The following is a 105229-nucleotide window of genomic DNA, read 5'->3' as shown; positions in this document are numbered from 1 at the left end:
AGGGGGGTGGGGCCTAGTGCCCAGGGTTGCCAGACAAACTTCAGGTCGCTCAGTTAAACCAACTTCGGGGAGACAAGAAGTTGGTTTTGTAGTACAGTTACACTCATGTAATAGTTGGGGTATATTACATGAATAAGTCATTTGTTTTTCTCACATCCAAACTTAAGTGAACGGTCTGGATCCTTTGCTAGCAAACATGGCAACTCTGATGACTCCTCCTGGACGAGGCAATGCTGCTTGTAGGAGCAGGCGGCTGGCCCATGCAGGGCACCTCTGCCATCTGCCAAATCCCAGTGAGGGAAGAGCCTGGCTACAAAGCCTGCTGTCTGAGGTCTAGCCTGGCGAGTGGAGATTAGCTGGGCTCCTTGGTCTGCCAGCCAGGACCCGCTGCCACTGTGAAGAAAGGCAGTGGCCACCTGGGTCACACTAGAGGCTGTGTGGGGGACATAGGGTCTCCCAGTTCAGGGCCCAGCTAGGCTGCAGGCTGTGGGGTGTCCATCCTTGCTGCTGTGCCTACAGCTTTTTTCAGCAGCCCTCAACACACTCACCATCACCATTTACTGCCATTATCATGCTACAGCTACGGCACACCCCGTCCTTACCACCACATGCCGGACCCTACCCCACACACTTGTGTGGTGTGTGCACACGTGTTCCTGGGAGCACAGATGCATATGAAAGCCAGAGGCCAACGTCAGACTGCGCTCCACCTTCGCTCCTTTTGAGACAAGAGTATCTCACTGAACCTGGTGCTCAAAGACTGGCTAGGCTAGGCTAGCCTGCCGGGCAGTTCCAGAGATCTGCCTGTCTCCAGCCTAACGGTGTAGTTACGGACCCAGGCCGCTGTGCCCAGCTTGCTTGTCTATTAATTATTCGTATGCCGGGAATTCTGACTCCAGTCCCCATGTCTGTGTGGCAAACACTTTGCTGAATGAAGCATCTCCCTGGCCCTCGTTCCAAGTACTGTGTAATTTCCATCTCACTTCAGCCTCCTAACCAGGAAGTAGTAATATAAAATTTTAATTTTTTTTTTTTTTTTGAGACAGGGTCTCACTGTATAGCCTTGGCTGGCCTTACAATCACAGAGATCTGCCAGCCTCTGTCTCCTGAGTGTTCAGATTAAAGGCGTATCCCACCACACTTGGCTCACAATATCCTATTTAAGGGTAAGTAAATCGAGTCTTGAAGAGGCAAAGACACCCAGTCACCATTCTAGTGACTGCCTATGGCTTGAAAGCTTCCTCTGAAACTCATACTGAAAACTAAGGCTCCAATCATAAGTTTAGGCTCTGCAGCTCAATGGCAGAGTCCCAGCCCAATATACCGGAGGTTCATTCCCAGTACCAAAGCAAACAAACAAAAAGACCCAGAAAGCATTCTGTTGCTTGTATTTGGGGGTATCTCAACTGGGCAGTAAATGGTCATCACTGGCTTTATTTTTTAATTTACTTTTATTTATGTGTGAGTGTGTGCATATGTGTCTATCTGTGTGTGCATGCATGTGTGTGTATGCATGAGTGTGTCTATGTGTATGTGTGTGTATGTGTGTGAGAGTGTGTAATAAAAGCCATAGCCACAGCTCAGTCACAGTGATTGCAGCATGAATTCACGTGGAGGTCAGAGGATAACTTGCAGCACTGAGTTCTCTCTTCCACCACATGGTTTGCAGCAAGCCTCTTTGCCTCCTGAGCCATCTCGGGGACCTGCATTAGTGTCTTCAGAAGGGAGAGAAAGCTCACCATGGGATGTCCCTGCCCATGTCATGATAATGCTTACCCTTCACTGGAGATTTACCAGCCTCCAGAACCTTGAGCTAAATAAACTGTTTGTTAGGATTGGGGTCAGGGGGTGCATTTTATGTGTATGAGTATTTTGGCTGTATGAATGTCTGTGTGCCATGTATACAGAATACCCTCAGGGGCCAGAAGAGGGCCTCTAGAACTAGAGGCATGGACAGTGTGAGCTGCCGTATAGGTTGTGGGAATCAAACCCAGGCCCTCTGTAAAAGCAACCCTGCTTTTAACTGCTGAGCCATCTCTCCAGCCCTTGTTGGTTTTTTGAGACAGTGTCTCACATAGCCCATGCTGTGGCTAGTGATGTAAAACACCAACTGGATGTCCTAGGAGAATCCGTGGAGGGAGAAAGGGAAGCTACTGACTCCAGAAGATTCTGCTCACAGGCCCTTTGGAGGCATGGGCAGATGTGCTTGACAAAAACCACATAGCAACTGGTTTGCTGTCCTCACTCTCAGGGGATGGTTAGGGTCAGGTTCCAGGATGATGGTGTCAAGGGTCCCATTATTATCGTAGCCCTGACCTGGCAGTCCAGCCTCCCTGTGCACGGCCTAGAAGAGTATTGTGCTACGGCTACCAGCGACACCATGACCCTTTTTAGCACTGGTTCCAGGTTCAGGGGACTCATATCACCCAAGACAGTCTGACTTCCACTTCCTCTCCAAAAGGGAAGTGAGGCTAACATGCTGAACACTCTGAACAATGAACAGAAACTTGTCACGTGTCATTGCCCCCACTGTGTCTCAATGGCTCTTTGGGTGGTCTAAGTAAGAGTTGGGAACCATATTGGGACCATCACTCCCAAGGTCATCATGCTGCATGACCCTGAAAGTGACTTTCCCAAGGTCATGCAGCGAAGTCTTGCATCCAATGGCCAGCGGCCTTCTGAAGTCTAATCCTTCAAGGCCTCCAGCCACCACAAGCGTGCCCTACCAGCAGTCCCTGTGACCTTCCATGCTTCCAGCTGTCACTTCTTCCGGGTCTGACTCTGGAGTCTGTGATGAACCCTTGAGAAACCAAAGTCTTTTTCTCAGGGCAAGGTCCCAGCTGATACTGTTGTCCATGCTGGCCAAACTAGTTCTCAAGATGTAAGGGCAGTCTCGGTGAGATGCTAGCCCTGGTGGCCTCGTGGGTGTGGCGCACCACTCTACAGGGTGGCACAAGCAGGCTGACCTGCTGGGATTAAGTGTCCCCACGCTGTGTGCCTCCCAGAGCATGCGTCACCGGGGTCACGCACCTCCCGCACGGCGTGCAAAGAGGGCAGCCTGGCGCCGGGTTAAGAGTGCCAGGATACCATGGTCACTAGACTTGCTCTAAACCCCAGCTTGCCACAGAGCAGCTGCTAGGCCTGGAAAGTCCCTGAGCCTCTCTTGATTAGAGATAACAGCCTGTGCCTCCCGGGGCTGTGGTAGGCTTCTATGAGAGAGCCCAGCAAGAAGTAAAGCTTCCCCCTTGGGACCCTGGATAACCTTATTTCTAACAAGCAGCCCTTTCAGAGGCACTGTTACTGTTCCCACCTTCCTTACCAACTGTGGCCAGACATGGCTGTGAATGCCCCTGGGAGGCTGAGGCAGGAAGGTGTTGAGTTTGAGGCTAGCACTGGTCACGGGGTAAAGAAGGCAGACCTTATAGCGCAGCCAGCTCCGAGAGGCCGAGGAAGGAGAACCACAAGTCTAGGGATTCTCTGAGTTACAAAGCAAGTTTGGATCAGCCTGGGCAACTTTGTAAGACATCTCCTCAAACTAAAACAAAAAGGGCTGGGACATAGCTCAGGGGGAGTGCTTGCCTGTCATTCATGAGGCTGTGATTAGATCTCCAGGGTCACAAAAAATAAATAACCAGCTTTGTTTAGGGTAGCCATTGGCTCAGCCAATCCTGGCTACACTAACCATTGTTTCCCTATGGGACTTGCTCTTCTGGGAACCCTTGCAGACAGTTTTGGTTGTCCCGGTGAAGAGCTATGCTCCTGGTAGCTGGTAGAAGCCAGGCTAAGGTAAGGAATGGTTTGCCAGCAAAGTTACTTGACTCAAAATGTTGAGAGGGCTAAGTTAAGAAACACTGAAGCAGGTCCTGTTCCCCCCTCCCCACTCTCCCAGCATCCCTTGCAGCTAGGGATATACCTTCTGACCAAGAAATGGTCAATATGGCCTAGAAGTCAGCATGGGCTGGTGGCACACTGCTGATCGCCTGGCAGAAGGGAGCGCCATGTCTCCAAACCTCTCAGGGTCTGCCCCTGCAACAGTGTGACAGTCACACTGCCCAGGTCACCTGCCGTGAGCACTGGCAAAGGTCCCTATTCTGTTCTGGCCCTAAGTCAGCTCTTGTAGTCTCCACCCTCTGACTTCTCGTTATTGAAAAATTAATTCTTCTCGGCTCGAATCACCCAGGCAATGTTATTTTCTGTTACATATAAGCCAAACACCACCTTGACAAGTACTGATGCGATAAACCAAAAAGATAAAAGGGAGAGAGGGGATGAAATCTGCATAATCCTGGATAGTAAGATAAAATAAATAAAATAAAAAGGGGAAAGTGAAGCCAAAATTCTCACCACAGCCTGTAAGGTCCTGTATGATTTGCCCCGTTCCTCTGTAACATAAATGCCCACTGCCTTTCTCTCCAGCCACCCTGGTTGCATTTGGCCTCTGCACTTGCTCTGTCCTTCCTGAAAGGGATGCCCTCTTGCTCTCTGCTGCCCACCTCCTCCCACCTGGCTGCCTCTTCCTAGCACCTGTGCCTCCGCCTTCCTGTCTACCTGCTCACTAATCCCTCCACACTGGAGAAGCCAGGGCCTCCTTCACAGCCCTATCTACCTCAGCGTTCCCAGGCCCTGTTCAGTGCCTGAGCACTCAGACATCACCAGAGAAGAAGTAAACACCCTTTGCCCATTTCACAGTGTTTATTAAACCCACTTTTAAGACACAGTTCTTCCTTAAGATCATCTTTAAAGTTCTCTCTGATAAATAGTACATTACTTCTCATTTACAGCCTTTCCTTTATAGAGACTGGGTTTCACTCTAGCCCAGGCAGCAATCCTCCTGCCTCTGTTTTCCAAGGGATTACAGACATGCACCACCATGCCTGGCTTATAACCTTCTTTTCTTGGTTATAACAAAAAAAGAAGAAGAAGAAGAGAAAAACTCCTTGCACCCTGCCACAGCATTGACAGACGCTGAGAATTAATCCATTCTGAGAGACACAGGTCCTGACCCCGCCCTGGATCCTCTTTGCAGAACTGGTCAGTAGTTGACGCCACGCATGGCAGCCACTGTGGCTGCGAGTCGGCGGGGCAGGCCTTTGCTGACCTGTCTGTACTCCTCGGGCTTGGCCTTCAAGAGCATCACAATGTTCTGGAGAGTGCGTGATGGCTGCAGTCCCAGCGCATCCATCACGTTGATCAGATAGTCTGTGGGTGAGGAGGAGACAGGTTCAGCAGTGCAGAATATGGGGGCCCACAGCCTCCCCAAATGCTGGGTGCTCCCTTGCTCCTCCTGCAGGCAGGCCTTCAGTGGGGGGCTGGGGGACCCTTCTCCAACAGGGTTTAACTGAACTGTGGGTATGAGCCCGGCCCTGGAATTCTAACTTAATGAAGAATCAGCTGGCATTGCCACCTTCCGCTCCCCTCCTCCTCTAACACCAGTGTAAAAGGTAGCTGGCCTCCCCCACGGCCCATCCCCAGCATGTTCTCCAGCGTGTGGCAAAGCAAAGGAGGTGGGAAACGTGGGCCGAACAACCAAAGCCTACCCTTGGGAACCTCACACTGGGCACAAGGCTGGTGCCAGAGGTGATGGCCTGCTATCATGCAGGCTCCAGTCCCCAGCTCACCCCTGAGAACTAGTTAATGCAGGTTCACCAGCCCAAACCCAGATCAAATGGAGCATGATGGGGAAGAGAGACCTAGTTGGGCAAGATGGCATACATCTTTAGCACTCAAGAGGCGGAGGTAGGTGGAGCTCTGTGAGTTCAAGGACAGCCTGCCTACAGTGTGAGTTCCAGGCCAGCAAGGGCTACACAGTGAGATCCTGTCTCAAGAGAGAGACAGACAGACAGGGGTCAGTCATTCTGAGAAGCAGTCCTGGACTCTAACAGCCTGAGCGGCGCTCTCAGACTGGAAAACATCCAGCTGCAGCCAGGAGCGCCACCCTTTACCAGCGCTGCCCATGGTCAGTGCCCACCAGGCAGCAGGGACAGAGGTGAGATAGGACAGAGGCCTTAAAAGTGTCTGTTGTGTTGGAAGGGTCACTGCACATGCCTCCTTCCCCCTCTTTCCACTCAGAAGGCCTGGAGGGGGCAGCACCACTCAGGCCACCCCTGGACATCCTGACCCTCTGATTCTACCAGGGCCCACCTCTGTCTAGTCCTGAGCTCCAGGTCAGGCCAGGCTCTTCCCTGGGTCTTCTTCAGGCCCAGCTCAATAGTAAAACCAGGAGGCCCTCATCTGCCATGACCTTGGGTTGGGCCAGCAGCGTTGTTACGTGAACGCTCACACTCCTTTGCCACAGGCACCTCTCAGCCCTTAACCTCACTTCCTTATGGTCAACAGGCAAAGAAATACTAATCCCTGCTGTGGGCCATTCCTTAGCACCATGGCTGGCACACAGTAGGTGCTCAAGCCATGCTGAGTAAGCAGGGAGGGAAGGAGACACGGACCACTGAAGTCCAGGGGCAATCCCAGCACCTCATGCCCTCCACCACCACCGCCCCGTCCCAGGCAGCAGCTCCATGCTCTCACTTATACCAGCTGGGTATACCAAAAGGCGTCTGAATTTCCTTATCCATTTCTGAATGCTCGTGCCCAGAAAAACCACTGAAAGGTGGCAGTGCCTCTGGGAAGAGCCGAAGGCAGACTGAAATGAGGAGCGAGGGAATCCAGGCAGCTGGACTGTAGGCTGGGCCCATCACCAACCTCTCTGGAACCCTAAGGACTCATTTGCTTCTAGTTCTTCATTAGCAAAACAAACAGAAGTGGGACCTGGCTCAGCCCCGTGGTCACCTGGGTGACAGCTGGGATGAGTGTCCAGGGAGCTGATTGTTAAGGCTCCTCCACCCTCTCTCCAGTGGGAGTGGGGAAGCCATGCCCTCTGACCTGGGGCAGGACAGCATTCTGAAGGGGACCACAGAGGAGCCTAGCATGCGGCCAGCCTTGTCGTGCAACATCACCTCCCTACAGGATTGCGTAACACCGTGGGCGCACGCCGGCTTCAGTGCCTGATATGCCTGGTATGCAGTGAGCACTCTATAAACGTTAGTTAGTTTAGTAATTACTATGTTCATGAGCAGAAGCCCAGGCAGGGCCAGGCTGCCTCGATCACTCCAATGCCTCTCACTGAAGCCCCTTAATGGTTCTCCATCTCCATAGCTAGTCAACTCCAGAATTAAAGTTGGGAGGCGTTTGGGGTGATATTCCTGAAGACGAAGAGGGAAGTCAAACTTGCAACAGCTTCTCTCCTCTCCTCCTGCAGGCCCAAAACACTTACCAATGTCTGTAGCCAGCTGCTTGGTGGAGTGTGGGGTCAGCTCTGGGATCTGGAGGATCACATCGCAATAGGTCTGCATGGTGGCCCTGGCAATGGAGCCCAGCCAGTTGTCAGCCATGTTGTCCAACTCAGGAAGTTCATCCCCTGAAGGAGAGAGGTTATAGAGAAATACAAAATCTGCTCCTGCTCAGAGTATCCCGGCTCCCAGTAAGTACTACAAGCCCTCAGGTGCCAGGGAGCTGGTGGGCTCAGTGGGAAACAGAATGGGGAACCTGTGGGTCCACTGGCACTGACCAGGGACAAGGAGAAGTCAGTCTGGTGCAGCTACCCAAGTCCCTATAAGCCTGGGAAACAAATCAAGCCACAGATGCCAAGACTTCTGCAGGGGACCCTAGAGAGATGAGAGCCTCAAAGTAAAGGCAGAGGTGGGTGCTAAGGGAGCAAAGAGGCAATGCATAAGACAGGTGCCATGCTGGGACCGTGACTGTGGCCTCCCACTTGCTGGGATTATAGGCATGAGCCGCCAGTGCAGGTTTCCTGCTCTGTATTTGACAACTACATCACTGGGAGTTTGGAGAGGTTTACAGCTGACGAGGTGTTGAAGATGGCCCCATACGGCAGGCACCCACTGCTCCCTGGACAGCGGGCGCTAGGGCTTTCTGGTGCTCTCACCTTGCTCAGGAGGGAATGGCAGCTTCCCAGCATGCAAGGCCAGCTCTAATGCGGAGTCCTCTTGAGTCACAAACGGCTCAAGATTCAGGGGCAGGGACATGAGGTACTGGCCAATCTGCAACAAAAGAAAGCACTTTCAGACATTGACCCACCTAGGCAATGACTCGCCGAGTTCATTTCTGAGAGGCAAAACTGCTAAACCTTGGAGGAGCACCAGTATGAGTGAGGTGATACTATTTATGGCAACAGCTCAGAAACAAGCACTAAGGGGCTGGGGAGAGCTCAGCCAGGCAGGCACTGATGCTCAAGCCTGAGGGAGAACCCAAGTTCTTCCCCAGCACCCGTGTGAAAATCCAGGTGTGGTGGGGCATGCCTGTAATCCCAGGGCTGAGGAAACAGACAGGTGGATCCCTGGGGCCTGTTAGCCAGCCAGACTAGCTGAATCAGGGAGCTAAAGGTCTCAGTGAGAGACTGCCTCAAAAACAAGGTGGCTAGCCGGCCTCCACATGCACACTCCCTTTCACACACGCACACACGCACACCAATAGAGCCTTGCTCCACCCTGCAGACCCATCCTTCTCAGCAGCGGCTGCAGTGTTCTGAAATGCATCCAGCACCATCTCCTTCAATGAGGCAGCGAGCACCAAAGGCCTCGCAAGACTGAAAACACTGTGTAAAGCTGAGTTCTCATTACTGTCACAGACAAAGTCCACTCGGGTGCTAATGTCAGCAAGGGTGCCCAAGTCCTGTCACTTGGACTTGCACCTGGTTCTTTTTCTCTCCCTGTAAGATAGCTTAGCCTGGAGAAAGAAGACACTATGTTTGGAAGTTGCCATTTATAACTACAGTCTAGAGAGAAAATCACATCGTAATTTTCACACGCTAGCAAACAAAGATGGCAGAGCCTTCTTGGCTGACGCAGACCCATAAAAGGGAAAGCTGTAAGACACTGGGGGCAAGCCCACAGCTAACACAGCATCTGTCACAGTGGGCAAGACAGACATGTGAGCCCAACTGTGCCCATTTCAAGCACTTCCTTCCATTACGATTCACAGCTGTTTGTGTTTTAAGGTAAATATAGAAGAACAGAAACTAATTTGGCCACCGTTCCTTGATTTCTGAGTGGACTCAGTTCGGATACCCTTAGGGGGCCACACTGGAAGAGGAGGGCAGGTGCCACAGTGTCTTAGCACCTGGAATAACTAGGGTTTGCCAGACCTGAATGAAGAGTATCCCAAACCAGGTCCACATGGCACAGACCAGTTGATGACTTCCAGAAGGGAATCAGAAGACAAGGCGAGCTGTGAAATGCACAGGCCGCCTTGGAGTGCACCCAAGAGCTCTTACATTGCTGATGTACTCCAGAGGCGTGAGGCTGAAGGCAGGCAGATCGTCTGTCAGGGTTTCTCCAATGCCAGCTGTGTTCCAGCTCTGGGAGGGGACAGGAGGAAGCAATTAGAAACAGGCTACCAGGCAGCCCTAGAAGGTACACTGTGATAGCACACAGAGGCCAGCATGGCCCTTTCTGAAAGAGTCATCCATTGGCAGGGCTGGCCTGGGGGCCTGACGCCACTCAGCAGGCCAGGGACATCTCTTTGAATGTCCTGGAAGTCCACCAGAAGGTGCAAACTTCCAACTCCCAGCCTACAAAGGTGCACTGATGGACACTGATAGCTTCTTCTTGTCTCATTAGGAACATGAGATGAGTTAGGTACTCCTTAGTCTGTGCTTATATGCATGGGTCGCCATGCAAAGAGGTGCCGAACACGAACTTTGGCCTTCGGAATTCTGAAGTGGATGGGAATCTCTGCTCTTTCTCAGAGGATACAGAAGGCTGCTCCTCTTGGGAGGGAGGCCCCATAAGCCTGTACTGCACAGAACCCACACCCACTCACCAAAACCACTCTGACTCAAGTGAGGATGTGTTGCCTTCTCCATGTATGTCTAGGATGACCCAGGGCTTGGGCAAAACCTGAAAAACTGTCCTCTATCTCTCTGGTGGTCCTCTGTGAGGGGACAGCCTCAGCACCCCAGGCAGCTCTTGCTGTTTGAAGTGGAGCCACCTGGACACTGTTGCACGAGCTTCCTGACAACCCGTAAGCATGTCTCCCAACAGCACACATGCGCGCACGGCCTCATCTTGGCACACTTTTCCGAGAAACCCAGCTTCTTGATTCCAGCCTGGAGAACAAGGACCTCTCTGGCTGGCCTCCAGGAGTAACCCTGGAGGTCGCAGCCACCTGGTGCCGATCTGGTTGCTTGATCCTTTAAGTAGCATTCCTGGAATGGAACGACAAAGCTACCCTGGGGCTCTTGGCCCAGGCTAAGCTTTAGCAAGCCTCTGTGTCTAAATGCCAACTCCATCTAGTCTCTGTTTCTTTTTTCTTCCTGGCATTGTCTTATCCCTTTCTGTTTTCTACATTCCTTGTGCTTGTTTGAGAATCTTTTTATTCAAATATCCCACCCACCCCAACTAACTCCCATCCATTTTGTTTTATTTGTTTGTTTGTTTGTTTGAGATGGGGGTCTCATAAATCCCAGGCAAGCCTTAAATTCACCATGTAGTCAAGGATGACCCTGAACTCCTGATCCTCTTGCTTGACCTCCCAAGTACTTGGACTGTAAATACAGAACCATGTAGTGCTGGGGGTTGAACACAAAGCTTCAAGAACACTAGGAAAATGCTCTATCAATATTCCTACATCCTTTGCTCCAAATCCACTTTAAGGGAACACTCCACCCCCACACACTTATTGTCGTAGTTGAAGTGAGAATGGCCCCCACAGGTTCATAGATTGGCATATTTAGTCACTAGTCGGTAAACTGCTTGAGAAGAATTAGAAGTATTAGAAAGTGTGGTCTTGTTAGAGAAAGTGTGCCATTGTGGGTGGATTTTGAGGTTTCAAAAGCCCATGCCAGTCCAGCGGCTCTTCGCTTGCTGCCTGTGGATCAGATATAAAGCTCTCACCTTCCACTCCAGCACTATGCCTGACTGCATACCCCCATACTTCCTGCCATGATGATAATGGAGTAAACTATAAGCAACCCCCTGTGAAACCTTTTCTAACAGTTGCCTTGGTCATGGTGTCTCTTCCTAGCAATGGAACACTGTCTAAGGCACTTACCTAGTTCCCATAATGTTCACTTTCTCATACTAGTCTTTGTCCTTGTTCTCAGAAGCTACTGAAGGAGCAAGATGGCTAGAAAACCACTCCCTCCCTACCACATCCTCTCAGCCTATTTTCTGCCCTCTCTTGTGTGTGCACAGAGATGGGCTGGCACTGAGGGCTGTGTGAGGTGCAAGAGCTTAGGGAAGGGAGCAGCCACAGGATGTAGGCAAATGTGAAGTTGCGGAAGTGAGGATGGAAAGAGAATGAATAGCTCTCATACCAGCCTAGGAAGAGACACCATATTAAACAAGTAGCTTTCTGGGAAAGGTGGGGTGGGCAGGAGAGGACAGAAAGGAAGGGAAAGAGCAAAAAGAGAAAGGGAGGGAGGGAGAGAGACATACAGTTGAAGAGAAATGGAAGACAGTTTCACTATGCAGGATCCTGGCTCCTTATCCAAATAGTGGCATTTATAAAATAACTGAAAATCAGAATGCAGATGAGTGATACTGAGAAATTGTTCTAGGGGGCCCAGAGAGATGGCTCAGCCAGTCAAGTGCTTTCTACCCAAGCCTGATGGCCTAAGTCTGATCCCTGGAACTCACGTAAAGGTGGAAGGAAAGAACTGACTCCACAAAGTTGTTCTCTGACCTCAACATACAGGCTGTAGCATACATGTGGCTGCCCTTACACAGCCATCCCTCTCATACACACAATAATGAGAAGAACAAGAACAAGAATAAGAACAAGAAATGTTCTTCCTAGAGCCCTTCAGATGAAGCTGCATGCTCCAGAGCTGGTCACTGTAGCAACAGAATGAGCTTTCCACACACACCCCCTACTCTGCATGTGTAAGGATTCCTGTAATAAAAAGTCTTTAAAAGCAGACTCTCAGGGCTGGAAAATGGTTCAGTGGTTAAAAACACTGTCTGCTCTTCCAGAGGTCCTGAGTTCAATTCAATCATATGGTGGCCCTGTTCTCCTCTTCTGGCACGCAGGTGTACATGCAGATAGAGCACTCACATATGTAAAATAAATTTTAAAATCTTTAAACAAACAAACAAGAAGCAGACTCTCAAAGGTAGACACAGTGGTATACACCTTGAATCCCAGCACTCAAGAGGCAGGTCTCTATGAGTCTAAGGTGAGCCTGGTCTACATAATGAGTTCCAGGCCAGTCAGGGCTATATAATAAGAACTTGTCTCAAAAAGTAAATAAATAAATAGATATATAAAATAAAATAAAGCAGGTTCTCAGACTGGCCCTGGGGAGCCATGGAAAGGCTAAAAGTGATATCAGAACAGTGCCCTGTAAAACTGCATCCAGCAAACACCCTGAGGGAGACTGGGAGTAGGCAATGGAGTGAAAAACATTTCAGAGATGGTAGAGACCTGAACCAGGCAGCAGTCAGGAAGTGGAAAGCCCAGAAGTGACACTATGGGGCAGGACAGGGGTGAGGAATGACACAGCAAAGACCATTGTCATCATCATCCATCAAGAGTGCAAGTGCTATGAGTTGGAGGCCTGAGCCAGGCATCTCAGAGGAAGCAGAGAGAGCCTCAAGAGAACAGAGTCAGGCACAGAAGGGAGGGGGGGAAGTCTGGAAAAGGGTCAAGAGGGAATGGCCTGAGGTGGGAAGGACTTGGAGAGCAGGCAAACAAGGCTCACTTGAAGAGGGCAAGGCGGAAATGGTGGAGGTTATTTCTTAATTGTTCAAGATTTACTTAAACTGCCCTTCAAAGGGGCTTTTCTATTAATCTGTCAGCAGGTAATACAGGTAAACGTCAATAATTTATTCTGAATTGAATATAGTGTTGGTTAATAGTCTTAAAATACAAAGGGGCAAAACAATTTACCAGCAAACATTCAATGACCAGGGTTTTATTTTCAAATCCTCAAGGCCTAAGTGTTTGCCCTTTCATTGTGTGCTGGACGCAGTCTCCCACACAACTCCTTCTAATCCCTGAAGCTACCTTGTTCTACCCAGTGTACCAGCACCGTGGTAAAGCCTCAACAAGAAGTGGGGATTCCAGCAACTGGGCTAGGAGTCACAATAAGAAACTCTGGTATACAGAAACGGAGGCGAAAAGGCAGGTGGGAGCCCATTTCAGTGTGGGACTAAGACCAACCACTGGTGAAGTAAGGCCAACATCTTAAACTATGATAAAATAAAACGCTAAGAACATAGGCCATGTTTAGCTCCCAGCACACACGCCGTGGCTCATAGCCATCTGTAACTCCAGTTCCAGATGGCCTTCCCATCATCTCCGCTGCATCACCTCTGCAGTGTTAGAAGGACAAACTCCGACTAGAGTCGACATCACAGAATCTTGTGGGGTGAAAATCAAAGTCCCAGAGTGGAACGAACACCAAAACCATGCAGGCGAACACAGTCGATTTATGGACAGAGATTCTCAGACCCAGAGAGCAGCTGAGACTTAACCAAGGCTATAGGGCTTTTCACACACTTTCTAGAGGACAGCAGAAAACCAAGGCCTTGAAATTATACCATTCAAGTTCCTGCCATTTCCTTAAAGGATCTGTGTGTACCCTGGAAGAAAGCACATAGCTGGATCTTTCCCAAAACAATTACCTTCCAGAACCTAAGCAGACTGAGAAGCTGACAAGACCAGGGTGCCCTGGCCAGCAACCCAAAGGGAGAGCAATGGGATCAGAACCAAGGACAGATGGGGCAAGTGGACAAGATGTGACTGCTGGGCAGCTCCTCCAAAGGCAACTGGGACAAGCAGAGAAGGGAAGAGGGCATGAGGTAAGGGCAGGGAGATGACTCTGAAACAGGCAGACAGGAAGATATCAGAAAAGACAGTAGCAGCACCATGGGGTGTGTGGCCTGCAATGGCAGCACAGCCCAATTAAGGCAGAGAGGGTCATGACTTCAAGGCCAGCCAGGGGAGCAGAGAGCCAGTGAGCAAGCCAAAGCCGCAGAGCCCCCTCCAAAACAATGAATCAAGGCACATGCATGCTCCTGCTCAAGAACCACAACTGTTGCCTCTGGCAGGAGAGCAACCCAACATCAGGGAACCAGGGCATCAGAGCAGCACACAGCATCCTGAAAATGTGGGAAAGGCCCCACCAACAGGAATGCTAACAAGCAATAATAACCTTCGGAAAGCCAGGTGTGACAGCACACGCCTATAATCACAGCACTTGGGGGCTGAGGTAAGGGGGATGGTGAGATTCAGGCCAGCCCGGGCTATGTAGTAAGACCCTGTCTCAAATAAGAACCACTATCATTATCATCATCATCTTATGAAACGGCCTCTCAATGTAGCATCTGAGTAACTACAATTAAGGTAAGAAACTCATGCCAAGCTGGAGACTGAAATGACCAAGTGACTGGGCCGCCCTCAGTGGCAAAACTGTTTGCTCCTGCATCTCCTGGAAGGCGGGGAGAAGATCCTGGCACGGGCTGAGACTATGTGAAACCAGGGAGTACAGACATTGCAGTCAGTGGGAACTCACATCCATCCTGGAAATGAGCAGCAGCTGCTGTTTGATGCGCAGGAAGACGGAGTCGAAAGCCAGCTGGTGGGCCTGCTGGTTTAGCCGCGTCAGGGCTGTTCGTGATGCAGACAGCAGGTTGTGGTTACTGGACCCCTTTTCCTGACGCAGGAAAGGCAAAGGCAGTTAAGCCCTAAACAAGGTCGTCAGCGAGTTAGAAGCACTGAAAGATCACTAAGTGGAACACAGTGAATGCCTTTTACAACAGTGGTCCCCAAACCTGACTATGCCCTTCCTGGGAAAAGGTTATCTGACAGATTCACAAGTTCCAAAACACTGAACCCATGAGGGCTGACGTCACTTTCCAGGTGACTCTGATGCGTTTCTCCCAACATGAGTTTATGGATTAGCAGTTTAGGAAAATCCAACTTGTGACCACCCCTTGGGGACTGAGGAGGAGGGAAAAAGATCCATGGCCTCACATATAAACAAGAGTGACGGACAGAGCTCTGATTCCCATAGAGGTCAGGTCAGCTACCCTTGGCTGAAAGCCAGAGCATGTACAACCTGTGTGAGTCCTGGGAATCCACAGAGCCTGAGAAAATACAGGGATGGAAAATGTAACCTTAGTTCTTGTGATTGCAAATGGGCCGATTACAACAGACATAAATCAGATTAGCAATAAAGATAAACAGAGTTGGTTTAACTTAATCTCAGGAGCATGGATGAATGAGCTTACAGAATTGCTTTAAGAAAGTGTGTTTGTCAAACTCAGATATAGCCAGTGGTGGGCCAAGGATGGGGAGCCTCTGGGGAAGCAACAGGAGGGCCTCAGTGCACAGGTCACCGCCAGAGCACTGTGCTCATCAGGAGAGCTGTGGACCATATCTGGTGGCATCAGAATGCATCTCCAGTGGGGAGCGTTCTGAGCCAGATGTCCTGGTCCTCTTACCATCCCGTGGGCCATGCCTGGAAGCTAGGTGAGTCATTCCATTTGCTGGAAGTCCTCTTGGCCCTGGATCCAAAGGGCCTAAAGCTCAAAGCCAAGGTCAGCTTCAAAGAAGATGAAGGCGACGAAGACTAGCCAGGAGGGGACCCTCCCCACACAAGGGGGTCTTCCTTATACAGGTTTACTAACTGCAGACAGTGCACATCCGGTCCCTGGCTGCCACTCATAAAAGGGACAGTTGCTACATAAGGACCAGGGACTCCCACTGCCACAGTCTCATAGACAAGTTTATCTCTGAACTGAGATACAGTAAGCTAGGCAAATGGGCAATTCTCAAGACTGGTTTTCATCCATAAAAAGACCCGTCCACTCAACTCCCATAGCTCTACTCAGCCAGTTCCAACCCAACTCCTTAAAGCCTCACATACAGGAGACAGAGATGATGGCAGGGCTACAAACGGAGCCAGAAAACCTGGCACCAGGGAAGAGTGAGTGACAAGGGAAAGCTTTCATTTGTAAGAATGCCGCTGGTCTGGTCTCATACCTTGAGGGTATAAAGTATTTCCATTAAACTGGCATATTCAGCAGGGTTATCTTTCTGGAGGTAATTATATTCCTGCCATGGGTTCTTGGCAGGGCTCTTCTTGTCTGTCAAGATGCTGTCCTGAAAACCTGCCAGGCTCCGAGGGCTGTAGGAGTCAGACAGATACTTGCCCGCCGTGGACAGGATCCTGAAAGGAAAGTGGTGAGCACTGTACCCTGAGCCGGCTGTGCTGAGCTTCCCTTTCAGAGGACACCTTCATGAGGCAGACAGAATTAAGATCTGCTCTGTCCAGAAAAGAAGATGTCCTTCTTCATTTAGGGATGAGCTGGGCCTCAGGTGCACACAAGAAACCAGGGTTCACATTCAAAATCAACTTTAACCCTATTTCACACTTACACCACCAAAAGACACCATCTTGCTGCTGTGGCAGATAGCCTGGCCAAGGGCGGCACTTAGTCAGCCATCTGGGACACCGCTCATTTCCTCACTCCATGGGCATCACGTTGTAGAGGAGTCAAATGGCTGGGGAGCCCCTGGCTGACTGCACATCTATTTACCCTCGGCACATACCTTCTCCACACACTGCACTACGGTGCTGGCATTCACTGGCACACCACAGGGTTTACTTTTGTGGCTTAGATGCTACGGGAAGAGCTACTAAGAGAAGCTGGCACTTGACAGGGTCTTCAAGAAAGAGAAATGCGTCAGGAAGCTTCTCGGTGCTAATCCACCTGCAGTGCTGCTGCGGAGCTGAGTCTCTATAAGACAAGAGCTGCCGCTGGAAACAGTCTCCTCCCTCGCCCACGCAGCCTCCACACCCAAAGGTGCACAGAATTGTAGGAAAAGAAAAGGCACGGTGACAACCCCAAATGCAGCTAACTCCTTTACCCTCCCTCTTGAATACTTCTTATGAGAGCAATTACTCTGGACAAGTCGAGCCACCTGTTGATTTAAAAACAGGCCCCTGAGCCAGGCAGGGTGGTGTATACCTGAAATCCCAGCACTCAGGAAGTTTTGGTCTCAGTTATGTTATGTAAATATGTTTTTGTTTTAATCCCAAGTGTGGGATTTTAGTTTGGGCTTCAGTTTGTCCAGGGCTGTTAACTGTCTTGTGCGGGGCGTGCTCTTTGCCAGCTGGTAATGGCCTGCCTCGTGGACATGGAGAGGGGCATAGTCTAGGGCTCTCAGGACATCAGTGTGGTATGCAGTGTTGGCATGTGACAAGTGGCTTCATCCACCTGAGCTAACAGATCAGTCTTTCTGAGAGCCAAATCTGATTTTGGTTTTGTTTTTGTTTTTCCAGGAACAGCCTCAACTCCCCAGGATAAAACTTAACCATGCGGAAGCCTGGTAGTCAGGGCCATCCCTCACAGCCTCACATTGCCTCTGCTCACCTACTGCCCCCCCCACCCCACCCCACCCCCGCCTCACAGGTCATTCTCTGAAACACTCTCCCTGCTGTGTGTGTCCCTCAGGAGGTCCCTGGGCTCCCCTCTCCTCAGGGGCTGCTGGCAGCCTCTTGTCTCTGCATGGCACCTATCACAGGTTTTCTCGTGTCTCCTACAAGATAGAGCAGACAGAACGCCTAACCCTAGCACCCAGCACAGTGCCTGGCACATGAGAGGGGTTCAGTAGCTGTTTGTGAAGGATCAGGGCCTGTACATAGGGAGCTTGGCATCCACGCTAAAGAAAACAAGGCACGCTAGAAAGGCTTTCTGTAGCCAAGACTGTAGGTTAAAGTGTCCAGATGAGCACAATTCCAACTCCAGAGACCAGTGTCTGTTCTTGGCCTCACCACCACAGACATCACTAGACGACTTCAACAACTAGTGATGACTTGGCCCTCAGTGAAATGAACGCTTGACTTCCCATCACTGTAATGGCCTCTGTGGCCCAGCTGGGGATACTCAAGAGCTAATCGGTCCTAACTCTCAAGCTCAGAGATGAAGGAAGGGGCCAACATGTACCAATGTACCTGGAGAATGCAGCAAGTGTGCACCGAGGAGGGAATGGTATAATTTCACCTATTTCCTCATTTCATTTCCCTTCAAGACACTCAAGCTATTTCTCTCCTCGGCCATCGAAGCCTGTACATTTACACTGAATTCCTGAAGCCTGACTAACCATTTGAATTATCCTACGAGGACCTTAAAAATGCAGGTGCTCCTAGACTTACAAAGGGGCTGAGACCCAATAAACCCTCTTAAGTTGAGCATATCCTAAAGTCCTTAACCTTCTGGGCTTCTAGCTTAGCAACAATAGAGGGGTAACTGACTACGAGATGTTGGCTGGCTGCCAGAGCAGCCCTACATTGTGAGAAAGGCTCATAGCCTGAACAAGGCTAGTTTAGGAAAGACCAAAATTTGAAATATGTATTTTCCTGTCTGTACCAGCATGTAGCCAAAGCATCATAAACAGAACCATCAGTACCGGGGCTGTCTGTGCCAGGTGTTCTAAAGGAGGGTGGAGAGCACCAGGGAGGTACAGAGAAGCCACAGCAATCTCCCTGCATCTCCCTGAAGTCACCTAGGCCAGGAAGTGACACGCAGCTCTGATTTACACAGAACATAGCCTTTTGCAAAGAGATCTTAAGAGTGACAGCCGATGTCAGTCTTATCCAGAGTGGCCGCTCTGCCTTGCCCTGTGCCCGCCCCTGGGGAGTGGTGCTCTTAAGAGTCCGGGTTCTAAGGTGAGACAGATGGGGAGATAAGATAAGCTTTACAGGGTGGCTGCCACACACCAAGCTGTGGCCCAGATGGGAACACAGATGGTGACTGTCCCCAGGCTCAGTGCTTCCAGGATGACATCACCTCTTGCAGAGGCTGTGTGGTCTCTCACTGAAGCACAGCCAGCCTTTCAGCTTTGCTCTAGGCTGCAAACTGCAGCCAGAAGCTCACACCACAGTCATCCAGTTCTCATTCACCTCCATACCCAGAGCCTTCCTGATCCTCTGGAAGGCTAAAGCGTAGGAAAATTACTATGCCCTGAAGAGAAGAGATGTCTAACGGTACCCAGAACACTCTGACAAAGGGAAGTGTGAGAACAACATATTCTGATGACTTAGATGACAACAAAACTAAAATAAATACCCCTCTGAGCTGGGCATGGTGGCATATACTTTTAATCCCAACCCCAGCACTTAGGAGGTAGAGGCAAGTGGATCTCTGTGTGCTCCAGGTTAGCCTGGTCTCTACAGTGAGCTCTAGGCCAGCCTGGGCCTATAACATAGTAGGGACCTGTCTAACACACTCTTTGGGTAACTGTCAAACAACAACCACCCCCACACCAGGCTTTTTAATTCCTGCAGGATGAAGGAACGAGGAAACCGGGAAGCTTGGCAGGGAACTGTCTGAATGGGGCAAGCCTCGATCGCATAAAAAGCCCTGGCAGTATTAGAGGAGAGATGGGAGGGTAGATTAGATTTTTCTTAGAGAAGACCCCAAAATTCTCCTTTGATTGCCACCCCTTGACAGCCCAGAATTCTACCCCAGGACCCAGACTGCAGGCTGCCTGGGTTCATTTCTATCCTCTGGGCTGGTCCGGGGCCTTAGTCACCACTTGTAACATGCTCTCTATGGGGAAATTTATTTTGAGCCCAATGACTGACCATAAGTAGAAGCCTAACCCACGCATAATTGGGAGACAACGAGTACTATTACCTCATCTAGCCCGGCGCCTCCGGATCTAACCAGATTTATGTGGCTGCTGCCAAGTAGGGTGAGCCCTGCCCCTTTAGGTGTTCAATAAATGTTTGCTGATGACAGTAATGACACCTTCTCTCTAGGCACAGTCCTCCAGCCTTTGGCTTTTAGATTTGGTCCATGTGCTGGATCGAACACCTCCCAGCCGAGAATCCCAGGGAATGGAGGGCAAGGAGAAGAAGGGCGCCGCCTCCTACCTGTTCGCTAGCTGCTGCTCGAAGTCCCCACACTGGCGCAAGAGCTCTCCACAGGTGGCAATGATCCTAAACAGAACACAGAGAACTGCAAGCTCAAGTGCCATCCGGCAGGCTGGCGTCTACAGGACAAACAGGCTCATTCATAAAAATTTCAACTATTTGCTCCTTCTGCTGGCACTGGGTTCCGGGGAGAGTGCAGACCTGTGCCTGCCTCCCCGGAACGCTTCATCAAATACAGTGACTGTCAGGAACAAGTTCCTCCTGCTGGTGCCCTTCATATCACTACCGCTCCCGCCATTAGTCACAACCCTACCCAACGGTACCGCAAGCAGTTTTACACTTTCGAAATCTGGGTTTTAAAGCTAAGAAAATGGCCTAGAAGTACTCAGTGTTTAAAATTTGAAAGCGAAATGTATTTATTACTCAATACCTACTAGACAGCTACCATTTGCATAGGAAACTGTCTCCCTCTCACACATGAAAGGCAGATGATGATCAACCCATCTGCCTCTGGGATAAGCCTGAGTGACTGCCATATCTGCATTTCATAACTTTTGCATTCTGAAGTAATATTATGCCAGCCGTGGTCCTTCTATATCAAACCCATTATGTTGGGACAGATCCAAAGATTCAAAACATCTCAAGCCTAGTTAACTTTTAACTCTCTCTGAAAGTGCCTGTCATCACCAGGGTATCTGGGCATTCCATCATGAGAAAGGTTTATGAGAAAGTAAAAATATTCCACTCGCCTCAGGTGCACCAGAGCGGCCTGCGCAGGATACCTCCTGGAGAGGGATACAGTTAAGCACCACAGTCCATAAACACAGCCCAGCACAGAGGCTATGAGACGGTGGCCCAAGAAGAGCCTGGTGACCCTGGGCTCACCCTGGCAAACTTCAGTGGCTCTCTGAGCTCTGGCATCACAATGCATACCATGATGTTACCATATGACACACACAGGAATCGGGGCCAAAGTTCAGCCAAGACATAGAAGTAGATGAAGTGGGCCAGTCAGGGCCCACTTCAGCTGCCATGCATTTTCTCTGAAGACGCAGACAACTCCAAGTTGAGCCACAGCTTTGAACTTTGAAGGCAACTCAAGAGTTCTGGATTGTGTTCAATTTGCTTTACGTGTTGGCAACTAATCCAAAATTCTTGTAAATGCTACGAGGGTGAGTGGTGTCTGTGGGTCGTAGACTTTTCAGCTGAACACAAGACCCTACTGATAACACTGGTGGCCCAAAAGTCACATGAGCTCCTCAGAGTGCAGCTATTGACAACAGGCTCAATGCCTGCCACTCAACTCCTCAGGGATCCTTTCTAAAGACATTCCATATGAGGAAGTGCTGTGGTTCTTAGACCCCAAACAGGACAGGGCAGTTCAGCTGTACTCTACCAAATACAGCTGTACACTTAGCTCTGGGGATACCAAATGTAAAAGAGTTTTTTATTAAAGAAGAAAAGGAATTTGTAAAGAATTTTTAAAATTTTTTCACAGCAGGTGGAGAGATGGTTCAGTGATTAAGAGCCCTTGCTGTTCTTGCAGAGGATAAAAGTCCAGTTCCCAGTGCCCATGTGGTGGCTCAGAACCATTTAACTCTGGTTCCAGTGGATCTGATACCCTCTTCTGGCCTCCTATGGTACTGCATGCATATAATGCACAGTCATACACAGAGATAAAACATACACAGAAAATAAAAATAAATAAATCTTTTTAAATTTAATACAATATTTTACAAGCTACAGGAATATTTTTGGTACTTTGTGGTCGGCAAGTGGTTGGGTTTTTTGTTTACTGGCTGCTTGAGTTTAGGTGCTGGCTTTAAAAAGGCAATAAGCCAGGATCACACACACCTCTGATCCCAGCAGGGGTGGGATCAGGAGGCAGTGGCAGGTCTATAGCTATGATCTAGGCCAATTGTGTCTACATAGCAAGTTCCAGGACAGCCAGGACTATAAAAAGAGATCCTGCCTCAAAAACAAACAGACAGACAGACAAAGGCACTGAAAGAGAGAGAGAGAGAGAGAGAGAGAGAGAGAGAGAGAGAGAGAAAGGAACACCTCATAAATAACACGTATCTTACAGACCATTTTATGGCCAAGTTTGCTTGCTGCATTTGGTGCATACTTACACAGAAACACCCATGTTACCTGACAGAGTTCTGAAAAGCAGTCCAATCTTCCTGAAAAAGGGAGCTGGGAGGAATATCATCCAGTTTGCACTTCTTTCGAATTGACTGGAGAGCATTGGTGAAATGGGAAACATACCTGGGGGGAGGAGGAAAATGACAGCTGAGGACAGCTGGGATGCCCCAGCTGTGGACAAACTACGGGCCTTGCGAGTGTCCTTCAAGGCTTCTGTCACGGAGTAAGAGCACTTAGGAACCCCTGACTAAACTCTCCAAGCCATTTAATAAGGGTCAGGGCAGCTTCAAGGGATGCTTGGGAGGAGGAAGGAGGGGACGGCCACCAGGTGGGGTCCACCGGCCAACCAGGTAAGAGAACGATGCTAAGTGACCCCTCATCCCAGCACAGGAGCCTCTTCAGAAACAGAGCACACGGCCACACTGTGTGCTGTGTAATGCAGTCACTGGCATCCAGGGTACTAGTCACGGCAAGAAGATTTTTTAAGCTCAGTGGTAGGAAGCACAGGAGCGCAGTTGGACTCCAGGTGGGGACCTTCACAGGCGGCTCTGATGGTGCTCATGGCACACACTGCTTCCCTCACCGCACTTCCATGCTGGGACTAAATGGCTTACTTAGTGTCTGTTTGGGGCTATGCTGCTGTTGTAACTATCAGCTCTACAGAACAGGGTCTAGCTCATTACTACACCGCCAGCAACCAGCTATGGTCCAGGCAGAAAGAGAGGCTGGGAACAGTTCCCAGATGAGCGACACTCATGCACTACAGCTCTGGGCAGGGGCCTCGGTATATTCAGTTTTCCCATCTCTAAAATGGATTTAATGATGTCTTCTGTATCACCTTACAAATAAAATAGTATAAATTCTCTGAAAAGCATGAGATGAAAGCTCCTGGTGAGGCATGTTTTTAAGGATGTAAATTTCCTCCCTATATCCTCAGGAGGAGGACAGAGGGGGGGCTGTGTCCTCTGGAAGTCAAGCATGTTTACAGCATCTGCACATCACAAAAGATCTAACCTACCTCCCTCCCTCCCTAAACCAACAGCCCTCAGAGGACAGCAGAGTGTGGTACCTGGGCCTGACAAGGAAGCTGTGTATGGAAGAGAAAGGGCATTCATTCACTTTGTGAGTGGAAGAGCTGACCCAGAGACACCACAACCTAAACACTGCACAACCACTCAACCCCCTTCACGAATACCTCCCAGGCTTAGCTGGGAAAGATGGGAGACCACAATTCCACAGAGAGCGAAGGCCTCAGGAGCAAACTGCAGTAAAAATTAGGGACATAACCGCTTCAGTTGAGAGAAATTAAACAGTCGGCAGCCAGCAACTATGACAAATGTGCCAAGAACAGGCTACAGTTTCCATGGCAGCCCCTGGGATGCTGAGCAGGCAGGAAATTAATATATATTAATATATATATATATATATATATATATATATATATATATATATATATTCTTTAATGCCCTTTCATAACATAGAGCTTCAGGTGTTCAGGTGTCTAGCACCAGAGTTTCTCACTGTTAGGGACATCAACAATAGTTCCTTAATAATCACTGCTTCAGTTTACTCAAAGCGAAGACACTGAAACTCAGAGAAGAGCAGCGACCAGCACACAATCCTGGCTCCTAGGTGCCAGGAGGCTGAGCGCTGGTTGATCCAGCTCCAGCACCCTTGCTGCCATGGCTGTGAAGCCACTTTTCCATGGGCTCATTATGGGCTGCAGTAGCATGCAGGGCCAGAGCTCAAGTCAGGCCATTCATTCTGCCCCATCCTCCCAACCCTGCCCCAAGCCCTCCTCTCCCCTGACAGCAGGAGCTCACCCACCTGAACCCTGATAAAATTAGCTTCCACTCCATTTAAAAACTCAGCGATGTTGGTAATATTGAAATTCTAGAGACAGTGACCTCATTGCCTCACATACTTTTGTAGACGGTAAATTTTAAGGCAAATACGAATTATTTTGAAATCATAAAAACAACAGAAGAAAAGAAAATCTGATCACTGCTTAGAGGGGTAAGGACTAGAGAAAGAAAATGCCCTAAAAGCTCAAGACCTCATTTTCATGGCAGAGGGGTAACAGATAATATTTTAAAAGCTGACAAGGTCTTACGTATTTGCCAACAATTAGAAAACCAAAAACAAGTGTCCCAACATGCTACTTTTGTGAAAAGGACTGAAAGCTGATAGAAGGGGAGCATATTTTTATATTTTGTACATTTTATATATATTTGGGGAGAACTATGTCTAAAAGCATTGTTTCTATTATCTTACAGAATAGATCTCAAAAAGTAAATAAATAAACTTTCCACCCAGAAAATCCTGATGGTGGTCAGACAAAAGAGAGGTTTAAAAAAAAAAAAAAAAAAGAGGCAGGTTGGGAGCACCTGGAACCTTGGCTCAGTGATTAAAAGCACTGGCTGCTCTTGAGAGGACCTGGATTCTGTTCCTCGCACCTATGAGGCAGCTCACAACCATCTGTGACTCCAGTTCCAGGGATGTAGTGTTGCCTTCTGACCTCCATGGATATCAGACAAGCACACGGTGTTAAAACAGACATGCAGGCACAACATTCATACACACAATAAAATCCAAAAGATAAAATGAGTAAGCGAACACTACGCTTACCAAGAGTGCTTCTCTCTTTTCAGAAGCACACCTGCGTTCCTTTGACAAACCTCCAACCCTTTCGGCCTTACCAGAGCTGCCCAGGGCGGGGCGCAGGCTGTGGCCACAGCCAGAAACACTGGGCTCACAGGGGCGAGCCTGGTATTTCTGGAATGACAAGAGCTCCCTAATAGGCTAAGCAAAACAGTGTTCAATTCAGTAAAGGAGTCTGGAGACGCAGGGCAGCTTCATGGAGGAGTGAATTACCACAGGGAGGCCCTCGGAGAACATAACAGTGTACCTGCAGCTCACCGAGTTCTCAGCTGCTGAGAGAGCCAATCACTTTTCTCCCCACACCCCCAAGTATTGTGCATAGCACCTTCCAGCACTATGAAAGCGCTCCAGCGGGGTTGAAAGTTCCCCGCTGGAACCGGCTTGGTTTCTCCATGGTCTACGACTCAAATATGTGGTGTTTTCAGAAGCAGGGTCTTACTATCAAGTGCAAAACTGTAACCAAGAGCAATGGTAATACTCTGCATTGTTTGGAGGAGTCTATAGGACTCCACTGACAAATAACTCAAAATAACTGCAATCCATACCTAACAGTTTTTTTTTTTAGATCTGATAGTGTATGGTCTCTAGAACAAGATATGCCCACTAATGTAATAGTTGAGTGAATATTACAGGAGCAACCAGCCACTTTCTAAGTGGACTTAGATTAACAAGACCTGATTAACAAGATGATACTCATGTACTGCCTTGTACTGTTACCACAGGCAAAAATCTGTGGCTGGCTAGATCACAGGTCAATTAAATGGACAGAGTAATAAACTGTCCTCTAAGTTATCATCTTTATGTCCATAGTGCATCTCTCAATCCTCATCAGAGAAACTTTTTACTGTAGATGGAAATTAGTACAGATAATAGCCAATCAATGTGTACAGAATAAGAGACTGTGGGATGCTCAGCTCTAAATGAACAGCTATAATACCCCCCACCCAAGACCCAGAGATCATCAGGGAGGAGATGGAAAGACTGTAAGAGACAGAGGTAGTGGGTGTCTGTAGCAAAACAGCCTGTGTTGGGTGCAACAGCACCATTGCACACGTGGACTTAGAGGAGCTGTGTGACCTGCATGCATGACACCTGCACAAGATCAAGCCTGCCAAAATCCAAGCACCGCTGGGGGAGGGGCTATGAAGTGCTGCCCCTAGCTGAGAAACTGATGACAGCTGATGGCTGGGGGAGTGGGGGGGCAGGGAAGAGCCAGTTTTCTTCAGAGGTGCAGCCAAAACGTTACCCATGTGTCAGTAAATGGCCCAAAATGCATGCATATACTGGCAGGCCTAAGTCAGACCCTCCATATAAAACAAAAAACAAAAACCGTGAAGATGGGCAGGAAAGTGGTGGGGGAGAGGGATGGAATCAAGGACACAGAAATGGGGGCAGGTTTGATCAAAAAACTGGAGCATGTCTACTCGCTTGGGTCAGAGGACCCAGCCTCATATGTCTTCCTCATTCTTCTGACCAAATGGAATTAAACTTCCCCTTTTTCTTTTCTTTCAGGAACAAGTGTTTGGTTTTACTTTGGGGGTACTGGGTACTTAACCCAATTATGCAAATCACACCCTGCCTCGGATGACTCCCTGACCCCTTCAGTAACAGTCACCTCCATCTCACCTAGATTCTCCCAGGTAACCAGGAACCTGCTCTGGGTTTCTCTATAGCCTTGTCTGTTTGGGGCATTTCAGACAGATGGATGGTGTTTCATAAGTAGCTATTTATAAGTAGGCTATTTATGTCACTTTGTAATTTTACTTTAAAATTTTTACTAATTTATTTGTTTGTGTGTGTGTACTTGTGTATGTGTGTTTATGTCTTTGTTTTTTGAGACAGGGTCTCTCCACATAGCCCTGACTGTCCTCAATCTATGTCAATCTGACTGACCTCAGATTGCACAGATTGCACAGACCTCAAATGCACAGATATCTGCCAGTCTCTGCCTCTGTGCTGAGATTAAAATCGTGTGACACCACACACAGCTCACCTGACATTCTAGATTATATATTTAGTCACAACCCAAAGGATGGACATATTGATAACTTCCAGTGCTCCACCTATGCAAATGATGTTCCGTGGAGCATCCTTAAGGATATCCTCTTGGGCTCAGGTCCAGGTGTTTCCCAAGGGTTCACAGCAGGAACACAGAACACACTCTTCATTGGAACAGACAGGACCCTCCAATGTGCCCCCCGTCCCGCCCACCTCCCTCAGTCTTACTTGGCAAAGAGGGATTTCAGGGCTGTCAGCAGTCCACAGGTCCCCAGGCCATTGGTGAATCTGGCACATCTGTCAACAGCTGCAGAAGCCAGGCCAAAGAGCTTGTGCACAGAGTGGCTCAGCTCCTGAACACAGTCAATCACTTCCCCGTGCTCCTGGACAGGAGATATAGATAAGCCAAAGTTTCATCAGACTCGAGAATGCTGGTGTGGATAGCATTAACATAGGGGACTCACATTTACACATTTACAAAGGAAGAGTGGCAAGGCCATCCATCTTCAGCTAAACCACCTAAGAAACCAAATATACTATACTCAACTGTGACGGTTCTTCAAGAACCTGGGCCAGAGACAGACAGACAGACAGACACACACACACACACACACACACACACACACACACAACGGAAATTAACTCCTAGCAGAAAAAACATAACCAAAGTTTAGCTCATTGTGGTGGTCTGAATAGGTGGCCCTGTTTGAATACTTGGCCCATACAGAGTGACACTATTAGGAGATGTAATTGTTGGAGTAGGTGTGGCCTTGTTGGAGGAAATGTGTCAGTGTGGGGGTGGGCTTTGATGTTTTATATGCTCAAACTTCGACCAGTGGCAGCAAACAGTTGCTTCTGCTGCCAGGGGATCAATATGAAGAGCTCTCAGCTTCTTCTCCAGGACCAGGCCTGTCTGCACACTGCCATGCTTCCTGCCATGAAAATAATGAACTAAACTTCTGAACTGTAAGCCAGCCCCAATTAAATGTTTTCTTTATAAGAGCTGCTGTGGCTATAGTGTCTCTTCACAGCAATAAAACCCTAACTAAGACACTCATGTTCATATTCTTTATTTCTTTCCTCTTTTTCTCTGATTATTAAAATAACACTTCTTCTGACAATCCTACAGCTAGGATAAGTTTCCCTGGATCAGACGCTCTAATGGAGTACAACAGAGAGAAAACACCTCCGTCAGGGCAAGAATAGAACTGAGGCAGAGCAGTTCCTAGGTAGGTCCCTAGAGGTGGCAGACATCAACTACTGTTCATAGGAGCTCACCTCCTGCTGGGCACCTCAAACCAACCAGAGAACAAACACTATCTAATATAGAGAAGGCCTTGACCCCTGGGTGTACACACAGGGTACCTGCTCCGAAACCCTTAAAGTGAAAGACCAACATAAAACAAAATCACTGAGTTAAAGAGACAGATTTAAGATTTAAGTCTGTCTAGTTTGTTTTGCTTTGCTTTGCTTTATCTTTTAACTGGTGACTTGAAATAAAAATGGAAGCACATTGGTAGCTTCATTTTATATTTGGACTGCAAGAGTAACTGAGGCATTTAAAGCCAGCCAGCCTGCCTTCTTCCTTTCTTCATCTCTTCCCTTTAATATATACTTGATCGCACCCCAATCCTCTGCTATACACAGCCAAGAGCCCAGCACACAGAATACTTGGTGAACAGCTAGCAGCCATACTACAGTGTTAACAGACATTACCAGAGGCACAGCGCTGATCTGTATGAGAAGGTTGTTCTCCTCCATGTCTCCGTACTTTAGCTGGTAGGGTTTATATGGACCATACACAGCATCCACCAGCTCTACAACTTTCACCAGGTTGTGGTCCTCTGTAGGGAACAAGAAATTAAAATAACAATAGTCAAATAATCTGAAACTGGCTGCTGCAAAACAACAAGAAAAAGGTACTCTGCTGGAACATTCCCTGGTCTGTCTATTTGCACTGATCTGCTCTTCTGAGCCATAGAGGCCTCTATGATCCCCACAGCAAAAATCTGGCTTTGTGTGTTGTTACAGGTGGTACTACAGACACCAGGCCCCTAGCACTCCCATACCTATCACAGTGGGAACCCAGATTCAGGTGAAAGCTCCTGGGTCTGGGAGTGGTGATGTACTGTACAGTGGAGATGACAGGGGGAGGCATTCCAGATCATCCTCTGCAACACAGTGGGTTGGAGGCCAGCCTTGGCTACATGAGATTCTGTCAAATACACACACACACACAAACAGGGGCTGGAGACACGGTTCAGAAGTTAAAACCATGTTCTGCTTTTCAGAGGACCTGAGTTTGGTCCCCAGGACCCAAATGAGGTGGCTCACAGTCACCCAGCTCTAAGGAGATCCGATTCCTCTGGCCTCCACGGGCACCTGAACTCACATGCACATAACCACACACATAATTTAAAATAATAAAAACAAATCTTAAAAACAAACAGCACTTATCAGGAGCAAGTGAAGTGGCTCAAAGAAAAAAAAAAAAAAAAAGAGGAACTTGCTGCCTGGCCTAATGACCTGAATTTCATTCCTTGGGACCCACATGGTAGAAGAGAATCAACTCCCATAATTGTTCTATGACCTCTACATATGTGCCATGGCACATGCATGCTCACATGTATGCACGCTAGGTAAATAAAGTGAAAATACAATAAAATAAAACCCACATTGGACAGGGTCAAGAAGTGGCTAGAGACAAGGGACTCTTGTAGGAGAGCTCCCCATCCTCTGCAGCATTCCTGAGAGGGGCTCTGCACAAGGCTGGGAAAAAACTGCATGTCCACATGTAGAAGGATGAAATTGGACACATGTCTCTCACCCTACACAAAAATTAGACCCAAGAGGATTGAAGATCTCAATTTGAAATCTGAGACACTGAAGCTGCAGTGCAGGAACACATATGCAGTGCAGGAAAAGACTTTGAAAGGACGCTGAAAAGGCCTCCACTCACCTAGGACCTAAGGGCAACAATTGACAAACGTGACCTTATAAAACTAAAAAGCTTCTGTACAGCTAGCAGGTAAGCAATCAAGTGAAGAAGAAACCTACAGAATGGGAGAGAATTTTTGCCAACTATACATCTGACAGAGAAGATTAATATCCAGAATATAAGAAAAAATTAAAAAAACAAAGAGCCAATAAAACATGCGGGCTTAGTGGTGGATGTCTGTAATCCCAACACTTGGGAGTCAGAGACAGGAGAATTGCTGTGAGTTCGAGGCCAACCTGGTCTACATAGTGAGTTCCAGAACAACCAGAGCTATGCAGAGAAACCCTGTTTTGAAAACAACAACAACAAAAAAAGTATGTATTTTCTTAGCAATTACGGAAATGCAAATAAAATAACTTTGATATTTCATTTCACCCCAGTCAGAATGGCTAAGATCAACAAAATAACTGACAAGGCTGTGGAGATGGAGACTCCTCATTGTCTACTGGTGAGAATGCAAATTGATAAAGCCATTCTGGAAATCAGTATGGAGAAGCCTCAAAACACTAAAAATCAATCTCTATGACTCGGCTATACCACTGCTGGGCACATGCCCAAAAGACTTGACATTCTACTTGCTCAGCCATGTTCATTGCTGCTCTGTTCACAATAGCCAAAAAATGGAAACAACCTAAATGTCCTTCAACTGATGAATGGATAATGAAAATGTGGTAGAATGGGATGCTATTCAAATGTAAAGAAAAAATAAAAATTTCAGATAAATGGGTGGCCCTAAGCAGATTATGTTGAGTGAGGTAACCCAGCCCCAGAGAGACAAACACTTCATGCTCTTTCTCATCTTCGGTTCCTAGTGTCTTCAGATTTGAGTATACAATGTGGAGTAACCACAGAAACCAGCTAAGTGTAGCTACTGCCCCTCATCAAAGAAGCCGCTCTTTACAGCAGAGGGAGACAACCACAACTGGACACAATGGTGAGATCAACAGATCATGGGGGGGGGGGGGTGCCGAGCCCCGGACATATCTACACCACAGCTCCTACAGCTATGGCTCAGGGAACACCATGAAAGGGGAAGTGGAAAGATAGCAAGCATCAGGACGCCATAAAGTGGGCTGGGAGACTACCTCCCTAGTAACAGCTGTGTAAACAAGACTGGAACATGACAGCATCTAAACAGACACGCTAACATGGAAGGGGCAAACTGTCATGGGGTCGCAGCCCTAGAGAGGGAATTATAGCAATTAATGACTGCTGGAAGAAGGAGAAAAAGCCCTTCCCAAGGATGACCCCCTTATTAGTTACAAAGTGGTCATCCCTGAGACCATAAACATATAAACAACAGAAAAGGACTCCATAGGTTGTGTGTGTGTGTGTGTGTAATAATAATAATAAAAGAAGAGGATATCAATTTGAGAGTGGAGGGCAGGGAAGAAGTTAGAAAGAGCACTTCTGGGAGGGGCAGAGGGAGAAAAGGAAAGGGAGAAAGTGATGTAATTCTATTTAAATTTAATGTGTATATATTAAAATATATTTATATATTTTTAAAATGAGGCAGCATGAAGGAGCAACCATAAATCAAATGTGAAACAGCTCAGACATCAAAATGAGGAGCAGCAGTAAATTATATCACATTAAACTTTATAAAAGAATCCTAGAGATAATCTGTATTACAGAGACAGAAAGCATTGAGTACTGTGGTACACCGCTAGTCCCAGCACTTGAGGGTCAATGCTGAAAGATCCCAAATTCAAAGCCAGCCTGGACTACAGACTAAGAGCCTGTGAGACAGAGGAAAAGGAAAGGAAAAGAGAACAAGGGAGGGAAAGAGAGAGGGAAGGAGAAAGGAGGAAAGGCAAGCAGGCTGCTGTTGCTGCTGCCTTATTCTTTCAGGCAGGGTCTCATGTATTCCACACTGTCCTCAAACATGCTTTGTAGCTGAAGATTACATTGAATTCCTGATCCTCTTGCCTCCACCTCCAAAGTGCTGGGATTACAGGTCTGCCCCAACATGGCCAGTTTATGTGGTGCTGGGGTTCAAAGTCAAGGTTCATGTACGCTAAGCAATCAGTCTTTCACATGAGTTCCATCCTCTGCCTTACCCCACACCACTTCTTCATAGCAGAAGACCAGCCAGGAAACGGAGATGGAGTGACAGAATTAGGAAATCATCACTTTGTATTCAACAGTGTAAGAGTTTATTCAGACAGGCAGTCAGTGGATGTCAAGTCACTGGATGAATAGCTTCCTAGGCAGTAGCATAGTCCCATGAGCTCAGACTATCAACCCACAGGTTACTGCAGGTAACAGTGGAGAGGTGGCAGCTTCGTGCACCCAGTGGTTAATCTAGCCTGCCGCATCTACTGGACATTGTGGCCCTGCTGTGATGCAACAGGGTTCTCATGGCACCATCCGTGCAGTACTGGATGTCAAAACGTCTGATACAGAGCTAACAGTAAGAGGCAAAGAGGCATTCATTCTAGGGTCTGAGAATTCTACAAGAAAGCTGTCTTCTTTGTATGTTGATGTCATACAAAGACAAAGATAAAATGACTGCTGGACTAGGAAAGTACAGAGGTCCACCAAGGGCAATGAACATACAGTAAACTGACTCTCAGAGAAGGGCAAAGGAAGAAGAAGCTAGAAAGACCTCTGCCTGGCTGGCAAGATCTGGATATAAGCTATATATTCCAGATATTAAATGCATCAGTATGATAAAACATTCTATTATAAACATATATAAAAGCTGGGCATGGTGGTACGTATCTGTTTTCGCAGTACCAGAGGAGGATCAGGAAGAGTTCACGGTCACCCTCAGCCACATGGTGAGTTAAAGACCAGCCTGGACTAAATGAGACCTTGTCTCAAAAAGCTAAAAACAATACAAACTTATTTTATACAACAATACAATACAAATTTATATACACAAACACGTCTGTACACAAAAATGCTATTCCTAGATAGAAAGCTGAAGACAGCTGTTTTCTTGCATTGTCAAGATTCTATGTAATAAACATATATGGCATAGTGATCATGAAGTCAACCTAAGAGCTCAGTGGTAATTACCACTGCTCTTACAGAGGACCTAGATTCGGTTCCCAGCACCTACGTGGTGGCTCACAACCATCCGTAATTCTGTAGTTCCAAGGCACCCAGCACCCTCTCCTGTCCACTATAGGCACCAGGCACATACACGGTGCATATACACATAACATACACCCACACACATCAAAAAATAAAAATGAGAAAAAAAGCATGGACCCAAATTGCTTTTTAAACTTGCTTTCTATTGTATACTCTTTCATATATTTTAAATTGTATCATGTTTATGTCTTAATTATTAAATAACAAAAAAGTTAAAGATAAAAGTTAAAAATATATATGTAACATGTCTGATAAATAATAGGGAAAAGTACACTATATAAGAATCTTTTAGAGCTGGGCGCAGTGGCACACACCTGTAATCCCAGCACCAGGGGAGGCAGAGGCAGGTGGCTCTCTGTAAATTCAAGCCCAGCCTGCTCTACAAAACAAATCCAGGACAGCCAAGGCTACACAGAGAAGCCCTATCATGGGAGGGAAAAAAAAAAGAATCTTTTAGGAAAAGCATGCTAAATTTCTAACAGAGGCATTAGAGGAAACTAACTTTCTTTTGTGTTATAGATTCTTTGTCAGGAATTTTTATAACACATATTTTTATTAATGTACTCAATAATGCATTGCTTTAAGTGAATTGCTCTTAAAAATTAATGAGAAATTTATTAAATCTCCAAACAGATGAATAGCAAAGAATAAGCAATCAAGAGAAAAAAATATGGAACTTTTATAATGTCATTTTCAAATATTAACAACCTAAGTAAAAAATTTAAAGTGAGACATCATTAATTATCTAAGACCCGGGCAATGATGGAAGGAAGAAGGACACAGTGCTGGGGAGGCCCGGGTGGGGTGGAGAGGGGCATGGTGTACCATTCACCCGAGGCACAGCAGAAGACACAGTGTGGCTGCAGTGCCGTACTCAGCCTGGGACCTCAGGGTTGGGCCAGAAACTCTCCAGACAGTGTGTAAGGGTTTTACTTAAAAGGAGCTAAAAAGTATGCCATGGGGTTGGGCACACTGGTACATGCCTCTAATCCCAGAATTCAAGAGGCAAATACAGGAGGATTTCTGTGAGTTTGAGGCCAGCCTGTTCTACATAGTGAGTTCCAGGACAGCTACAGAGAGACCCTGTCTCAAAACAAACAAACAAACAAACATGCAAAACGTACGTCATAGTGATGAAGCAGTCATTAGAAGCCATGTTTTAGGGTAACAAGAACCTAAGGAAATACTCATTCTATCATCCTTCTTTAAATGTGTATCTGTGCACACGTGTGGAGGCCAGAGGGCAGTATTGGTGTCACCCTCAGGAAGGTCGTCTACCTCCTTTGAGGCAGGGTCTCTCACTGGCCTGGAGCTCACCAATTAGGCTACACAAGCTGCCCAGTGGGCTCAGGAAGCCTCCTGTCTCTAACAGCACGAGCTGCCAGGCCTAGCTTTTTAACATGGACTCAGGTCCTCGTGCTCAGAGGCAGGTGCTGTGCCAACTGAGCGCCTCCCAGCCCCCAATATGCTATGTCAAAGCTTAAAAAAAAATGTAAAATTATATACCACTATATACCACTAATATTTTAAGGTTATTGTGCCAGGCATGGTGGTTCACGACGTTAGTCTCAACACCTGTGAAACACAGTCAAGTGACTGTGAGTTTGAGGCCAGCCTGGTCTACATAGTGAGTTCCAAACAGGCTGGCCAGAGCTAGACACTGAAACCCTGCCTCAATAAACAAGTAAATAAAATATTTATATACTATGTGCATTATTATAGTATAGCATATATGCATGTGATATATGGTACATAAAATGTTTCATGCAATAATATAGTAGTTATGTTAAATATTTATAAAGTATGTTAAATATATTTAACATTAGTATATATTAAATATTTATATTAATGTTTGCAAACAGTATATATGTATTTATTTGTTGAGGCAAGTTGGAGTTTTTTTAAGATAGGATCTCAGTACATAGCTCAGGCTGATTTTGAACTTACTTTGTAGCCCAGTGGCCTCAAACTCACAATCTTCCTGCTCCAGCCTTCCAAGGAGCAAGAATTACAGGCATATGCCAGCATGCCCAGCAAAGTGTGCATTTAATGCCACAGTACCCTTTCTTAATGATGAAGTTATAGATCATTTTCATGTTCCTTTTTTTGTTATTAGGGTTGTTTTGTTTTGTATTGTTTTTTGAGAGACAGTTTCTCTGTGTAGCCCTGGCTATCCTGAAACTCACTCTATAGACCAGGCCATCTTCAGGCACAAAGATCCTCCTGCTTCTGCCTCCAGCGTGCTGGGATTAAAGGCATGCACCACCACATCCATCTTTCCAAAAATATTTTTGGCTTAAAACAATACAAAGAACGGTTTGAAGGCCTCGGTTGGAATCACCAGGAATCTAAGCTTTCCCAGTGACTTCGGAGGGTGGAGCTGAAGTCTTTAAGAAAGTCCACCGTTGGGAGGAGTGCAACCTGCTCCCTGTCCTACCTTGGCCAGCCTGCTCCAGCACGGTGCCCAGTCTCAGCATTCTTTAGCCACCAGGGCCCGGGCATCACAATTCTTGGGAAACTACCCACATGACTGTGTGTCTCCCACAAGTGAGGCCTGACTAGTGAGTGTGCCACAACACCTATGAATCATCAGGAACCTGAACAATAAACACACTCCCTGGAATGTACAGGCAATTAAACACAATGTAATTAAAGAGAATAACTATTAAATAAATGAAGTCTGTGACACACAGCAGCCACATGGCAGAATGAGGCCTTCTTGAAGCAATTTCCTGATTTGACAGCAGGATGCGTCACAAAGTCTATGTTGCTCAAAAGTTTATGATGCTTTTCATACAGGTGGAAAACAGCTGGAAAGCTTGGCATCCCACACACTATGTGCCCAGGTGGGATAAGCCATACTCTGCTCACAACTGGCTGCCAGGATTCCCTGCCTTCCCCACAGTCACTTGAGGCATGTCACAGCGCCTGTGCAGCTGCTGCTGCCCTTCAAAGCCCTCCTCTCTAGCCTTTGTGTTCTCCTAAACTTACTCTTTAGGTTGAACTGTCTGAAGTTTTGACTTAAAAGGAAGAGGATCCACCCACTGAAACTTGCTGCCAGCTCACTGCCGCTCACACCTCCCTGTTTCACATTTAGCCTGCTTTACACTCTCAGGCATCGCAGGAGTGTCTATCACTTCCAGTACAAGAAGCTCCTGGTCAGCCCTGGGGCCGGGAGGGTACAGTGACCCCTGCTTCCATGCTGGCACTATTTTCATAGGAAAGCTTTCTCCCGAGTAGAGAAACACCGACCCCTTTCCCTTCCATATAGTTACCAGAGACAGTAAACAAACCCAGGCCCCCAAATAGAAGAAAGGGCAGCCAGAGAGCAGGAAGTAGGAATGCTTACGGAGGTGGGGGAGCAATGCCATCTCCAGCCCCTTGGCAAAGTGGGCGGTGGTGTCGTAAAACTCCAGCAGTCTGATGAGCTCGAGCTCGGGTCCTGCTCTCTCCACACCTGCAGTGAGGCACATGGGCAGGGAAGGCACCAAGGCCCCCAGGGTCTGAATCAGCAGCACCGTCACCACCTCGTGGGGGTTCTTGAAAACCTGCAGTGGGGGAGAGGCATGCCCATTAGTGCACGAGAGCATAGAGGAAGGAGCGTGTCATGTCTAATGCTGGCCCCCATGCTTATTTACTCCAGCTTACCAAATGCCTGGTAAAGTACTGAGATGGTCATCAGCGAGAACCCAGGTGACAACAGAGAGACTGGAAGGATGCGCAGGAGTGAAATGCAATGAGAGAGCAACACTGACTATAGCTAGACGGCCACACTCACCCCAGAGCCTGGCCTGAAGTCGCTTTTCTTCTCTGCACAGATCTGGGGACCGCATGCATTCTCTTAAGGCAAAACAGAGACGGTGGATCTGGACAGTTCAGATGGCTCACTTCTCTGGTGGTCTTTTTCCACTCTCTGTTCCTTAGGTCTCTTGAAAAAACCTGAATTGATGTACCAGGCCCACTTAGGAAATACTCTCACCCTCCTGTGCTGACTAGCACTTTTCTGACAGGTGCAAACACGAGATGAGATATAAGAACTAGCGTTAGGAGAAGCCAAAGGCCAAAAAAGATACAAATAGAAAACGACGCAGCCAATAAAATCAAGTTTATTCAAAGTTACCTTAATAGAAATGGAATTAAAACAGAGCATGACGAAACCTACAGGATGCAGCAAAAACAGATCAGGAAGGAGAATCCACAGCTATAAATGCAAACAATAAGCGTCTCGCCTCAGTGACCTAACCGCATGCATTAAAGAACTACAGGGTAGGGCTGCAGCTCGGTGGGACAGTTCTTGCCTATCAACCATGCACGGGTCCAGTCCCCAACACCACAAGCAAATCAGAAGTTCAAAGCCACCCTTAGCAACACAGAAAAGCGAGGCCAGCCTGGGCTACATGAACTGTACCTAAAAATAAGAACCAGAACTAGAAAATGAGGAAACTAAACTTAAAGTAAGAGATTTCTGAGGTTTTTAAAGCAGAGGTAAAGAGAAAACTGACACACAGAATCAACAGCAGAAGCTGGATTTTTGCAGAAAGTTCTAAAATTGATAGCCTATACCTAAAGTAGAGAACCAGAACAGAGTATTCAAGTTACTAGAATCAGCAAAGTAGGAACACCAGCACTGAGTCTATAAAGACAGGAAGCAAGGTAAATTGTAAAGGGACAACCATGAACAACTACATGCCAACGGCCTGAACACGCGGACGCAGTGCTGGAGCCACAATCTACCAAAACTGGCTCCAGAGGAGAAAGAAACTCCAAATAGACCTGAAGTTGGCCAGGATCATGAATCAGTGGTCAAAAATGCTCAGACAGCTGGTAGGCGATCCATGTGTGCAGATCCGTGTCTGCAATCCCAGCACAGCGGAGGCAGGAAGAACAGGAGTTCAAGGATAGCCTAGAATACAGGAAAGCCTGTCTCAAATAAAGATACAAATAAAGATCAGAACTGATGGCTCTTCGTTGGTGAACTCTACAAGACAAAGGATTTACACCAATCCTTCCAAGACACGGAAACACTGAAGGAGCACCTCACAGTTCTGAACTGTGTCTCCCTAAAAGCCCATGCTAAAGTCTGAGCCACCCAGTACCTTAAATCTGACTCTGTGTGGAGGCAGCCCTTTGAAGAGGCAGTGAAGGTACAATGGTACCATATGGGCTGGCTCTGACTCTACATGCCAGGCGTGTGCTCATGAGAACACTTCGGATACTAAGCACACCTGGGAGGGAGATTCAGAGGGAAGACACTTCTACAGGTCAAGAAGACTCCATCCCTGAGCACACCTGGATCTAGAACTTCTAGCATACAGAATTTTGAGACTATTACTGTTGTTTAAACTAGATAGTTTAAATTACCCAGTCTAGGGATGGCAGTTAAGGCATTGGTTGCTCTTCCAGACAACCTAGGTTAATTCCCAGCCCTCACATGACAGCTCAGAACCCTCTGAAACTCCAGTCCAGAGGACCCAACATCCTCTTCTGGCCTCTGCAGGCATTGTGTGCACAGGGGACATATACAATACACATGCTGACAAAACACTCATACACAGAAAAGAAAAATAAAGTTTCAAGAAAATTCTGAACTATCCAGTTAAGGGATTCTGCTGTGGCATCAACCAGCAGACTAACACAGAATCCCTTCCTAGTTCATTCTGTGCAGCCAGCATTACAACAGCACTGGTAGGAGGCAAGAAAAGAATGCCAAGAGCATTTGACAGGAACAGTGGCATCCTGACAATGAAGGGTGCTCAGAAACTGGGTCTCCTCTTATGAGAAGAAAGAGGAGGGAGAGGGGAGGAGAAAGAAATTATGAGTCAACTCAGAATGACCCAAAGACCACCAGTCATAAGGTAGTGTAGTACATATGATCCAAAATATGCTCATTTCCTGACTACTCCAAGAAGTTACAAAGCTTCAGTGGGCTTCTGTCTGACTTCATGAACCTTGTTTTATACACTCTGCTTAGAGCTGCCCTGCTGGAGTCTGAGAGAAAGAAATAGAGGGAGAACCACACAAGGGCAACAGATAACTACAGGGCTACAAGGCTATCCCACTCTATCTCGTATGGCCTGAGTGTGCCTTCCAACCATCTGTCTTGCTAATCACCCTCACTTGGAACTTAAAAGCACCCAGAGCTAGTGACAGGGCTCAGTGGGTGAAGGTACTCCTTGAAAGCCTGATGACCAGAGTTCCATCCCAAGGCCCACAATAAAGAGAGACTCCACGAAGCTGTCCTCTGACTGCTACACAAAAATAAAGGCACATTTCAAAGCATTACAAACAGAAACTCATTATTTCCAGCTGACCCGAGACCTATTGCCTTTACCTTCCCTGTTCAGTCAGTACTCTCCCCACTAACACAGGATGGAGTCTCCCTTCTGAGTTTCCTTTCTTCCAGTTACTAACAGTTGCTACGGCACTCCTTAGAACAGATCCTAACAACCGCTCATTCCTTTTGAATGTTTTTTTTTTTTTTTCCTTTCCAAGCTGGTCTGGAACTCATTATACATGAATCTCCTGCCTCGGCCTCCCGAGAGCTGGGCTTATACGCATAAGCTGCCATGCCCAGCTCTTCTTGGCTGTTACCATCACCACCCTGTACCAGGCAATGGTGTTTATCTTATCATCAATTCACTGTCCACATAAGTACTAGATTCATTAATCTTAGGTGCTGCTTTACATTTTTACTTAAGGACCTATGGCATTACTTCCATTGTGAAGTGTCTATTCCAAACATAAGCCCTTTATCATCTGTTTTATAGACATCTTCCTCCAATCTTTGGCTTCAGCTGAGGTTCTGTATTGATGAAATGTAATCTATCCATGCTCTTAGCATTCTGTGCCTGTCTGTGTTAAGGTTGCTGCTTCCATGACTAAGAAATAGGCCTCAATTCTGAAATTGTGTTTGAATTTTCATTGTTTTGTGGCAAATGGCCAGAGAATCCCCTTTGTCTGGTCAGTCCAAGGAAAGAGAAAACTGAACATAAGGGACCCAGTATGTTCTGACTGAAGCATGCATTTGCAAAATGCCACCAGAGGTCCGGAAAGTTAATTTGTAAATAGACTAACAAACAGACTTCACTGGAATAAAGCCATTTCTTCTAACTTGTTCCCTGTGCTCCAGTCATTTCAGAAAAGTGGGGACAAGCCCTAAGAGTCCAGACTTAGGAGCCAAGGCTGCAGAGTTAGCCTAACCCATAGTAAGACCTTGTGACCTGCCTCTCACTATGCATCAAAAGTTATTAGGATGGACCATAGAGCTCAAGGTGGAAGCTAATAAGCTTCCAGATGAAACCACTAAGAATGCCTTTGCAACTTCAAGGCTGGTGATGGTGTGTTAGGGTATGGAAAACAACAGCCATGAAAGAAAAAAAAAAGTGATTAGCTTGGCATCATCAAAACCAGAATTTCTGAGGGCTGGAAAGATGGCGAAGTGGTTAAGAGTACATGCTGCTCTTCCAGAGGACCCGAGTTCAGTTCCCAGCACCCATGTTAACTGCCTCTCATTCCAGCTCTCATTCCAGCTCCAAGAGAGCTGACACCCTCTGGCCTCCTCAGGCACCTACCCACATCTGGCACACACTCACACAAACACACACACTTACACATACATACAAATAATAAAATGAATCAAAAAAAAAATCAAAACTTCTGCACCAGCAAGCTGGCTCAGTGGGAAAAGGCACCTGCCGCCAAGCCTGACAACCTGAGCTCAATCCCTGAGTCCCACCTGGTAGAAGACAGAACTGACTCCCTCAAGTTGCATAATGGCATGTGCATCTGTTCCCCAAGTTGATTAATAGATAGACAGATAGAGAGACAGACAGAAAGACAGATGAATGGAATCGGGACTTCTGCTCAGAGCTGGGCTGTAGACCAGTGATAGCACTCTTGTCTGGCATGTACAAACTCTGGGTTCATTCTCCAGCATCCCACATGCAGACAATCAAAAACCCTCTTTGAAAGCTAGACTGGAAGAAAGCATCTACAAAACATATTTGAGAACGGACTTCTATCCAGAATAATGAACTTTCTAAACTAAATAGTGCAAAAGCAAATAACCCATTTTTTTTTTAAACAAGCAAGAGACTTGAGTAGACATGTCGCAAAGGAATGTATCCAAACAGCCAATGAGCACGGTAGTGGGTGTTCAATATCGTTAGTCATCAAGGAAATGCAAATTAAAATTACAATGAGATGCTTCTACACACCCACCAGAAAAGCTAAAATGGAACAGAATGACAACATCTAATATCAGAATGGAGGCCCGGCAAGCAGAGCCTTCGCACACTGCTGTGTGAATACAGAAGTATGGCCATTCTCGAAAAGGTCTGGCAAGTTCTTCTCCACCAGACCATACCCTGCCCTTTCAACCCACAGATCTACTCTCAGGGACTTAGACATGAGTACAAAGACCCCCGAGAAGTGCTGTTCAGAGTGGCTTTATCAACAGCCTCAAACCAGAGCAGACCAAGTGTCTACCAAAACAGAGTGGGCCACATTTAATCCCAGTACTTGGGAGGCAGAGGCAGGAGGATCTCTGTGAATTTGAGGCCAGTCTGACCTGCACAAAGAGTTCTAGGACAGCCAGGGCTAAAACGGAAAACAAAACAAAACAAAACAAAAAGCGGGGGGAGAAAGGGAGAGAGAAAGTCTGTAAGCAAGCTAACATATATGCACACCTATCATAGTATTCAGCCATAAAAGCGAACAAACCATGATACAACAATGCACAGAACCAAAAGTCTCATGGAGAGACCAGCCCACAAACTATCTGATGTACAGAACACTAGAGTAGACTAGCGTAATTTATGCAATCAACAGCATCAACAGCATCAGAGCACTTCTGGGAAAGAAGCACAGAGAACTTTCTAGAATATCTTGAAAGGAGATGAAGTTACACAGGTATTTCCATTTATTTAACTACTCACATGGCATACTTAAGATCACTGCATTTCACAATTCAGTCTAAATAAACAAATACTCTGGTTGATAATATGTAATATGTGTGTATTCTAAAGTGTATGATGCTTGCAAATTACCTTTAAATAAAGCCAAAAGTAAGCAGTCTCAATGAGCAGATGGAGAAATAGATGGAGGGACAGATTTATGACAAAGCAAACACAGTAAAATGCCCCTTGCAAAGCCTCAGGGTAGAGAGTAAAACAGGAGGTCTTGGATGCACTCAATGGCAGAGCATCATCTGTCTAGTATGCCCAGGGCCCTGGCTTGGAGTTATGGGACAGGAGGAGCAAGGATTTAGTTCAGTTAATAGAGTGTTTCCACAAAGCCTAGGCAATGTCCACAGCAACACATAGAGCAGGCATGACAGGAGGTCCACAGCTACACGAAAGAAGTCCCTGAGACTCTGCCCCTCATCCCCAAAACAGTAAAAACAAAAGCAACAACATGAACCAAAGGTACAAATGAGCATGTCTTCCAAACTTGAGGGTGAGAGTCCAGGCTCTTCTTAAATGGCGTGGGACATTTTCATGTATAGACTCTAGGTGGGTTTGTTGGTTGGTTTGATGATTTTTAATCCTTGATACAAGACATGTGCAAGAGGCAAGGACTGTGAATGAACGTGGGCAGACAGGCACACTAGAAGCTGGTAGCTACATGAAACTGTGCACTTAGAGCCTACGTTCAAACAACAATAAAGAAGGACAGAGAAACGGGAGGCTGAGGAAGGAGGGTCACAGTGACTCTGAGGGCAGGCTTGGCTACGGGCAGGAATTTGTCTCATTAGAAGCAGGAGGATGGAAAAAAAAAGATATAAATCAGAACGCCAACTTGAATGACATAACCCTGCAGAGGGAATTCCAGCTACAGCCAGTGGCAGGTGATTATCTAAGCAGTTATGACTCTCGATGAAAATAAACCACATGGCTCTCAGGCCTGAGCCATCAGCACTCCCGAGCAAGATGGGCTTTTCCCCTCCCAGAAGAGCTGTGCGCCTCTGACATCAGACAGGGAAGGGTGGTTCATACCCTATCTACAATGGCCTATGGACTGAGAGAGGAAGTGATGGGAGGTTCCCACTCAAAACCTAGGGCTGACCTCACCCTGCTCAGAGGGCACCTTTAAAACGAGACTTTTCCTCAAGCTCTGAGTGAGGACAAGGGAGCCTGACCTTAGCTTAAGATAAAAAACAAAACAAAACAAAAAAAACAGTCCACTACATGGTTGGAGAAATGTCTCAGTGGTTAAGACACTGGCTGCTCTTCCAGAGGATGCAGGTTCAATTCCCAGCACCCACACGGCAGCTCACAACTGTCTGTAATTCCAGTATCTGGCACCCTCACACAGACATACATGCGGGCAAAACACCCACACACATAAAACAAAAATTATTATTTTTTAAATGGCTGCGCACTCCACCACCTGATTAAGGGCCTCTGGCTTTCGGCTATCACAATAATAGCACTTAGGAATGCCAGCGGCTCCCAGCTGACCACTGGGAACACTGTCTCACTAGATCCTATTTGAGATATAAAGGAAAGTGATAAGAAGAGTTTCCTTGGAGACCCAACAAAATTCACTGACGTGAGTTTATAAGCCTATGTTTTAACCCCTTGGGTGACAACAGCACTTGGTCCTGGGCAGTCACCCATTCCCATGCTACCGTAGGCTTTGTCCTTCAACAAGGACCGCTTACCTGTGTGGCCCACTGGGTTTGTGTGTGCCAAGCCCCGAGCAAGGCGTCATAGAGGCCAGTGAGCTGCTGGTCCAGTGGAAGGTCACTCTGACACAGCTCTTGCCAGGCTGCTAAAAGCTGTACCTGCAGAGGCATAGTGAAGGGGATGTCTTACTAGGTACCCCGAAACATGCCGGAGAATTGCCCCGTGCCACTTCAGAATCCATTGCTGCCCACTGTACTGAACACATAAGTACCGCTGAAATTCATCCATTTGAGAGAAAGCAGAAAGCAAACAGGCAAGACAGAGGCTCCTGCTCTCATTGCCATGCCATCAGATTTGCTGACCTCCGCACAACACTGTCTCCTCTGACCCCACCCCAAAGCAGGCCACTGTGCTTCCTTGGGGCACACTGCAGTATCCTGAGAAGCTCTTAGAGTGGCCATCAGCATGAGCTGACACTTCATGCCCTCCACCATATGATTTAAACACATCCAAGGGCCATCAAGATGACTCACTATGTAAAGACATTTCCCTGGAACTTTGGTGACCCACATAAAGGGAGAAGGAAAACAGATTCCGTATCACTATCCTCCCACCCACACGCGCACCGTGGCACACTTGTGCCTGCACACATGCACCTCACAACAACAACCACGGCAATAATAATTATAAACAACTAAGACAAACGAAACATGAGTACTGTGCTTGAATTAAGATTAACCCAGCAAGCTGCAAGTTGGCAGCCTAACCCTTGAAAACATAAAATTCTTACGGCTTGCTAAGGTAAAGCTTAAGACATGAATCTCCTTTAAGAAAAACAAAAACAGGAACAAATTAAAACAATGTTTTAAGTCTGTGAAGGAATCCAGGCTGAAAACCCACTGACTTGTTCCAAGTGACAGTTTAAAATACCTATTGAGTGGATCAAGAGCACCCCCTACTGGCTTTAATGAAAAGAAAAATGACTAAAGGACAAGTCTATCCAACTTGGCCTTTGCCTATGAAAGATTTCAGCAGTGGCAGTGGCCCTCCACAGTCATGATCACTCACAGCCGCTTACCTTGTGACACTTGTAGTAGTACGCAAGGAGCTGGGGCATCCGGTCAATTTCTGTAAACACCTTCACAAATACTTTTGACTGATCTAAGAAACACAAAATGTGCACATACTATTACCAGGTTCCCAGGGCAGCCCAGGCAAGCGACTCACTCTGATAAACTCAAGTATATGTCAACTAGATTCAGAAGTTTCTACTCAACTGAGATAATCACTTAAACTCAAACAAGAGAATCATAAGCAAAAGAAATAAAGGCAGAACATGGGACTCAGTTACCAGACATTGCAAGCCTAAGCTTATTAAAATAAAACATTAAACATCGTTATACTGCTAAGATTAGTGGGCATGGTGGCACATGGCTGGAATCCTAACACTCAGGAGGCTGAGACAGGAGGATGACAGCCTGGACTACATAACAAGCCCCTATCTTAAAAAGCAACACATAGAGGTACTGGAGAGATGGCTTGGTGGGTAAGAGCACTGGCTGCTCTTGACCTGAGTTCAATTCCTAGCACCTACACGGCAACTTGCAACCTTCTATAACTCCAGCTCTAGAGGATCCAATGCCCGTAGAAGTTCCAGCCTCTGTGGGAACCAGGCACAAACATGGTGCCCAGGGCAGACAAATACCCATCCATGTTAAATAAGAAAACATTTTTCTTAAAAAGCAACATGAGGAGTGGGGTAATCAGTCCATGTGGCTGGACAGAAAACCATGGTGAGCTACAATGCAGCACTGATTTTCAATTATTCTGATTCACAAAAACAGCCATTTCACCTGACTCCACTAATGTTCATGTGAACTGAAAAACAGTGAGCAAGCCAGCCTTCTGTCAGATGCCACAAACAAATCACTCTTCACCGCCTCTGGCTGTGCTTCCTCTTATGATCTAGGCGGTCTCCTGGGTCCTAACCAGTCAACCTAAACTAGGGCTCCCTTCCAGCTCTGTCACACCCTCCCCCTCACAGAGTCACACCACACTTACTATGTCAGGCTCTTTATGTAGCCACTTGTTCTCTTTCCCACAGACAGATAGAGAAGCCACAGGAGGGCTGTGACATCCCCTGTCTTGTTTCACTGTTCCTTGCTAAAATATTACAAAACATAGTTGCTGGAAGCACACAGAATTGTACTAAAAGGATTATTATCTAAGTAGCACTGCCAGGGGTAGTGCTAGAGGTAGGAGGACTGAGAATTCAAGGCAGCTCACAACTGTCTGTAACTCCAAGATCTACAGATATACATGTGGGCAAAACACCAATGCACATAAAATAAAAATACATGAATTAAAAAGAAAACTTGTGTCTGTGCACAGGTATGTGCACAGTATGTGGGTGCCTGCGTAGGCCACCTGATGCTGGAGCTGCAGATAACTGTGAGCTGTCTGATAAGGATTCTGGGAACAGGACTCCAAGCCTCTGCAAAGCAACAAGCCCTCTTAATTTCCAAATCCAAATTCAACCCTCTTTCGTGATAAAAAAAAAAAAAATACTCAGTCATCTAGGAGCAGAAGGAAACTGCCTTATCATAATAAAACTGACAAAATGCTCAGTTAAGATAAGAACCAAGACACTGCTGAGACAGCTCAGCCGTTAAAAGCATCTGTTGCTCTTGCAGAGGACTGACAAGGGTTTGGTTCCAGCACTTACATGGTGGCCCACAACCATCCAGAATTAGTTCTGAGGACCCCGGGAACCGGGCATGCACACGCGCGCGCACACACACACACACACACACACAGGTGAAACAGTCATATGCATAAAACAAATACATCTAAAAATGTTTTAAGATAAGGAACAAAACAAATCCAATTTCTCTAGTTATATCCAACTTGATACTGGAAGTCCTAACCGGAGTGGGTAGGCAAGAAAAACAAAGGGCATCCAGATGGGAAGAGGAGTGAAACAATCTGTGCAGACGTGTTCCTGCTGCAAAAACCCCGAAATCCACACCACAAATGGAGTGAGAATTTTGGTTTCTTTAAAAACCCAGTTGTGTTATGTAAACATGTTTTTGTTTTAATCCCAGGTGTGGGATATGGGGCTGCTTCAGACTGTCCTCAGCAGCAGACTGTTTGCCTGTGCGTGCTCTGGCAGGGGCATGATTCTGCCAGCTGAAGACATTTGTGGGGACTCTAAAGATGGTATGAAAAGACCACAGCCCCAGGAGAGGAGGCGGCTGTTCCTCCTGCTGGTTCCCATTGCTAGATTGTCAAGTGGTTGTGAGAAAAGAGACAAAAGAGATATCTTGATGAGATAAAGACTGGACTTGCTCCAGGAACTCAATGCCCCTAATCAGCAGCAAGTAGCCTAAAAAGATCTCAACATGCCCTCTCCCCACTAACCTTCTGTCTCTCCTACTTGCTGTTGGGGTGTTGGAAGGGATTGGGGTGGAGAATGGTAGATATAAGAACCCAAATAAAATAGATTAAAAAAAAACCACACACACCAACGACAAATCCTACGAAAACTAATAAATTAAGAAAAGGCTCTTTTCTTGGGTTTGTTTTCTTCTGGTAGTGCTAGGCATTAAGGCCAAGGCTTTGTATACACTCAGGGAGAGCTCTACCCCTGAGTTACACCCCCAGTGTGGAGCCCCAATTTTGACGTGGCTTCACCACTAGACTAAGGCAAGCCCAACTCTCTTGGGCCCTCACTATGAAGAGACTATGAAGAGCAGGAAGAAAGCATCTCATGAGGGAGAGCAACGTCACAAGTGGGAGGTTAAGCTGCTTCCCCACACGCTGAGCACTTGGCTACCCAGGGAGCTGCTGTGGCAGTTCTGTCGTACACCTCTGGTCCCGGCTTAATTACTAAAAGCACCCTCCTAGGGACAGAGATGGAGTCCAGTGGTGGAGTGCCTGCCTGGCAAGCACAAGGCCTTGGGTTCAATGCCCACCAATGCAGGGGCACAGGGAGGGTGAATGCTCTCTTCAGCCATCAAACAGAAAGAAAGCCTGCCATTGGCAAAGACACAGAAAAACCTGGAAAGCACCATGCCAGAGAGAGAGAGAGAGAGAGAGATCCAGTATGCTCACATTTTATACATGCAATCCAGAGTGAGAGGGAAAGCAAGTATGACTGAATCTATATCACAATGGTCACATTTATACATGGAATCCAGAGTGAGAGGGAAAGCAAGTATGACTGAATCTATATCTAGATCTATCTCAAATGCTGAGCTTAGAGGAACAAAGGAAAATGGGGAGTGCTGGTGGGGAGGGTTGGGAAAGAGGAGATCTAGGTCAAAGGGCAGTTATGAGTAGTAGCACAATGACTACAGCTAATAATAATGTATTCTAGACCTGAGATTTTTCTCCGAGTAGATCATCACTGTTCTCACCACAAAAAGAAAGGGACAACTGTGTGCGATGGTTGTGCTCCCTTGATCACAGTAATTATACTATGTATCAACTCAGCTTATTATACACTTTAAGTACACACAAATTCTTTTAGGAGCTGAAAAAAGTTTTATTTTGTTCTCAATAATGTGCTTATTTAATAAAAAAAAAATTATGGCTGCAGGTGGGAGGGTTCCAGCTGGGTGGGCTCAGGATGGAAGTGGGGTTTAAGCCTAGGTTCTCAGAACATACCTTCAAACCACACCTCAAGTGCGCTACAGACAAGATGGAAGCGTTTCTGCGTTCCCTGTCCTCCTATACCCTGGGCCCCTTGACTAGAAGTACAGTTGGGGGCAGCCTTGAGAGCTAGAAAAGCACTTCAAGATGAAGCCTGACCCAGACCTCAAGGCCAGAAAGGTCCTGGCCACTAGACTCAACTTGAAGGAGGAACAAGTTGAGACTCAGCGTTCCTTGGAGCAGGAGATGCGCCCTCCTTTTGCCTGGCTGCAGCAGTCCATCTGGAGATAACACCTCTTCCTGTGCTTCCCACAAAGGCCACTGCTGCTGGCCATCGAGATACAGGCTCGTTCCCATCAATCCCTTGGGGTCCTCAACCACCTGTGAGCACAATTGCTGATTCTCATTGCCCCATGAGGCCACTCCAGCATGCAGCACGACCACCCTTTCCGACTCCTGGCTGCACCAAGCTCCCCAAAGTGCTGGATGCTTTCCAGAGACTCAGGGTCAATGCTTCAACATCTGGGAGCCAGGACAGATGGTGGTATCGGACAGAAATGACATGGCAGATGACAAATCAAGATGAATCTCCATGGGCTTCCCATAGACTCTGCAGGGCCACAACCCACAGGCTGGAGGTTGTAGTTCTAATTCTTTTAACACCCTCCCCCTCAAGAGGTGGCCTGTACCCTAGTATCAGCTCAGTATGTAGCAGAGGATGACCCTGATCTTCTTCCACATTCTAAGGGCTGATTACAGGCTGCAGATGCCACCAGAATAACCATTTTCCCTGGGCTCTTTTCCCGTGGTTTTGTTTTCTGGTACAGGATCTTACTCTGTAGCCCAGGCTAGCCAGGAACCTGGAGAGGCCATCCTGTCTTAGCCTCCCTGGTGGTGAGATTACCTGGTTTATACTGTTAGCTTTGTGACCTTTCTTTATCATTTACTTTGTATCTGTGAGTATTCTTTTTTTTTTTTTTTTTGAGTCGGAGGTAGTTTACCAGTGCTTCTCAAATTGCTTCTTTAGAGACCTATTTGGGAGTTAGATCTGGGAGTGGCAGACTGATAAAATGGAATTATTGATAAATAAACTTTATTTTAAAAATATTATATAGTCTTTATACATGTGACAATGATTTCTATGGGCAAATGTCTGTGTGTTCATGTTTATAAATGTGTAGCTTTTATATAACTTTCAAAGAAAAAAATGCCAAAATCTGAGGTCAGCACACCCACTTTCCCTAAAGCATACTGAAAAATTACAGCTCTTTAACCACCCTAAGTTCATCATTAGAAACACACTGTCATCAGCAAAACTAACGCTGCATCTCACAAGCCAAGAGGTGTCTACAGAACAGGAGAGAGAATGCAAAATACCACTGTTGACTACCGATGGCTTCAAAGGTAGAAAAACGCAGGCTGATGCCAGGCCTTCAAGTCTGCTGAATAAATGGCTACTTCAACAGGGGACTTCAACAGGATAGTTTGAGGGATCATGCAACTCAGAAGAGAAGGGCTCACATGACACATGAGCAGCAGCAATGAACACAGACCACAGAGAGCCGTGAAGATCAGCCAACAGCATGCATGCCCTCTGTGGTGGTATACATCTCTAGTCTCAGGGCTTGGGAAGCAGAGGCAGTTGGCTCACTATTAGCTGCAGGCCAGCCTGGTCTATACATCAAGTTCCAGCCTAGCCAGGGCTACACAGTGGAACCCTGTCTCAAAAAAAAAAAAGGCCAGCTTCACTGCTGTCACTTCTGGCTGACATTTTTGTGGATGAAGTATGTAGGAGTGAAGCCTGTTGACGTCTGCAACTTTGAAAAGAGTCACAGGGGGGCTAGGAGTGCAGCTGAGAAGTAATGTGAATGCTTAGCATGCACAAAGCCCTGGTTCTCACCACAAGACCACGACTTCCCACACCAAAGACAAAGAAGGGCTGGAGCCGCACTCAGTGGCACAGCTGTCAGACAAACAACAACAACAACAGTAATAATAATAAAAGCAGTGAGAAGGAGCAACAGAGAAGTGATGAAGCAAATGTCAGGTGGGCATGGAGCTTAGTGGCAAGCCCTTGCCAGGCCTGGGTCCCATCCCCAGCAAGGGGAGACAGCACGGGAAAATGACAGTGTTGAGGCCGAGAGGCCATCTTCACGGTACCTGTTTTAACTGTTCTGTATGTCAGGACACTTAGTATAAAATCTTAAAGCTATGGAAGCATCATGAAGTTACATTTTTCTGCAGTCTACAGAACTGAATCAACACAGCCTTTTATTTACACTGTTGAAGCTTGCCACACTCACCTACAGACTGAGAGGTGAACGCCGCCACGATCTGCGGGCTGGCCAGGGCCTCCAGCCTGTTCTTGAGGGCCTCCAGGTGCACACATTTCTCTGAGTAGTCTGGGGTATCCACAAGCATCGTCAAGCTGTTCTGCATCCCCGTCAGCTTGGCAGAAATCACAGCTATGTCCTATAAAAAGACAGAACAGACGATGCTTATTTTAAAAGACTCCCAACACCTCCACTGGAAATAAAGAAAAAACATTAAAAGGCAGCTCTCTGGGGCTAGAGAGACGGTTCAGCAGGTGAGGGTGCTTGCCAACAAGCTGAATATTCTGAGTTTGCATTCCCCCAAGGCCCCACATGATGGAAAGAAAAACCTGGCTCTCGCAGACTGTCCTCTGACCACCACGTGTTCAATGACACAGGTGCTTGTGTACACACACCCAAACACACACACACACACACACAAATATACATACATTTTTAAAATTTAAATTTAAAAATATTTTTAGTTAAAAAAGTAACTCATTAAAAATAAAAAAGTTACACGTAGAAATTATGTTTAACATTATCAGTACCAAAATAAACAAAAACGAAAACAAGGAAGTACCATCTTCTTCTAACTGAAAAAGCACCAAAATGTCTATTTTTGGTAAGGATACAAAACAACAACAACAAACTTCTGTCTAGTAGCACAAATGCATAGTCTAGGGCTAAGGAGATGGCTCAGTGGTTAGAGGGCTTGTTGCTCAGCAGAGGGCCCGAGCTGAGATCCCAGCACCCACACACAATATTCACAGGGCTAGGGCTGTAACTAAGCCGTAGAGTGCTTGCATAGCATGTTCTAGGTCCGGAGTTTCATCACCAGCCCTAACAGAAACATCCTTTTAACTTGGTGTTTTCTTTTCTACAAATTTTTCTTAAAGAAATAATCTGAGGTTGGGCATGATAATGTATACCTTTAATGCCAGCATTCAGGAGACAGAGGCAGGAGGATCTCTGTGAGTTAGAGACCAGCCTAGTCCACACAGTGAGACCTTAATTAAAAAAAAAAAAAAAAAAAAAATTAAACTAAAAACAAAAGAATCTGAGGATTTCTGGTGTTTGTTGGTGCATATCCACAATGCAAGCACTTGGGAAGTAGATGCAGAAGAATTGGAAGTTCAGGGTCAGCCTGGGCTGCAAGACATCTTGCCTGAAAGACAAAAAAAAAAAAAAAAAAAAAAAGAAAGAAAGAAAAGAAAAGAAAAAGAAAAAGAAAATATGGTAGGACCTGAACAGATATACTGAAAGTTCTCAAAAGAAGGGGGAAAATAGCTAAGAAATATCTCAAAAATGTTCATCATCATCCCTAGTAATTAGGAAAATGCAAATCACAAGAATATAAAAAATTCATCTTACCCTGGTCAGAACGACAAAGATCAACAAAACAACAAATGCTGGAGGGAGCCGGGCAGGCAGCACACACCTGTAATTCCAGCACTTAGGAGGCAGAGGCAGGTGGATCTCTGTGAGTTTGAGGCTAGCCTGGTCTACAGAGGTAGTCCAGGGCAGGAGAGGCTACACAGAGAAACCCTGTCTCAAAAAACAAACAAGCAAACAAAAAGCTGGAGGGGACATAGGGAAAAGGGAACCATCATTCACTACTGATGGGACTGTAAACTGCTGCAGCCACTCTGGAAATCAGTGTGGAGAATTCTCAAAAAGATAAAACCAAATTGACCATAAAACCCAGCTACACCACTTCTTGACATAATGCCCAAAAGACTTAATCTCCTATTTCATAGATATTTGCTCAGCCATGTTCACTGTTGCTGTATTCACAACCAAGAAAAGGAAACAACCTAAATGTCCTTCAATTTATGAATGGATAATGAAAATGTGGTACATATACACTATCGAATACTATCCAACTGGAAAGAAAATGAAATGACGAACTTTTCAAGTAAATGGATGGAACTAGAAAAGAAGAAACTGAGTGAGGTAATTGAGACCCAGAAAGACAAACACTGCATCTTCTCTCTTACTGGGAGTTCCTAGCGCCAAATCTTCAGATGTGAGTACATATCCTGAAGTAACTGCAGAAACCAGGAAAGTAAAAAGGCACCAATTGGGAATGGTGGGGAGGGAGCAACAGAAATAGCAGAGTACAGATGATCTGAAGGGGGAAATGGGAAAACTAGAAAAAAATGGGATGGGGAAGAGGCAGGAGACACTCTATTTAAGGAGGGAGAAGATAAATATAGAAGAAAAAAGGGTAAAGTAACAGTAAAGTGGTCCAAAAAGTCACAAGAAATCGAATCAAACTATTAACCATCTCCCTAAAAATATCTATAGTATGCATAAGTAGGCACGTATGTGTGGAGAGAGGGAACAATTAAATAAACTCCCATCTCTAACAGTGGTCCCTCTCAGAGCCACAGACCATCTAACAAACCCCCAACCCCAGGCATGAGATGCCCTTTTTGAGTTGTTGGTGAGAGTTGCTGTCCAAGAGACTCCCAAAACTTCATAGGTTATTGCTCCTGGAGCTGGAACCGACCTGCGAGCCTCCTCCCCGAGGACGAGCTTTCATGGTACCAGAAGGCACCATGCAAGCTTCCAAAGGAGAGAGGCAAGCAACATTCCTACCCAGCTGTGATGCCTAGGAACCACAACAAGCACAGCATGATAACTCTGAGTGGGGGCAGGAATGGGAAAAACATGGTGGTGGTAACCAACGCCTCTCTACCTAGGCTTACAACTGCTCAACAAGAGGGATACCACCATGCCTGGTACTGGCAACCTAGCCAACTACCCAGGGTTAGTGACGTCATAGATCTTGGAGAAGAACCTACCACCACCACTTTAGTAAATCAGCACAATCCCTATTTACATTCTAAATATTTGTCCTTGTCCCCACAGATACATGCAGAAGGCGAGAAGGCCCTGTGCACTCAGATAAGCACTGGAGAAGCCAGGAAAAGTTAAACACACAGCCGATCTCTACAACGAGAGAAGATAGTTGGCCATTTCTTCCAGGGTGCTGGGGGAAAATTGTAGATTCCAACCTGGTAATCCTCTCCTACCTGCTGGGCCAGGCTCTGCTGGTATCTCCAGGGTACTATGTTTGTTTATCACAGACTTCCTCCCACCAAAAAACAAAAAAAAAAAAAAAACAAAAACAAAAACAAAAAAAAACCTTGAGCTTTACTTCTAGGCCATGAGACTCATCCTTGTGAGAGATGCCATTTGTTCTTTACAACAGCCTCAGTGACTCCTCTGTTATCTTAGGCCAGGCATTATGTCTACCTCAGCCATTCTCCCTGGGCCCCTGTCCTGAGCATTGCTCCTAAGTCAACAAGAAACCATCTTACAGGTGAAGCTTTGTCATTCGTACTCATGGGGCTGAGTTAACTGTTGTCTGAATACCTTTCCAAAATAGTACTGTACTTAAGTAAATATGACTGAAGTTAAATGATCTGTGTCAGACTCCAGAAGTCTTGGCCCAGCACCAGTTACCAAAACGGGGCAGGTCTGAGTTGCATTCTGACCTCACTCTGATCGGTTTTCCCTGCCTGCTGTAAAGCCTGCAGGGGACCTCCCACAAGTGGAGTCCTCACAGTGACACTGACAGGAGCCTGTAAATGTCCCCATTCTACAGATGGAAACAAAGGGAGTTTCAGAGAGAGAGAGATGGGGAAAGTTTGGCTGCTGAAAGAAAAACAAAAAAGTGCACAACAGTATTCTCACCATGGTGCTAGTTGTGGGCGGGGCGGGGGCAGCTGGAGGACAGCATAGAGCTGGTAAGCGTCTACAGAAGAGAAATTAGGGGCTTGGGGAGTCGGGTTGTCATTTGTTTTGTTTTATGAGAGTTCTTCACACCACACCAATTCACTTCATGCTTGAAAGCAGGTTTCAAAGCTATGACTATTTTCCACTTCTGTGGCCCGTCAGAAGTGAAGTAATTTGCCAAAGTCACACTCTTTGCCAAAGTCACCCCATCTTCTCTGCCTGCATATGTCAAGCAGAGGAGGGAAGTGGAAGTGCTAGGGGCTGGCTTCCCCTGTGATGGCTGAAAGCTCTGTGGACACCCCTTATGGCTCTGAGGAGCCACTGCCTCACTTGCTTTCCCTAAACTCCAAGTTCCTCCGTAAACACCTGGGACAGTGTGCCCTGTAAAGGGACATACTTGAGTTTTGAAGGTCTCCTCTATATCGGCGCTCAGTGTGCTCCACTTGTCAGCTTCCTGAAGCGACTCCGCAGCAAGCTGCATCCTGGACTTCACCTGGTCAATTTCTACCAGGACCTGAAAGAGAAACCGCGTGCGCAATTCAGCCACAGTCCCCTTCTCTCTACCTTTGGAGACCAGAAACGTGTTTTGTGAGTGTTCTTACCCTTCAGCCAGCTAATTTGGCTGAGAAAATAAGTTAGGTGAATGGCCAGCCCGAGTACCGGGTAGAATTCTGAGTTCTAAATCCCCTGTGAGTGAAAACATCTGCCAAATCGAAGATGCCCCACATCGAGCACAGGAGCCACAGTACCTGCATCGACTGTGAAGTGTCCTGTTCAAATTTTTTAATGTCCTCTTTGACAAGAATCATTTGTTCTTTCAGGAAAGATGCCTCCTGCTTCAGGGCTTCCACATCACGGAGCACTTTGGGCATGTTCTGAAGTGCCTGGAGACTTGTTTCTGCAGAAAAAAAAATCAAGAATGGCCACATGCACAAGCGGTAGAAACGGGTGCTAACACAGTGGGAAATCATCACACATGTGGAGATAGGAAGGAAACTTTCCCTATAATGCTAACAATCAGCTTTGAGAAACTGCATGGAATGTGTGGCAAAACAGGGGTCAGAGAGGTGACCCCTGCCAGGACCGTGCCCTCCATAGAATGACAGGTGAAACCATGTACTTCAGAAGCAAGTAATAAACACCAACCTAACCCAAGATCAACAGAAAGAATGAAGAACACAGGTGTGGTAGCATGTGCCTGTAATCCCAACCCTTAGGACGCTGAAGCAGGAGAATTACTGTAAAAAGTGATGGCAGCTTAGGCTACATGGGGAGTTCCAAGCTGCCCTGTTTTACAGTAGGGAGACCTTGTCTCAACAAAACAAAGAACATGGGCTAGAGAGATGGCTCAGTGGGTAAGAGCACCCACTGATCTTCCAGAGGTCCTGAGTTCAATTCCCAGCACGCACATGGTGGCTCCCAGCCATCTACAATAGGATCTGATGTCATTTTCTGGCCTGTAGGTGCACATGCAGAGCCCCATACATAAAATAGAAATAAAGAAAATTAAACAACCCAAAACAAAGAACTTTCCATGGCATGGATGACTGCAGACTCACAGCTGAGAAAGAGGGACATAGAAGGCTTCTGTGACAACCCCTAACCCATCCTGACTCCCACAAAGAAGTAAGAGGCTGGGCGGAAAGCCACCAAAGAGAACTCTTAGCAATTGTGATAGGAACACTGAAGTGCAGCTTTCCACAACTGACGGCTTCTGGCAGTGGGGAAGGACTCAGTTTTCTTTAAGGAGGTGAGCACTGGGCATTTGACCATACTACAGTGAGTATATGGGCAACACAAATTGGACTTCTCCTCCTCCTCCTTTTCTCTTTCTCTTCCTTCTCCTCCTCCTCCTCTTCTTCCTCCTTCTCCTTGGGGGTTGGGGGGTCACAAAGGTTGGGGGAGGACCAGGGAGGACAGGGAAAGAGAGTATTGTCCAGGTTCATGATGTGAAATTCCCAAATAATCAATGAAAAGTTAGTTATTTTAAAAAGGAAGAACCAGGGGGCTGGCAAGATGGCTCAGTGGTTAAGAGCACTGTCTGCTCTTCCAAAGGTCATGAGTTCAATTCCCAGCAACCACATGGTGGCTCACAACCATCTATAATGTGAACTGATTCCCTCTTCTGGCAGGTGTAAATGCAGATAGAACACTCATATAAATAAAATAAATAAATTAAAAAAAATATCCTTTAAAAAAAAAAACAAGGAAGAACCAGGGCTGATGGCTGTGTCACTGCTCACTCTATCAGAGGATAGAATTTGGATGAGGCCTATAACTCTAGCTCCAAGGGGTCTGAAGCCCTCTCCTGGCCTCTGTGAATATCTGCACATGCACACACATGCACAGAAAAGAAAACAAACCTTAAAGCATACAAGCCCAAAGAGCTAGGCTGTAGCTCAGTGGCAACCCACCTGCCAAGCATTATATGAGTTCAGCTTCCATCTGCCTGCCATGGTTTGGTTTTGGTTTGTTTTTCTTGTTTTCATAGTTTTATTTTGTTGGACTTTTTCCGGAGTACTTTTTTCTCTAATTCCAACCTTTTCACAAATATACTCAGTTTTCCTAATTATAAAAAGCTTCCTGAGGGCTGGGATTGTAGGCACATGCTACCACAACTGTGTCCTTCATTCTTTCTTGTAGCCTGCTGGTTTGGAGTCAAGCTGACGTTGACTGCTTGCTTGCTTCTGAAGCACAGTTTCATTCACCATTCTACAAAGGACGCGGCCTTGGCTGAGGTCACCTCACAGCCCCCTGTTTTATCACACATTCCCTGATTTATTCAAGGACCACCTGGGTTCAATGTAGGGGAAAGGTGTGTTTGTCAAGTGACCTTCAAATACGGTTCTATTTGTATTATCAATGAACTGGGTTAAGGACATTTTTAACAGGTGTTCACACAAAATACGTTGCTGCTACAAGTCTCCACTTACTAGAGATGATCAGCAATGCTGCAATTGGACATTTCAGCATCCGCAGAGCACTGGAGATGAGTGACTAGAAACTCTAACCATCTTAGCTTCTGGCTGTCTGCTACACTCTGAATCTGGGAAGAGTCTTCAAAGTGGAAACAAAGGCAGAGGGCAGGGAGATGCCTGAGCTACCAATGAAAGCAAGGCTGTCTCATGTTTCCCCTTAACACATGTGTGAACTTTTGGAAATTCATAAGGTGAATGACAGCTACCTGAGTGCTATGGCTGCCATACTGATGAACATGAAAACAGAATGATGCACAAAACCCAGGGTGCTTTGAAAAGTTTGGGGACTTACAGATACAAAGTGGCCCTGGTTGCCGCACTCAGGGCCCACTGCAGCAGACTGGAGACATGAACACCATGGTCTCCACTTTGCCTCGTGCTCTTAAGACCTGAGGATGTTTCAGGATCCCCCAGTCTCTCTTCTGGTAGCTGTGGGACTGGGGCCAAGACCTGCACTTCTAAACACAAGGATGTGGGTTCCAGGAGCCACTGAGGACCACTAGCCCAATCTTTCACTGCTCCCACAAGCAGACAGTGGGAAAATATACCCTGGAAATTGAACTACAGCTCTGTAACCCAGGCTATGGGGCACTGTGTCCTCTGTCCAGTGAAGCAGCAAGGAAGGGAAGTGACTTATGCCTATCCATACTCTCTCTCTCTCTCTCTAACACACACACACACACACACACACTCACACAAATAAATGTAATTTTTTAAAAAGTGGTCAAAATGCTGGGAGTGGTGGCACATGCTTTTAATCCTAGCACTCCATAGGCAGAGGCAGGAGGATCTCTGTGAGTTCCAAACCAGCCTGGTCTACAAAGTGAGTCCAAGACAGCCAGGGCTCTGTTACACAGAGAAACCCAGTCTGAAACCAACCCCCTTCCCCCAAAAAAGGTCATAAATCTGCAGGGAATAGTGGCACAGACCTGTTCCCAGTCACTCAAGATGTCAAGACACTGAGGCAACATTGCAAATTCAAAGCTTTCTTAGGACACAGAGTGAGATCAAGGCCAGCCTAGGAAACTTAGTAAGACTCTGTCACAAAATAAGAGCATGCAAGGACCTAGATTTAATTCACAGTGCATACACAAACACACATACACACACACACACACACAGTAAAAGTCTTCATTCAAGGTTGCCCATCTTCCTTAGCTTACAAAGACATATTATAATGATTTGTGTCGTTCTCATATACTGCTAAATACCAGGATCAGCTAACTATTTAACATTCTCAAAAGTGCTTCTTTATGCCAGGCATGATGGAACATGTCTATAAGTCCAAAACTTCGGAGTCAAAGGCATGAAGATCAAGAGTTCAAGGACACCCTTCACCATACAGCAAGTTCAAAGCCAGTATGGGTGAGACCCTATCTATCCCACAACCCTCAAAGCAACTTCTTTCAAGATTTATTTTTCAATTATGTGCACCTGTTGAATCTGTGCGTCAGTAACGGGCACGAGAGTGTTCGTGCATGCCCAAGAAGGCCACTGAACCCCTTGGAACTGGAGTTACAGGTAGTGGTGAGCTGTGTGATGTGGTTTCTGGGATTTAACTCAGGTCCTCTACAAAAGTATTGGGTATTCACTGAGCCATCACTTCACCCCTAAAGTAATGCCAGATTTGGGAAGCTGCGGCAGAGGGCGAATCACTGTGAGTCTGAAGCCTAGGCGACAGAGTGAGGTTGGCACTGAGAGGAGAAAACAGAGAGAGAGAGAGACAAGAGAGAGACAGAGAGAGATCCTATAGCCCAGGCTGGACTCGAACTCACTTTGCAATGGAAGCTGGCCTTGAATTCCTGGTCCTCCTCCACCACCTCCCAGGTGATAAAATTACAGGCGGTCGCCACCACGCCCAGCTTTATTAGGTTTTAAAGGAAATATCATGGCCTCGCCAGAGGTGAACACCTAAGTCCACACCTATCTCAGCCTACTGCAGGGCTAGCTGTCCCACCAAAGGAGAGGCTTGGCCCCCGGGCCCGGCCCTTCAGTGGCTGGTGGCTCACCCTCCACGGCGTGGTTCACCTCCTGGATAAACAACTGAAGCTTCATCACCAGGGTGGCTGCGTGGCTGTCCGCCTTCCCCGCCGCCGCGTCTTTGGGGCCGGCTCTGAAGGCCGCATTGATCCAGTCCTTCACATCGAAGTCGTCGGCCAGGAACTTGGAGAAGTCCATGGCGCGCGGCCTTCGGGCTGGCGCAGGGCGACACCGCCTTCGGGGCGGCCGCAGGAACCCACCGCGTCCGCCACTGGCCGCCCCGTCAGCGCGCTCGCCACCAGGCCGAATGTCCCTCGTCGGCCGCCGTACTTTTTCCGGAAGTCCGTGCCCGTTACCATAGCGACTGTTCCCACTCCCGGCTGCGGGCTCGGCGTTGTCCCAGCAAATGCGACGGTTCCTTTTCTGCTAGTATTTGCCAAGCCGCAAACCAACTCGTGTGTTTTCTAACCTAGAACGACTTGACATCTGAGAAGGTGTAAACTCGGTGTGCTACTTCTCTGTCCTCACTAAATGCATACAGCAGTTTTTTAGTTTTGCTTTATGTGGATGAGTGTTTTGCATGTATGTATGTCTGTGAACCACTTGCGTGCCTGGTGCCGGCAGAGGCCAGATAAGGATGAAGGATCTCCTAGAAGTGGAGTTTTACAGTAATTGTGTGTGCTGGGGTTGGAACTCAGGTCCTCTGGACGAGCAGCCAGCACTTTTAACCCCTGGGCCACCTCTCCAGGCCTCCTTAATTCTTATAAATTTCTATAGAATTGATAATGTTATCCCCTCTTTCTTTCTGGTCTAATTTCAGTAATCTTAAAAAAAAAAACTTTTCCTTTAATTCTTCCATTTTTTATCAATTTCTTCATCAAACTAATCAGTTTCCTTTTTTCTCTGAGTTTTATTTGCTTTTGTTTAGTATAGCAAAGTACTTTTGGTTTTTGTTTTATTGGGTTTTGTTTTACCTTTTTCTTATTTTTTTCTTTCTTACTCTGTAGTCCTTCCATCTTGGAACTCGTGCAATCCTCCTGATTGAACCTCCCAAGTGCTGAAGCTGCTGGCTTGAGCCACCACACCATGGGCTAGTATTGATTTCTAATTTAACCCCATGTCTTTAGAAAACACAATTTAAGCTGTTATAAATGTGCAGATTTGTTATGGCCTTGGTAATGGCCTGTCATGGAGAAGGGTCTGTGTGCATTTGAAAATATGTACAATACAAGAAAAGGACATGAGGTTATGAAAAATGGATACAGCTAAAGATAATAAGCAAAGCAAGCCAAAAGACAAAGTCTCGAGTTTTCTCTCAGTTTGGGGGTCTAGATTTTATACATACCTAAAAGAATGTCTAGCATGAGGGCCAAAGGGAGACAGAGGAGGAAGAAAGGAGAATGGGGGAGGGGGACAAAGAGAGGATATTCAGAAGAGAATATAGTTTAAAAACATAGTATAGATGAAATAGGCTGTCTTTGTGGAACCTAGCCCTGTGCATAATGGACAGTGAATACTATGAAAAGGAGGAAGCAGAGGAGAAAGAAAAACATGTCTGAGTGCGGTGATACATGCCTGTAATCCCAGCACTAAGGAAGCAGAAACAGAAGGATGGCCTGGAGTTTGAGGCCGCTCAGGCCTATACAGCAAGACCCTCTCTTGTAAAAACCAACCAAAACCAAACCAACCAAAACAAAAAACAAACAAAAATCTGCAATCACTGGGTAAATATTGCATATATTTTAGTAAAAATGGTTATTGGTGCGCTTCAAAACTTATACCCTTGATTGTCTTCTGAGTTGTCCCACCAATTATTGAAAGACTTTAAATCTGCAACCAACTATTGTTAGCCAGGTGCAGTGGTACACACTCAGGAGGCAGAGGCAGGCCAAGGTGAGTTCAAGGCTAGCCTGGTCCACAACAGCCAGGGCTGTGTAGAGAGACCCTGTCTCACAAACAACACAGAATGAAATTTGTATTGTACTGTCCACTTTTCTGTCCAGCTGCATTTATTTTTGCTTCAGGTTCTTCAGGGCTCTGATACTAGGTGTATGTACACTTGTAACTTTTATCTTTGAGCTATTAACCTAATACCATCATCAACTATACCTTTATCTCTAGAATAAAGCCTATTCTCTCACTTACCTGGCTAATTTTTGAGTGTATTTTGTGTATGCGTCCACTGGTGTCACCAAGGTCCAGGCTATTCTTTATGGGTTTTTTTTTTTTTTCTTTTAAGATTTAAAAAAAAAATTTAATTCTCTGTATATATGTATATTTTTGTATGGGTTTGGTACCTTGTGAATGGATGTATCTAATGTCCAGTCCCCTAGAACTGGAGTTAGTTAGAGGCAGCTGTGAGCCACCCAGTATGAATGCTGGGAACCAAATGTGGATCCTCTGCAAGAGCAGCATGTGCTCTCAACTGCTGTTATGCTTTTTTCTTATAGAGCATTCCATATCCACAAAGGTTTGACCCTTTCAACTGATCCTTGTGTGGGTGGGTATGGTTAGTGCTGCCAACTTGACAGGATCTCCGATCACATAGAAGATGGGCCTCTGGGCATGACCATGAGGGATTATCTTTTAGACCAGGCTGGCCTCAAAACTCAGAGATCAGCCTCCTTCTGCCTCCACAGTGCTGGGATTAAAGCCATGCACCACCGTGCCCCAGCGGGGGATTATCTTAATTATGTTGCTCCAAGAAGAACCAGCTTCGTTGTGGGAGGGACAGTTCCCTGGGCAGGAGGGTCCTGGACTATATAAAATAGAGAAAGCTATGCGGAATACTAGCTTTTTCCTGATTATGTATACAACATGATCTGCTTCAAGCTCTTCCCGCCTTGACTTGTTACACTGAACTATGAGCTAAAATAAACCCTTCCTGCCTTAAGCTGTGCCACAGGTTAGACTACTTTATCACAGCAGTAGAAAAAGAAAGTGCCCGGAAACACAGTGCATGTCTAAACCATTCTCAAGTCTGACCCAGCACTTCCTTCATACTGTGCTCATGCGGATGTAGCCTTGAGGTTAGCCAGGGCTATGTGGTCAGTTTGGGCACCAATAACTCAGAAACCTGCCACAACCTCAGGTAGGCAATGCACCTCCTCGGCTGATGACAAGTGGTGGTCCTGGTGAGGCCAATGTTCCACCCACAGCAAAAGATGGCCTCGCCGTGGGGAGAGGGAACCCTGAGAAACCCCAGTGACGACTGACCCACAAACCGTCCTCTTCATGCACCAGCCAACTTCTCCAAACACAAAGGCCCCTCAGATACCACCAACCCTTCCCCTCAACTACCCAGGGACCTTCTCAAATGTGTACATGCTGCCAGCTGCTCTTTAGAAACATGTCAGTCTGTGTCCTAGTCCTGACTCTATGCCTACACTCTTCAAAATGCTTTTTAATGTTGTATTATGTATGTGCTTAAGAATTGTGAACATCAGTGCAGGTGCAGAGGCCAGAAGGGGGAATCAGAGTTACAGGTAGTTGTTAGCCTTCAGATATGGGTCTAGGAACTTAACTCTGGTCCTCTGCGAGAGCAGTGCATATATTCTTAACCTTTCCAGCCCCGAGCCAACTATTGTTGAGACACGTCAAAACTGACCGGGATAAACAAGGCACAGTGCCTGGCACACATCCTTAATGCAAGCTCTTGGGAACTGGAGCCTAGAGAATCAGGAGTTCATACAAGAGACTTTGTATTTAAGGGGAGGGGGACCCCGAGCTCTGCTACCTGGCTTCAACACATCTTCAGTCTGCCTAAACTAGCTTTATTCAGTTCCTACCACACCTGCCTCAAATGCTCAAAATGGCTGCTGGGTGGAGCAGTGTTTCGTGTCTTTAATCCCAGCACTACAGAGACAAAGACAGGTGGATCCCTATGAATTCAAGGTCAGCCTGGTTTAGACAGCAATCTCTAAGCCAGCCGAGGTAAAATTGTGAGACCCTGTCTCAAACAAACAATGCGGCTGGGAGTGGTAAGGAGGGGCATCAAGGGGTCTGGGACTGTTCTCCTGCATTTCCTCTACCCTTCTGAGGGTTCTTCCAGCTACTGTGTGTGCCTAAGCATGTGTGCAGTCAAAAAAGGGGCAGCCCACTGTCACCGCAAGTGTCATTTTTGTCCCTCATCACTTCCCATAAGCAAACCATGGAAACCCAGCAGAAGAGAACAGCTATCAGTACTGACAGGACTTGGGGGATGCCCAGAGACCACAGCCAACCTGTGGCTGCTTGCTGGTCGGGGGCGGGGGCCTTCCCTAGGCTTGCTAGAAAAGGTAGTGCCACCCCCTGAGCTGAGGTGGGGAGTAGCACTCCCCATCTCCACCAGAAGGGGTCACAGACCAGGTAAGAGGGTTACTAGCTGGGTAACAGGACTCACCCATCCTAGTGAGGAGACAAGGCACCAGAGGTCCTGTGCTTATAGACGTTAGTGTGGTTCTTAACAGTGGGGTTTCTCTGGTCCTAGCTGACCTCGAACTTGGAGATCTGCCTGCCTCTGCCTCCCAAGTGCTGGGATATCACACCCGGACCACAGCAGAATGTTATTGTGTGTGAAAGCATTTGTGTGAACAAGGGTGTGCAGATGCCATCGAAGCCTTGTTGAGGGTGGAGAAATGCCTCAGGTAACGGTCCTTGAGTCTGCCTTTGAGAGGGGATCTTTGTTGTCTTCTACTTTGTATACTAGGTTAGCAGGCCACAAGCCCCCAGAATTCTCCATTTTTAGCTCCCCTTAGCAGCAACGGGATTACAGATGTTCATTCCTAGAGTCCAGCTTTTACAGGGGCCTTGGGGGATTTGAACGTAGGTCCTCATACTTGTGCAGCAAGCACTTTTACCGACTGGTATCTCCCCAGCCTCCAGGTGTGTGTGTGTGTGGGGGGGGGTGCTTGTGTTTACAAGATCTCGTGTCATCCAAATTGAAACTGCTGGTCTTCCTCCATCTACCTCTTGGCCTGCTGAGATTACAGGATAGGCATGGACCACCTGGCAAGTTTGTGGTGCCATCACCACAGTTGAAGGAAACAAACACGGAGACCCTAACCCTAACAAATACAGTGGGTGCAGAGAGGCTGCGGAGGGACTGACTGAAAAGCAGAGGGCACCACTAGTCAGAGGGCTAAAGAAAAATCTCATGGTTCCCCATCTACCAGACCGGCAGCCAGGCCCTGAGCCGGAAGCGCATTCTTCAATGTAAGGTCTGAGCACTGTAGGTGTCTGGGCCTACGAAGGTTGATGCAAGATATCCCGACTGTGCTCCCCCCAAAAACATCAGACCCCAGACGGGGTAGGGAAGGGCATGGAACCAGGTCTGCGTCACAGGATTCCCAATCTGGCCGGAAACGTGGGAGAAAAAGATTTCTCTACAGCAAAGGCTTACGGCTCTTTCAGTTGGACCACTGACACTAAACAGCAATGGAGACAGGCTGCAGCGGAAGCCCAACCTGAGTCTGGCGAACAGAACAGCTGTTCCAGGAACAGCAATGTTACAGTTTTTTGGGCAAAAAGAATGGAATGGCTTGGAATGGCTCGATAGACGGCAGCCATAATCCAGGCTGACTCATCGATGAACAAACAGCAGGTGCCTGAGGCCACTGGGAGAGGTTCCACAGAGGTTGTGGCGGTGCCTGGATAGCAGCCTGGACAGAAGTCATATCCGGGAGTCCAGCCACACATTCTCTGGGGAAAGGGGCCCTTTTTCCCAGTGTCACAGCCCAGAATGACTCTCGGACAATCTTTGATGAAGTAGAGGGTGTGCTCGCCTGTGTTTTATTTCACATGAAACAGGGACTTATAAACCTTGGGCAGTGGGAGGGGCTTTGATGATGAATGCAGGTCATTGGCTGGGACTAGGATGCTGCGATGCGCAGAGCAGGTGACAAGCTCACGTGACAGACCACCTGTAACACTGGGGTTGTGTCACGTGCTCCTGAAGCAGGCACAAAGAGAAAGCTTTGTCCCATACCCTCCGTTCTCAGGATGAGATTTTAAATCTCGAGTTTGAGATTTCTGGGGTTTGAACATACCCATTGCACTAGTCCCATGCCAACTTCCCTGGAGGCACAGTCCACGAGCCCCACAAAATCTCAGATGAAGCTGCCTAAGCCAAGGAGTACCAATTGTAACTTGCCATTTTGCTGATATCGTTAAAAACTGTTGAGTGGATTAAAAAGAAAATATTACATTTACTCGTGTGTGTGCCAAAGCGCACGTGGGGGTCACAATTTGAAGGACCCAGTTCTCTCCTTCCTCCATGTGTCCCCAGAATCAAACTCGGGTAGTCAGGCTTGGCAACAAGTGCCTGTTCTTCAATTGCGAGCCACCTGCTGGCCCTCAACTAGATTTGAAACGTTGCTACCAACTCAGTCTGTAAGGAGCCAGCTGTGGTGGTACACACCTATAATCCCAGCACTCTGGAGGTGGAGGCCAGGAGTATCAGGAGTTCAAAGCCAACCTGTGGTGTGCTACGTAAAAAGAACTGAGGCAGACGACTCAAAAGGAGACTTGTTCAAAAGGAGACACGTGAGAAATACGAGAGCTGAACGTGATTCTCAGGCAGGGCCTACAACAAGGGAGGTGAGAAGCGGCTGTCAGGGAAGAGGGAGGAAGGCAATCGGGAACTGCTCTATCTAGTGTCCCATCAATGTTCTGAAGCATCTATGGTGTGTCTCTGAAAGCAGGTGAGCGCATGTGTGTGCACATGTGCCGGTGGCTAGAGACCAGTGTCCTGCGCCATTCCTCAAGGGCCATCCACCTTACTTTTTCAGACGGGGTCTCACCAATTGCATTAAGCTGGCTGGTTAGCAAGTCCCAGGGGTTGTGTCTCTCTCCTAGTGCTTGCCACCACACTTAGCTTTTCTATATCGGCTCTGGGAATCACACTCAGGTCCCCACGCTTGCACACCCCCACCCCATGCCCAGAAGTTTTACCTTTTGTATTTAATGTTTAATACCTGTCAAAACAGTGACACTAAACACAAGAAATAAGGCTTTATTCAGATATTTCAGTAAACGGAGATAAATTTGAGAAGAAACTCACCTGGAGTTCCTAGACCCAAACACGGCCAGTTATGTGTATAGACAAATAACTGGGGGAACTGTTTGGTTTAAAGCTAGAGCCAGGGGATGGGGCTATGGCTTGGCTAGTTTTAGGTCAACCTGACAAGCTAGTCATGTGAGAGTTGGTGACTTCAGTTAAGAAAATGCCTCCATAAGACTGGTCCATTTGCAGGTCTGTAAGGCATTTTCTTAAAGATTGATGGGGGAGAGGTCCAGCCCACTATGGGTGGTACCATCCCCAGGTACGGCTGAGCAAGCCATGAGGAAGGAGACAGTAGGCAGCACCCCTCCGTGGCTACTGCATCAGCTCCTGCCTCCAGGTTTTTGCCCTGTTCGAGTTCCTGACCTGACTTCCTTCAGTGATGAACAGTGATGTGGAAGTGTAAGCTTTTTAGTCAAGGTGTTTTATCAGAGCAGTAGTAACCCCAACAAAGCCATAAATTTGATGGTCAGCGCTACAAAGAAAAATAACCTGCATTTTCATTTAGCAATAGTTTGAAAGCAGGTTTCTCCCAAAGGAGAGGGAGATTGCTTGCTAATTTTCTACCATACCATCCTATCTCTCCTTCCATGGTAACCAGACCCCTATTTCCTGTGGTGCTGCACTGCATACAAAATCCATACTTTACCACTGTGCTTTGCAGCTAGGCGTAGCCAAGTAACCACAGGAGGCAAGATGTGAAGGCAGTTTCCAGGAAGCCTTAGAATCCTGGCACTCCCCCTTCCTTCCTGTGACTGACAATGCAGCAGCCAACTGTCACACTGAAGCAGCATTTGGGAGCATGACAGTGAGGAGCATGGCCCTGGGGGACTGAAAGGCCAGGAAAGATGCCTCGGATGCCTCCTTCTAGCCTGTTTCTGTGTCTCTTCTACATGCACGTGTGGACTTTATGTTTCGGCTACTGTGTTTCTTTGACCATGGTATTTGAGTTCCAGGTCAGGTTGGACTACAGCTTGAGATTCTATCTCAAAACACAACAAACCAGGGTTTGGCATCTAGCTCAGCCGACTGGCAGAGTGCTTGCCTAGCATGCAGAGGCTCTGGGTTTCATCTATAATTTGAACACCCAGGTGTTAGAGGCAGTAGGATCATAAGTTCAAGGGTTCAAAGTCACCCTTCTCAGCTTACACATTAAGTTTGAAGTCAGCTTGGGCTACATGAGACCTGTATTTAACAAAAAAAATAAAATAAAAAATCAGTCCTGGTGGTACACCACTTCAATCCCAGCACTCAGGAGGCAGAGTGGAACACTATGAGCCTGAGTGCTCAGGCCGGTCTACATGGTGAATTCCAGGCCAGCCAGGGGCACACAGGGAGACCCAGTCACAAAACAAACAAAACAGAAAAACAACAGCCACGAAGCCATCCTAACATCTACTGAAATAAAATGTTCTTTGCTATTAATATGCACCCGAAGAAAACAAACATGCTGTGATCCACAGAGAGCCCTCCAGTTTCTGAGGCAGAATCCCATAAGACTGGCTACCAGGACTTCACAGCCCTCACCGCCCACTTCAGCAGGGCTCAGACCCCTCTCCCACAGGCCCAGCCCAGCAGAACTTGCTGAAGCATGCATGCCAAAGCACCCGGCACACAGCAGGTGTTTTATAGGTCAACTATGAGCTTGAGTGTCCCCTTCCAGGTACACTTGGAACAAACATCCCCCCTTCTTCTCCAGATCCCTAAGCTCAGAACACAGTTCTTCACCATGTCCCCAGCCGTCCACAGAAGACGGCCCCCTCCAGCCTGTCACCTCTAAGTGCATCCCCTATGGACTCAACACCAGGCAAATTTGTACACAGTATTTATTCAACAATGTTCTGTACTTCGATCCACATGGCTCTCTACCTGCATCGCAGTTCCTCGCCTTGGACTGTGAGGGCCATGGGGCTGGCCCGCTAGCTGTGACTTACCACAATGAACACAGGGTCACAATGAAAGAGCTCTGAGATGTTTCTGAACAGAAAGAATGAGGATGACATTGTGGGTCCTGAGTAAGGGCCCAGACAGGCTGCCCAACCCACAGAACCCGAGACCTGGACAAGGCCTCAGAGGTTCCATCTAAGGGAGAATCTAAGGCACTGTAGTGAAGGACATGATTGGCCCACCAGGTGTGGTCTCCTGGCCTCACGGCAGCCCCTTGCCTGGAACCAGTGCAACAAGCGTTCCATTTAGAAGGTCTAACTCAACATCTGCAAGCAGCATTCGCTAGTGAAAATGAAGACAAGGCCATTCTTGGAAGAGTGTGCCCCAGCAGACACACTCCTTCACAAGACCAACCAGGTCCCTTTCTAAGGTCCCTGAGAATAGCAGCCTGGGAGCAACTAAGACTTTCAAAGGCTGACAAGGCACAGAGTGGATGGATGAGTAACAATACATGGAAAAAACTTTGGCTTATAAAACTCCAACCCGAGGCAGGGACAACAGTGTCAACCAACATGCAGAAGCAGACATGAGTGCAGCAGAGATGGTCTCAGAGGTTGTCGGCACCCCTCACACTGCCCAAATCCCAAGCCCAGCTCTCCCTCCTCCCCCAGCACCCCGGTAACACACACGCACACACGCGCACACACATGATCTACAGACAGAGATTGGCAATCATGGCCTGACATCAGGAGAGAACACTTGGCACTCTGCACTACATTACAGTGAGTCCCGACCAGACAGTGAAAGGAACTCCGGCCTAGGCTTGACTGAAGAGTCTTGGTTGAAAAGTTAGGCAGTGCTCAAGACGGCCAGGTCTGGGAAATCTTTCACTTCTCCTACTTCACTGAACGGCTGCCCACCCTGGTTGAAAGTCAGCTTATACCGCAACCGGATGGGTTCCTGGGACAGAACAAAGGTTAAGATGTTAATTCAGTGGGTAGGAACGGAGAGTCAAGCCACAGGAAGGGCCTCCACCCAAGGAACAGCTTACAGCTTGTTTATTTTTGAGACAGGGTCTCACCAGGTAGATCAGGCCTGCCTCTGCCTCTAGAGTCGGCTCAGTTTGTTTGCATAATTCCCCCATGTGAAGATGACATGGATGCCCTGGCTTAGTCTCTTCAGAGCCACAAATGGAAAGGAAGCCAGGCATGTATCCTGGAAGCCCTGCCCACTTCTGCAGTCTCAAAGGGCAATTTAGAGACCCATAGAGGGACAGGATGCCTCCTCCAGAGGAATTGAGGTATGAGTTCATATGTCTCTTCTCTGCTTCCCAGCTGTGACAGCCCATTACAGGTCTTCTAACAAGCCCCAAAGCAAAGCAGTCCCCAGCAAGGGCTGGCTCACCCCCAGACTTAACCTGGAACCACCCAGACTTGACAGCAAAGCCTCAGCATGCTATTCAGGGCCTACTTCTCCGCTACCGAAGACCCCGGCACGTACTTTGTGTGGGTTGTCAAGCAGCAGCATCTGAGATATCACGGCGGGAGGCATCAAAGGACTGAATGCAGGGAGCTTGGAACTGGATGCTGGCTGCAGCTTCACTCGCATTGACTATGGACAGAAAATTCAGCTTGTTAATCCAGAAAGCCACAGCTTCAGTAAGAATACTCAGGCCAACAGCAACTTGAGCTCCATCAAGAAGAACACCTCGGGACACCCCTATGGTCCCACACAGACATTTCTTATGAGTGGTATAGGGACCCATAGGAGCCTTTCCTTCTGCCCATAGGAATGTAATTTGAAGGTAGGTAAACAGTTGATATCTGAGAGGCAGCATAAAACATTTGAGAAAATCTTCGGGTGAGTTCTCAATCTGCCTTTTACTAGCTCTATGCCCTTGGGCACAACATTTAGCTCAAGCCTTGGCTTGACAGAGTGTAAAGCAGTGCCAGGCTTACCACAGGGGTGAGAGAACACACATATCTTTCTGTCTTTGTTTGCTTGCTTTTAAGCCTAAGTAATAAAAAGAGGGCCATGCAACCCTGGATACCAGTGGCCATGTTCATGCTTTTTAGGGCCCAAACATCCCAAAGAGAAAAGTAGAACCAACTATCTTTATCTAGGTGAGATAGTGGTGGCCCGTGCCTCTACTCCCAGCACATAAGAGGTGGAAGCAGGAAGAACTCGAGTTTGAGGCCAAGCTTGGCTAAAACCAAGTTCCAGGCCAGCCTGACCTATAAAGTGGGACCCTGTATCAAAAATCAAAACACAGTGGGGCATGGTGGTACACACCTTTAATCGCAGCAGTTGGGAATTGGAGGCCAGCATGGATTACATAATGAGTTCCAGGCCAGTCAGGGCTACATATGAGACCCTGTCTCAAAAACCACACAAACATACAAAAATTCCATGAAAAAGATTTTTAAGGAATTAACTTACTTTCCTGGGTAGTAAGTAAGTTAAAAAAAAGCCAATTAGGTAAGCCACTAAAATCCCCACTTTGTTTATGTAACCAGTCTGGGTGAAGAGTCTGTGTCTTACAGCTAACCGCTAATGTCTCAGCGAGTGTGCAGAAATGAGTCACTGCTGTATAAAGGTCAGAGCTGGCCAGCAGCAGATGGCTCACCTTTGGGACAGCCACCTGAAACATGATGTCCCAGACAGGCTGGGTGGCAGTGCTCATCATGGTCAACAGCAGCACCTGCACATCGGGGTGGCCAGGGGCCCCAGTCTGGGAGAAGTGCAGCAGAATTCTGAAGCCGTTCCGGTCATACACGATGATGGGCGGCAGGCTGCCTGGGAGACAGGGGGCCAACGAGGGTCAGTGCTCACACCTGACACCACAGCTGCTGCCTCCCCTCGCTCCCCCTCATGGTCTGCCCCAAGAACCCCAGGTCCTCAGGCTCCTCTAATCCAAAACCATCTCTTACCACCACCCACCCATCCTCATCACTCCACCCGGCTTTAAAAAGGAACCTTTCTCATTAAAGGTGACCATGACTAAAGTTACTTAGGAACACTATAGAAAGAAAGCACGGAATGTAACAACAACAAATATAAAGCCAGTCATGGGGGCACACACCTTTAATCCCAGCACTCAGAAGGCAGAGCCAGGCAGATCTCTGTGAGTTCTAAGCCAGCCTGGTCTACATAGTGAGTTCCTCGACAGCCAGGGCTATATAATGAGACCCTGTCTCAAACACACGTGCACGCACGCACACATGCAGGCACGCAGGCGCATAGCACCACCACCACCACTACAACAACATTTAGCTACCTGGAAACAAGCAATACAGGCACTGTTTTGTTCTGATCTCTTTCATATGACCACATACACACAGCCACATTGTGCGAGTTTGAGTGAGAGTGGACCCGTATGTTTGAATGCTTAGTGCCCAGTTGGTGGATTAGGAGGTGTGTGTTTTGAGGCTTCCAAACCCCATGCCAGGCCCAGTCTGTGCTCTCTCTGCCTACAACTTGCAGATCAGACGTGAGCTCTCAGCTACTGGTCCAGCCCCTTGCCTGTCTGCCTGGCATGATGGTCATGGGCTCACCCTTTGAAGCGATAAGCAAGTCCCTGGCTAAATGCTTTATTCTATAAGCTGCCTTGGCCATGGTGTCTCCCTACAGGAGTAGAACGGTAATCCGGACAGACACACATCATCCCTGTATTTTATAATGTGATGAAGAGGTCAAGTGTGTATTAGGGGCCAGTTAAAATGGCTCATCCGGTAAAGAATAGTGATCTCTGATTTCCCCCAAGAAATGATTCTAACCATAATTTGAGAAGGAAACACATGAGCCCAGCCTGACACAAAGGCATAAGCCTCCGATTTCAGTACTTGAGAGGTAAGGCAAGAGGATCAGAAATTAAGGCCATGCTCAGCTACATAGTGAGCTCAAAGCTGACCCTGATACCAAAACAATTAATGCTCTAAGCTTGTACTGTGGTGATAAACATAAAAGTCATAGGACATAAAACAGTCTAAGAATATGGGGTCGTTTTACTAGAGCCATTATTTATTGAACTGGAGAGATGGCTCAGCTCAGACTTGCTATGCAATCCTGAGGCTCAAATTTTAAATTCCAGTACCCAGAAAAGATAAGTATCCTGTGCCGGCCTGTTAAACCTTGCTCTTATAAGGGCAGAGGCAGGAGGATTGCTGCAGTTTACTAAGAAAACTTGAGTCCCAAATTCAGGGAGAGACCCTTCCTCAGAGTGACAGAGGAACTCTCAACACCCTCTTCTGGTGACACACACACACACAGCACACATGTATATATACAAATCTTTTTTAAAAAGGATTATAGGGGCTAGAGACAGCTTAGTAGTTAGGAGCACTGGCTGCTCTTCCAAGAACCTGTTTGATCCCAGAATCCACATGGTGGTTCCCAAGGAATGTGACACCCTCTTTTGACCTCTGTAGGTACCAGGCATACACATGGTATACATACATACATGCAAGTAAAACAACCATACATACACAATAAATAAAAAGCTCCGTGTAAGTGCATGTTTCGCTCTCTTTCTCACACACATACACACGTGCACAGGCCTGTTCCATTAATACCATTAATCTCAACATTAGGGATTCTCTAGGGAGGTAGAGACAGGTAAATTCCATGAGTTCAAGGACAGCCTATTCTACGTAATAAATTCCAGGCCAGCCACAAATCTATAGACAGACCCTGTCTCAAAACAAAACAGAAAAAGGTGGTGGGGCTAGAAATGAACATCAGTGGGTGCCTGCCAATCATGCAGGAGGTGCTGGGTTGGAGCCCTACCCAAGCAAACACATGCCAAGTAAACTGTGGCATATGCCTATAATCCACAGAAGCAGGAAGATCTCAAGTTCAAGATCATTTTTGGCTAGGCAGTTAGTTCCAGGGCAGCATAGAATACGTAAGACTGTCTCAAAAAGGAAAGGATGGGAGAAACCTGGGAAGAAGGGAGGAGGGGTTACAGCTCAATAATAGAGTGCTAACTAGAATGGGTAAGGTCTTGGGTTTGATAGCCAGTCCCACAACATAAAAGACCTCAGCAGGTCTTTCTGCCTCTGGCCAGCTAGTAATGCTGGTTCTGCTCTAATTTTTGTATTCTACACTGAGTATGCTATTTTTGCTTTTATCCCTATTTTTAATCTTTGTATTGTAATTTTAGATTTATGAACAGTTAAGAGGCAAACCAAATGATTCTCATAAATCCATTACCTATCCTCCTCAAATGTTACCACCTTATAGAATTATGGCATAATTATCACAACCAAGAAATTAACAGTGAATATACAACATATAATATTATTGCAATCAAAACTTAATAAAACAAATGTGCAAAGAGTGCCTGACATCACCAAGTACATCTAACAAGTCTGCCTGGCCCCCAGGGGCCCTGCCTTCCCACCTCCCCACACCTTGCCTCTATTCAGGGCTCTGGGCTGTGGAAGAGCAGAGCCCTGGTCCTCAGGGCCGTTTTCAGACCACAGCGTGTCACCTTAGCTGACAGAGCCTCTGGTTTCCTTTCCTCTATAGCTGAGGCAAGACCCACTAGTCTGATTTGAGGACCAACAGAGAAGCAGCGTCATTAGCCAGATTCTTCCTTTCCTTCCATTGCCACCTTTTCTCAGTCACTTCTAGTCATATTAAACCTTCCCTCCTTGAATTCCAGATGAACAAACATTATGTCCCTAAGTAGATTTCAAACTCCTCATTAAACCCTGCCTGCCAGTATCCTTCCCAGGTGACAATCGTAAGACAGAGATGACTAAGAAAAATATCAGCTTAAAAGACTGAACAGCTCTCCTCGCCTCTCTCCCAGCCTCACACCCAACTTCCTCAGTTTAAGGCCCATCCCTTTCAGTGAGGAGTGTTTGCTGCTGCAGCACCCGCTGCTGTTGTTATTGGCTGGGGTCTACCAAAGAAGGCGCACAAACTACTTACTGGGCTTCACAGACTCCAAAGGGACAAACACGTGAGCAAGAGGTGTATTCTGGGAGGCTGGGGAAGAGGCCAGTGGCCCAGCCTCCCAGGACCAACCCGGAGAGGCCTTGGTACCTGGCGGCACTTCCTTCGGGATGCTTTTTTGTGGAACGTAATTCCTACAAAGCAGTAAAAATGAGCAATGACTAACAAAAACTAGAAGACTTCAGGAATCTGTCATCTTTTTTTTTTTTTTTTCCTGAATAACAAGAAAACATACATGCATGCAAACAAGCCCACCCCCAAGAGGAAAATGATGAAATACAGCCATGCAAACCATAAATTTAACTGTTAGAATAAGGCACTTTTATACATAAACTCATATAAAAATGTCTCCAAGATATAATAGGACATGAAAAAAGTTGTGAGGAGCATGTGAAGGCTCGGGGGATAAGGCAGCTGGCGCCAAGCTGACAACCCGCATTTGGCCCTACACTATGCACTGAATCGACTCCCAAACTGTCCTTTAACCTCTACGTGTACACTGTGGGTGCCTGTGGACACACATACGTACTCACATATGTGTACTTAAACACTAAATAAATGTAATAAAAGAAAATTCAAGGGGCTGGAAAGATAGCTCAGTGGTTCAAAGAAGACATGTGTTTCCCAGCACCCACATCAGGCAGCTCACAGCCACCTATAATTCCAGCAGGGGTTTTGATGACATCTAGAGCCAGAATGCAAATACACACAGTCTTTTTGGGTTTTTTTGTTTTGTTTTAAAGAAAAAAAGTGAGACTGGGAATGGTGGTATACACCTCTAAATTATAGAACTCAGAAAGCAGAGGTAGGTGTATCTTTGTAAATTCAAGAACAGCCAGGGCTACATAATGAGATGGAGGTTGAGGGGGTAATCTAGGGGGTTTGGGGAACATTGCTGGAGAGATGAATCAGTTATTAAGAGCATTTACTGAGGGCCTAAGTTTGGTCCCCAGCACCCATATCAGGCAGAACCCGGCCACTTGCAACTTTAGCTTCAGGGGGTCCAACACCCTTCTGGCCTGCAAGGGCACTTGAATGCATGTGGCAGACATATACATAGAAACACACACATACAAAAATAAATCTCAAAAAAGAAAAAGAAAAAAAAGTATGTTCGAATACAGTTGCATAAAAATAAGCTACAAGAATGCATTATCACAGCAGAAGCAAAGGTATGCAGGATGGCATGTGCCTGTCTCCCAGCACTCAACACGCCAGGGAAGGATGATTTCCAGGCTAGTCTGCACTGTAGTGAGACTCTTATCATTAAAAAGGGAGAGACCGAGAGACAGAGAGAGAAAGAGAGAGAGACTAAAGAAAGAATAGGAGTCAGGAGCCAAAAGAAACCCTCTTTGAAAAGAAGAAAAAAAAAATGAACTAACTTTCTACCTTGCTTTTTGGGAATGGTATTTAGGACCTACTGTTATTTCTCTAGTTCTGTGTAATTTCAAACAGCAGTCAGGAAAGAGAAGCATTAAAATTATCACTGTCAGCCCGTACATGGGGTATGGCTGTAATCACAGCACTTGGGAGGTACAGGTCAGAAGTTCAAGATCATCCTTGGCTGTAGCTTTTAAGTTCTTTACATGTTCTCTTTTTATGGCTACTTTGTGGGTTCTTCTCCTAACTCTCCTAGCAATATCTTCCTTAGCTCAGCTCAGCTTCTCCTGGTCAATTGTCGCCAACTGTCTTCTCTGCTGGCTCAATTCACTTTCAGATGCCTCACCCTCACTCTGCTCAATTTCCTTTCTTCTCCTCTCTAGCCCTACTCCATATTCCTTCTTCATGTATCAACCATCTTCTCTGACCCTACTTTTCTGCCTCCTGGAACCTACTCCTGCTCTCTTCCTAGTCTCTCTCTCTCAGAGCTTTTGTTGGCTTTTATATTCTCTCCTGTTCCCAGAAGTCCAAGAGCCAATTGACACTGAAGGGCATAGGGTCATTTAAAGGGCCAGGCACACAAAATATTTCATGCTACACTTGGCTCCTAATGGGTTGAAGCCAGCCTAGACAGAAGACTGTCTCACAAAAGTAGGCCAGCAAGATGGCTCAGTGCAGGTAAGGATACTTGCTGCAAAACCTGGGGAGCTGGGTTCAATCTCTGGTACCCACACAAAGGCAAGAGAGACCCACCTCACAAAATTATCCTCTCATGCTCACTATAGCATGCGCATCCCTAAACACCCACATCCTCCCCGCTCCACACACACACACACACATTCAAAAAATATGTAATAAATCGTCTGTCATCAGTTTCTTCCCGTTAGACTTTAACCTCCTTGTGATGTGACTTAGGACAGGGTAAGATGAGACAGCAGATTGGAAGCAGCATCCTGCGCTTGCAATACAAAGATCAGGCCCTGCAGCAGAAGCAGGGTGAGGGAGCTGCAGGCGGAAGCCACTGGCCGGAACACTCACAGAGGTCCTGGAGATGGCTGTGGTGAGAGAAAATCCAGCAAGTTCCTGTCTGCAGAAAGGCTTTGGACTCCACCCCCCAGGAGTGTGACGGCAGCCGGCTGCTTCTTGTCGGTACAACAACTTGGAATGACAACCTGACAAACCAAGAATGGCTAAAGTCATGTCTTTTTGTGGCAGGGAGAGAAAAAAAGGGCAGAACAGGAGAGCCCTACACAGGCCTTTAGGAAGCAGGAAACCAGAGCCAGGAAAGGACTAGGGTGGGAGAGGGAAAGATGCCCCACTGGGGAAACAGTACAGATGAAGAGCCATCTCTGGAGCCAACTTCACAAGATGACCGAAGAACCCCAAAGGATGGTGTAGTCCTGACCATGTGCTCTGAAGGCAGCACTGCTACAAGGGCGGGACTGAGTCACCCCTCCCATAGCTCCCCATCAAGAAAGCTTTCCTACCTTGTTCCTAGGGGGAATATCGTTGATCCCTGTGAGAAAGAAGTAAAGTGAGATCCGTCAAACACACACACACACACACACACACACACACACCGACAGGTGATGGAGAGCTGGAGAACATGCCCACCTATTCCAGGAAATCTAGAAAGCCTAGGTAAGGGAGCTGCCCGAAGCCAATCCACCCACCCAAAGAGACTTCCATACCACCTGGCATGCCAGAATTCCCCACCCCCGACACAGCAGGCCTGTGCTGTTTGAAGAAACAAACCCACTCAGCCCTCTCCTCGGTGCCATTCTGTGCTTACGTGGCATCCTCTCTTACCTAAGGCTGCCAGGTCCTGATGAAGCAAAGATGGCCCCTCCAGGTCAATGAGGGGGCAGTTCTTCCCACAGGCTACTGGCTTCGGAAAGACTAGTAAACAGACGGAGTTAAAAGACTCAAACATGAAAACAAGGCCTCCCTTTGATTCCTACTGGTGTTCTCCCGGAAGACATCACGCCTCTCACTAAACACCTTCTCCCTCAGCTGGGGACTGGGAAACAGCCTAACCCTAGACATCTGCATGTTAAGAGGCCAAAGGACTCACAGCCCTCTGCCCAGTCATTGAGGTCCTCCTTTTCCCCTGGCCCCTCATCACCCAGGACAGAAGCAGGCTTAGGCTACCTCTTCAGCTTGGACATCTTTGTAGGTTTCTGATCAAAACCATCTACATTATTCAGAGATGCTCAGGCCCAGCTACAAGCAATCCTGACTTAGAAGGTATAGGTCAGAGACCAAAGAATGTACAATTAAAAAAACAAACAAACAAACAAAAAACTAGAACAAAAAATATGAGATGTAATCTTGGGACTGACCATTTCCATGGTCTCAGGCTCCTAGGAGCGCTCAAGATGGATTAAAACCTAACACAAAGACAGCCTTTTGCTTGCATGTGCTGCCACGGTGGAAATCCACACCGGCATGGGTGTGTGATGGTTTCTGTGCCACACTTCTATTGCTTGCTGGAAAGGGGACAGAGGCAAGCTCTCCCATTCCTGTGACTTGCACACTGCCCCCAAACAGAAGGCTCTTCCTTAGCACTCACCTCTGGGGGCAGCGATATCTCCCACTGCACCGGTCACTGCATTCCCAAAGTTGACCCGGCCCTCCACCACCTGCTTGTACAGCAGAACCCCCTGGGTGAGAAGGTCGTTTGCTTGAAGAATCTCCGCTGAGGAAAGAGCAGATTCAGCACTCCTCAGTACAGCAGCCAGCCTTCTGTCTCTGTCTTTTCTTAGTCACTCCGCATGGCTTTCCCAGGCTTGGCACACCTGGGACCCCTGATCCTGGTCATGTGTCCAGGCTCCATCTCTAGTTTTAGCTCTATATCTCACTGTCCACACAGTTAACTGGCAGCAGTTAACACTCCAATACAGGTTGATGTGGATGTCATTATTGAAAAAGATTACTAGCAACTGATTCAGTTATTGAAAGTTTCCCATATCTGGAGACTGGGTAGATGAGTCAGCTTTGTAGCCTATACATTGTACCGGTCTGCAAATATAGAGCTAATATTTCCAGGGAAAATTTAGCATCCTAACGGAAGCATACTTAATAACAAGTCACCACACTTGGCTATAATATTCTTAGTCCCTCAGTTATACCTGAGTTTGTTAAAGCTTCTGCATAATCTATCAATTGCAGCAATATCACTAACAAAAGAAAACCATCACCGTTGGCAAGCCTTTCGCAGGAAGACCACACAACAGCATGGCAGGAAGAACCACATCTATTTTGCACTTAAGGTGCAGCAGAGAAACAGAGCTGTTACCCAGCGCGTCGTCGTCATCAGTGGTGTCACTTGCTAGACGGAACAGGGTCGGCCGCAGCTTCTCACATCTTTCATACACAACCTGGGGAAACAGAGCCTGGCTCGCATCCTCACATCCAGGCCCCACCCAAGTCCTCACATGTCTCCCTCAGCCACCTCAGACTGAAGACATCTTCCTTAGGCTGCGTCAGATCCATGACTACAGTTTTGAGGTAACATGACAGCATCAGAAAACATTAGAGGGTGGGGACGCAGCTCAGCAGAGTTCTTGCCTCTCATGCCTGAGGATCCAGGTTCAGTTGTTCAATTGTCACAGAGAGAGAGAACTCTGCCACTACTCTACATATCAAATGTCTCTTCTTGTAACTTTGTTTCCCTGCAGAAGGAGCTCAGTCAGTATAGGTACTTATTGTCAATCTTTTCAATCTGAGTTCCATCCCTGGAACCTTTTTGGTGGAAAAAGAGAATCAACTCACACCAGATAGTCCCTGGACCTCTACAAGAGCATCATAGCGTGTCTCCCCAACCCTAATAAGTGTTAAAAAAAAAAAAAAGAAAGAAAAAGAAAAGAAAAAGAAAGAAGGAAAAAATAGGGCTCCATGTATATAACTTTTTTAAAATAAAAGAAAATTTTTAAAAATTATCTGAAGAGAGCCCAAACTGTTCCCAGGCACACACGGGCAGCTCCTTAGGCCCCCTTCCTGGTTCAGCGGCAACAGCTGTAACAGTGGGAGAATTTCCCTGCTTTGTCACCAACACCCTGCAGAGAAATTAATTAATTTCCTGATTGTTCTGATGACTTAATCCCTCCCCAACCCCTGTGCCCCCAAAGCCATTTTCTCCACACTATGAAGAGGGGAGAGCGCTCTGGACAGCTCCCCAGCTTCGCACCTCTCCCTCAGCTAACTCTCTTGACAGGTTGCTCTGCCTGCTACCTGCTTCTCTGTCCTGGCCCTTTCCTGGGCTCAACTGCCAACTGGTGGTATCTACCACAGGACAAAGGACACTGGACTTTGTTGAAATTAAAAGGCCTGCTTCAAAAGAACAAGCAAGCAACTCAAACAACTACAAAAACCCACAAAATTTTATCCCTCACAAATGGGGAGACAGTCCAGGAAATAAGGGTCTCACAAGACCTGAGTTTGGTCCCCAGAACCCAAGTGAAAAAGCCAGGTATGGTAGCACTTGTCTATACTCTCAGTTTTGAGGAGGTGGAAACAGGAGGCCCCCAGAGCACACTAGCCAGCCAACCTGGAGTAACTGCCAAGCTCCAGGCCAGTAAGAGACCCTGTCTCAAAAAAAAAAAAAAAAAAGAAAAAAAACAACAAGGTAATGGTAGCTAAGGAATGATACCTAAGGTTGCCCTCTGACACCCACAAACATGCACATATGTGTACCTGCAAACACAAGAACACACATGCAAGCACACAAATTTTGTGCCTCAAAAGAAGCTATCAAGCCAGGGGAAAAATAGCCTAGAACTGAAGGGAATAGTCTGAGAAGGAACTTGGGTCTGAAACACATACAAAGAATGCTCTAAGGCTGCAGTTCTCAACCTGCGGATCCTGACACTTTTGGGGGTCAAATGACCCTTTCACGGGAGTTGCCTAAGACCATCCTGCGTATTAGACATTTACATTGTGATCCACAACAGTGGCAAAATTACAATTATGAAGAACCAACGAAAACAATTTTATGGCTGGGGGTCACCACAACAGGAGGAGTTGTATGTATTAGAGGGTCACAGCATTAGGTAGGTTGAGGACCACTGCTGTAAGGCCAGGTGCGGTGGCTAGTGCCTTTAATCCCAGCAGTTAGGAGGCAGAGGTATTTGAGTACGAGGCCAGCCTGATCTACGTATTAAGTTCCAGGCCAGCCAGGCTATCTTAAAAACAAACAAAAACAAAACAAATAAAAACTTCTTTGTAACTTAAGACAACTCAGGGAATGGGCAGAAGACCTGAGCGGACATTCTCTACAGAAGCAACACAAGTGGTCAATAAGCACGTGAAGGAATGTGAAACACAAGTCACCAAAGACACAGTCACAAGGAGATATATGCAGCAGCCAGGATAGTTGTCCCAAGAGACGGGTGACAGCAAATGTTAGCGGCAGGTTCAGATCTAGAATCCTTGCAGGTTTCTGATGAGACTGTAAAATGGTACAGCTACTTGAAAACCCATGTCAGGCAGCTCACCCACACATATCACAGGCACACACAGTAATCTTAAAAAACAAATAAATAATAAAGATTGCTTAATGTAAGCACAGGGTTTTTCTGTAGTGCAGATGAAAGTGCTCTGAAGTTAGATAGTGGTAATTACGATATGTTAATTATCTCAAGGGTGTTATCAAAAGGAAACACTGATCGGAGAGGAAGTAACATTCGAAGGAACTGGAATTATCTACCGCTACAGGGATTGTAAAACAGTACAAACACTTAGGGAATACGTTAGCAGCTTCATCAAAAGTTAACTGTTAGGGCTGGAGAGATGGTCCAGCGGTTAAGAGCACTGACTGCTCTTCCAGAGGAGCCCTGTTCAATTCCCAGCACCCACATGGCAGCTCACTCCTGTTCCAGGGGATCTGACACCCTCACTGAGACATGCATGCAGTCAAAACACCAACGTATATAAAACAAAAATAAAGAAGTTCACTGTTAATTTGCTTAGTAACCCCACTCCTAGACATCAAGTAAAAATGTAGGTGTATGTTCACGAAAATTCTGTACACTATTTACATACCAGATTAATTTGTAATCATCAAGGTCTGAAACCAAACATTCACCGACTGATGACATGCATGCATATTGTAGCGCATCCATGCAAAAGACTGCCCATCATTTTGTATGCTAAACTAAAAAATTAACTAAAACAAAACAAAGAGGGTAGACGGTGTCGTTCGAATTACAGAATAAAGGTAAATAATGTATCAGTGGCTGGGGGGGTGGAGGAGAGAAAGGAAGAAAGGGATGACGGAGGAACAGGAAATTTGGCTCTCCTGATCATGATGGCAACCACAGGGACACGGAGAGATGCAACACGTCACTCGTAATAACAGGTGAAACTTAGATCGCAGAGAGGTTACCTGCAGGGCCTGCTGGTCAGGCAGGGCCTGGCCTGGCCTGCGATACATGCTCAGCATCTCCCGAAGCACCTTCACGTGGCTCCGGACTTCCTCCACTGCGCTGACTCGCTTGGAAACCTTCTCCGACTTTTCTTGTTCCTTTGAGGGAAACAGAGAGGGCAGGGGAGAACTCGCCTGAGTAGGTCCTAAACACCAGACAAGGAAAGGCAGTGCATGCTGGGAGTTCAGGAAGTCATGAACACTTAAGAGGGGTGGGGGGAGTGCTTGCCCAGAATTGCTGCAGATGACAACACAGTCTGGGGGCCTGGTGACTGCTCAATTATACTTTCAGGCTCAGTCCTTCTGCAACAACAGGCTCCTAAAACTAACTCCATGAACACCAAATGCTTTGGCCATGGACAAGAGAAGCTGGGAAGCTGGACAAGGAGTGGTGAATCTAGTCACCATCCTACTGGTCCCATTCAGGACGAGAACATCTCTTCTCCAAGCTTGCTGTTCCTCACACCCTTACACACATCCATACACACTCTCCATCAGCCGTGTCAAGTGCCAGGTCTACAGCGCCAACTGCCAAAGAAGTGCCTACCTCCTTGACTAAGTTCTTGATCAGCCGGTTTGCAGCCTGAAGATCCTCAGGGTGGTTGCTCTTGAGAAGTCTCGTCAGAAGCTGAGGATTGATTGAACAAGGGCGGGTGAAGCTATAATTCCCCCCAGCAGAGAGGGAGCACAGCAATACAAGAATTAGCAGGACCAATGGCCCACGCGCTGTATGCATTACCCTAGCAAACCATACAGTGACAACCGAACGTGGGTGCTGGGAATATCGAGAAAGAATGCTGGGTTTCTCATGATGGAAGATGGGAGGATGATAGCCCCTAGAGGATATCTGGGGATAAGTGACACACATACATATTGTGGTGCATCTGTGCAACTACCCATTACTTTGTATGATAAAACTAAAAAATTAATTAAAACAAAATTAAGGGGGGTTGGGGATTTAGCTCAGTGGTAGAACGCTTGCCTAGCAAGCGCAAGGCCCTGGGTTCAGTCCTCAGCTCTGGAAAAAAATAAAAAATTAAGGGTAAGTCAGTGTTTTTCTACTTATAGGATGAAAGGGAAATAGTAAATCGCTGGCCTGTGGGAACAGGGGCGATGGAGGAAGAGAAAGAAGGCATTTTCAAACGTCACTGGAGAGAGCATTACTTGCATACAGCTGGTAGACGCCGGGGATGTTGAGAAATCCCTTGGAGTACAGAACAGCTTCACAGGGGAGAATGACCTAACTCAAAAGGCCAAGAGTAGGGAGAGTACCTTAGTTACAGAGCACTTATCTGGCATTCACAGTCCTAGGTTCCATGCCCAGCAACATAAGAAAAACTATCGGTCGATAGATGTTAGGAATACTGACAATGATCTGGGCCACATACTCAAAGACAGGATGGGCTTTCACCGAAGTCTTCTTCCCCACCTAATTCCACACCGAGCAAGATGCCTGGCACACAGAGCTCCTCAGCGTGAGCTGGAGAGTGTGGTGGTGTCTTAGGAACACCACTGCTGTGATGAAATACCTTGGGATGGGGGAAAAAAAAAACAAAACCACCCTGGGGAGGAGAGCGTTTATCAGTGTATGCTTCCACAGCACTGTTCACCATCAAAGGAAGTCAGTCAGGACAGGAACCCAAGCAAGGTAGGGACCTGGAGGCAGCTGGCGCAGAGGCCGTGGAGGGGTGCTGCTTACTGGCTTGCTCCTCATGGCCTGCTCAGCCTCCTGAACCACCAGCCCAGGCTGGTGGTCACTCACAGCAAGGGCAGGCCCTCCCTCATCAACAATGAATTAAGAGAATGCCCTCCAGGCTCGCCTGCAGCCCGATCTTAGGGAGACGTTTTCTTAATTGAGGTTCCCACCTCTCTGATGATTTTAGTTTGTGCCAAGCTGACAGAAAACTATGGCACAAGTGGTTAATCTTTGCCAGCTTTACAGTATTAGAGGGCACCTAGGAGACACACCTTGGGTGAGTCTTGGAGGACACTGACGGAGAAGTTTAACTGAGGAAGTGAGGAGACCCACCCCAGTGTAGATAGTGGCAGCCAAGGGCTACAGTCCCAGCTGAACAAAAAGGGAAGAAGGAGAGTTCCAGATGTGAGCTGGCATTCATCTATCTCTTTCTCTGCTTCCTGAGTGCATGCACAATGTGACCAGCTGCCTCCCACTCCTGCGGCCACACCTTTACCTCTAGAATGGACTGTACCCTCTCACTGTGAGCCAGATAAGGCCCTCTTCCCTTGGGTATCCTGTCATGGCAACAAGGAACAGAACTAAACATATGTGGCCAAAGGAGGATGGTTTCCATCTTTCTTGGTGGTCATGCTGCCATCTCTCCCTAGTTCCCCCCACACTCTCCAACACAAGACACCAGCAGGGGAGGAGCCACAGAGAAAGGCATTCCACCCCACTCATTCCGCCAACACTGACCAGAACACCACTCAGCATCTGAGCCAAACAAAGGAGGCTGGGCAAAACAGCACACTTGTAATCAGAGTATGAAGCAGAGGATCAGGAGTTCAAGGTCAGCCTCAGCTATATATCAGAATGTGAGGATTACCTCAGCTGCTGTAATACCCTGTCTCGGGGGGAAAAAAAAGGGAGGGGGATGGGACTAATGGCACACATCAGCAATCGGGAGGTGAAGGTAGTAGGAAGATCAAGAGTTCAAAGAGAGTATAGACTACAAAGATCCTCATCCCCCTGCCCCCAAAAAGAGGTGCAGGTAAGGGAGCTAGAGAGATGTCCGAGGGGTTAAAAGCACATAACATAAAATAAAAATTAATCTTAAAAAAACTCAGGCACACATAGTAGTGAGGTTTAGTGGCACACGTTTGTAATCCCAGCACTCAGGAGGCAGAGGCAAGCATATCTCTGTGAGTTCAAGGCCAGCCTGGTCTACATAGTAAGTTCTAGAACTGCCAGAGTTATAGAGTGAGACCTTGTCTCAAAGAAAACAACCCATGAAACAAAAACCACAAAAGGTATGGCTGAGACAGAACAGGTGAACAGGGCTCACATGCATGGGGCCCTCATTACTAACCAGAAGGCAGGGGATGACCAAGAGCAGTGGAGAACTGTCCTAGCAGTTAGGAGCACGAACTGATCCTGCAGAGGATCTGGGTTGCATCCTGAGCACCCACAGAGTAGCTCAAAACCACTTGTAATTCCAGTCCCAAGGCACTGGAAGCCCTCTTCTGACCTTTGTGGACACCAGGCGTCTATGTGGTATGCACACGTGCATGAAGGCAAAACGTTCATACACATAAAACAGTAAAATTTTAACAAAAATAATAATGACGATGATGTCACCATTCATGCAAGGGACCATCCATGGGTCCTGAAGCCTCTCCAGTTCTTGGCTTAGCATGGAACAACCTGCCTCCCATCTAATTAATGTGTGAGGGCTACCAATCTTGGAAATTTCCAGGTAAAGAACAACGGGTTGTCTCAGGCTTATAGGAACTTAAAAGGATCCATATGGCAACATGCACCCCTTTCCTATCTGATACTCCCTCCGCAAGTATACTGAACCAGACCCCTTGGCCCCAGACTCCCCACCCCAACAGGAATCTTTATACAGATAAAGGATGGCACATACTATGGCATTTGTTATGTGCCCCACCCACAGGAACAGCCAGGCTTTCTGCTATCTCCTGTCTAAAAGCATGGAAGCCATTCCTCTAGTTCCACACACCCTCCCCAGTCCTGGTTCGGAGACCAGAGGACAGTCAGACACCATGTAGGCCCCCAGGCCAGGGAGAAGATCTTTACCTTTGACTTTTCTTCATCAGCATCAAAGATAGAGCTCTTTGGCCAGGGAGAAGGTGGGGGTAAGATTTTATCCATCGGCAATTTAGGATCTTGCTTTATGATTCCTAAAATATGCAATTCATGAGTTAAGATGTTGGCACTGAAGAAATCCAGGCTAAAATCCACAAACCCCTGAGTCCTAATAACGTGATACCCCACCAAGCAGCAAGACGGGCAGAACTGGGGGTCCCCGAGGATGGGCCCTGCCCGTCATAGTTAGCTTTGGATCTACCACCCATTTCCCTGGTGATACTCTAATTTTTTAAAAACATTTATCACTGGAGGGGCATATGCACTCCGTGGCACACATATAGAGATCAGAGAACAACTTGTAGGAGCCAGTTCTCTCTTTCTACCACGTGGTTTCCAGGGACTGAACTCAGGCCATCAATCTTGGTGACAAATGCCCTTACCCACTGACCCATATCACCAGCCCTGACGCTTTAATCTTGACGAAAACCAACCAAACCAAACTGCTACCGCTGCCCTCCTTAGCATGTGAAATGCTGTGCGAACACGAGGGAGATGGAGATAGAAAGGCTTTGCTGACGTCTCTTCAAGAAAGGTTATCTCCTCTGGGTAAACAAAACTATTTTACATATCTGATTTCCTTTAATTTTTTCAATCTGTCACATTAATTTTGGTCAAAAGAATAGGATTTGAGTCATTTATGGCCCTGGTGGAGATATGACATTTGAAACGGTCCGAAAGATTGTTAAGATCAGAAAGACAAGCTATTGTTCTCTCCTTTAAAAGCTAATCCAAATGGAGGGCTGAGGAAGTGGTTCAGTGCTTAGGAGCACTGGCTGTTCCTCCAGGACAGTGGTTCAATTCCCAGCAACCACTGTAACTCCAGTTCCAGGGGATCCATGGCAGCAGGCATGTATGTGGTGTACATATATGTGCATGCAGGCAAAATACTCATACACCTAAAATAAATAAATCTCCATCACCTGGATAGAAAACTGCTTCTCAAAAAAGGTGTAACTTCAAGAAACACGCTACACCTGAGGATTTCAAACAACGGGGAGAACACAGTTCTCTTAATGAGCTGTGTACCCCAGAAGAACCATACCCTCCATGAAGATCCTCACTGCAAGCTTGCCTGCTTCCCCGTGAGTTCTACCCTGGGTTGTCAGTTTTAGTTTCTGCATGTGTATGTTGGCATGTTTGTATGCTTGGGTGTGGAAGCATAAACTGAAGGTCAGTTCACCCATTACAGCTAGCCTAGCTAGTCTGCTTGCCCAGCAAATCCTGTCACTTTGTCCTGAGTGCTGGGTTTACAGGTAGTCTGCCTGTCCGACTTCAGTGTGAGCTCTGCAGATCTGAACTCTGGTCCTCAGATATTTGTAGCAAGTATTTTAAACTCTGAGCTATCTTCACAGCCCTGAATCCTAACTTTAAAAGCCTTTGTGAATTCCCTCTCAAAAGCCAAAGGAAGACATTAGGTATCATGGTCAATCACTTTCCACTTTATTCACTGTTTGTTTGTTTTTTTTTAATGATTTATTTATTTTCATTTTAAGCGCATTGGCATTCTGCCTGCATGTAAGTTCTTATGAGGCTGTTGGATCTCCTGGAAATGGAATTACAGATAGTTGTGAGCCACCATGTGGGTGCTGGGAATTGAACCAGGGTCCTCTGGAAGAGCAGCCAGTGCTCTATAACCACTGGGCCGTATCTCCAACCTTTTTGAAAATGTGTAGTGCAGGCTGGCCTTGAACTTGTGATCCTCCTGTCTAACTCCTTCAGCAAATCCTTCGGTGTGTGCCACCACCACCTACCCATATTCTCCTAAAATAGGGTCTGTAACCAAACTTGAGCTATTCTGGAGGCCAGCAAGTCTCCTAGCTCCGTCCTCCACAGGACTGCATACATACGGAGCCCAGCATTTCACTGGACATTGTGGGTTCAAACTCATATCCTCCTGCTTATACACAAGTACTTTTATTCACTAAGCCACGGTTCAGACAGCATCCTAAGGCCTCCTCAGCCCTCTCCAGTGCTGGGCAGCATGCCTGCTGCTCCCTTGACTTAACACAGAATACATGGCTTTCCGCCTTATTTCTTTCTATGTCCCTCCTCCCTGCAGTTCCTGAGATTCATATCTTGGCCATAGCTCTGGTTTTGTTTTGTTTTCTCAAATGCCAATAAAACTGTCTTCAAGTTTCCTTTCGAGTTTATTTTATCTACAAGACTAAGAACTTGAAAAAGAAGAACATCAACAGCCTTAAACAAAAGCAGCTATGGCGCAGCTTACTGGTCGAGAGCTTGCCTGGCTTACGCAAGTACTGCCTAAAATACAATACTTGTACAGACAGAAACAAACAAACAAACAAACAGAAAACAGCATGTACACAGGGTCTGATTAAGGCTTTCTATCACCTCGGGTTCAAGATCTGCCACAATCAGGCTAGAACCTAACAGTCCTAAGGCCTGTACTCTATGGCATCATTCAGGTCCATGACTCCCCCGGCCCGAGATGACAGCAAGAGCTCTGATGCGGCTCCCAAAAGGCTGAGTGGCCTGCAGCAGGGGAAAACAGCGAGTGCTGAACTTAGTTCCTTCCTCTCCAGAGAGCCTGGCACGAAAGGAATCCAAGAACCAGACAGACCACACAAAGACAGACGGCAGAACTCCTGTGCTGACAATGACCCCACGACACTGGGCAACTTGCAATTTAACGACTCTTCTTGAAGCCACAAGTGGAGACCACAGGCCAATAACCAGCCAACAACCATTTAATCCAAAACCTAAGGCAAGATGTTGCGTAGGAGGAGCTAAGAGAGGCAAACCAGTAAACATAGCTCAGCTACCAGGCATTATCCCAGGCCTGGGAAGCTGGGGCAGTAGAATCACCAACTGAAGGCCAGCCTGAGCTATGTATGTATGGGTGTCTTTTTACATTTATTGTTTAAATGTATCTATTGGGTGGAGGGCGCACAGTGGAGGTCAGAGACCAACTTGGGAGGCTTGGTTCTCTCCTTGACCATGTGTGCTCCAGAGACGGCAAGCATCTTCCCCTGCTGAGCCATCTTGCCAGCTCCAGCCTGAGCAATAAGGGGAGTCTTAGGTAGCACAGTGCTGGCTTCCTATGCCTGAAGCCTGGATTCAATCCCCAGTTACTGCATTAAAAAAAAAAAAAAAAAGCAAAACAAAACTAAACAAACAGGCATGGTGGCAGGGTGCGACAGGTGGAGGCAGGAAGGATGAGGAGTAAGAGCTGTCAGCTACATAGCGAGCTGGAGACCAGCCTGGGCTACATGAGACACAATGAAGACAGGTGACATGAACGCTGCATTCAAACCTTGCTTCTTCAGCATCTGATAAGCATCTCGGATCTTGATGTCTTCTGGAAACCAGACTGTCCAGCTAAAGAGGATTTCAATGACTCTTCCTTTAACCTTCTCTGTGGCCCAGGCCCCTAGGTACTAAAGTGAACAGGAGAATTAGAGAGCTGGCAGGGACTCCGGCTAGCTGGCCAGCACACCCAACCCCCAAAAGAAGCTACCAAAGTTCAGAAGTGAGCTGTCCAAGGTGGACTGGGAATGAGACACACTCAGAGGACAAATTCCCTAGCACCAGACCCCAGAGCACCTTCCAGATTCAAGATGATCGAATCACCACAGCTAACACCCAAACTCATCATGGAGGCAAGCACAGTAGCTCCTTCCTATAGACCACCCTTCCTAGTGCTGTCTGCCACCCTTTAATCCGGTTCCTCATGTTGTGGTGACCTCCAACCAACCGTAAAATTATTTTCGTTGCTATTTCAAAACTGTAATTTTGCTACTATTATGAACCGTAATGCAAATATCTAATATGGAGATATTCTTAGGTGACTCCTATGAAAGGGTAGTTCAACGGCCAAAGGGACTGCAACCCACAGGTTGAGAACTGCTGCTGAAGTCCCAATAGCTAGGAGACCGAGGCAGGAGAATTGCCACAAGTCTGAAGGCAGCCTGAGCTACACAGTGAGATCCTGCCTTAAAAAAAAAAAAAAAAAAAAAAACATAAAAACAAATCTTAACACACACACACACAAAAAAAACCAAAATCTCAAAAACAAAGTGCTAAAAGGATAGATGAACCTTTTTCTCCACACCAAGCTCTGACTATGGATCACTCCCATTTATATCATACAGTGTTTTCCTGTGTTCTGGAGAGAGGGGGGATTTCTAATGAATTATGGGTCCTGGAGGAAAGGAGTCCTGAAAACCCCGAACTGGCTATCTACAGTGTTTAGTACCCTGAAGACACTCAAGCTCGTGATGGGCTCTTAAAACAGGTAGTGCAGGTAGGACTAAGCCCTTCATAGGAAGGATGTGGGCAATGTTTATGTCAGACAGAGGCTGGGCATGGTGGCATATGCCATTAATCAGAGTGCTATGCGTTTGAGGCCCGCCTGGTCAAGGACAGCCAGGACCATACAGAGAGAACCTATCTCAAAACAGAGCAGAAGAGAAGAAAACAGAACAACCAGATAGGGTCAGAACTCAGCTAAGCTGTAGGATGCTTACACACTAGGTGCCAGAAAAGACTCATATGCCAGTGCCATGTGAGTGACACAGCTTAAGAGAAATAAAGGTGCAAGAGACAAGGCAAGAGGCAGCATGAAACTTAACAGTCACATATGTCACTCCGTGATCTCTACCAGGAACCCTGGTCCTCACGGGTCTCTCACCTCCTGTAGGCCACACGGCCTACAAATCGATGACGACACTTTCAAGGAAAAATAAAAATGCTCACACCTGACTGCCCTTCCGGACGCTAGCAAGGAGACAGCTTTTGGACGAAGGGCCTCCGCTCCCAATAGGTAGGCAGGTTCTGTCCAGGATTGGGCCTGCCTCTCATCTGCAGGGTGATGAGGTCTGAAGGTGGGGCACAGGAGTAACAGGCCAAGAGTAGGTACTTACCTTTGGGGACAACACTTTGATCAGCTCGTTCAGGAAGCGGAACTTGGCCACCTCATTGTGGAACTTCTCCCCACAGTGATTCATGCATATCTCCAGCACCTGCAGACAAGGTCCCCGTGAGCCAGAGCCAGCACTACAGGCTTGCCTTAAAGCATTACAGGCCTCAGCTGCTGGCATGCAGAACCATAGCTAGCTTTCTCTCAAGTCCTTTCTCAAGACCCCTGGCCTTTAGGAGAAAGGAAACATTAAAAAAAACAAAAAGCACCTTGCTGGGCTGAGGCTGTAGCTCAGCTGGTGGTCTTTGCTAGCATGCTTGAAGCCCTACGTTCCAGCCCCAGCAGCATATTCACTGGGTGTGAATACCTACAATCCCAGTACTTGGTAAGTAGGCAGCAGGATAAGATATTGAAATGCATCCTTACATTGCTGAGTTCAAAGCTAGCCTGGGCTACATGAGCTCTGTATCAAAAGACAAACAATGATGGGGCTTGAGAGCTGGCACAGCAGTTAACACTAGCTGCCCTTCCAGAGGACCGTTCTCAGCACCCACACAGTACTGTATAACCATCTGTAACTGGAGATCTGACACCCTCTTTTTTTTTCCTCTCTCTCTCTCTTTCTTCTTTTGGAGACAGGGACTCTCTGTTATGTAGCCCTAACTGTCCTGAAACTCGAGATATATAAACCAGGCTTATCTCAAAGTCAAAGACCTGCCTGTCGCACAAAAGCTGAGATGAAAGGCATAAGCCACCAAGCCCGTAATGAAAAAAAATCATGATTTTTCAACATAATCAAATGACTCTCTGTTTCTGAGACACAGCCTCATTTCAAAGCCCTGGCTGACCAACTCCCTATCTGGCTCAGACTTATAGCAATCCCTTTGCCTCTGCCTCTAGAATCCTGGAGTTACAGGCCTGAACCACCACAATTTTTCTCAAGCTGATCTCTAACTGGCCTGCCTTAACCCCTCAAGTGCTAGAATTACACAGCCAACCTCTAACTCTCATTTAAAGATAGTAATTGGCCTCATTTTCAAGTCTAGAAATAGGAAATACTTCATTTAAAAAAAAGAGAGGAGGGGGGCAGGGCTGGAGAGATGGCTCAGTGGTTAACAGGACCTGCTCCTCTTGCTCAAGACCCAGGTTCAGTTCTCAGCACCCACATTGTGGTTCACAACTTCAGGTTCGGGGGAACCTGCATCTTCCTGGGTCTCTATGGGCACCAGGCATGTATACAGTGCACACACTTACATGCAGGCAAAACACTGATACACATGAAAGTAAACCCTTTTTTTTTTTAAGTGTTTCCACCAGTATCTACATATTTAAAAGATTCATGTTAAAATCCGAGCTTTTGGTTTCTTTTGGGAACGCAAATGTTCCGATAACCCTGGCCCAAACTTAGGCTCAGCAAGGCTTGCCAGCAGCTGCCCTGGGCTGACAGTGCACAATTGCTCCACCAGCCCCACCTGTCATTTGCATTCACTCCATTGATTGCCAGCCCTGATCCACGTTGGGGAGGCAAATGGAAGCGAGGTTCTCCTTTCTTTCTCCTAAAGCGGGCTCAGCACTGTCTCTGTAAGTATCTGGGAATTCCCCCAGCCTGCTGTCAATGCCTGGAAAGGAGAACCTGTCCGGTGACCTCAGTGTTCTCTCTAGAGTTGAGACAGGAATGTGTGGGCTGAGCAGCCAGCCAAACTCACCGTCAGGGCGTAAAGGGCTTCCTTCTCTTGTGGGGACTGGATCTTGTGGGCCAGTAGCCAGGGCGCGTGTGTCGGGCTGAAGAAAAATCAAAACAGACCTGGACTCTAGGTGGGGCGAACAACCTCAGCAACCTAGTAGCACACGCTCATGTCAAGCTGGGCACCCCCTTTCCGAAAGGCGCCCCAAAGCTGAGGAGGGGCACACCTGGCAGAGGGCGGGCACAAACCCGTGAGACAATGAGGCCTCACACTCTAGCTGCGCCTGTGGTACCTGGAGCCAGCTTTTGCACAGCATACCCATCTTGGCCATTCCCAGAACCCCAGCCAGGCAGAGCTCAGAGCAGCCTAGACCCCACCCATCCCACCACAACTACTCAGAGAACACTAGAGCAGGAAGAGTGAAAGCGTGACAAACAGCTGACTATATAGTATCATGTGGGTCAACATCTGGGTGAATGACTATTATTTTTTTGCAGGGAGGGGCTTTGGAAATAAATTCAACAACAAAAAAAAATTTTTTTTTTTTTGTTTTTTTTTTTTTTTTTGAGATAGGGTTTCTCTGTGTGGCTAGCTCTGGCTGTCCTGGACTCACTTTGTAGTCCAAACTGTCCTCAAACTCACAGAGATGCACCAGCCTTTTGACTGATAGGATTAAAGGCATGCATCACCACCCCAGGCCTCAACAAAATCTTGCTCTAGGATGCACACATGATTCAGTGGTAAAAGGCATGCTTAGCATGCATAAGGCCCTGAGTCCAATGCTCACGATTGCAAAATAAATAAACAGATCAATAGATAGATAGATAGATAGACAGATAGATAGATAGAGCCTTGCCCTTCTTTCCCTACGTAAAATAGTGTATTTAAATCATAACAAATAGGGGGCTAGGAAACGGCTCAGCAGTTAAAAGAACTTGATGCACATGTAGAAGACCTGGATTCAGCCCCCAGAACCCAAATGGCAGCTCACAAATATCCCCCAAAACTCCAGTTCAGGGATCTGACGTCTTCTAGGTTTTGTGGACACCAGGCACGCAAGCAATGCATTTAATACATGCAGACAAAATGCACATGACTTTAAATAAATCTTTCTTAAAAATATTAATCACAACTAATACATCAGTGCGTTTCTCACTGTTGGGAAACCTAGTTCCATTTGTGTTTTATACATAACACAATTATTTTTTCAATGAAAAAAAAAATCTTGGTTAAAAAAAGAAATAGCCAATCATGGTATGGCACACTTTTAATCCCAACATTCAGGAGGCAGAGGCAGGAGGATCTATGTGAGTTCAAGGCCAGTACGGTCGACATTTGGAGCTCTAGGACAGGCAGGATTACACAGAAAGACCCTGTCTCAAAAAAACAAAAACAAAAACCAAACAAGCAAAAAAGTAATAGCTACAAGTTGGTTTAAAATAGTAATAATAATAATAATAATAATAATACCATACCAATTTGCTTAGATTGTAGAGGGGGGAAAAAAAAGAATCAAAGGATTTCCAACTGCAGTCCTGAAAACAAAGGCCTGAGTTCTGCCTGTGCTCTCAAAGTCAAGTGTGTCTCTAAAGGAGCTTACCCACTTGGGTCTGTGTTGACCTGCTCACAGAAATTCTGGATAGCTGACCAATCCTGCTCCGCCATGCTTGGGTCTGTGGCTTTGTCTGTCAAGAAATCAACAATAACGTTAATGAAAGCAGAACAAGAGAAATGAGTGTTTCCTGCGTGGGCTGGGACATCACAGCTCTAGAGGTCACTTCAGTGGGCATGAGGCTGAAGGGGGCAGGGACGATGCCCGCGTAGTTCACCACAGTCAGGTGCCACATACACGTGGCAGAAATGTTACACCCTCATCCAGGATATGCTGGATGCACACACGAGAAAATCAATTAGCAAGTGTATGGCCATTTCTAGGGCTAAAGTTGGTCTGTGTGTGCCCTTTTCATGCCAAAGTCTGGAGCCCCAGTCCTGGCTTTGCAAAGCAGTTGGCTGGATGAGCATCTGGGGGCCATCACTTTCTTAGCTCCGTAACAGAGACACCGGAAGACTGTTTTGGTTCTAGCTTTTCCTACAACATTCTTGACTCTGGATTGTCCACCCCTGTCCTGCTCAGGGGTGAAATCTGATGCTATTATTTCTCTCACCTAGAGATCTTTTCCTCCTCTCAGAGGCCTACGCACTCATCGAGACTCCTCAGGAGGCCAATGAGATGGGTAAAGGCACTTGCCACCAAGCTCAATGACTTGAGGTGATCTCAATGGGTAAAAGAACTGACTCCAAAAAAGTTGTCCTCTGACTTTCACTGTGCACGGTAGTGCGAAGCAACACACACACATTAAAATATAAGTTAAAAACTTTTTTTAAAGACTTACCAAAATTCCTACTACAGAAAAAAAAAAAACAAAAAAAAAACCTCCCCTCTCCATCCCACTCCAGCACCAAGTCTCCGCCCTTCTGCCTACCCAGGGTTCCACCCTCATCCTGCAGCCAGCTAACCAACCGCCTCCTACTGCAGTCACGTTCATGTCACATGGAGGTCATGTGAGACTCAGAGGACCCAGCTATGGACTTCATCCTGAACACAGAGAGACGGTAACTTGACTTCCCCACGTCGAGCCCGCCATGAGTAAGGCCCGACCTCCCGAACTGAAGACATTTACGGACAAGAAGTTGTCATGAATGCCAAACGGTGGCAGACAGGTACGAGACTACACGGGGCTTTGGTCCCTTTATGAATTTTGTGATTGATTGATGAGTGTGTGGGGAACAGCGACCGGTGGGCGACAGAACACCATCATAGGAACGATGGTGATAGGAGGAGACGGCATCACCAAGTTAGAAGCCTTGGAAGGGTATAAACGAGGTCTGTTAGGTACGAGTGTCCTCACTCCCCCTTAAAGGGCCTGCTTGATTGTGATGTAGAATTGGGTCATGCACATTTTCGTATGAAACTTTTTGCTAAATAAACTTTTGTGACCCTCAAAAGAGAGAGGGAGGGAGAGAGAGAGAGAGAGAGATTGTAACTTCTCTCTGTTCCCTCACCCCAACATCCAAACTCATGGGGCCCCCATCTTGCAGACACCTATCTGCCGATCAGATCACAATTCAAACGCTGCCCTTTCCTAAAGACTATCTGCAGAGCTGGGGTGGAGCTCAGGTGTACGGCACTTGCCTAGGATATCTGGAGTCCTGAGTTCCATCCCTAGTACCACAAAAGTAAAATTAAAGAAAAAAAAAAAAAAAGATTTCCTTGATCTTTGTATCTCCCACCACACAAAACAAATATTGCCTTACTCCTCGGAACTTTCTTTTTTGACAGAGCCTCGCTATTTTGCCTAGGCTGGTTCCCAACTCCCAGGCCTCAACTTCTCAACAACACGTGCAGACTGGCATTTTAATGCCATTCCCCTCCAACCGTCACTTTATGGTGAGGATCTTTAAATTTACCATATATATATATATATATATATATATATATATATATATATATATATCACAGCCATCAATCAATGTCCTGGAACTCTCTGACTCCATTTCAATTACAAAATAAGGAATATACTACTTTCCTCCTGGGACTGTCATGTGATTTATGGAGTGTGCCTAAAGTGGCTAGCGCAGACTAAGTAATCGATAATTTTTTTAAGTCTCTGCCCTTTTCCCATAAAAATCATAAACATGCCTTATTGTACCTAAAGCAATCAAAACTCCCTGAACACAGATGCCAGACTATTCTACAGTCCTTAGCACAGGCGCAAAACACAAATGTGCCCTGACCAACCACAAGTCATGCCTTCCCATTAAGATTGCCCCAATAGCCAGGCGTGGTGGCCCATGCCTTTAATCCCAGCACTCAGGAAGGCAGAGGCAAGTGGATCTCTTTGAGTTCGAGGCCAGACTGGTCTACAAAGTGAGTTCCAGGACAGCCAAGTCTACATGGAGAAACCCTGTCTCAAAAAAACACCTCAATGAACTTTACACTCCCAATTTTGTAAGTTAATGGGATGGCTCAGCTAGTAAAGGCTCCAGCCACCAAGCCTGACAACCTGAGTCTGATCCCTGGGGCTCACATCGTGGAGGGAGAACCTACCCCAGTATACACTCAGACATACACAAAGTAATGGAAAATATAATAGGTGCTAGAGAGAGAGCTCTGTGTTGAGGGGTATGTACTGCTCTTGCAAAGACCTGAGTTCAGTTCCCAGCCCCGTACTGGGCAGCTCACAACTTCAGGGAACCTAATGCCATTTTTTGGCTTCCTGGTGTACCTACAGTGCCACACTCATGAAGAGGCATAGTTTAAAAATGAACAAAATAAAATGTAATAACATTTTAAAACTGTACATCTTGAGGTTCAAGAGATAGCTCAGTGGTTAGGGGCATGTGGTGAACTCAAGGGATCCTGAGTTCAGTTTCCCAGTGCCCATGTTGGGCCACTCACAACTACCTCTAACTCTAGCTCCAGGGGTCTTGGCCCCCTCTTCTGGCCTTCTCAAGCACCATCACTAACTTGTACAAACACACACAAAACTAAGAAGAAAATAAATCTTAAAAACAAAAAACAAACAAACAAACAAACAAAAACAGACCAAGTTGTGTGGTTATTCTAAGTCCAGACCATTCACAGCTATTCAAATAAATTATTTAACACAGTGATTCTCAGACTCAGGACCTGAATCACCTAAAAGTGATTCACCATTTAAGTTTTAGCTTCAGAACACAACAAGGTCAAGGTTGACACCTCAAAGCAATTTAGACCTAAAAGCAAAAAAAAGGGTCCAGCTGAGCCCAGTGTGCAGAATCCAGCCTTCTCCTCCCTCCCCTTCTGTGGGGTACCCAGGGAAGAAGGACACAGCATGGACAGGGTCCACTGTGGCAAAGGAAGTTAGAAAGCTCCCAAACCCTTAACAAGGGAAGCACAAGACTCCACAAGGCATAAGAGGTTTCTCCTTTATCTTCTAGATGCTGGGTGAAGATTCACTCACGGCCCCAAAGTAATGCCTGTCACTTTTGTGTTTTTCTTTATCTAGCTGCTATTTGAGCAGGCCACCATGCCAAAGTCCTCTGAAGGACTCACACTGATGTTATCATCTCACCTTTTACGGCTGAGGAAACTGTTCCAGGCACAGGGCAAGAAAACTGTACAAACAAACGTCAAGACCCAGGTCTGCCTGGATCTAAGTCCTTGTGGGAAGGTTTGGATCCTTGACGAAGGCAGGGCAGGGAGAAGTCTGACTCCCCCAAAGCAGGAATGAGGTGATTCTCACCTTTATCTGCTCAGGTACCCGAACATCCTGCACCGATAACCACCGAAGGAATGAACCGTTTTCTGCTGTGCAGCGCTGGGCTAGCCGGCTGGCCCCTGACTGCGCCACAGGTGGCTATCTCAGTTCTGAAATACCCTGGCCTCTGGACACCTAATCCCTCACTGCCTATTTCAGGGGTCTCAAGCAAGCCATGGGGAAAATGACCCTCCAGAGGACCCGGCAACTGGCTCTGACAGGCGATAACAGCTGCTGGAATCTGACACAAATCTGAATCAAAGGGGAGCTGGAAGGGGGGCAGAAGAGAACAGCCAGCAAGACCCTCAAAAGACCCTTTCTTTGTTTTGTGACTGTCACATTCCTTTGGGCAGTAAGAATGGACGTCCAGGCTCCTTAACAAGGCTGACCTTGGAAGGGGCAAGGGGAGTCCAAGAAATAAACCCTTGGTCACATATTTGCTTCCTAAGATTTGCTGCAAGCCTGTTCCTGTTCTGCTTTGGGTCAAAGGTATTAAGAAAGGAGCAGAGATTCCAGCTGTGGGTGAAATGGCTCCCAGAGTGACCAGCTGAGAAGCCAAATGATCTCAGCCAGCAGCCAACCAACCACCAGGGCCACAACTATCACTAGACTCAGAGAGAGTACCTGGAGGTTGGAGAGACTGTCACCTCAAGAGGCCCAATTCAACCCTCCAGAGGCGCTCCCTGCACAAGGAGTCTTTCCCCAGGGCAAGAACTGAAGGCCCTACAGCTGTCAATTATCCAATTCAGCTGACAGGGAAGCCTGCCAGGACCAGCAGGAATGCTGTAAACTGGACTACAGGCTAGGAGAACAGCTCAGCTCTGGATTTCGAAACGTAAGCAGACTGCAATTGAGAGCCCCAAGGGTGGAATGCAAGTGGAGCGGGAAGGAAGACAGGCTACCACCTGAGAGCCATCCAGGCAGAAGCAAGAACAAGAGGATCCACTTCATTTTTACTAGAACAGAGTTGGAATCCAGGGTCAGAGACCAGGGTGAACAACAGCCCTGAGAAACAGCACAATACTGGCTGTATTTGAGGCCCCAGAGAGCCAGTTAACTACACTTACTAGCTTTCAAAGTTTTTCACAAGCAAGGCTGGGGGAATGTTACATGCACACTCAGGATTAATGCACTAGCTGAATCTGCAGTTCTCAGGAGGACTGCCAGGAGTTCAAGACCATCTTGAGTTAAATTACCCAGGCTACATAGCAAGACCATGTAAAAACCAAATAACCCCTGGGCAGGGGAAATGGTTGGGTGTTTAAAGGCCCTGGCCATCAGTCCCGTTCACCTGGGTTCCATCCCCAAGACATGGTGAAAGGAGGAAATGATACAGGACCTGTGTGTATTCATAATAAATAAACATAATAAAAAGCTTTGTTTTTTTGCTTGCTTGTTTTTGAGACAGGGTTTCTCTGTGTAGGTCTGGCTGTCCTGGAACTCACTCTAGAGACCAGGCTGGCCTCAAACTCAGAGATCCACCTGCCTCTGCCTCCAGAGTGCGGAGATTAAAGGCATGCACCACCAGTCTGGCTTTTGGGCACAGCAGCTGTCCTTTGTTTCTTTTAAGCATAGTTTCAGTAACAGCTTCCTCATGCTCCTCTGGGAAACTATCCCTTCTCAAACCTAAGTCCAAAGTTCAGCTGGGTCCCATCAGTGCCCTCTTCCATCCAACTGGTGTGATAATCTTCCTATTTCATTCTCTTAGTCATACAGATTCCACGATAGACACCCAAACCAACGGTCCGACAGACAGAACAGTAACTTTTGAAAATCATGGAGAAATGAATCATTCCTCAGATGAGTATAGCAGAGAGCAGAGGCCTGAGCAAATATAAGAAAAGAAACAAAATCCAAATGACAGTACAGAGCTTTAGAGTTGTGTCCACACCTACTCTAAGCCTTTCTTGCCATAATTCAGTTTACTGGACACTTACTGTACACTATAATCCCTTTAATCCCGAGTTCAGAAGGCAGAAACAGAGAGATCTCTGAGTTTAAGTCAGATCGAGATCCAGAATAGCCAAGGCTACACACGGAAACCCTGTCTAAAAAACAAAAGACAAACAAACAAAAACTTTTATAAAAAAATGTATTAACATTTTTGATCCCACCAACAGCTCTGAGAAGGCAGCAGTAACATCTAGCAATGGCTTTCTTTCCATCCTGTCTACACCCATGCTAATCCTGCTCCTCAACTACATACCTGCCCTGAGCATGCCATGAACTCCTCCAACGCTTGTTCCTACATTAAACCAACACACACACACATACACACACACACACACCTATGCGGAAACTTGTGGAAGCTAGAGGCTAAGGTTGAGAAATCTTTTTAATTGCTTCTTTTCTTTTCTTTTCTTTTCTTTTCTTTTCTTTTCTTTTCTTTTCTTTTCTTTTCTTTTCCGAGACAGGGTTTCTCTGCATAGCGTTGGCTATCCTGGACTCACTCTGAGACTAGGCTAGCCTAAACTCACAAAGTTCCACCTGCTTCTGCCTCCCAGAGTGCTGGATTACAGACATACACCACCTCGCCCAGCTTCTCAACTGCTATTCTTCCTTTATTTATTTGTTTTTGTTTTGTTTTGTTTTTTGAGGCAGAGTTTCTCTATGTAGCCCTGGCTGTCCTGAATCTCCCTTTGTGAACCAGGCTAGCCTCGAACTCACAGAGATCCACCTGCCCCTGCTAGGATTAAAAGCATTTACTTTTCGAGGAATGGTCTCTCTTTGAACCTGGAGCTTCTGGTTTGCCTAGACTGGCTAGCCAGCAAGCCCCTGAGATCTGCCTGTCTCTGCCCTCTGCTTCGGGATCATGGGTGTGTGTCATCATGCCTGCCTTTTCATGTGGTTGCTGGGGATCTAAATTCAGGAAGTCACAGTAGTGCAATAAGCGCTAGCCACGTCCCCAGCCCCTGCTGTACACACTCCTGATGAGCAGGCTACACTCCTACATCCACAATGAGAGGGGGACACGGGTGAACAGAGAGGGGCTTCTCTCCCAACCCTCCTCCATCCTGAGAAATCACATCTGGAGACACTTGGGGTGTGTCAGGACTGGCAAGGTCAGGTGTGTAATTGGCATCTGGTGGGTGGGGGCCAAGATAAACCGAAATGTCTAGTGATGCCTAAGACAGCCTACCATAGAACAGAATTCAGGCCTAAGATGTCAACTACAGAAGTGGTAACCCGGGTCTCCCAGTGCCGCCAGCTGTGCACCTGAGCACCTGAGCTTCCCGTGCTGATTTCCTTCCAGCGCTCCTGAACTTCCCCATTTGCCAAGACAAGGGCCTACTAGTTTGCATGTGCAACCACCTTTATCTCCTTCCCCAGTCACTCACCAAGACAAGCTGCTCTTCCTCCCTGCAGGCCACACCCTGACACAAGACTCCCATTCAGGCTCCCAGGGGCTCCAACACCTTAAGGCCCATCTGCAATGAGCAGACACAGACCTAGAATCCAAGAAGGGGTGCTCCCCACAGGAACCACATAGAGGATCGGGTGCCCTCTCCATTATGCCCAAATTCCCAATGGGGGGCCCCTCTTCCTTCCTTCACAGCCAAGCACCATAAAAGGACCGTTTGCACATCATCCGTAGTCCTTCCACACGTTTCTTTAAAAGTAGTTGACAACTTGGAAAAATTTAAGGGTTGTTACATACAAAGGTCGGTTCTAGGGCGGGGATGACAAACAGCTTTAATTCCAGCACTAGGGAGGCAGAGGCAGGTGGTCTACAGAGAAACACTTTCAAAAACAACAACAACAAAAGGTAGTTTCTACCCTTTGCTGAAAACTCAGAGGATCTAGGAGCTTCACAAAGCAGGAGCTGGAGAGCTGAGTCCTTGAACAGCCTAGGTCGCAGACAGGCTTTCCTAAATATCCACTAGCAGCTGCTGGCTCTTACCTTCCCAGCACACACTTCCTCCTCCAATTCCCATCTAAGCCTGCTGTTCTCCACTGCTTCACAAACCTTCTGTTTCCACCATTTTACTCCAAGCGCTCTCAATAAAAGATTCCAAGTTCCCCTCCCTCCAGGCTCCATTTTGAAGGAACAAACTATGGGCCACACCTCTCTCTTGGTGGCTCTCCTCAGAACAGCCTTCCAGGTCTGAACCTTCAGGCTACTGAACTGCTCCTACCTGCCTGGGAAATCCAGAGGTCCCCCCTCTCATTCCAGCTCCAAAGCTCTGTTCTTCACATCCACAGCAGCCTGGCTCCCAAGCCACCCCTCCAGCTCTTACCATCCCTGGAGCCCACTGAATGCCCTCAAGGTCTTGAGAGAACTTCAAACTTCACAATACAGCTGCTTCTCCTCCTCCTCACAGGTGGGCATTCACCACAATTACTTTCAACTTCTGAAAATGGGCATCCTTCCTACATTCTTCATCTCCAGAGCCTATCAATGCACCCTGCAGGAAGGCTGTTGGTGATGGCTAATCCTTTCTGGGGTTTGTTTATTATTATTTTTTTGTCTGTTTGTTTGTTTGTTTTTTGTTTTCTCCTAGAAGGTCTCACCATATACCCGTGACTGTCCTGGAACTCACTATGTAGACCAGGCTGGCCTCGAACTCAGAGACCCACTGGCTTCCACTGGGATTAAAACTGTACACCTCTACAGCCTTTTAATCAAAGTAATGCACACGCTGCCGTGTCTACATTAAACTCCGCTGATGGGCCGAGCTAACCCTTTCTACTCTTGATCACCACTGCCTCCCAAAGTCCACCATCACCCCACCCCACCCCACCCCCAGGCACCTAAAGACCTTACATCTAGCCCAAGCCTGAAGTCTCACCCTCCAACAATTCATCCTTCATGTGGTCCCTTTGATAAAGGCTAACTGGATCAGATTCTCTCCAACATAAAAGTTCTGGGCCAGCGATGACTCAGAAGATGAAGGTGCCTGCAAACCAGCCTTATGGCCTGAGTTCGAGCCCTGGGACCCACAGAAGAGTCTAAAGAGAGCAACGAACCCCTTCCTCCCCAGTTTTGCTCTGACCTCCAGAAGACACAAGCAGCACACCCCACCCCAAACACACAAAATGTAATTTTAAAAAATTTGCTTTTAAATTAATACAGTCCCTTCTGCCGCATACAAAGCTACCCATGCTCCTCTTACTTCCATTAGCAAATTAGCCTAAAGGTTTATTTTCTGGATTCTCTCCTCTCTTAAGCTTTGCACTCCCAAGCCAACAGGCCTACTCGCTCCCAGAATGTTCTACATTCTCATCCTGAGTTTTTGCAGTTTCCTGTTTGGAATATGGCCTCCTCCATTGTCCGCACAAACACCGTATACGAGCTATGACATGCCCCAGGTAAACAAAACAGCCCCTACTATGCTCAACCAGCGCCCCTCCTCCAGCTTCTGTTAACGAGGTGCTGTTCTGGTAGCCGGTAGCCAATGAAAACGTCTTTGTGAGCAATGTTCCAGCGTTACCATCGCAGTGCATCCCGCACGCTGTGGAGCCCACACAAGGGGCGGGTTCTTTACCCTTCCTGAACCTCAGTTCTCCAGATAAAGCGAGAACCTTTAGAACCCCACCTCCAGAGACCACCGTGAAGCTAGGACAAGGAACAATTAAGTCTGGCCAGAGTAAACACACGTCGAGACACGAAGGCTGGCTTTGCCCTTAAAGGCAGCAGCTGCATGAGCTCTTAGATTCAATGATCTGGAAAAAAACAAAAAACAAACAAAAAAAAAAAAAGGGCTGCGTAGCGCGCACAGGTCTCCGGTTAGTAAACGCAGGTAACCCCAGGGTCTGCGACCAGACTAACAATGGCTGAAACGCCTTCTGCACGGTGCTTGGCACAGGAGATCACCAGGCATTCGTGCTCCAGCTGTTAGGTGGTGCCGCTGGGCCACGGGGCCACGGGGTGGTCTGAGGTGCCCGGGATCCCCCGGGCGCGCCTAGAGGTCCCCTCCCGCCGCGGAGGACAACCAGGGCGGCGGGAAGCGGGATCACGTGCGGCGCGATGCTACTCACTGAGCCACAGCTCCAGAGCCGCCGCTGGCCCTGGGGCGCCCTCCGCCGATTCGGTCCCCGCCGGGGATCCGGTCCCCGCCGCCACCGCCGTCGCTGCCATCTGCCCAGCCCAGCGCTGCGGCCGCAGTCACCCCTGCCCGAGAGCTGCAGCCTCTGCCACCGCCTAGCCTCCCCTCCAGCTGCCGACGCGGCAGGGACAGAGAGGCACGTGACGGGGGCGGGGCCTAGCGTGCACGCCCCTTTCTGGGCCCGGCCCCGCCCCCACGAACCTCCTCTTTACCGCCTCCAACTCACGAGGTCTCTTCCAGCAGGACCATTTGAAAGGTCAAAAGCCCCATCTAGCAAGGTGCAGTCCCGTCTTCCCTCAGAGGTAGGGAATAGCCAGATGAGACACAGGCTAAATCCGAATTTCGGATAAAGAATCATCCTTTCAGCATTTTTATGCCACACCTTTTAATTTTTTACATAACACAATATGATTTATAAACCACTTATTGTATGAAACGGTGCTTTTTCTCAAAAAGCAGGTCGTGATTCTCATATCCTAGGAAGCGCTCACGTTAAAAATGTGTGCTTTATCATTCCTTTATCTGGCTGTTTTGAGTTAAGGTCTCCTGTAACCAGTCGGTTTTGATCACTACATAGCTGAGGAGAACCTCGAAGTCTTGATCCCCTGGCTGTGCTTGATTGTACATCAAGCATGTGCTACCATGACAGCTTGGCTGTGTTTTTCTGTCTGTTTTTGATTTTCAGAAAGGCTCTCTCACACTCAGTAGTCCAGGAGGGTCTGAAACTATGGGAGCCAAGGTTTCCCCAAGCCTGCAGTAATTCTCTTGCCTCAGCTTCTCAAAAGCTGGAACTGCAGGTATGAATTACCAGGTCAGTCCAACACATGAATTTTTTTTTTATTTTTATTAATTACAATTTATTCATTTTGTATCCCCCCGAAATATTTTATTTAACGCATGAATTAAATGAAGGAATCAGAAGATGTTTTATTAATATGTCCACAAGAAAAGCCAAAGAGAGCCAGGCGTGGTGGCACATGTCTGTAATCCGAGCACCCGGGAGGCAGAGGCAGGCAGATCTCTGTGAGTTCAATGTCAGCCTGGTCTACAAAGTGAGTCCAGGACAGCCAAGGCTACACAGAGAAAACAAAACAAAAAGCCAAAAAGAAAATCTGTATAGAATAAGGGACTACTGAGACAAACATGAAAAATGAGCACTCTCCAGCCAGCCGAGGAAGCTGTCTGTCAAGGTGACAGTATTAATATTCATGCCTAGAGGCCACAATAATTTGCATTGCTGTCAATGATCTACTACTAACGGCACTGTTAGGACTGAAGGAGGCCTCGGCCTGGCAGGCAGTGGAAACAGTGCACAAGGTTCCACGAAGCACGGGTTCTTCCCTGCTATCCCTCACTGGTCATTCCCCACCCTTGATGCCACAGCCCCAACACACACAACCCACACACACACAAGTTTTTGTTTTGTTTTTCAAGACAGGGTGTGTGTGTGTGTGTGTGTGTGTGTGTAGCCTCTGCTGTCCTGGACTTACTTTGTAGACAGGTTGGCCTCAAGCTCACAGAGATCCGCCTGCCTCTGTCTCCCCGAGTGCTGGGATTGCAGGCGTGTCCCACTGTGCCAGGCTCACAGAAGGATTTTAATTTGTATAGATCTGTGTCTCCAGCACATCAGAGAGTGCTTAGCATGCCAGTGCCAATAAGTGTTTGTTGAATG

The 105229-nt window shown here is 47.0% G+C and overlaps 2 protein-coding genes across 2 annotated transcripts; both read right to left on the bottom strand.

Moving 5' to 3' along the window:
* Nucleotides 1–4673: 4673 nt before the first annotated feature.
* Cog7 (component of oligomeric golgi complex 7) lies at nt 4674–59427 on the bottom strand. Its single transcript, XM_021640640.2, has 17 exons — nt 59135–59427; nt 54897–55045; nt 54545–54661; nt 50392–50560; nt 44514–44596; nt 43471–43593; nt 36157–36355; nt 28424–28551; nt 26936–27090; nt 22055–22171; nt 19904–19969; nt 16006–16192; nt 14534–14674; nt 9290–9373; nt 7943–8057; nt 7271–7414; nt 4674–5199 (listed from the first exon to the last, which is right to left on the bottom strand). Exons 1-17 carry the CDS (start codon nt 59301–59303, stop codon nt 5033–5035), a joined length of 2313 nt encoding a protein of 770 aa, XP_021496315.1. The 5' UTR covers nt 59304–59427; the 3' UTR covers nt 4674–5032.
* An 8529-nt stretch (nt 59428–67956) lies between these two features.
* On the bottom strand, nt 67957–103691 carry Gga2 (golgi associated, gamma adaptin ear containing, ARF binding protein 2). The gene is made up of 17 exons (XM_021640641.2): nt 103490–103691; nt 93811–93895; nt 92232–92307; nt 90530–90628; nt 88921–89044; nt 85575–85678; nt 82344–82424; nt 81758–81895; nt 78671–78752; nt 77945–78070; nt 77182–77271; nt 76860–76888; nt 76411–76544; nt 73969–74126; nt 70658–70827; nt 69532–69642; nt 67957–68991 (listed from the first exon to the last, which is right to left on the bottom strand). The coding sequence occupies exons 1-17, from the start codon at nt 103587–103589 to the stop codon at nt 68881–68883; spliced, it is 1818 nt and encodes a 605-aa protein (XP_021496316.1). The 5' UTR covers nt 103590–103691; the 3' UTR covers nt 67957–68880.
* Nucleotides 103692–105229: the final 1538 nt, after the last annotated feature.

Source organism: Meriones unguiculatus, chromosome 14, assembly GCF_030254825.1.
Source record: "Meriones unguiculatus strain TT.TT164.6M chromosome 14, Bangor_MerUng_6.1, whole genome shotgun sequence".
Classification (NCBI taxonomy): domain Eukaryota; kingdom Metazoa; phylum Chordata; class Mammalia; order Rodentia; family Muridae; genus Meriones; species Meriones unguiculatus.
This window is presented reverse-complemented; position numbering and strand designations above follow the sequence as displayed.

Bases quoted from the DNA above. Each gene is read 5' to 3' on its own strand.
- Gga2 (XM_021640641.2), bottom strand. From the start codon at position 103,589: ATGGCAGCGACGGCGGTGGCGGCGGGGACCGGATCCCCGGCGGGGACC. The intron at 93,896-103,489 runs GTGAGTAGCATC...ATTTCTTGACAG, and splicing joins GGCTCTGGAGCTGTGGCTCA to ACAAAGCCACAGACCCAAGC. The intron at 69,643-70,657 runs GTGAGCCATCTG...TTCTGTCCATAG, and splicing joins TTCAGGTGGCTGTCCCAAAG to TCAATGCGAGTGAAGCTGCA.
- Cog7 (XM_021640640.2), bottom strand. From the start codon at position 59,303: ATGGACTTCTCCAAGTTCCTGGCCGACGACTTCGATGTGAAGGACTGG. The intron at 50,561-54,544 runs GTATGTCCCTTT...GTCTTTTTATAG, and splicing joins AGGAGACCTTCAAAACTCAA to GACATAGCTGTGATTTCTGC. The intron at 8,058-9,289 runs GTAAGAGCTCTT...CTTTTGTTGCAG, and splicing joins CTCTGGAGTACATCAGCAAT to ATTGGCCAGTACCTCATGTC.